This window comes from Cetorhinus maximus, chromosome 10 (genome assembly GCF_964194155.1).
Source record: "Cetorhinus maximus chromosome 10, sCetMax3.hap1.1, whole genome shotgun sequence".
Taxonomy (NCBI): domain Eukaryota; kingdom Metazoa; phylum Chordata; class Chondrichthyes; order Lamniformes; family Cetorhinidae; genus Cetorhinus; species Cetorhinus maximus.
In genome coordinates this window covers 96,714,015-96,858,193 of record NC_135888.1, presented here as the reverse complement: position 1 = coordinate 96,858,193, position 144,179 = coordinate 96,714,015, and the positions used below count along the sequence as shown (strand labels likewise).

The following is a 144,179-nucleotide window of genomic DNA, read 5'->3' as shown; positions in this document are numbered from 1 at the left end:
TCAAACCAGATATTATTGTAGCTCTTTTCAAATATGTTTGTTACAGTAATGATTCCTCTTTTTGGTTGAAATATAACCTAATTCATATTTGCTATGTTCTTCCACAGCTCCACATATTTAAATCAATTTACAATTTATCACATAAATCAAAAACAACTTATATTTAGCACTTTTAACCTAATAAAATGTCCCAAGGCCCTTTTCTAGAGCGTTGTAAAGCAGAATTAGACACTGAGCCTCATATCAGCTACATAAGGTATTAGGGCAGATGGCCAAAGGTTTGGTTGAAGAGATAGGTTTTAAGGAGCATCTTAAAATAAGAATCATAGAATAATAGAATGGTTACAGCACAGAAGGAAGCCATTTGGGCCTCTGTGTCCATGTCGGCTCTCTGCAAGGTCTGGTATTTTGAGGTTCAAAATGTTGCAGCCTTGCCTGAGGGGTAGATCTGTCATTCACGGGTACTTGCCATCGGTTGGCGATCAATGGAGCTGATTTTAAATGTTTGATATCAAAATCAACCAATGATTGTAGAGTAGAAGCTTGGGGGTTCCAAATGGCCACCCTACCAGCCTCGTTGATCGATATCAATGTCGGCCATATGAAATCATTTCCAGATAGGTGAGTGTCCATGAAAAAAAGGTCCTATTGGACCTGTCCTGTATCCTTATGATGCCATCCTCAATGTTATGCATTGAGCCATTGTCCTACAGAGCCTCATTGGCTAATATCAGTGTCAGTCAGATAAAATCGTATCCAGGTCACTGAGTGCCCATGAGAAAAGATCCTACCATGTTGTCCTCATTACCATTATTCACTAGTTCAAAATGCCTAAAGCGAAAGACATTGTTCAACCCGGAATGGTTAAAAAATGTGATTTCATAGCAAAGAGCAGGAAGGGAGAGCATCATGCATTCTGCACTTTGTGCTGAAGTGATATCATTGTCTGTCGCCGAGGAAAGGGAAATGTGAATCAGCAGGTTTTGTTGGAAAGCACAAATTTAACACACAAGTGCAGGTACATCATCATTGAGCTCCTTATTTTTTAAATCACCTGTTGCCTCAAATGTGCTGTTGAACTATGTAAATTCTACCATGCTTTAAGGCACCTCCAGTCTTGTGGCATTGTTTGCAGTGTCAAAGTTGATAAAGAAATCCACAGTGTAATTGTAAGAGACCTAATGTGTGGGAAAACAAAGGCGAGAACGTTCCAGCGCTATAGTCTGTATAAAAGCTCTTGGATTACCTTAAAGCAAAAGATTTTTAGAACGTTCCAGCGCTATAGTCTGTACAGAAGCTCTTGGATTACATTAAAGCAAAAGATTTTTATTTTCCTTTGGCAACTAATGCCTCAAACAAGGGGGCAACAAAGTGTTTCCCTTTAGTTTTGAGATATTTAAATTTTGATGTGGTGGTCCAGCACTTACTTTCAGATTTTTATAGCGAATGACAGGAAAACTTGGAAGCAATCACAATCAAAATATTATCCAAACTCAGTTCCTTCAATCTCAGCCTAGAGAGGCTTTCCTTGTATCCAGCTGACAATGCTTGTGTTCATTGTGAATAGCAGAACAGTATTTAACCAAAAACTGAAAGGTGCTCAAAAGGACATTGTTGCAGCCAACCGTTTGGCTCATGTTTTACACAAGGCAACAAAGACGCTGACAGGAACCTTGATATTGATGCACAAAACATCATTCTCACTTCAGCATTTCTGTGTACAACCCAGTAATTAAGGAAAATCTGTGATTTTGTTGAAGTGGAGGAGTGCAATTTATTGAGACATGTTGTGACCAGGTGGTTTTCTTTACTGCTGCCCATTGACAGGTTGCTGAAATGCTGGAAACTTTCAACAAGCTTTTTTCAGAGTTTAGTTGAGGAAGAGTGTCCCAAAATACTATGGAGATTCTTTGGGACAAGGCCGAGCTTTACTTTCTATTTCTCAGCAATGTACCTAAAACTATTCAGGGACTGAATTGAAGCTTTAGAGGTCAAGTTGTTCAGTGTCCTCTTGGTGTACAAGCTGATGAGTGACATGAATAGGAACCGAGAGAAAGATTTGGGAACGTTTTTTGGGTTTGCAGTGAATAGCAGACTGAAGCAATTAACACCAGATGTGGCAGGAAAATATGAGAGAGACTTTTTATTTTTTTACAGAAGTGTCAAGAGTACTTGAGTGACAAATAGACTTGTTTGAAAATAGATTTCACAATAGATTGTCCAAATAAGCCCTTGGAAATTCTGTGCCCTTTGAAAAAAAAATTGCGATGGTGTTCAAGTGTACAATCTTAAAGAAATTGAAATGGGTGTGTTGTACAAAGAATTTGGCATTGTGAAAAATGTTATATCCTCCCCTGAGATGAAGCATTGCCAGACCAGTGAGGAGAGATATTTCATCCTCAATTTCCACTCTCACTTCCCACAGTAGCCTTCAATTCATCTCAGCTGGTCCTGGTGTCTTATCGACTTTATGTATAGATAGCCTATCCAATATCTCCTCCTTATTAATTTTAAAACCTCCGAATGTATTAATTCTCTCCTCTTTCACCATGGCCTGGGTAGCATCTTCTCCCTTGGTAAAAACAGATACAAAGTAGTCATTTAATTCCTCAGCTATGCCCTCTGCCTCCATGCATAAATTCCCTTTTGGGTCCCTAATCAGTCTCACTGCTCCTTTCACCATCCTTTTCTGATTTATATGCCTATAGAAGTGTTAGAGTGTACAAGGGATAGGGCTTAATTAGCAAGAGGTAACTCAGAACAGCAGTAGTTGTCTTTAGCCATGAAAAATTATCAGGAATGAGCTTGCAAAGCAAAGGCTGCTAGATACTTGACATATATTAGCTTAGACAGGGACATAGCAAAAACTAAATCAGACTAACTCGAAGCAGACGTGAACCCAGCAATTATAGATAACTAGATCAGCAAATACAGATTACCAGGTCAGCGATTACAGATAACTAGATGTCAGTTACTGGAATGCTAGATACACAGCAAAATAGGATAGTTGGTCTGGAACACTTAGCACCCATTGTGATAGATTGGGAGCCTACGTGACCAATAGCCAACTTCAGTCAGAAAAGGACAGGGACTGAATGCATAAAAGACCATGTAAAAACGCAGGAGGTAGAGCTGTGACTTAGATTGGATTGACTAAGACAGTCACTCTCTGCATACGCTTGAAAAACGATTGAGAAAACCACACCTGAGTCTTTGAGATGTTTATCAATGTCACCACAAAACAAGACTTTGTCATTCCCTTTTATGTTGGCTGCCAGTCTCTTTTCATACTCCCTCTTTGCTTCTCTTATTTGCTTTTTAACTTTCCCTCTGAACCTTCTATATTCAACCTGGTTCTCAATTGTATTTTCTACCTGACATCTGCCATAAGCACACTTTTTCTTGTTTATCTTCATTTCTATCTCTTTTGTCATCCAGGGACCTCTGGGTTTGTTTGCCCCCCTTTTCCATTTCAAGGGAATATACCTTGACTGCGCCCGAACTATCTCTCCTTTGAAGGTAGCCCATTGTTCACCCACCGTTTTTCCTGCCAACATTTGACTCCAATTTATTTGACCTAGATCCCTTCTTACCCCATTGAAGTCCGCTTTCCCATTAATTATTCTTACTCCGGATTGTTCTTTGTCCTTTTCCATAGACAAACTAAAACTTATGATGCGATGATCACTGTTCCCTAAATGTTCTAAAACTGACACCTGATCCACTTTGGCCCACCTGTTTTTCAGGAGCCAGGTCTAGCAGTGCCTCCTTTCTCATTGGACTGGAAATATATAGCTGTAGAATATTTTAATGAAAATATTCTAGGAACTTTGCCCCTCTCTGTACTTTACATTGCTACTATCCCAGTTTATATTCAGATAATTAAAGTCCTCCAATATAACTACACTATAATTCTTGTACCTCTCTGTAATTTCCTTGCAAATTTGTTCCTTTATATCCTTCCCACTAGTTGATGGCTTGTAGTCTACATTGGGCAATGTAATTGCACCTTTTCTGTTCCTTAACTCTAGCCAAATAGACTCTGTCCTCAACCCCTCTGGGACATCCTCTCTCTCCAGCACTGCAATGCTGTCCTTAATCAATACTGCCACTCCCCTTTTCCTTCCTTTCCAACCTTTCCTGTGTACCTTGTATGCAGGAATATTTAACACCCAGTCCTGCCCTTCTTTGAGCCAGGTCTCTGATATAGCCACAACTTCATATTTTCACATGTCAATCTGTGCCTGCAACTCACCAATTTATTTACCACGCTCCGTGCATTCACATACTTGCACATTAACCTCGATTTAAACTTTACTACTTTCTCCTTTACTGTTTTACCTACTCCTAACTTACTGTTCACTATTCCTGTGCTATCTATCTCTTCCAGTACACTGTGATCTTGGTATTCCTCTCTGATATTTTGTCCTGGTTCCTACAGCCCTGCCAAGTTAGATTAAACCCTTCCCAATAGCACTACGAACTTAGTCCCAGCTCTATTTAGGTGCAACCCATTCAACCTGTACATGTCCCAATTTCCCCAGAAATGGTCCCAATGTCCTAAGAATCTAAAGACCTCCCTCCTGCACCATCTTTCTAGCCATGCATTCACCTGCTTTATCCTCCTAGTTTTATACTTTTTTGTGCGTGGTACTGAGAGTAATCTGCAGATTACTACTTTTGAGGTCCTGCTTGGTAATTCCCTACCTGGCTCCCAAAATTCTGACCGCAGGACTATATCGCTCTTTCTGACTATGTTGTTGGTACCAATGTCGACCATGACTGCTGGCTGTTCACCATCCCCCCTCAGGGTGTTCTGCAGCGGTTCAATGACATCCTTGACCCTTACACAAGGGAGGCAAAACACAATCCTGGGTTCATGTCTGCAGCTGCGGAAAAGCCTCTCTATTCCCCTATCGAATCACCCATCACTGTTGTTCTTCCAGTCTTCCTTGTACCTCCCTGTACAACTGAGCCACCTGTGGTGCCATGGACCTGGCTCTGGCTACAGTCCCCAGATGAACCATCACTCTCATCAGTATTCAAAACTGAATACTGGTTGGAAAATGGAATGTATTCAAGGGATTCCTGCACTACCTGCCTGTTTCTTCTTGAATGTATGATGGTCACTCATTCCCTCTCTCCCTGCATTATCTTAAGCCACGGGGTGACAACTATAAATGTGCTATCCGCAAAGCTTTCAGCCTCACAGATGCGCTGCAGTGATGCCAGCTGCAGCTCAAGTTCCGAAACCTGGAGCTCAAGCTGCTACAGCTGATGACACTTCCTGCACAGGAAGTGTCCTGGAGTTTCCACATAGCAAAAAAAAAACTCCAAAAGCATTGCACTGTCTGAATATCTGTAATGACCATATTGAAATGTCTGCAATATTCATTGATTTTATTGAAGCACCTCATGATCCTTGTGGAAAAGTTGAATATGATTGCACTTTTTGTGATGGCCATTTTGAAATGTTTTGTAATGTTCTTTCAGATATTTTATGAATAAAGTATACATTTTTAAAAAAAATCTCTTCTGTGTCTCTTTTGATCGGCCAAGTGGTTTACATCAGGAGACGTTATTACAACTGAAGAATATATTTAAGAAATAAAATATTTAACATCCAAGTTAATTAATTAAATAGAATAGAGATGGCTGGGCAGGCAATATGTTGCAGCTGTAGTACGTGGAAGCTGGTGCACGCCGGTGCGATCCACGGTGACCACATCTGCAACAAGGCTGCTCGAGGAACTTCGGCTCAGAGTTGATGAGCTGGAGTCCGAGCTGTGGACACTGTGACACATCAGGAAGGGGGAGAGTTACCTGGAAAATTACAGAGGTATGAAGAAAGAGTTGTCTAAAGCAGGCTGGAAAAATAGATTAAAGGGAAGGTCAGTCGATGAGCAGTGGCAGACCTTTAAGCAGATATTTCATAAAGCTCAGCAAAAATTTATCCTGGTCAAAAAGAAGGATTCGATGAGAAGGATGAACCACCCGTGGTTAACAAAGGGGGTCAAGGAGAGTATCTAATCAAAAACTAAGGCATACAAAGCGGCGAAAACTAATGGTGGCCAGAGGATTGGGAATTTTTTAGGAACCAGCAGCGAATGACTAAAAAGCTAATAAAGAGAGAGAAAATTGATTATGAAAGTAAATTGGCGAGAAATATAAAAACAAACAGCAAGAGCTTCTGTGGGTATATAAAAAGAGAGTGGCTAAAGTGGGCGTGGGAGCCTTGGAGGATGCGACTGGAGAATTCATAACGGGAAACAGAGAAATGGCAGATAATTTAAACCAATATTTTACATCGGTCTTCACAGTGGAGGACACTATAAACATCCCAAAGCTATCAGATAAGCAAGGAGCTAATGGGAGGAAAGATCTTGTAACAGTCTCTATCATGAGGGACAAAGTATTTGACAAACTAATGGGAATAAAGGCAGACAAGTCAGCAGGACCTGATGGCCTGCATCCAAGGGTTTTAAAGGAAGTGGTTGCAGAGATAGTGGAGGCATTGGTCGAAATATTCCAGAACTCACTGGATTCTAGGAGGACCCCAGCGGATTGGAAACCGCTAATGTGATGTCCCTGTTCAAGAAGGGAGGGAGACAAAAAGCAGGAAATTATAGGCCAGTCAGCCTAACATCTGTCGTTGGGAAAATGCTAGAGTCCATTATTAAGGAAGAAATAGCAGGGCATTTAGAAAAGCTTAATGCAATCAAACAAGTCAACATGGTTTTGTGAAAGGGAAATCATGTTTGACAAATTTGCTAGAGTTCTTTGAGGATATAACAAGCAAAGTTGCTAAAGGTGGACCGGTAGATGTAACATAATTAGTGGAGTGCCACAAGGATCATACCAAGGCCCTCAATTATATACTGGCAAGAATTTTCCCCCCGTCGGGGGTGAAGTGCAGGAGCGGGCGCGCCTCCGATTGGCACCCCCGATCGGAGGCGGGCTGCCATTTTACGTGGGCGGGCCAATTAAGGCCCGCCCAGCGTGACACCAGCCTGGAAGCACTATGCACTCCCTGTGCGGGCAGGGCGGGAATCCCTCAGCTGAGAGTGCGCTCTTTCGTGAAAGAGTGCACTCATCTCCCTGAGGCTAAGCGTAGTCTCAGGAAGATCGGCGCCAAATTTTAAAATGCTGAAGGTGCAAAATTAAAATTTCCCTGACGTCCCCTCATGTGACACTGTCACGAGTTGGGACATGTCCATCACTTAAAAGCATTAATTCATTAAAATTTTAAAAACCCTCATGAAACCTCATCCCACCCATGGATGAGGTTTCATGCTTTTCTTGAAGCCCGCCAGGGCTCCCGGCCTGCCCGCCAACCTTAAGGTTGAAGGGCAGGTCCATTAATTACCTCAATTACTTTTTAAACGGCCTCATTAGGCCGTTGATAGGTCGGTGGGTGCACAGCTGATTCGGCTGCGCCCCCGGTGACCTGAAAATTGAAATGATGTGGGGTGATGTCGGGAGTTCCACCCAACGTCATCCTGCGTTATTTTACGTGTCGGCGAGCGGGCCCCACCCCCCGCTCGCCGACCTAAAGATCCTGGCCACTATCTATATTAATGACTTGGCAGAGTGTAATGTATCCAAATTTGCTGACGATACAAAAATAGATGGAAGGGCATGTAGTGATAGGGACATAAGGAATCTGCAAGGGGATATAGATAGGTTGAGTGAGTGAGCAAAAACTTGGTAAATGGAGTTTAATGTAGGAAAGTGTGATGTCAAGCACTTTGGTAGGAAGAATCAAAAGGCAGACTATTATTTAAATGGAGATAGACTCCAAAAAAGTGCAGCACAGAGGGAATTGGCTGTTCTTGTGCATGAAACACAAAAAGTTAGCATGCAGATGCAACAAGTAATTAAGAAAGCAAGTGGAATTTTGGCCTGTATTGCTAGGGGATTGGAGTTTAAAAATAGGGAAGTCTTGCTACAAGTGTACAGGATGTTGATGAGGCTGCACCTGGAGTACTGTGTACAGTTTTGGTCCCCGTATTTAAGAAAGGATATACTGGCATTGGAGGCAGTTCAAAAGAGATTTACTGGGCTGATTCCTGGGATGAAGGGGTTGACTTATCAAACAAGTTAAGCCTTCATTCATTAGAGTTTAGAAGAATGAGTAGTGATCTTATTGAAATGTACAAGTTTCTGAGGGGGCTTGACAGGGTAGATGTTGAGAAGATGTTAGTGGGGGAATATGGCACCAGGGGACATAGTTACAGAATAAGGGGACACTACTCTAAAACTGAGATGCAAAGGAATTTCTTCTCTCAGAGGGTAGTAAATGTCTGGAATTCTCTATCCCAGAGAGTTGTGGAGGCTAGACCACTGAAAGTATTTAAGGAGGAGGTAGATAGATTTTTAAAATATCAGGAAGTTGAGGGCTATGAGGTGGCACGAAAGAGTTGAGGCCTGGGGCAGATCAGCCATGATCTTATTGAGTGGCGGGGCAGGCTTGAGGGACCGAAAAGCCTACTCCTCCTATTTCTTGTTATATTATTAATTTACTTGAAATAATTTCATAAAGTTTGTATTTTTAAACATCTATAAAACTCTTCTCAATGTTTTGAACCGGAAGAGAAGGGTAGCTGTGAACTATGACGCCATACCTCCCAAGCTGTAGCAAGCACTAGAGAAACGCGGGGAGGGGCCAGCTATGCGCAGGTGCAGTGACGGCGGCGGGGCCAGCTTTGCGCAGGCGTACTGACAGCGGCGGGACCAGCATTGCACAAGCGCAGTGGCGGCGGCAGGGCTAACTTTGCGCAGGCGCAGTGACGGCGGCGGGGCCAGCTTTGCGCAGGTGCAGTGGTGGTGACGTACAGCTTCCGGTCGGCTGAGGTGATATCCACGCTTTGAAAAGAAAAGAAACGGAAGGAGACGTGCTACTAACGGACGCGCTGTTGCCGTTAATGTTATAGATCGAAATTAACCTTTTGTTCAGGTTTTCCGGAGTCTGCATTACCTCCTCTCCGGTGAGTAATTTTGCTCAGGGTTTATTTTCGGGTTTCCCTTGAGAAAGCGAGTGCGCGGCCTGTTGGCGCGTGCGCGCGGCCTGGGCCTCGCCGCCGAGGCCTCATTTTTCCGGGTGGTCTTCGGCCTTTTGTTTCCTCCTCTTAGTCGACGGTTTTCCTCAGTCCGGGCCTGTTTGTGGGGCGGCATCACGGGATGTGCTGCCCTGGAATACATTTGCGCCCAATTTCGTTTAACTGCGGAATACGCTCAGTGCCCAGTTGAGGCCTAATTCGTCACCCTTCATCCTCCCCGCCCATACCCTCGCGTGGGTTCCATAAATAGGACCCAGATTTACCCGGCTTGTTTTCTTTCCCCCTGAGCGACCAGTTTAAAAGTGAGGTGCCGTGGCCTATGGTGAGGAGGCGTCAGGAGAGAGAGACAGAAGGAGAAAGGTATCGTTCCTGCTTTATATTCAGTGACAACGTGCGGTTGTTGTGTCTAATGTTTGGAATTTCCTACTGCGAAAGTCGATGGAAAATAATTGGATCACATCTGAGCAACAACCGAGGTAGTAATATGGTAAACTTAATGCTGAAGAGGCGGTCCTATTTGGTAAAAAAATGATGACTAAACAGAATGGACCCTGATGTCCATTTTTGGTCTTAAATTTGTTAGAATAGGTACTTCACGTCTAAAATCTATACTTTTTGACGTGATGTTTATGCTGTAAGCTGTTTTAAAGTCTAGTACCTGTATCAGCATATGCATTTTATGTGGTTTAAAAGATCCATCCATTCAATTTTTAACTTTTTCTCCCCCTCACCTGTGATCTTTTATGTACTTAAGTTAAAATTTCTTTGGTTATTGTAAAACATGCTTTAAAATTGGCCAAAATGAACTTTTGAAATTGTAATGTTACAGCTAGCTGTTTGGAGATGAGATTATGAAATCGCTCTCCAGAGGCATGCATCATATTTAGACAGTATTCAGTTATTAAAGATTTATTTTAGAGGTGAGTATTTTTCAAAGTGAAATGTTTATCCATTAGACCAGCTATGACCTGTGCTGAGCTATGGTTTTATGGTCCTGTTCAGAACTATGATTGGGACTGTTGAGGTTTGGCATTTCTATTCCTTGGCTAGTGATAATATACCTTCATTTCTCCCCTGCAAATACCTATTCTCGCAACAAAATTTCATCTTTTCCTCTGCTTTTCCTTCCCCAAGCAAATTTGAGGTTCAGACTACTCATTGTAATTTCACTGACAGACCAGCTGACTTGCAATCCTAGGTTTGTACTTAGAAAATTCAAGGTTGATGTCGGCTAGTGCAGAGTACTTTGTCAAATTTACTTTTGTCTATTTGAGTTCAGAGAAGGAGAAAACTTTCAACTAACATTATTGTGATCGCGTTTTGGTGGGGGGTGGGAAATGTTGCAGCTGTGTTACAGTTATAGGTATTTTCAGTCGGGGTGGTTGTTAGATTATTTGAATTATGACTCAAAGTTGAATTTGCACTTTGGGCTCAAAACTGCAATGTAACCTTGCACATCAAATGCCTCTATTAGATAGGCTTAAACAGATCATACACCAATAGCTGTGCTCGCCTGGGCCAATTCTGACTTGTATTCTCAGGGGGTATACTCGCGGAGCTGCTGAGTTTTAGCTCCTGTCATGGCTGTACGTGAACATTGACAAGTCTTACCTATTACATGATGTACCAGAAAAGTTGAAAGTGATTCCTTTTAAAGAGATTTGTCAAGCCTTACTTTATTGTTAAGTAAATACCTTTTGTACAGCTCAGTTGACAATATCAGTGTAATATCTGGTTACAGGAGGAGAGGAAGAATGAGCATCAGTTGTGGCCCAGTGGGTAGCATTGTTGCCTCTTGAGTCACAAGGTAATGGGTTCAAGTCCCACTACAGAGACTTGAGCACAAAATCTAGGCTGTCGCTCCAATGCAGTATTGAGGAGTGCTGCACCCTCAGAGATGCTATCTTGTAATGTTAAACCAAAGCCCCCATTGGCAGTGTCAGGTGGAAAATGGCATTCTTCTGAAGCACAAGCGAGTTCTCCATGGTGTCATCATCAATATTTACCCATCAGCCAATCTCACTTTTAAATATCTGCACATTATTGCTGTTTTTTTAATGAGAATGCTCTATGTTCAATCGGCTGTGCTTTTCCTGCATTACAGCAACTGACACTTCAAAACCTCATTGGCTGGGAGGTACTTTGGGGACATCCTGAGGTCATGAAAGGTTCTATATGAATGCAAGCCTTTATCATGCAAAGCAGTTATAGGATACCTTCTCAAACTAGAGATTCAGCACATATAAACAGTCTTTGAAAGTGAAACGTTTATTCTGTCTCCAATGTATCTGCAATGTAAACGTAAAAGTATGTTGAAACTGTCTGTCTTCAGGATTTTTAAAAGGAAGAAATCCTATATCAACTGAAGGAAGTCATGTCCAATTCAGAAAGTGATGGATTTGTTGTCCGTGTCCGTGGATTGCCCTGGTCTTCTGCTGCTGAGGAAGTGTTGCGATTTTTTTCTGGTACGTGAAATGAAAGGGATACTGGAAGGGACCAGAATAATTAGCTGAAAACAGAGAGTGAAAATAAACTGTCATTCTACATTAGCATGTCAAGTATCTATTTGACATAGATGATAGTAGGATTCTAAATCACTGCTGATTATTTTTATTGGTTTCATTAATGAATCTATTGTACATCAACTTTAAGAATGAATGCTTATGCATCAATAACCTTGCAATGAATATTATTCCACAAGGTTAATTCTTTGAAGTGCATGTTGCTAATTGACAGCAGCTTTGTTTTTCTTTTATTTGTCTTCTACATTTTTAAATGAGTTTTCAAAGAAGCTAAGATTTCAACATAATAATTGACATGTCCTGCAGTAACAGTGCACAATAGTGAGATCTGTTGCTTTGATGTAACATGCAGTTTGTAGTGACCAATTTACATTGCTCGTGACTAAATTTTGTAGTTAACTGTATTTGAAATAATTAATTTTGAAAACAATTTCTAGAGATATCCAGAGAGAAGCCTAGCATGACAGTACCTTTGACTGTAAGTATTACAACCGTAGATTTTTGCTGAAGAGTGAAACTCCCTTTAAACTAAAATTCCAGCTAAGCTTTAGGAATAGCATTTACTTTGAAATCATTCAACCAGATCAGGTTAAGTTTCAACATTGCTCAGGTTGCAGTGGTAGAGTAAGAACCTTGTCGCTGATTTTTTTTTCCCCAAATAAATGTTACCAATGGCATTGCTTTTCCCAACTTTTTATCTTGTCACCACTTCTCATAACATTTCAAGAATTTGAAATGATGCTGTCCTGCAGGTTACAAAATGCAGAAGAATCAAGTTTATAAGTTCACATAAACAGAACTCTGACACCGCCGCCCCCTCCCTTCTTCCCCCAACTTATATTCTGAAGGCACTTTCTTGCTCAGTTACTGATGGATAGCTTAGCTGCAATACATCTCAAGTAGTTAAGGTGCAGGTCTCCACTGAATGTTATCAAGTTTGCAGGCCTTGATCCTGTCCTCACTGGGTAATTGTGCCTTATCTTGTCCAACTGAATCTATTGAGAGATGTGAAAATGGGGCACTTAAATTATGATCAGGCAGAGTGGGCGTGGACTTAATGAAAATGGAACTTCTTTAGCAAGTCTGTTAACCCTTTGAAGTTGTAACTAAGTTTGGTAGGGTGAGAACCAGTGGATGTAGTGATTTGCTTTTTCAAAAAAAGTTTGATAAGGTGCCACATGAGGTTATTACACTAAATTAGGGCTCATGGATTGAGGACAACAGCATGGATGAGGATTGGTTGAATACGGGCATACTCAGGTCATTTTTGATTTGGTAGGTTGTAAATATTAGGGTAATGCAAGAATAAGTGCTTGGGCCTCAGCTATCTTAATCTATATCAATGGTTTAGATGTGTACCATATCACTGTGGCTCACTGAAATACAGCTAGGTGGGAATGTAAGCTTTGTGAATGGTGCAAAGGCATATGAATGGGTTAAGTGAGTGGGCAGAAGGTGACTGATGGAATATAATGTGAAGAAGTGTGAAATTATCCAGTCGGAATAATAGAAAAACGGGATAGTTTAAAATAGAGACACTTGGTAATGTTGGTATTCAGAGAAATATGAGTGTTTTTGAATATGAATCGCAGGTGCAAGCAATTAGGAAGGCAAATGGTGTGTCGTCCTTGATTACAAAGGTATTAGTGTCTTACTATTACATAGCGCCTTGGTGAGACCACACCTGGAGTACAGTATACAGCTTTGACCTCCTTACCCAAGGAAAGAATATACATGCCTTGAAAGAGGTCTAATAAATGTTCAGACTGATTCCTGGGATGAGGGGATTATCCTGAGGAGAGATTCAGTAGAATGTTCTATATTTCCTAGACTCTAGAGTGAAAGGTGATCTCATTAAAATACACAAAATTCTGAAGGGTTCGACTGGGTAGATGCTGTAAGGTTTTCCCCTGGCTAGTAGTCTAGAACTAGGGTTCACAGTCTCTAAATAAGGGGTCAGCTATTTTTTATTCACTCTTGGGGTATCAGCATTGCTGCCTGGGCTAGCATTTATTACCCAGAGTTCGATCTGGAGAAGTGAGGTAATGCATTTGGGAAAGACAGGCAAGGGAATAGACAATAAATGGTAGGATGCTGAGAAGTATAGAGGGATCTCAGTGTACATGTCCAAAGATCCCTGAAGGTGGCTGGACAGGTAGCTAAAGTGGTCAAGTAGCATACAGGATACTTGCCTTCATCTGCAGCATTAAATGTAAGAGCTGGGAGGTTATACTGTAACAGTATAAAAGACTGATCAGGCCACAGATGTGTGCAGTTCTGGTCAGCGCACTATAGGAAAGATGTAGTTGCACTAGAGAGGATACATTGGAGATTTACAAAGATGTTACCTATACTGGAGAATTTTAATTGAGGAACAATTTGATAGGTTAGGGTTGTTTCCTTTGAAACACAGGCGGCTGAGGGGAGATCCAACTGAAATTTGTAAAATCGAAGGTTCTAGATAGTGGATAGGAAAACCCTATTTGCTTTGGTTGAGGGGTCCATAACGAGGAGGCATAGACTTAGGGTAAGAGGTGGGAGGTTTAGAGCGGATTGACGGGGAAATTCTTTGGGGTTCTGGAATTCACTGCTTGAAAGGATGATCAAGGCAGAAACCCTCAACATTTGAAAAGTATTGGATATGCACTTGAAGTGCTGTAACCTACAACACTGGACCAAGAGCTAGAAAGTGGGGTGAGGCTACTTGTTGGCCTCCTCCCGTGCTCTAAATTTCCATTGTTCTGTGATCCTGATTGCTGTTGAAGAATTGCCTTGTTGCATTGCTACATTCCATGTGGTCCAGGTATGCACACAGCGGTGTTAGTGACTGAGATGAGAAGTTTCTTCATTTAGAGGGTTGCAGAAGTTTGGCATTCTCTCCTCTATAGCTGTGGATGTTCAAGTAATTGGCCCCTCGAGCCTGCTTTGCCATTCAACAGATCATGGCTGATCACCTACCTCAATGTCATTTTCCTGCACTATCCCCATATCCTTTGATGTTTTTAATATCTAAAAATCTATCAATCTCTATCTTGAACATACTCAATGAATGAGCTTCCTCCTCTCAGCCCTAAATAACCTACCTGTTATTCTGAGACTATCCCCTAGTTCAAGAACACCAGCCAGGGGAAACATCCTTCCTGCATCTATCTGTTGAGCCTTGGTCTGGTTTTACTGCAAGTCATCTATGAATGAAAATTTAACATGGATCCTTCAGGCTATATGGCTTAATACCTGATTGTGGTTACCATTTCAGACCAAATTTAAGCTCCTAAATGGCTTACCTTTTAAATCTCAGGAATTTTAATTTGCTTTTAAGGGTTTCTTACAAAATCATATTTGGATCCAAACAACTTGTGTATGAATTTTGCCTACAGCTGGCTATTTTTGTTCTGAACTGCTATAATTTTTAGCTTCATGCTAAATTCCACTCTGACAATAGTTACCATGGGAACAAGAGCGGGCCATTCAACCCTGGAACCTATTTTGCTTAGATCAAGTTGATTTTTTTCTTCAAATCCATTTACTTAGGTACAAACATACGAGTTAGGAGCAGGGGTAGGCCACTCAGCCCCTCAAGCCTGCTCCGCCGTTCAATATGATCATGGTTGATATGCCTATTCCCGACAATGTTTCACTCCTTTGTTTACCCACAGTAGTTCCATTTTGCTTAATCCCTTTCCTAAGTCTGGCAACCTCCGTTTGAAATCTCATATCTCCCGAGCGTCCAGAACCTTTTCAGAAGTTCCGAAGATATTGGACTCAGTGTTACCTCTATTTCTCTCTCCACAAATGCCGCCAGACCTGCCACGTCTTTCCAGCATTTTCTGTTTTTCTTTCCGATCTCCGGCATCCACAGTATTTTTGTTTTTATATATAAGTGAGTAATCAGACTCTGTCTGTTGACCTAATGAGGCACATGGCAGATTTACTTGCAGATCTATTGCTGGAATTTGTGGATTAAGTTATAAGAGTAATATCTGTAAGTTACTTAACTGGTGTTTGATATTGAGTGCTTATAGAAATATTATATTTGTCAACTTCTCTACTTTTACGTTTCAGACTGCAAAATCTTAAATGGGATTTCTGGGATTCATTTTACATATACCAGAGAAGGTCGTCCTAGTGGGGAAGCATTCATTCAACTGGAAACTGAAGATGATGTCAAAGCTGCAATGAAGAAAGACAAAGAAAGTATGGGACATAGATATGTAGAAGGTGGGTTCATAGTTTGAAGAGTTTGCTGTAATTTCTGCTTTTACGTGCAACATGTAAAATTATTTGCTTTAAACAATGCCGAATTAACCCCGAGGATAGCTGTTAGAGTTTTAAGCAAATAGATTCAGCAACTACTTGTTTTAGTCAGGATGACTTCTTCTGAAACGTGTTTTAGACTTGATTGTATGTTTACTTTTCTAAAGTGATTTCTTAAACATTTTTTTTCAAATCTAGTATTTAAATCTAACAACATTGAAATGGACTGGGTTTTGAAACACACTGGCCCCAACAGCCCTGATTCCTCAAATGATGGCTGTGTTCGTCTTAGGGGATTGCCGTTTGGTTGCAGCAAGGAAGAAATAGTACAGTTTTTTACAGGTATAAAAAGCAGATTTATTTCTGTAAATACAATTTAGTAAATTGGCCAATTTCAGCAAAGTAGTGTTTTATTTTAATTATATATGCCCCATGTCTATAATCTACGATATTAATTTTTAAGGCTGAATGAACTAATGGTATTCATTTCCAGGTGATGAGGTAACATTTTCTGTTTGCATTTTGATTTGAAAATTAATTTTACAACTTGGTAGCTTAAATGAGATGCGATGTATTAACTATGCAGTCAAATAATTAACACCCACTGACACATAATGAAATAAAGTTCCTCCAAATTTTTACTTTGTTCTCTGTATCAGAACTTCTATGTTGCCACTTCATGCATTTTACTATAGGGTAAAACAATAATTTACTCTGTTAATGAGCATCACGTGCTGGTTCAGCAAAATTAAGATTGTAGTGAATGTTAAAATTCCATTTTCAAGAACTTCAGTTACAAGTTTATAATCCAAAAAACATTCACATCATAGTTTTAAGTAAGTTAAATTCCCACTTATCACTTGTCATCCATTCTATGAAATAGCTTTTCCAAAAACTGTTGACTGAGAAGCTTAGCATTTATCTCTCCATAAAAGCCTTGGTGCTTAATCTTGTTCTAGGCCTAATCTAAATTCCCACCAACTCTTTCTGGCATTTTAGGAACAGCAATAAATATTCCTCTTAAAACACAACAGTAATCCATGGATATTGTCATTGAAATGTTAAGAGCTATGCATGTCTGAATTTTAACCTTGTTCTTTGCTGTCTTGAGAATGTAAAACTGCTTTGCATCAAAATATTCAAGCAAACAATCTCCAGATGTACGCTTGCACTAAAACATTTAAAGCCTTGCTTCTGCACACAGTTCTTCTATTTGCTTTATCCATAATCAATTCCTATGTCCACCTTCGTAATGAAACTTGTGCAAATAGCTGTGATGTAGTATCTGTGTTTTGTTTCTCCAGCTCCTGCACTTGCACTGCAGAGAAACCCCAATATACCAACCAACTCTACCCTTTCCAAATTACTGCAGGTTTTGACATGTGTAAAAAGAAATGCATGATTTTTGAAATAGGTATTGAATGTGTCCACTGGTTTCTTATTTTGTTTCCCCGCCGCCTCAGCTGCAAACTATCCTTGAGCATCACTCCATGTACTTGCACCCCGGGAGATCAAATTTTTAATGTGATATAGAACCTATGATTGGTTACTTCATGCTGTTTGTTCTTGGTCTTATCTAATGTTTGTAGATTGATTTTTGAAATAAGTTTAAATAGTAAATTTAAATCTTCGTGATCTGTATAGATTTTTGGTACATTGTTTTGTTGCTAACTTTGCCTGGCTGGGATTTAACAACATTCAAATATGGGTAGCAAAAACATGCAGCATAGCACATACTCTTTGTGTGCCACAGTCATGTAAGATACAAGTTGAAGTATCAAATACTGATCTGAGCTTCAGGAGGCAACAAGTGAAGGCTGATTGCTTCCCAGCAAATGGGTGAAGAAATTATAGGGGAGCACTGTGACTCAGCTTCTGAAGGCTGTAGGCAGTGGCTTCATGGACCATCTCCCCAGGAGCAGATGGTGTGCTTGGCTGCAAGGTATTAGGCTAGCAGGGAAAACTTACCTAGCCTATTTTTAACTTACTGGCTTCACTTTTGGGGCTAGGTGAAGGGTAGGAAGTCAATATTGACAGTACAGTGTGACAATCCTACACGTGCAAGACAAAATGCAACCTGATCATTTTCCCCCCCGTGGTTGCTTGGGTAATTGCACCATATCATGCAACTCTGGGCAATACAGACCAGAAAAGCTGTGTTCAATCCGTAGTTTTATTACACAAAAGCTGCTAGGACAGCTGAATCTGGCCTCAGTGCCTGTAAAGTGGTGTGTTGAAGTTTCCATTCTTGTTGGCATTGCATGTGTGGATGTCAGGTGAGAACAGGTTTGTGCTTGGCTGTGATGGCCCCACAATCCAATAGCACACTTACAGATTCACACATGGCAAAATTGCCACTTGAATGAGGTACCAAAGAGCATTAAACACCCATGGAACTGATGAGTTGCTGAAATTGAGGGTGGGGAGTGGACTTTGGTTTTGGATATCATATTTTGATCTCTTGAGTTAACCTAATTATTACAGCAGCTTTTTGAATGAGTTTACTGGAAAAAAAAACTTGACTGTTTTAATTGCATTGTGTGTGTTACTCTGGATACTTCTGTTTTATTCTGACACTAAAATATGGGAAGTACAACTGCTATTTTAAGTAATGATTCTTGCTTTGTTCTAAGATGTTATGTGACACAAGTTAGCTGTGCTTCAACCCAGGGAGTTTCCTGTGGTTGGTTAGGTTCTTGCATATTTCTACACAGCGTAATTGTCACAGAACACTTTAGTGCATTTTATTTTTGTGAGCTGTAACTTACAGTAGTTTACATTTTATAAATGCAACGTCATAAGTAATAATTAGGCATGTGCACCCTTTAATACTATCCCCTACTGGGGTTATTTGTCCTTGGGTTGAAGGGTTGGAAATCGTGCCAAATGGGATAACATTGCCGATGGACTACCAGGGGAGGAGCACGGGGGAGGCCTTCGTGCAGTTTGCCACACAGGAAATAGCTGAAAAGGCTCTAAAGAAACACAAGGAAAGAATAGGGCACAGGTGGGGATGGATGGATGAGTCACTTTTCTTATGGTATATGATTGATTGTTATCTAGTACAAGTGCTGTAGTATGGCGAATGTTTCACCTGGATGTGTTAGGGTTTTAAATAAGGTTGATCACAATTCACAGCTTTTGATACCATAAGAAAATGTGATTAAGCACAATTTAAAAACTCTTTAAGCACATTTGTAACACTTTTTTTTGTTTTAATTGTTACGTTTTGAGTATTTGTAGAATGAAATTAAAATACTAGTAACCTGAAAAGCTACTTGCCATCATGACCATTGTTCTGACTGTGTTTATACCACAAACATGCAAAACCTATTGGATATTTTTGGATGTATCTAGATAAAGTAGCTGTTTCTTCGGATGTGATCAATTTGTAGATGAGGGTTACCTGTTGTGGCTTAATACAGAACTAAAATTATATGGCTGTTTTTGTTTTTAACTGACTTATGGCAAATAGCTTTTCAACACGGTTGAGCTATTAAGTTAACTACTCTTCAAAAACGCGTATGCAGCTTGTTTCTGTCTTGGGGAAGTCAAGTACATAAGTATTCTTTGCACCGTATATTGCAGCAATTACCTTTCATGCCTGAGATCTTTTAGTTAATTTAGCCTTGATAGTTGGGATGAAGGTCTCTATTTCTGGCTATGAAAGGAGATTTCTTTTTTGTTTTGGTTGCATACAGTTCCCTAAAATAAACCATTGGTTTGAGGATATTACGCTTACTATTTGCTTTTATAAATATTAACTAAAAGAATTTTTGATAATGCTAGTAGAAAAGATTTCTCAAGATGCTACCCAGCGCAGTTGGCGGTGTTGTGGTCGAGTTTCAGGCAGATTGCCAAAGTAATGTGTAATGTTAGCATTACGTTGCTCCTGGCCTGTAACAGACCTAACACGAGAAATGAATGCAAAGTTGTCACTTTTACCTTATTAGAAAGCATCTCATGCGTATAGAAACTTGATGTCCCCAAATTGACCTTAATTTGTTTAGCCTCCAGAATACAAATAGGATCATAGTAGGGAGGTTGGTTGTTTTTGTACTCATCTTTGCTATTGCTCCCCTCTCCCATTTTACATAGGGCTTCATCTGTACTACATCCTTTTCTCTTGCTAACAGCAATCTTAACTGCAAAAGTCATAGGGAAGTCATGCAGTTTTTCAAATTTCAAAGTAATGGTCTTGACCAAATGTGTATTCTCTTGTTTCAACTGATGCGTCTTGCTTTAAAGGTGGGCATTGTGGATCTTTTCTGATGGCCAAGAGGGAAGGGGGTTGAGTCTGAATAAATTAGGGTCCCTTGGCAGTTATAAATAAGCCAACTAAGAACTGACTTTAAAAATGAAGTGCTGGAGATAGATTTCAGATTTCCAGCATCTGCTGTATTTTGTTTTTATTGAAGAGCTGACTTTGACCTCTTAATTAAGTCTTCAAGTTATAATCAAAACAGTGTTGTCACTAGACTTATTTAATCATTTTTGTTTGACACATTTATTGGAAAATGGGGATGGAAAGAAAAATCACTATCCAGCATAGTTAACATTGCTATTTAACTATCAGTTCCTCAGGGTCGTGTCCTAGGCCCAACCATCTTCAGCTGCTTCATCAATAACCTTCCTTCCATTATAAGGTTCGAAGTGGGGATGTTCGCTGATGATTGCACAATGTTCAACACCATTGGTGGCAACTCAGATATTGAAGCAATCCATGCCCAAATACAGCAAGAGCTGGAAAATATCCAGGCTTGGGCCGACAAGTGGCAAGTAACATTTGTGCCACACAAGTGCCAGGCAATGACCATCTCGAACAAGAGAGAATCTAACCATTGCCTCCTGACATTCAATGGCATTACCATGCTGGATCCCCCACCATCAACATCCTGGAGGTTACCATTGACCAGAAACAGAACCGGGCTAGCCATATAAATAGTGTGGCTACAAGAGCAGACCAGAGGCTAGGAATCCTGTGGTGCTTAACTTGTCTCTTGACACCCTAAGCCCTGTCCTCTACCTATAAGACGCAAGTCAGGAGTGTGATGGAATACCCTCCACTTGCCTGGATGAGTGCAGCTCCAACAACACATAAGAAGCTTGACACCATCCAGGACAAAGCAGCCCACTTGATTGGCACCCCTGCCACAAACGTTCCCTCCATCCACCACTGACAAACAGTAGCAGCAGTGTACACCATTTACAAGATGCACTGCAGCAACTCGCTACAGCTTAGACAGCACCTTCCAAACCCACAGCTGTTACCATCTAGAAGGACAAGGGCAGCAGATAGATGAGAGCACCACCACCTGGAAGTTCCCCTCCAAGACACTCACCATCTTGACTTTGAAATATATTGGCATTCCTTCACTGTCGCTGGGTCAAAATCCTCGGACTCCCTAATAGCACTGCGGGTGTACCTAGACCAAGTGGACTGCAGCAGTTCAAGAATGCAGCTCACCCACCACCACCACCTCAAGGGCAATTAAGGATGGACAATAAATGCTGGCCTGGCCAGCGATGCCCACATCCCGTAAATAAATTTTAAAAACTTCAAATTGCTTATGCAAGTGTAATCAATATTTCATTCCAGCACCAAAGCAATTTGAAGGCTTTCTAAATTCCTGCATGATCAATTTCTTTTACAACAAATCTTTCTAAGGTGTTAGACTCCCCCATTCCACTACTGACTCTGCTCAGGATTTATTGCAGATATACATATAAACAGGCGAGATTAAATCAGAGCAGTCAGTCCTTTAGCTATTCATAAGCTACGCTGTTTTGAGGCTTGGTTGAACTAAGGTAATGGACTATGTCAGTAGGATAAATGAATGCTAACTGTTGGCAAGTGGGTTCTGCTGTGTCACTTATGAGCAATCTATTAACTACTAATGTGGGAAGCTTTTGTCATTTTTACCTTGGAACTTTTAGCCACCCCACCAATTAGTAAGTTAGGCAGTAGATGTATATGCTTTTTCTCGGGCAAAGGTTGTCTACCAGGAAAAGTTGTAGCTCACTCTGTTCGTACTGTGACTTCCAGTATGGAAAGTTTTTTTTGGCCAGTCTTTGTGATACAAAACCCTGCCAATTTCTTGATTTGACAGCTGGAAGATATTGATATTGAAGATGCTGATATGTTCCAGGATTGTTGCTAGCTAGTTCTCCACTGCCCCACTGTCAGTTTCAATATGCCGTATCCTATTTGTATATGGAGTTTGAACAAACATTCACTAATGTAACGTCACCTGCTGTAGGCATGGTCTTCCTTATTCTTTGAAAGAAATTACACTTCCACATAGAAAGCTTCTGTCTTTTGCCCTCTTTTCTGTTCCTGACTTGATGCCACCTTTGACTTTGCCAGTCGAAGAACAAAAGGTGTAGGCCTTGTATAAAAACGAATATGGGGAGAATCTCAAAAGGGCAGTGTCTTACGTGATTCTTTTCCTACCAACATCTCACCTGATCCAGTAGTTGCATTTATATGTGGAGGTTGAACATCATTCAAAGAATGAAGAATGTTATCTATATGGTGAGAATTTAATTATTAGTTTAAAACTTACTGACCTGCAGCTTAGGACAAAATTGCTGCTTAATTGGTTTTATTTGAATGTTTAAAAGTCACATGTTGCATTTTAAGAGTGCTTCATGATTAATTTATAGTTACCAAATTACTGACTCAAGTTGTCATGGAAAGTTTCAGTAACTAAAATTTTGTATAATTCACTTCATAATCAGAACTTACAACTTGGGTTTTTAAAGTACACAATGATCTTTGTAAGTATCTATAATTTGAAATTTTTTTTACATGGACTGTTGATTTAATTGTAATGGGGCTATTAAAATGTGAGGTTTTAAAAAATAGTTTATAGATGAGGATTTTGGCCCTTGGCTCTGAAATATTCATTCTTTTGTGTGGGAAATGCATGGTTAGGAAACTTCAAATTAGTGTATGATTACCAGTGTTACTCTCGTAACTAATTTACATATTAACTAAGATTAAAATGTTTACATACAACTCACAATTTTTTAGGTACATTGAAATTTTCAAGAGCAGCCGGGCTGAGGTGCGCACCCATTATGATCCTCCCCGAAAATTAATGTCTGGTTTAAGACCAGGTCCTTACGACAGGCCAATGACTGGGAGAACTTATGGCCTTACTAGTCGAGGATCGTATGAGAAGATGAGACGTGGAGTGTATGGTGGTGGTAAGTAAACTGAATAGGATGTTGATTATGATGTTTGAGTATTTTAATGGTTCAAGCAGCTTTATATAGGTTAGTAACTACATCTTGAATAATGCTGAGAAATTAATTTATTTGACCTGATAGGATTCTAAGCTTGACTAGTGGTCATAATATTCCCATTTATCTACATGTTCTGTTGATAATGAAACATCTCAATTTGGTGTCAGTTTTATCTGACACCAAAGCAATTGTCTTATATACAGTAATAGTGCATGAATTTGGTTGTTCAAAGCTCTGTTTTCAAATGCCGCAGTGCACTGTTCTTGTTTTAAGTTAAGCAATGACATTTCAATCCATACCAAATACATTTACAATTGAGTTTTATCTGCACGTGACTGTGGATGTGTTCAGGATTCATCATTGAGCTAATGTCCTCTAATCGCTCAATTTCTTCAGGTTATGGAAGTTACGATGATTACAATGGGTACAGTGATGGATATGGCTATGGGTCAGATCATGGGTATGGACGAGATGGAGGTGAGCTTTTTTTAAAACTGGACATTATGATAGAACATATGCAAGTATTTCATAAAAAATCTAATTGGATGATATATTAACAGGATTGACTGGACAAGGATATGGAAACAGTGATACTAGCTATCAGAGTACGACAGGTCATTGTGTGCATATGCGAGGGCTGCCATTTCGGGCTACAGAGAATGATATATATAATGTAAGTATCTTAAAATGTTTTATTTTTCCTGTTTGCGGAGTTTAGATGTGTTGGTATAAATTGCCATGCTGCCAAAAGAATCCCAGATACGTATGGGTCCCTTCCTTTCTCTTCCCTGTGGCCTCCTGCTTCTTATGGAAGGAAAAATGTAAACTAGTTACAGATTATTTTGGGGTGGCTATCCTTGTGAGGGAGCATGTAACTGATAGCATCCTAAAGTGATGTAACTGAGATTCTGGGGAGGAGAGAAGTAAAGAGCATTTCTGTGCCTACATATGATGTTTATGGGTGTCTTTAGAAACTTGCACATTGATTCCTTTTTTAAACTTTTTAAATGAACTGATTAGGTTATTCATACAAAAATTGTGTGCATTTATTAATTGTTTCAGAGAACTTAATTATCCCACTGAGGGTGGAATTGCCTAATCAGTGGGCCCTGTTTTGTGCTTTTGCTTGCTCTCATGTCATGTTTAAATTTTGTGGACTTGGAGGACTGGAAAGAGTTGTTTTTACATCCTATAACAAATTTCAGTACAATATGAACATTTAAATTTTGTAGCCTGAGGTTTATTGCTTTTGTAATTGTGTAACTCTGAATGACACCAATTTGGGAGTTGCCACCTTTCTTCACCAATATAGCAACCAGTTCCCCAAAGAATCCACTTCCATAAAATTGTTTGAAACTGCTTTTGCTGTTTTCTCTCTTAGTTTTTCTCACCTCTGAACCCAGTCCGTGTCCACATAGAGATTGGATCTGATCGTAGAGTGACAGGGGAAGCTGATGTGGAGTTTGCGACCCATGAGGATGCTGTGGCTGCTATGTCAAAAGACAAAGCCCATATGCGTAAGTTGATATAAAACTTTACAGTAAATTGCAATACAACTGTAATATTTTCTGAAATTCTATTATTTTTTGCTTTTAGAGCATAGATATGTAGAACTTTTCCTGAACTCTACCTCTGGAGGCAGTGGTGGTGCCTATGCGACTCAGATATCAGCTATGGGTAAGTAAAGCGGATATCAACTTCAATCTGTTTTACATTTTTATATCTATAGTGATTTGTCTTGCATGCTTAGTGCCAGTGTGTGCTACTGTTGGTTTACAAATTACTCCATGTTTTTGTATGGTAGCAATTGAATTTCCTCTGTACGTCAGTATGCAACCACTAGTATTTTTTGGAAGTTGCAGTGATTTGTAAGAATACCTACAAAAGTTGCTTGCTTTAGAGGCTAGAGTGCAAATATTGCAGGTCATTTTGAATACTGGGCAAGGTGCAGAATGTTGCTACCATTGTAATTTAATTTTTTGGATAAGCAGGGTTTCTAGCATTTTTGAGTGCAGTATCCTGTGGATCTTTAGAATTTGACTTGTTCTTTCAAGAGCCAAACATCTTTTGAGAGTTTGGTTTGTTCTTCTGAATGGAAGTTGATAATCAGTAATTTTGCCTACTGGGCAATAAGTAGAAAGTTGATTTTTTTTAATCTGCTTCCTCCATGGTGTTCTGTTAATGCCAGGCTAGTTTCAGTATCCAATTATAGGCACTGCATATACGCAAAAAATAATCTATCCTGAACTGAGAAATACTAAACTCTGGAAATTGTTAGTCATCGTCTAACCATGTTTCTCTACGGGATCAGTGACTAGTCACATCAAAGGTAACATTGGAGATGGTACTTGTATAAAGACATGTTACAAGGGATGTTTGTTTTTAGGAAGCCAGTCAAGCTATGCAAGTCCAAGCTACGGTAGTCCTAACAGTCAGCAACTAAGCACTGGATACGGAGTTTATGGAAGTCAAGCAAGCTTGAGTGCATATGGTAAGTGACCTATGAACTAATTGAGCTTTGTATACAGCACTCTTTCGTCCTGGCAGCATTTTTCCCAAATTGAGGAAAAAAACATTTTCATTACAAAATTATTTTACAGGCAGCCAAGCTGGAATGAATGGAAGTTACTATGGAACTGGAAGCCGAGGATCCATGGGGATGAATGGCATGGGTGGAATGTCAAACATGAGTGGAGGATGGGGGATGTAACTTTTTTCACTATTTAACAGATACCAATTACCAGCTTAAACTTGGTTATGCTTATGAAATGTGAATTCAGTATACGCATTCCTTTCATTATGACTAGAATTCAGCATAAGCCTTTTCCTAGGTTGAGGAAAATGCTAGGATGGCACCAGTGTGTTCATCACATGATTTTTAGTTTCAGAGACCTAAGTTTCATTATGTAAAGTATTTTGGCACTAGTTATTGAAATTTTCATGCCCTATGACCTGTTGCATATGTGCAGTGTACTGCTTCTGCGGGCTTGATTTAATGAAAGTGCATTATCAAGCACACAAAGTAGGTTGTTGCAAGCAACATTGAGAAGATACAATCTAGATGGCTTAACTGATTGTAATAAATCTTGTACCCACTTAAATTCCCAGTATGTTTTATGGGATTGAAACCCTAAATTGTTAACTAATTGGCAGCGTATTCTGGTTTATTGTATAAAAAAAACATGTAAAGTGTAGTTGTGCATTAATATTCAACAAAATCTTTGAAACTTAAACATGACAAAACTATAAACACTGATGAGTGTAAACTGAACAATTATGTGCTTATATTTGTTGCTTGACTTCATTTTTTATATTTGTCTAAAGTCTCTGGTTTAATTTTTTTAGTCAAAATGATGAGAAGCATCTTTGGATGCTCTATGGCAAAATAAAAATTTTAATGTAGAATTTTTCTTTAGACTGTTATTGTAGGATTGAATCTTGGTCTTCAACATCTGAGACCTGACAAGTCACTTTTGTTCATATTTGTAAGGTGCAAAGTGAAAATAAACTCACTCAATAAAGCTTTGCCGTTTTTAATTGTGGTGACTTTTTGAAGTTGTGAATTTGTACTTAATTATACCATATTTTGGCAGTATGCTGCAAAGTTTGGTCCTACGACTTGATATAGTTGTCATTTCCAGCTCCCATGTTAGGAGCCTTGGTTAACTTGTAAATAATTCAAAGGCTATGAGGACTCGTTGCTCTTGTTCTAATTGATGTGTCCCTATGTATTTTCTATCACATGTAAGGCAGTGGGGTGCATTCCTCTGCTTCAATTCACAGGGCATATGTATACTTTTGATGATTTGCATTGTTGTGACTGCACATTGTTGCCACTTCAGCCCTGAGATTCCTAACATCTGGCAGTCTTAATCTGTCGTCTTAATCTGTGTTATTTTTTCTGGTTTGTTGTTAATGTGCAACTCATTTATATCATTGCATACCATTGGCTATTTCCTTGCCACATACCTTTTCGATTTTTTTTATCCATGTGTGTCTGTCCAGAACAGGCAACTTTTTTGCTTGCTTTATCTGCATGCTATGTTGTGCCTTACCCAAGTTCCATTCTGTTGCGTTTACTGACTCCTCCGTCATTTTGGTGGCTTGATTTGTTGCACTGAAAACCTGGATCATTGGTCAGTTGCCGGGTTGATGGGATTACTTATGATTTCTTAAACTGGGACGGTGACCATCTTCTATTCCCCAACAATCTCCTAGTCTTCAGGGTAACAACTTAAGCCACCTTAATTGCCAACTTCAGGGCCTAAAAACACTTCCAAGATCCTTCAAGTTAATATTGAGGCATTTTTGCAGGTGAAGCTAGTATATCTCAACCTGCTGAAGGCATATACTATTGACATCCTCATTCTCCATGAATGCACATTTGCAGTGATCTGTTGGCCATAGTTAACATAACTGGATACAATTGCATGAGCACCAAAAATATGTCCTGGTCAAATGCATATATAAGAGCACAATCAATTATGCCTGTCTTTTTATGGGGTATGTGGAACATTCCTTGTTCCAGTCTACTCAGGGCCCTCTCCCATAACACACTCTGTATGTCGACTGTTTTGGTGTCACTTCATGCTCTTGTCAGGACCTGGAAAATGTATCAATTTTGCTTCCAATTTTCACCCCTCTATCAGCTTCTGACACTTCCTTTCCATTTCTGGTGATAGTCTGTCCACCAATATTTGTTACAAGCCCACCGACTCCCACAGGTACCTCGCCTACAACCCCACAGACCCTGCTTCCTGTAAGTACTCCATTCCATTTTCTCAGTTCCTTCACTTCCACCACATCTGTTCTGATGATGCCGCTTTTCAAAACAACATGACATGTCTGTCGTCTTCCTTAACCGAGGTTCCCCCCTACTGTGGTTGACAGGGCCCTCAACTGTGTCCGACCCATCTCCGCCTCTGCCCTCACAACTTTCCCTCCCTCCCAGAACCATGATAGGGTCCCTTTTGTTCTCACTTCGCACCCCAACAACCTCCACATTCAAAGGATCATCCTCTGCCAATTCCAGTATGATGCCACCGCCAAATGCATCCTCCCCTCATACCCACCCCCAGGTCAGCATTCCATAAGGACCGTTCACTCTGGGACACCCTGGCCCACTCCATCTCTCCCAACACCTCATCCCCTTCCCATGCAATCGTAGAAGGTGTAACACCTGCCCCTTTATATCCATCCTCCCCACCATACAAGGGCCTGAACACTCCTTCCAGGTGAAGCAGTGCTTCACTTGCACCTCCTTCAATTTGCTCTACTGCATTCGCTGCTCCCAATGCAGTGGTCTCTACATTGGGGAGACCAAACCCAGACTGGGTGACCACTTTGCGGAACTCCTTTGGTCTGTCTGCAAGCATGACCCAGACTTCCCTGTCACTTGCCATGTCAACACACCATCCTGCCCACATGTCCATCCTTGGTCTGCTGCAATGTTCCAGTGAAGCCTAACACAAACTGGAGGAACAGCACCTCATCTTCCAATTACACACTTTACAGCCTTCTGGACTTGACATTGAGTTCAACAACTTCAGACCATGAACTCTCTTCACCCCTTTTTTTAATCCCCTTGTTTAAAAATTTTTTTTTACCCACTTATTTCATTTTTATTCATGTATTCATTGTTTTATCCCCTCCTTTATCCCTTTTCCCGTCCTTTTTTCCCCACCCCACCCCCAAAAGGGCCATCTGTTACTTGTTCCATGCTGTTCTTTCTCAGAGTGCTTATCCTTGTTCTGCTATTAACACATTCTATTTTCTCACCTTTATGCCACTATCAGCACCTCCTTCAGCCCTGACCACTACCATTAACACCCACTTTGTCTTTTTGTCCATGACACCTTTGTCAATCTCTCCTTAGCCCCCACCTATTGCTGGCCTTCTATCCAGCTTCGCCTGCTCCACCGTCCTTAAACAGTGTAAATTTCATCACATTTCTAGTTCTCTTTAGCTCTCGAGAAGGGTCATACAGACTTGACGTTAACTCTGTTTCTCTCTTCACAGATGCTGTCAGACCACCTGAGTTTTTCAAGCATTTTGTTTCTATTTTTTATAAATTAAGAATAAATAAATTAACACAACAATGGCAGGGCAGATGATGTGTTGTGAATGCAGAATGTGGAAGTTGCTGGACACGGGTGCTCCAGGGCAAATCCGTCTACAGTAAACGTCTGCAGCTTGAGCTGGAGACTGAGCTGCAGACACTGCGGTGCATCAGGGAGGGGGAAAGGTAGCAGGAGACAGTCACTTTCATTAGGATAGAGTCCTCTGATTTGGTCAGGGACGGGAAGTTGTGACTTGAGTGTGAAGCAGGTATGGGAACCCAGAAGGTAGAAGTGGAGAAGCCTCAGCCTTTGCAATTGTCCAGTAGATTCAAGGTTCTTGCAGCCTGTATGAAAGTGGTGGCTGCAGGGTGGTTGAGCAAACTTGTACAGGAAGCCTTTCAAGCGTGGGGAGTTAATAGGAGTGTATTGGTAGTTGGAGACAGTATAGTAAGGGAGATAGACACAGTTCTCTACAGCTGAAAGTGGAGTCCAGCTGGCTGTGTTGCCTGCCAGGTGCCAGGGTTCAGAACATGTGCTCTGGGCTAGAGAGGAACCTGCAGTGGGAGGGGGGGGAAATCCAGTGGTCATGATCCATGGAGGTACCAATAACATAGGTAGAACTAGGAAAGAGGTTCTACTGAGGGAGTATGAGCAGTTAGGGAAAACATTACACGGTAGAACCTCAAAGAAATAATCTCTGGATTATTACCTGAGCCATGAGCACATTGGTGTAGGGTAAATCAGATTAGAGTGTTAAATGCATAGCTCAAAGATTGGTGTGGGTGAAATGGATTTTGAATCATGGGGCACTGACATCAGTACTGAGGAAAGAGGGAGTTGTGCTGTAGGGATAGTCTTTATCTGAACTGTGCTGGGACGAGTGTTCTGGCAAGTCGTATAACTAGGGCAATAGAGAGGGCTTTAAACTAAATAGTGGGTCCAAGGGATCAGGTTTAGGAAGATGTGATAAATAGAGAAGACAAGGCAAAAGTACAAGGTAGCAATAAGGGAAATGATGATCAGTGTGGCAGGAAGGGACAGTACAAACCCAACTGTGCACCAGCAGATGAGGCTAGAGGCTACAAAAAAAGTAAAAGACAGATCTAAAGGCTCTATCTGAATGCATGTAACAAAACAGATGAATTTTGACAGCACAAGTAGAAATAAATCTGTATGATCTGATAGCCATTACAGAGACATTGCTGTAGGATGACTAAGACTTGAAACTGAATATTCAAGGGTATATGACATTTAGGAAGATCAGGAAAAGGTGAGAGGTAGCTCTGTTAATTAAGGATGACATTGGTACTAGCAAGAAAATAAATTGTAATAACCCTGGCATATATTATGTACTGGAAGTCAGGCTGTAATTGGATTAAGAGTTAGAGTGACGGTAATGGTCTAAAGCCAACAGTGGTTTTGATATGTTAATAAACCAAGAGGAACTTCAATCAGAGGTTTACATAAAGCAATAACAGGAATAGTTTGAATTGAGTTTTAGTTCAAAGGGGGGTATATGCAGGTTGCAAAAAGGTATAAGGAAGTGAGGTAAAGATGGAGTAAGTTTGGTTTTACAAATCTAGGAGCGAAGAGTATATAACTTAATCAATTCTGGGAAGAAAGCATTTCTGAAGAGACTAGAAGACCATAAAACTTAGGAGCAGAGGTAGGCCATTCAATGAGATCATGGCTGACCTGATAATCCTCAACTCCACTTTCCTTCCTTTTCCCCATAACCCTTGATTCCCTTACTGATTAAAAATCTGTCTATCTCAGCTGTGAATATACTTAACGACCCAGCTTCTACAGCCCTCTGTGGTAAAGAATTCCACAGATTAACTACCCTCAGGAGAAATTCCTCCTCTGTTTTAAATGGGTGCCCCCTTACTCTGAGTTTATGCCCTATGATCCTAGACTCTCCCACAAGGGAAAACAACCTCTCAGCATCTACCCTGTCAAGCCCCTCAAGAATCTTATATATTTCAATAAGGTCACTCTCATTCTTCCAAACTCCAATGAGTATAGGCTCAACCTCTCAAGAAAATCTCTCCATACCCGGGATCAACCTAGTGAACCTTCTCTCAACTGCCTCCAATGCCAATATATCTTTCCTTAGGGGGACCAAAATTGTTCACAGTATTCTAGGTGTGGCCTAGCTAGTGCCTTGCATAGATTTAGCAAGACTTCCTTATTTTTATACTCCATTCCATTTGAAATAAAGGCCAACATTCTATTTGACTTCCCTATTACCTGTTGAACTTGTATGTTAGCTTTTTGGGATTCATGCACACAAGGACTCATGCACAATCCCTCTGTGCTGCAGCCTTCTGCAGTCTTTCTCCAATTAAAAAATATTCAGCTCTTCTATTCTTCCTGCCAAAGTGCATAACCTCATATTTTCCCACATTATATTCCATCTGCCAAGTTTTTGACCACTCACTTAACCTGTCTATATCCCTCTGTAGACTGTGTCATCCTCGCCACTTGTCTTCCCACCTATTTTTGTGTCATCTGCGAACTTGGTGACAGTACATTCAATTCCCTCATCCAAATCATTAATATATATTGTAAATAATTGTGGCCCTGGCACTGATCCCTGTGGCACTCCACTAGTTACAGGTTGCCATCTTGAAAATGCCCCCCTTAACCCAACTCTGTCTTCTATTAGTTAGCCAATCCTCTATCCATGCTCATATACTAACCAGAACACCATGGGCTCTTACCTTATTAAGTAGCCTTATGTGTGGTACCTTACGAAAAACCTTTTGGAAATCCAAATATATTACATCTACTGGCTCCCCTTTATCTATCCTGCTTGTTACTCCTCAAAGAATTCTAGTAAATTTGTTAGGCATGATTTCCCCTTCATGAAGCCACACTGATTCTGCTTGATTAGATTATGTATTTCTAAATGCTCTGCTATTACATCCTTTAAAATAGACTCCAACATTTTCCCAATGGCAGATATTAAGTTAACTGGCCTATAGTTAATTATTTTTTGTCTCCCCTTTTTGAATAAGGGTGTTATGTTGGCCATTCTCCAATCCTCTGGGACTTTTCCAGAATCTAAAGATTCTTGGAAGATTACTACCAGTGCATCCACTGTCTCTGGCTACTTCCTTTAATATCCTAGGATGCAATCCATCAGGTCCAGGTGAATTATCAGTCTTTAACCCCATTAGTTTCCTTAGTAGTGTTTCTCTAGTGATAGTTACTGTATTTATTTCCTCTCAGCCACAACCCCTCCCCCCACCACTTTTGCCTCTTGATTATTTAGTGCTTTTGGAATGCTATTAGTATCTTCTACTGTGAAGACTGAAGCAAAGTATTTATTCAACTCCTCCGCCACTTTCTGGTTCCCCATTATTATATTGGTTTTTATAACTTTCCCAAACCTCTGGCTTACCACTAATCTTTGCCACACTATTTTTTTCTTTTGATTTGACACTGTCCTTAACTTCCTTGGTTAACCATGGTTGGTTTATCCCCTTGAATTCTTCTTCCTCACTGGGATATATCTTTGTTGAGAGTCATGAACTATTTTCTTAAACATCTGCCATTGTTCAATCATCGTCTTCTGCTAAACTGTTTCCCCAGTCCACTCCAGCCAACTCTGCCCTCATTCCATTGTAATTACCCTTATTTAAGTTTAGCAGTTGTTTCCGACCCAAGTTTCTCTCACTCAAACTGAATGCTAAATATTATGGTCACTGTTTCCTAGGGGATCCTTTACTCTGAGATCATTTATTAAACCTGCCTCATTACACATTACCACATCCAAAATAGCCTGATCCCTGGTTGGATTCACAACATATTGTTCTAAGGAACTGTCCTGAATACACTCTATGAATTCTTGCTTGTGCCTACCTCTGCCAGTTTGATTTTCCAAATTTACATGAAGATTAAAGTCACCCATGATTAATGTACTGCCTTTTTTACAAACTATTATCTCCTGATTTTTTCTGTCCTACAGTATAGCTACTGTCATGGAGCCTATAGACTACTCCCACCAGTGTCGTCTTCCCCTTGTTATTTCTTACCTCCACCCATATGGATTCTACATCTTCCGATTGGAAGATCCTTTCTTGCTATTGTACTTATTTCATCTCGTACTAACAAAGCTACTCCACCACCCTTTCTTTCCTGCCTGTCCTTTCGAAAAGTCACATACCCCTGAATATTTAGATCCCAGCTTTGATCTCCTTGTATCCACATCTCTGTAATTGCTATAAGATCATACCCATTAATCTCTATTTGTGCCGTTAATTCATTTATTTTGTTCCGAATACTACATGCATTTAAGTAAAGGGCCATTAATTTTGCCTTTATAGCATTTTTTCCCTCTTTGACCCTATTTGCTGCTCTTTTTTTTTTGTTTGTACACTCTGCCCCTTCTTGTCACACTCTGGGTATCATTACCTAAATAGTTGCCCTGCAAGGCTGCCATGTCCTTTTGCTTTGTAAACCTACGTATCCCCTTTCTAGAACCCTCCCTGCCTCTATTTAATTAAAAGCCCTCTCTACAGCCCTAGTTATTCTGTTTGCTAGAATAGTCCCAGCACACTTCAAGTGAAGCCTGTCCCACTGGAAAAGCTCTGCCCAGTACTGGTGCCAGTGCCCCATGAACTGAAACCCATTCCTCCCACACCAGTCTCTGAGCCATGCATTTTAACTCCTTGACTTTATTTACCCTATTTCAGTTTGTCCATGCTCAGGTAGCAATTCTGAGATTATTAGCTTGGAGGTTCTGCTTTTTAATTTAACTCCTAACTGTTCAAATTCTTTCAGTAGAACCTCCTTTCTAGTCCGATCAATGTTGTTGGTACCAACATGGACGATGACAACTGGATCCCTCCCCTCCCCCTCCAAGTTCCTCTCCAGCCCTGAGGAGATGCCCTTAACCCTGGCACCAGGCAGGTAACACAGCCTTCAGGACTCATGCTCACGGCTGCACAGAACAGTATTTATCCCCCTAATTATATTGTCCCCTAATTATATTGTCCCCTACCACTACTACATTCCTATTTCCTCCCCCGACTTGAATGGCTCCCTGTACCATGGTGGCGTTGTCAGTTCACTCATCCTCCCTGCAGTCCTTGCTCTCATCCACACAGCTTGCAAGAACCTTGTAACTGTTGGACAATTGCAGCAGCCAAGGCTCCTCGAATGCTACCCCTTGGGTCCCCATACCTGCTTCACCTGCAGTCACACCCTCCTGTCCCTGATCACAGATCAAATTTGAATTACCTAATCTGAGGGGTGTGACTGCCTCCTGGAGCAAAGCTTCCAGGTAACTTTCTCCCTCCCTGATGTGGCACAATGGAGATTCCAGCTCCTTAACTCAGATCTGAAGTTCCTCGAGCTGCAAATACTTGATACAGATGTATTCTCTCTGGATCACCTTGGTATCCAGCAGCCCCCACATGCTGCAGCAGCAACACATCACCTGTCCTGCCATCACTATCGTATTTTATTCAATTTATTAATGAATTACTCTAGTATACCCACTCTTTACACTTTATTATAATTTTTTTTATACACACTAGTATTGATCTTATACTTAAGCTATCTTTAAGACAAAGAGAAAAAAGACCAGAGATCTAAACACAAACTAAAGACCTTACTTTTACTTTAAAAACTAGAACTACTCACCAATCAGCTGCTCTGCTGAGATAATGGAGAGAACAAAGGGAAGGAATGCATTTAAGGAAATATTGAAGCCTGTGTGAGGGGGTAGCTGCTTAGATCTTCCAGAAGACAGTGTGAACAAGGCCAGACTGAAGAAAGCAGTTGCGCCAGCCACAGAGGACAATCCATGGAAAAAATCCTGTGTAAAACCATTCGTGTGTTCAAGTGTAATTGTATTTTATTTGTTTTTTCTTTATTTTAATAAATGTTTACCATAAAATCATCACAAGTAGTCAGGGACATCATTTCCTGATTTCAGAACCACTCCTCATACTATACAAATTGCAAAAACCATTTTGGTAGTTTTTTTCAAGTTTCCCTCAGGGATTTGAGCAGCTCGACATTTACCATCTCCTGTGCCATAACAGTACAATAGAGACAGATGACCTTAATTCTGGAGATCAAGATGTAGAATCAGTTTGGGTAGAGATGGGAAATAGTAAAACTAAGTCACTTGTGGCTAACAGTAATGACACTGTAGGATGGGGTATGCAGGAAGAAATACTAGGGGTTTGTGAGAAAGGTACGGTGATAATCATGGGTGATTTTAATCTACAGATAGTTTGGACAAATCAAATTGGCAAAGGTAGCCTGGATGGTGAGTTCATAGGTTGTTTTCGGGATAGTTTCTTAGAGCAGCATGTTTTAACAGAAACCAGAGAGCAGGCTATACTAGATCTGTAATGTGCAATGAGATAGGATTAATTAATGACTTCATCATGAAGGCATTACCTAGGTAGCAGTGATCATAATATGACTGAATTTCACATTCATTTGAGGGAGAGAGGACTAGTTTAAGACTAGTGTTTTAAACTTAAATAAGGGCAATTATGAAGGCATGAAGATAGAGCTAGCTAAACTGAACTAGGAAATTAGGTTCACGGATAGGTCAGTAGAGAGGCAGTGGCAGACATTTAAGGAGATATTTCAGAATACTCAGAAAAGATACATTCCAGTGAGAAAGAAAGACCAAGGAAAGGGCACCCATCCGTGGCTAACTAAAGAAATTAAAGATGGTATCAAATTGAAAGAACAAACTGATAATTCTGCAAAGATGTGTGGCAGGTCAGAAGATTGGACAGAGTATAAAGAACAACAAAGAATGACTAAAAGATTAATAAGGGGGGAGAAATTAGAGTACGAGAGAAAGCTAGCTAGAAATATAAAGACATAGTAAGAGTTTCTGCAGGTATTTACAAAGGAAAAGGTTAAATAAAGTTGGTCCTCTAGAAAGTAAGAATGTGGAATTGATAATGGAAAATAAGGAAATAGGGGATGAATTGAACAGATATTTTGTGTCTGTCTTCATTGTAAAGGATACAAATAATATCCCAGAAATAATTGTGAATCAGGAGGTGAAAGGGATGTAAAACTATTTCAATCACCTGGGAACGGGTACCGAGAAAATTATTATAACTAAAAGGTGGCAGGTCCCCAGGTCCTGATGGACCTCATCCTAGCATCTTAAAAGAAATGGCTGCTGAGACAATAGATGCATTGGTTTTATTTTTCCAAAATTCCCTAGATTCTGGAAAGGTCCCATCAGATTGGAAAATAATAACTATTGCTCCTCTATTCAAGAAAGGAACGAGACAGAAAGCAGATAGATTACGAGGCAGTGGTGAGAGGACAATTTGTTTAATGGGGGAAATTTCAGCGTGCCTAGGGCTGTATGTTGCACTAGCATTTTGACAACACAAGTGCCTGTAAGATTGAGCTGAGTATTAGCATGCACAAGGAATTTGATGTATTTTCATACGATGTTGACAAGTGGCAGCATGAGATGAGAACTAGCGGGCTAAGAATAGAACCTTGGAGTATTCGAGGTAACTGGACAGGAAGAGAAGCCATAAGATATTCTCTGGCTATGATTGGATATGTAAAACTTGTCATGAACACTGAACTTTATACAACAGCGATATTTTAGAACGTCCCCTTTAATTTGAAAAGGGGGGTGGTGAATTCCTGATAAACATCTCAGTTGGAGAAATGCCATGTGATCCGGTTGCCATGGGGATAGAAACTCTAAAAGAAACCCGTTCAAGTGTCATGTAGTAGTTTTTCGCACCTTTCACAGTATCTCACAGAACAAGGGAACTACTGCTGCTGAGACTAAAGCAAGGAGAAGAATTGGAACTCTCCCAGAAGCAGGTCTTTGCTCTAAGAAATGGTGGAGAGGAGAAGTAAAGCTCTCTCTGGAGAAAACAGTTTTACCAGAGCCAACTGAACTGTTTAAAGGGGTCAGATAAGGAATCTCTGGAATTCTGGATTTCCAGGACTGTTGTGACTTTAGGGAAAGGGGGATTAATCAAGGTGTAGCTTGTTGGTGATAATTGTATCTGCAAAAACTCAGGCGGATGGACACTGGAAGTTTCGACCTGCCATGGCAGGAGAGGTGAATCTCACTGGAGAGCTGGTAGTGACATTGGGACTGTTTCTTTAATGTTACATATCTGCCGGAAGTATGGCGTAAAGCAAAGGCATTTTGTAAGATTTTTTGAATGTTAGTTAATTAAAGGAAACCTTACCTTTTTCTTTAGTTTGATGTATCAGTTTCCTGTTTATTAATATTGATCTATTTGATTTCAGTTTGTTTGTTACAGTAAAGTCTTTGAAAAGGAAATCTTGTCCTTTGATTTATTTCCATTGGTCATTTGGCAAATTCATCTCTTTTGAAAAGTTCTCAGTCTCAATGGGGACCATAACGAACTGGGGGATTATACGGGATAGAACCTAGAGGTAAAAGGGGTAGAATGGAATTCTCCAGAGTGCAAACAAACAGGATTTCATATTTGCTTTTACTATATTCAATGGAAAGTCAACATGGCAACTTTTAATTCACAGGCGTTTTGGAGAGAGAGGACATGTTTGATAGTGTCTTGGAACAGTTGACAAAAGATAATTTGATGGCTGTAGCAAATGAGTTAGGAGTTAGCTTGAAAGCAGGAGCTAAAAAGGCAGAGATTATTGAAGAATTGGTTCAGCACTTGAACCTTGAGGAAGTAAAAGGTAATCCCAATAGTACTCAAGTTGAGTTAGCTAGACTTCAATTACAAATGTAACAACTTGAATTGGAGTCAGAAAGTCAAAAACTTGAATTTGTGAAAGAAAAAAAGAAAAAGTAAAAGAGAACATGTCAACTTTAATTCCAAAGAGAAACTTAAAAACTAGAATGCAAAAATTTAGAAAGAGAGAAATGGAATCTGGAAAAACAAGAGTTTCAAAGAGAAGTGAGAAAATTTGAATTGGAAAGAGAAAAGCCTCAATTATGTGAAGATGGAGTAGTGGCAAAATTTAAGGATGACTCAGGATCAATTCCTGGTTTTGATTTGGCAAAGAATGGAATATTAACCTAAATTCAGAGAGGAAGGAGTTGGACTGTACTTTGTGTAATTTGAAAAAATTGCCACTAAGCTGCAGTGGCCTAAAAAAATTAGACTATTTTAGTGCAGAGTTTGTTCACAGGGAAAGCTTTGGAGGTGTACTCATCTCTTTCAGGTGAACAGCCTGGTGGCTATGATACGGTGAAAACTGCTGTTCCCAATGCCGAGAAGTTAACAGCAGAGATTTACAGACAGAAATTTAGAAATTTAAGGAAGAAACAAAGTCAGAATTTTGTGGAATTTGCTTGAAGAAAAAGGAAATGGTGTTTGATAGGTGGTATAGATTGATCAAGGTTGAACAGGATTTTGAGAACCTTAGAGACAATTCTAATGGAAGAATTGAGAATAAGGTTCCACCTAAGACCATAAAGTTTCTAAGATAGGGAGGCTGCAGCAATGGCAGATGACTACAAATTGTTTCACAAGCATGTATGTAATGGCCTTTGGGAACTCACAAAGAAACTGGAGAGATAAGAAATCTGATCATGGTGAGGAAAAATGGCCATGGGGAAGAAACAGGCACACCTCAGTGTGGTAAGAGATGCAGTATAAAGGGTTAACAAATAGGATATGCTAATGTATGATGTAGATGATGATGTACTACTGAAATCAGTCAGACATGTGTTCAACTCTCTCTCTCTCTCTCTTTCTCTCTCTCTCTTGACAGAGAGAGAGAGAAAGGTTGGAATCATGCCTAGGAGCAACATGCCTACTCTGTAACCTGTTTACATGTGGTACTAACAAATGTTAAGCAGATGCCAGAGTATGTCAACAGTCCCATGCCTAGAGTCAAGGACAGAAGGACCCATCTCAGAACATATGGCAGCCATGGAGACATCAGTGTAAAAAACACATCAGCGTTATCAAAGGAAACACAGAATGAAGAAACCTTTGAAAGCAGCTCGTAAAAAATTTGGCGCACGAAGGAGGCACACTGGAAAGAGTCCCTGACCTTGGCCCGCCCGTTTGACCACCTTAGGAGCATGCAGAGAGGCCAGCAATGGGAGTTATGGAAATGTCATTTTCTCTGGTATGAGCAGCACAGGTCTTCACGAAAAGGAGCCAAAGCTTCAAGTTAGTTCCTTTCTTTATACTGTAGGTCCAGTAGCAGATGATGTTCTCCTAAGGCCGGGTGTGCAGGAGTCCATCACGGACTTTAATTCCATTATTAAAGCCTTTGATACTTTTTAAAATCTGCCAGGGAACCCCGTTATCGAGCAGGCAGTTCAGTGTGCAATGTGGCCCCAACTCTGAGCGCCAAATCGGGCTACAATTTGGGGTGAGTTCAAGGCTTCACATGACTCCATTGATTGGGTAGGCCCATGGGCAGTGGCTCTACCTATCAGAAAGCCTGTCAAACCAAGTGAAAGGATGGGAAACTCCACACCAACAACCATTTTGAGATGCTTGTATTGTGGTTTGAAAATCCAACATAGATGCCAAGACTGCCCGGCAGGGGACACGGAATGCTTCCAGTGTGGCAAAACTGGACATATCAAGCGTTTCTGCAAATCCAGTCATTTTAATCAAAGTCGAAGACCAGAAAAGAAATGTGTTAAGATACACATTCCATCCAAGAAATGGAAAGTCAAGAAAAAGACAAAATACAGAGTTCCAACGGGAAGTAGATAGTCTCAATCCAGACTATTGGTCAGTTACAGTCCAAGTTCAAGGTTTCGACACTGCTTTTAAAATTGATACTGGCGTGGCTGTTGACATATTAGCAGATGACCTCGACTGGCTTCAGCCAATGATCTCTCATCCATCAGACATCAAGTCACAGGGTCCAGGCGGCATAAACTCTCCAATCAAAGGCAGGATTATTGCTCCTCTTATCTACATGGGGCAACAGACTGTTGATTCTCCTCATATTCTTCACAATCAACATACAACCTTATTGAGCGGTGATGTTGGCATACTTCTAGGAATCCTAGAAAAATCAGATGATGCTCATCATTTGAATAGCTCACTGTCTTTCATGCAACAATCTTCATCCTTTTATTTAGAAGTAGTGGAAATTCAGCCTACAAAAGCTGAGGAAGTTTATGCACTTAATAGTAAGTTCCTTTCTTCCACAGAGACACCATCCACTAGACCCAGGACAGAAATTGAAGTTATGAATCTCTCAGTTCGTCACAAAGTAAGGCCAGAGGCGGTGGATACAGGAAGCACTGCTGCAGATGGTGACCATCCCCATTTTTTAATGCTTCCCAGGGTGAAAGTCAATTGGCACCCATACTTCAGTTCCAGCTGAAAGTCTTCCTCCCTTCAGAGCTGGAAGTCAGCAGAGAAGCTGCAGCAGGATCTTTAGAACCTCTGAAGCTGCAGAATCCTGTACAGCAATTTTGTCCCCGGGTTTATTGTCTACAGGAAATTTATCTCATTATAGAAAATGAGGCTGTCTTCTCTCCATATTCTCAATTCTTCCCATTGCCCATAGTGGAGCAACCTGCTACAAAGAGAAGTGTGGCTTTCTTACCACTGCCTCCAAAACAAAGATGGTCCTCCCGAAAAATCTTTGGGAAATCATCTCTTCTTTTCTTGACAGACTTACAGGAAGTTGGTCGTTTTTTTTTCTCTTCATCGTCTAAGTTCGTTGAAATCTCAGATCTTCAATACATTTTCAGTCTTTGATACAACTATCTCAGTCTTCCATGGAGTTGAAGATCATTCCTCTTCTGAAGCTTCTTCCCAGAGTCCTTCGGGGGTGTAATAGGTTGTTCAGAGTGTCCTGAGTCTCTTCAAATTCCAGAGGGTCCAAAGGTCGATTCTTCTTCTCTTTTGGATCAGTCTTTCATCGTAAAGTCTTCATTCTCTTTGTAGTTCAGTCATCCTGTTTCCCAGCAACGCTGGCAAATATGCTGATAAAGTATTGTCCTATTCTGCAGATGATAATGTCCTAACAAATGCAGAAGAAAGCCCTCATGTCTCCAAGATGTCTTCCCTAAGGGCTGAGAATATTGAGGGAGATTGAATCTCCCAGGACTGTGATTTAGGGAGGGGAAGAGTAGAAGTTAGAGTTGAGTAGAATCTGTAGTTGTGAAAAAGGGAGTTACAGAAATGTAATGTGAATAGTTAAAGGCATAGTTTCATGTTGTTAAAAAGTAGGATAGTATACTTGGGAGGAGGTGTAGTATAAAGGGTTAACAGATGGGATATGCTAATGTATGACGTAGATGGTGATGTAGCACTTACATCAAATCAGTCATGTGTTAGAGAGGTTGGAATCATGCCTAGGAGCAATGTACCTACTTTGTAACCTGTTTAGATGTAGTTAAGCAGATACTAGAGTATGTCTACAGTCTGCCTAAGAACCAAGTCCCATGCCTAGACTCCAAGACAGAAGGACCCATCTCAGAACAAGAGAGACAATCTGGAATATAAGTTTGATTTAAGGGGCCTTACATGTTATCTTTGTCATCAAAAGAACATGTGAAGATTGAATGTTGGAAATTAAAGTAAGACTAGCATTTGTACAGTTGCATAGTGCCCTTCAGGGAAATGCTCTCCCAATGAGTAAAGCTTATGACAAGCTAGTGGGTGTCCTGTGTTTATTACCAAAGTGGATTAGGGTGCAGGAAATTATGGAAGTTTCCTGTTTAAAGATAAAGTGTCCTCACTTTTGTCTGGTGAGGCAGGGAAGTCAATTGTTATTCTTAAAGATACAGGTTCAACACAGTTACAACCGGGATGGGAGGAGTGCACAAATTATCAAGCCCCTCTACTCTGCAGGCTGTACCATTAATTTAAATGTTTAATTTTCTCACCAAAATGGTCATTTGTGTACCTATACCTCTAGTACCCAGAAGAAAAGAATCTCTGACCATGCTTCTTTCAAAAACTCAGAATGATTAATTTATTTTTAAACAAAACTTATTTTAACAAGTTGCAGGTACTGGTTAACACACTATTCTAATTGGGAAGTATAACTATCTATATCTTCCTAAATAATTCCCCCAGCACACACAGACATACACACAGACAAACAAAGGACAAACAGGTGGAGTCTCTCTGTAGAGGTGGGCTTTGGAGAATGGGCGTTATAAAATAAAGGATAAAGTTCGCAGGGTCTCGACGCTATTGACCTGGAGTTCTCGCATGTGAAGACATCTGCTGGGTCCCAGTGGATGCCTGGAAGTTCTCACCAACTGTCAGCTTTGCAGGTCCAAATGCAGACTAGCTACATTCTCTGGCTACAGGTTGATAGCCACATACAATTTTAGACAAGGTAGAGAGAGGGAGCCAGTCAAGGTGGCCTTCCTTTCTCAGCTTATTCTTCAACAAGACTCCCTTCAAAACAAGCAGGCTCACAGCTTAAGCATTTTTCGTCTCTCCCATGTGATTGCCTTTTTGTCTCCCAGCTTTTCATTAATGAAAGTTCTTTGCAGTTCAACACGAACAACTCCTTCTCAAGTACCATATAGGTCAGGTGATTTCTTGGAAGAGGCCTGCTTGTTGATAGTTCCAAGGTGAACTTATGACCTACTTTTAAAAAAAATCCCAGGTTAGCAGTCACATGTCCAGGTCATGCCAAATTCTTCTATTTTGCAAAAGAAAACTTCAATCTTGAGAGGTATGATTCTAACAACAGTCATTGGTGTTGGCATGAATTTCTCTCCAGAAAATCCGCTAAATAAAACCATATTTGTATTGATGGAAATTGTTTACCTATTCACTTGCAAAGAGTTCATTTAAAATGTGATTTAGTTACTGATTCTGTAATTGTCAGTGTGAATTATAGTTTGCCTACAGAAGGAGTGGGTTTCCTATTAAGAAATGACTTGGCTGGATATAGACTATTGAAGTCTCCAGTGTTTTTAGGAAAGCCAGCTGAGGAGGTTGAAACTGGAGTTGTACAGGAAAAACTGAGTGATTTGAAAGGACCAACCACTTGTTGTAAACCCGCTGTCAAAATCAATATTTTGATTAAATATGTGTCCAAAGGGTCAGAAACTCAGCCTGCTCATTTATAAAGGATATTGGAGCATCAGGCTGAGAAGGAAAGGTTAATGATAGTTGGAGACAATTTGAAACCCTCTAAATTAAAAATGCAGGAAAAGCATGAGCAAGGTGTGGCAAAGTAGAAAACAACAGAATTGATAGCCAACAATGAAGCAAAGGAAAGGAATACATTGAAGGAGGGTGGAAAAGCTGAATCCAATGCTGACACCATAGAGCTGCGAAGAAGGATATGTGTTCTTGAGTGTAAATTTAAATTTCAAAATGAGCCCTTGCAAATCTAGCCCTTGCTAGAATAGCATTAGACAAAGCTCAAACTCAATGGGAGGATGCAAAGCAAAAAGAGATTAAGAAAATTTGTGAACTGAATAAAAAGGAGTACCAAGCTTTCTTAGTTGAGCATCAAAATAACTTTAACCAAGTTCTTAGAGCAGCTAAACAAGAGTTTACTCAACAGAAAAATGAACTGCTTGCACAAAAGAAGGCAGTGTTATACCTGCAATTCCTGGAAAAGAAAGCCAGAGTGTTTGATCATGGAAAATAACTTGAAGTTAAAAGTGATCCTGAATATAAACAGAATGAGATAAATTCAACTGTTATAAAGGACAAATCGGATGTTTGGTTGGCTGAAACTTTTTTCAACGACTTGGACATTAAAAAAGATGCACAGAAGAAAATGGAGGTCAGGAGTTAGAACCTGAACAGTGTGGTTCAAATTTGTTTTGAAAAATGAAAACCTCGATGGTAATTAAATGTCTGGTTTTAGAGATGTGAAAAGGGAATTGCTGAATCCAGAGGATAAGAATTGAAAAGACAGAGAATTTCTCCTTAGATTCCAATTCACAACCCCTAGTATCCCAAAGCCAGCAATCAGTAATGTTGTGCTTGACAAGGTTAACCAGACAAAAAAAAATTTAAAACCTTTGGACCCATCATAAGTACCAAGGTCCAGACTGTGCATAGTCCAACATAGATTTGAAAAGAAACATGAAGAATGCAAATCCAAGGTACAACCATTTAATGAAGAAGATGGAAAAGCTGTAGAGACTATGCTGAATGAAAAAGATCTTATGTGGAGATTGAAAGAAAGTGGTTCGAACATTAGTAAAGTAAACTCTCATGTGGAGGAAAGTTGGGACTCTTGAGAACTTTACACAAGCTGGACTTTAAATTTTAATTGTCACATGCAGTTGGTTGTTACAGATTAAGTCTTATAGCGTTGCCTATATGAGATGTTAAATAGTGAAATGTGACTAAAGAGGAAAGAATGTTACTTGAACTGTGTGTAATAATTTAGTTGTTAAAATGTTTACAATGTTGAAGTTTGTTGTATTTTGATAGTGTTATGGGAAAAAATCATTACTACTGTAATTTTCATTTTTGGGGCAGGTGTCACGAGAGCTGAATTTACAACATGATTATGATTTAGTTTGTCCCTCTAACTTAACGTAAAACAGAATACTCTGAAAAGGGATAAATAGCTTAGTTCAGAGAAATGTCCATGTGATCTGGTTGCCATGGGGAGAGAAACCGAAACAAAAACCCATAGCGATGTCGGGTGGTAGATTTATCATTCTTCACAGTATCACAGAGCAGGGGACAGCTGCTGTTGAGATGAAACCAGAAAATGCTGGAAACACTCAGCAAGTCTGGCAGCATCTGTGGAGTGAGAAACAATTAATGTTTCAGATCAAGGGCCTTTCTTCAGAACTGAGGGAAGATAGAAATACTATAGGTTTTATTCAAGAGAAAGGGGGGAGAAGGGTCAGGAAGAGCAAAAGGGAGGCTCTGTGGATGGCATAAGAGGTTATATGACAAAAGATTTCATGGTACAAAAGGTAAAAGAAGTGGTAATGGTTGTAGTAAAGAAGCAAAAGATTTGGCCAGAGTGGGTGTGAATAGCAGAATAATGAACAGCTGTGTCCAAAAGCAAAAACATGAAAAACAAGATTAAGATCGGCACATGCAAATGAAGAGATTATGGTCTGAAATTGTTGGAACTAAATGTTGACCCCAGAAGGCTGTAAAGTGCCTAATCGAAAGATGAAGTGTCGTTCCTCAGCCTTGCATTGAGCTTCATTGGAACACCACAGCAGGCTGAGGACATGAGAACAAGATGGAGAATTAAGTGGCAGTCAACTGGAAGCTCAGGGTCATGCTTCCAGACTGAGTGGAGTTATTCCACAAAGTGATTGCACAATCTACGTTCGGTCTCCCAAATGTAAAGGACACTGCATTTTGAGCAAATACAGTATAATAAATTGAAAGAGATACATGTAAATCGCTGCTTCACCTGAAAGGAGTGCTTGGCTGATGAGGAGAGAGGAGTTAAAGGGTCAGGAGTTACACCTCCTGTGTTTGCATGGGACGGTGCTGTGGGAAGGGAACAAGGTATTGGGGATGATTGAGGAGTGGACCAGGATGTCACAGATGGAATGGTCCCATCAGAATGCTGACAGGGAGGGGAAGATGTGTCTGCTGGTGGCACTGGCTGGACGTGGTGGGAATAGTGGAGGATGATCGTTGGATGCGGAAGCTGGTGAGGTGGAAGGTAAGGACTTCCAATCTCTCCATACTTCCATCCCTCACTGGGAGGGTCTGAAGGCTCAACCAGTCCCCCTCCACAGCCACTCTCCTCCATCTGGCTGAACTTGTTCTCTCATTGAAAATTTTTTCCTTTAACTCATTTCATTTCCTCCGAATAAAAGGTGTTGCAATGAGTACCTGCATGGATCCTAGTTATGCCTACTTTGTTCTAGTGCAGAAATGGGTTGGATGCGGTTGAGAACCCTGTCAATTACAGTGGGTGAAATCCTTGGTTGTGGAAAAAGGAAAACATATCAGAAGTGCTCTCCTGGAAGGTTGTATCATCAGAACAGATGTGACAGAATCATGCCTCCTCTCCCAACTCTTTCTGGTACATTGATGACTGTATCGGTGCTGTTTCCTGCTCTCAACAGGTCCAGAAAAGTTACATTTCCCAATGCTACGATAAGAAGAAAATAAAGCCTACAAATCTTCAGTTGTGATCAAATGGAGGGTGATGTGGGATTCTGCAATCGGCAAAAATACAAGGAACAGTGGGAAGAGCTGGAGGACAATACCTTACCAGAGCCATCCTGTCAGGTCTCTACCAATCAATTTCCCTGCCATTGCTGCTATGAAATTTTAGTAAACCCAACTACTTTAAACTGCAGACAGTTTCTACCGGCATTGCTTGGTAGTATGGTGGGATGCTTCCAGCAACTGGAAAACTTAATAAAATTTGTTTCCAATTTCCACCCTTCTCTCACCTTCACATGGTTTATCTCTGACTCCTCCCTCCCTCACCTTCTCGATCTCCATTTCTGGGGACAGGCTATCAACTAATATTCATTATAAGCCCACTGACTCCCACAATTACCTCAACTACTTCCTCACACCCTCTTTCCTGTAAGGGCTCCATTCTATTCTCCTAGTATTACCATTTCTGTTGCATCTGTTCTGATGATACAACCTTCCATGAGAGCACTTCTAATATGTCTTCCTTTTTCCACAACCAAGGATTCCACCCATTGTAATTGACAGGGTTCACAATAGTATCCAATCCATTTAGCACTTTTGCCCTCAGTCCTTCCCATCCCCCCCAGAACCGTGATAGGGCTCCCCTTGTCCACACCTTCCACCCCACCAGCCTCTGCATTCAATAAATCATCCCATTTCTGCCACTTCCAGCATGATGCCACCACCATACACGTTGTTACGATATGACAGGTGGTATTTGCTGGGCTGACCGAATCTCAAAGGGAAACTTGGCCAAGCTATCACAACAATTTGCAATTTGTATTTTATTACCAGAAGGTATGTGCACTGAAGTCAGAAGTAAAGATTCTACCACCACTTTTGGAGATTTTAAATATTAAATCAAAACATTTATTAACAAAAAAGAAAACTTCAACACAAGATTACAGTTCCACGGTTAAAGTTAGTCTTACAACATTTCCCAAAAGATTTCTACTTTGCTGGACTCACAAATAAACACCCTTTTCAGGCAACTGTCCCAGTAGATTCTTAGTCTATAAAACATCCAGAAATATTACCACAAAGCATCCACTGTTGCTATAAGGGAGATATTTCACAAACTTCTCTCTACCTGCCACTCAACAATCGAAATCCAAGGTTTGTAACAAAACTTTGCTTGCTGGAACAAACAGACACTTCTCTGGGGTGGCTAGAAGCTGCTACTTCACAGTACACTCTTTAAGATCTTACATGGCCACACACACTCATACAGATTTCAATCTTTCCTTAAATACATTTCTTCCTTTTCATATTTACACATTGTTCTTAACTGTCTTTTGAAAGTTACCTTTTCCAGAATCTAAAATCTTTCACGTTGTCTTTATGGCCACTATCTTCGGGAAAAATAAACTTGATGACTTTGCTTTGTTCATTTGTGATCTTTGCCAGTTGTAAAACTTCCTGTTATGTATCTTTGAAATTCAACTGCTAAAAATCCAATACCTTATCTTTCTCCTAATGCAAATTCCTATTCACCCTGTATCTACTGGGATCCCATCTTAGCTTGTCCATCTCTGCTTAAAAATTCCTGCTTTTACACCTAAACCCTCTGTGATGATTTAAACCTTGCATTCTGTCTTCAGTTTAATTAAATTAGCTACATCCCCCACCCCAACACGGCCCATGCCACGCCACCCCCCCCCCCACCCCCACCCCACAACACACACACACACCATGCACACAGCCTCCACAAGCCTGCTTCACAGTATCCCACAGTAATATTGAAAAAAAGAATGATATTTTCTTTACTACATCTTCCCCTTCCCTCCCATCTCGTCAGTAGTCAGAAGGGTCCTTTCCATCCTGGCCGACTCGTCAATCACCCCAAACCCCTTGTCCCCTTCCCACGGCACCTTTCCATGCAAATGCAGGAGATGTAACGCCTGTCTTTTTACTTTCTCTCTCCTCACTGTCCAAGGCCCCAAACTTTCCTTCCAGGTGAAGCAGTGATTTCCGTGTACTTCTTTCTATTTGGTATGCGGTGCTCACAATGTGGTCTCATCTACGCCGGGGAGACCAAACCCAGATTAGCCAACCGCTTTGAAGAAAATCTCCGCTCAGTCCGCAAACATGACCCTGAGCTTCCGGTTGCCTTCCATTTTAATTTTCTGCCTCGTTCTCACGTGGACATCTCCACCCTCAGCCTGCTGCAGTGTTCCAATGAAGCTCAACACAAGCTCAAGGAACAGCACCTCATCTTTTGATTAGGCAGTCTTCTGGGCTCAACATTGGGTTCAACAATTTCAGACCATAAACTCTGTCCCCCAATTTTTGTTTTTGCATGTGCCAATCTTAATCTTGTTTTTCATGTTTTTGCTTTTGGACACAGCTATTCATTATTCTGCTATTCACACCCACTCAGGCCAAATCTTTTGTTGCTTTACTATAACCATTACCACTCCCTTTGCCTTTTGTACCATGAAATATAACCTGTCCTGCCATCCATTCCATCACAAACCTTCCTTTTTGCTCTTCCTGCCCCTCCCCCTTTTCACTTGCATAAAATCCATTACATTTCTATCTTCCTTCAGCTCTGAAGAAAGGTCCTCAATGGAAACGCTAACATGTTTTTCTCTCCGCAGATGCTGCCTGTCCTGCTGAGTATTTCCAGCATTTTCTGTTTTTATTTCAGGTTTCAAGCATCCATAGGATTTTCTTTTAGCTGCTGCTGAGTCTCAGGCATGAGAAGAATTGGAACTCTCTCAGGAACAGGTCTTTTTTGCTCTGTAAGAAATGGTGGAGAGAAGAAGTAAAACTCTGTATGGGAAAACAGAGCCAACTAAACCGTTAAAGGGATCCGATACAGGAATCTCTGGAATTTTGGACCGCCAGGACAGTTGTGACCTGAGAGAGAAGGGGATTCGTAGAGGCGTACTTGCTGGTGATAATTATATCTTGGAAAATTTGGGCGGATTGGAATTATTGCCCAAGGACACTGAAAGTTTCCACCTGGTGTGGCGGGGAGAGGTGAACCTCGCTGGAGAGCTGGGAGTGATGTTAGGACTGGTCCTGTAATGCTACATATCTGCCAGAAGCATGGTATAGAGCAAAAGCATTTAATAGGATGTATTTTGGTTGTGTTAGTTAATGCAAAACCTACTTTTTTTAACTTTGATGTATCAGTTGCCTGTTAGTTAGTCTTTGATCTATTTTGATCTTAGTTTGTTATTTAAATCTTAAAAAGTGAAATCTTGTTCATTGGTTTATTTCCATTTGTTGTTTTGGAAATTCATCTCTTATAAAAAGGTTTTGGTCCCTGCGGGGATTGTAATGCCCAGAACCAGGCAAGTGTAGTCCCACTCAGCTGGATGAAGATGGAATTGTTAACTGTTAAAGGTTGCACACAGGGTGTGAAGGATGAGAGCTCATGCAAATAGGTGCAGTTTGTGACTTTTGATTAGGGCCATTTTGTGGCAGGAGTGGGAACCAGACTTGAGAGGCAAGATGTGCGTGGATTTGAGTGGTGTTAATATGCTCAAAGTCAATTCTAACAAGAATTAGAATTGATGCCACTGTGAAATGTTGGAATGTTTCTACAAAGTGAGTTGCAAGTATTTGATGATGGAAGATTTGAAAGGGAAGAGTTTCAGAGGTGGGAATAAGCGGCCATGATGCAGAACAAAATGCAACAAAGATGCAAGTTCTGGGCAAGGCAAGGTGTGAAACTGGGTAGACTTTGACTTGGTGAGAAAGGCAGAGGCAGCTGAGCAGATTGTCTCAAGCTGAGCGAGAAAGAAGTCCACGAGCTCTTTGAAGGAAAAAGAAGGGAGAAAAGAAGCTATATGATTTATTTGCATTTTAGGATGATGCTAGATTATGAAGCAGTTTTCGCAAATGAGAACTAGGCCCGATAGCTCTTGGATGTGTTGTTCCAGATACAAGGAAATGATCAGAGAGGCCTTGTCTGTGATTGAGAGCATTCTTGATGGGATGCCTATGAATATAGGTAGGAGAAGTGATATGCCAAAGGGAAGCCTATAAAATGCCAGTGTAAGAAAGGCTCTGCAATAATCATGGCCGATTTTAATCTTCATATAGATTGGGTGAATCAAATTGGCAAAGTTGGCCTGGAGCATGAGTTCATACAGTATTTTTGGGACAGTTTCTTGGAACAATATGTTCTGTAATCAACCAGGAAACATGTTATATTAGACCTTATAAAGTGTAATGAGACGAGATTAATTAATTAGCTCATAGTAAATGCTCCTTGAAGGTAAGATCATAACATGATAGAATTTCACGTTTTGTTTGAGGGTGAGAAATGTAGATCTGAAACTAGTGTCTTAAACTTAAATAAAAGCAATTATAAGGGTATGAGAGAGTTGCCTAAAGTAGAATGGGAAAATAGATTAAAAGGCAGGACAGTAGAGAAGCAATAACAGACATTTAAGAAAATATTTCATAACTCTCAACAAAGATATATTCCAGTGAGAAAGAAAGAGTCTATGAGAAGGATGTACCATCCGTGGCTAACTAAGGAAGTTAAGGTATAGTGTCAAATTGAAAGAAAAGATGTACAATGCTGCAAAGATTAGAGGTAAGTAGTAGTCGATAAGATTGGGAAAATGTTATGAACCAATAAAGGACGACTAAAAAAGATAATAAAAGTTTCTATAAGTATATAAAAAGGAAAAAGATAGGATAACTGAGCGGGCAAAAATTTTACAGATGTGTTGTCCACTTTGGCAGGAAGAATAGAAAAGCAGAATATTATTTAAAAGGGAAGAACCTGCAGAATACTGCGGGACAGAGGGATCTGAGTGTCTATGTACTTGAATCACAAAAAGTTAGTATGCCTGTGCAGCAACTAATTAGGAAAGCAAATGGCCTTTCTTGCAAGGGGGATGGAGTATAAAAGTAGGGAAGTCTTGCTATAACTGTAAAGGACATTGGTGAGACTGCACCTAGAGTACTGTGTATAGTTTTGGTCTCCATTCTTAAGAAGGGGTATACTTACATTGGAAACAGTTCAGAGGAGGTTCACTAGGTTGTGTTCCTGGGATGAAAGGGTTGACTTATGAGGAAAGGTTGAGCAGGTTGGGCCTATACCCTTTGGAGTTTAGAAGAAGAGGTAATCTTATTGAAACATTTAAAGGGGATCTTATTGAAACATATAAGATTCTGAGGAGGCTTGACAGGGTAGATGCTGAGAGGGATATTTGACATTGTGGGGGAATCTAGGATTAGAGGACACAGTTTAAAAATAAGGGGTTTCCCATTTAAGACAGAGATGAGGAGGAATGTCCTTTCTCAGAGGGTCATTAGTCTTAAGAATTCTCTTCCAGAGAGAACTGTGCAGATTGGGTCATTGAATATATTTAGTGCTGATTTTGACAGTGTTTTGACCAACAAGGGAGTCAAGGGTTATAATGGACAGGCAGGAAAATGGAGTTAAGGCCATGATCTTATTGAATGATGGAACAGACTCGATTAGCTGAATGGCCTACTCCTGCTCCTATTTGTTAAGGTCTTATGATGATCTTATGAACTCAAGAGGGCAGGCAAGGCGAACTGAGATGGATTAAAATTGCTGCGGATGAGAAGTCAATGCTGGTGAGGGAAACTGAGGATATGTTGGTGCGGGTCTTGGGTGAGTAGTAAGAGCTTGAGGATTTAAAGGAGGGGCAGAACAAGGTAATGCGCTGAAATTAAGAACGAAATATTTTGAACATCAGTCACTTCAACTGATAAAACATCAGTTAAAAATGTTCATGTATATTACACACTTGCTGGTTCCTCCTGCAGCAGACCCACCTTTTCAATTACTTTCAGTATATTCTTTGAAGCCTCATGGGTGAGTGAATAGGCATTCTGGTCCTGAGGGAAATGTGACTTTATTATGAGGCTGTCATAATTAAAATTGCATATTCCACCAGGTTGCCTGACCTGATCTGCTGCAGTGCAAGTGTTGCCTTTCTCAAGATCCATCCCTGTATATGATGACTTGTCATTAATCCTTGACAACTGCCATCCACATTCAAAAACAAGTGATCACACATGACTTGATGGAACTCTTAGCATCACCAAACACCGCTTATTTGTTCAAGAACTATAAATAAGTTATTCTAAAAGACTAGATTATTTCCTGTTGAAAATTGATGTAATGATTGCTTTTCCCTTCTGGTCTCCAATCTTAAAAACAATGGTTTTCAGTCATTCTAAAGTTGACAAGTACCTGTAATTCTCTCATTTTCCCCCAACTGCAGAAGAAAAAGTTTTAAAAAGCAGCAAAAGGGTACTGTGAATAACTCTGAGAATCAGCACGGACAGGATGGCTGTTAACAAGGTACTGTAATAACTGATCAGCACGGACAGGATGGCTGACAGGTCTCCTGAGATACAAAATTCCATGTCTTTAGGGTCATCTTTGCATTTGTCAGAACAAATCATTTATCAGGGTCTAGCCTGATTCATGTAAGAGCTGTATCATGCCCACTTGTTTTTAATATACCATTTTGTATGATTCATACAATTCATGCCATAGCTGATCCCAATAAAAGTTTGATGTAAGTGTGAAATCTTGCACTAAATGTTTCTTTGTTGTGATCTTTTGGATTTGGTTAAACTTATTATACATTTGATAGTAATAGTTTGGAAATATTTAGTCTCACAGTGAAATCATTTGATAAGATACTTTTCGTTTGATGCTACAGCTTTCAGCAGACCACAATTGGATCATGCAAAGGCTATAAATTCACTACATGACATTCAGTAATTACATTTTACTTGCAGTTTAGCCTTTATGTGATCAACATTATACCCAATCCTACAACCATCTCGCCTTTGCCTCAAATCTGTGTGGACATTCAAGTTTGTTGGGGGAGCTCTAGGTGTCACCAGAGTCAGTCCCTTAGCTCTAGCCCTCTCCCATGTCCTGCCCCGCCTGATCTCGCCGCCGCTGTTACCTGGCTGAGCCTGCTCACACACACCTCCTGTGCAGCCTCATCTCGCACCATCCCCACTCCTCCTAGTCCAGTGCACTAGGAGCCTAAGGCAGTAGCAGGAGGAGACTCCCACATTGCCGCTTTGGAGACCAGAACTTCCCAGTATGTCAGCAGCGCCAAACTTCTGGGCACAAATGGAAATACAGACAAATGGAGGCCTGGAGAGACTTTCTGCAGAATACAGGACAAATGTTAAAAACACGGGGCAATCGTCTAAAATACGGGACAGTTGTTCACCCTGTCCATTATCCAAGGAAGAACTAGTTAATTTTTTGCCTGTTCTTGTCAACAATATTTTCTTGTCACTGATCGAAGAGTGAACAAAGCAAAGGATCTCAAGCATCTGCTGCGGGACTTGGCAAGAGCTAGTCCACAGTGCTTAAGAAAGCTAGGTCACTCAGACTGATTGCCTATATTTCAAACTTAGTATGATGAAATGACTAAAACAAAAACAAAAATACCTGGAAAAACTCAGCAGGTCTGGCAGCATCTGCATGGAAGAGAACACAGTTAACGTTTCGAGTCCAAATGACCCTTCAACAGAACTAAGTAAAAATAGAAGAGAGGTGAAATATACGCTGGTTTAAGGGGGGGAGAGACAGGTAGAGCTGGATAGAGGGCCAGTGATAGGTGGAGATAACCAAAAGATGTCACAGACAAAAAGACAAAGAGGTGTTGAAGGTGGTGATATTATCTAAGGAATGTGCTAATTAAGGGTATAAAGCAGGACAAGCAAGGTACAGATAGCCCTAGTGGGGGTGGGGTGGGGTGAAGGAATCAAAAAAAGGCTAAAAGGTACAGATAAAACAATGGATGGAAATGCGTTTAAAAATAATGGAAATAGGTGGGAAAAGAAAAATCTATATAAATTATTGGAAAAAAAGGGGGGGATCGGAAAGGGGGTGGGGCTGGAGGAGAGAGTTCATGATCTAAAATTGTTGAACTCAATATTCAGTCCGGAAGGCTATAAAGTGCCTAGTCGGAAGATGAGGTGCTGTTCCTCCAGTTTGCGTTGAGCTTCACTGGAACAATGCAGCAGGCCAAGGACGGACATGTGGGCATGAGAGCAGGGTGGACTGTTGAAACTAGTGCCTTGCTTGTCCTGCTTTCTACCCTTAATTAGCACATTCTTTAGATAATATCACCACCTTCAACACCTCTTTTTCCTTTTGTTTGTGACATCTTTTGGTTATCTCCACCTATCACTGGCCCTCTATCCAGCCCTACTTGTCCCACCCCCCCCACCTTAAACCAGCGTATATTTCACCTCCCTTCTATTTTTACTTAGTTCTGTTGAAGAGTCATTCGGACTCGAAACGTTAACTGTGTTCTCTTCCACACAGATGCTGCCAGACCTGCTGAGTTTTTCCAGGTATTTTTGTTTTTGTTTTTGATTTCCAGCATCCGCAGATTTTTGCTTTTATCTTAATGATGAAATGACTGACTGGAATATGATTGCACAATATTCACTAAAACTCCCTGTAAACAGTGGACACAGGCACTAATTGAATGCTTCATTGATCCAAATTTGTTATTTAAAAATGTTTATTGCCATTTAATTTGGACTAGGTGATGGCTTCTTGGGGAGGGAGGCATGTAGTTATTCTTGGGGAATTTCATTCTCCCATTTGACCATTGTGTCTTGGTGTTGTGAGCCACCCTTTTGGAAAAGAGCCACATAATGATATAACCGTGTAGAATATATAGCACAGCAACAGTCCACTTGGCTTAACTTGTCTGTACTGGTGTTTATATTCTGCACAAATCTCCCATTCCATCTACCTCATGTCAGCATATTTTTCTATTCCTGTCCTCTCATCTACTTTTGTTTCATTTTGAAAATATCTGAGCTATCTGCCTCAACCCCAAATCCAAAAGCAAAATACTGCAGGGTGCTGGAAATTTGAAATAAAAACAGAAAATACTGGCAAATATTCAGTAGGTCAGACAGCATCGGCGGAGAGAAACAGATCATCACAACCTGAAACATTAATTCTGTTTCTCTCCACAGATGCTTTCTGACCTGCTGAGTATTTCCAGCATTGTCAGTTTTTATTGCCTCAACTCCGACCTGTGGAAGCATTTCACATTCTAACTACTGAGGAAAAACACCTCTCCTTGTTTCCCTACTGGGCAGATTTATCCTTATATTTATGGCCCCTAGTTTTGATTCTTTCACAAGTAGAAAGATTCTTTCCACATCGACCTTGCCCAATCCATTCATAATTTAAGGCCTTTAGCAGGATTCCAACTTTTAAAACCCCAGTCTGTTCAATTTTTCAGATAACTATAATCTCACCAAACACATCTTCCCTTCACCCCCCCTGGCGGCATTCCGTAGGGATCGTTCCCTCCGGGACACCCTGGTCCATTCCTCCATCACCCCCTACTCCTCAACCCCCACCTACGGCACCTCCCCATGCATACGCAAAATATGCAACGCCTGCCCCTTCACTTCCTCTCTCCTCACTGTCCAAGGGCCCAAACACTCCTTTCAAGTGAAGCAGCATTTCACTTGCATTTCCCCTAATTTAGTCTACTGCATTCGTTGCTCCCAATGCGGTCTCCACTACATTGGAGAGACCAAACGCAGACTGGGCAACCGCTTTGCAGAACACCTTCAGTCTGTCCGCAAGAATGACCCAGACCTCCCTGTTGCTTGCCATTTTAACACTCCACCCTGCACTCTTGCCCACATGTCTGTCCTTGGCTTGCTGTATTGTTCCAGTGAAGCTCAACGCAAACTGGAGGAACAGCACCTCATCTTCCGACTAGGCACTTTACAGCCTTCCGGACTGAATATTGAGTTCAACAACTTTAGATCTTGAACTCCCTCCTCCATCCCCACCCCCTTTCCGTTTCTTCCCCCCCCCTTTTGTTTTTTCCAATAATTTATATAGATTTTTCTTTTCCCACCTATTTCCATTATTTTTAAATCTGTACCTTATATGCCCCTTTAGTCTTATTTCACCCCACCCCCACTAGAGCTATCTGTACCTTGCGTGTCCTGCCATCCATTCTTAATTAGCACATTCTTTTAGATAATATCACCACCTTCAACACCTCTTTGATCCTTTTGTCTGTGACATCTTTTGATTATCTGCTCCTATCACTGCTTGCTTGTCCCTACAACCACCCCACCACCCCCCACTTCTCTCCCCCCACCCCCCCACCTTAAACCAGCTTATATTTCACCCCTCTCCTATTTTTACTTAGTTCTGTTGAAGGGTCATGAGGACTCGAAACGTCAACTTTGTTTTTCTCCGCCGATGCTGCCAGACCTGCTGAGTTTTTCCAGGTATTTCTGTTTTTGTTTTGGATTTCCAGCATCTGCAGTTTTTTGTTTTTATCTCTGAGTTTACCATCCTTGTAAATCTTTTTCACACTTTCTGCAGGGCTTGTGTTTAGCTGCAGCAATCTTCCCACCACACCTTGAAATCCATAAATTTATGGACCAGGACTCAATTTAGAATTCTTGATCATGGTTCAGTCTAACTACTACCAAGGAGCCCCAAAAGTCAGCCTTGCCTTAATGCTAGCACTCTCACCTGAGCAGATAATCTAGGTTGACACTTCAGCATATTCTCTAGGAACATACTGTTGCACTATTTAAAAGGTGTTGTCTTTCCAATTAGAGGTTAAAACAAAGTTTGCCCCTCCACAGTGTGTGTAAGAGCAGGAACCCCAATAGTTCTGTTCAAAATGTATTACTACTCCACATATTGGTGATTTTTTATTTATGATTCAATTCCACTTGTAGTATTTTTTGTAATTCTTTCATGTGATGTGGGCACCACTGGCTAGGCCAACATTTTTATTGCCCATCCCTAATTGCCCTTGAGAATGTGGTGGTGACTAGCCTTCTTGAACCGCTGCAGTCCATGTGGTGTAGGTACACCCACAGTGCTGTTAGGAAGGGAGTTCCAGGATTTTGACCCGGTGACAATTAAGGAACAGTGGTATAGTTCCAAGTCAGGATGGTGAGTGTCTTGAAAGGGTATTTGCAGGTGGTGGTGTTCCCATGCATCTGCTGCTCTTGTCCTTCTAGATGGTAGAATGGTACCGAAAACTATGCAAACATCAGCAAACATCCCCACTTCTGACCTTATGATGGAGGGAAGGTCATTTGTGAAGCAGCTGAGGATGGTTGGGTCTAGAACACTAAGTTGACGAACTCCTGCAGTGATGTCCTGGGACTGAGATGACTGACCTCTTACAACCACAACGATCTTCCTTTGTGCTAGGTATAACTCCACACAATGGCGAGTTTTCCCCCTGATTCCCACTGACTCCAGTTTTGCTAGGGCTCCTTTATGCCACACTTGCTCAAACAATGCCTTGTGTCATGGGCAGTCACTCTTACCTCACCTCTTGAGTTCAGCTGTTTTGACCATGTTTGGGCCAAGGCTATAATGAGATCAGGAGCTGAGTAGCCCTTGTGGAACCCAAACTGAGTGTCAGTGAGCTGGTTATTTCTGGGTTAGTGCCACTCGATAGCACAGTGGATGACCTCTTCCATCACTGTGCTTGTGATCGAGAGTGGATTCATTGGCTGGGTGGGATTTGTCCTGCTTTTTATAGACAGGACATACCTGGCAGTCTTCCACATTGTCAGGTGGGTGCTAGTGTTCCAGTGGCTGTGTTGGAACAGCTTGGCTAAGGGCACAGCTAGTTCTGGAGCACAAGTTTTCAGTACTATTGCTGGAATGTTGTCAGGGCCCATAGCCTTTGCAGTATCCAGTGCCTTCAGCCATTTCTTGATATCAAGTGAATCGATTGGCTGAAGACTGGTGTCTGTGATGCTGGGGACCTCAGGAGGAGGCCAAGATGGATCATCCACTCAGCACTTCTGGCGGAAGGTTGTTGCAAATGCTTCAGCCTTATCTTTTGCACTGATGTGCTGGGCTATCCCTTCATTGAGGATGGGGACATTTGTGGAGTCTCCTTCTCCAGTGAGTTGTTTAATTGTCCACCACCATTCATGACTGGCTGTGGCAGGACTGCAGAGCTTAGATCTGAGTTGTTAGTTGTGGGCTCGCTTAGCTCTGTCTATTGCTTGCTGCTTTCACTGTTTGGCATGCAAGTAGTCCTGTGTTGCAGCTTCACCAGGCTAACAACTAATTTTTAGGTATCCCTGGTGCTGCTTCTGGCATGGACTCTTGCACTCTTCATTGAACCAGGGTTGATCCCGCGGCTTGACGGTAACGATAGAGTAAGGGATATGCTGGGCCATGAGGTTACAGATTGTCGTATACAATTCTGCTGCTGCTGATGGCCCACAGCACCTCATGGATGCCCAGTTTTGAGTTGTTGGATCTGTTCAAAATCTATCCCATTTAGCATGGTGTTAATGCACACAACAAGATGGAGATAACCTCAATGTGAAGACGGGACTTTGTCTCCATAAGGACTGTGCAGTGATGTCATACTCAGATGCATCTGCGACAGGTAGATTGCTGAGGATGAGGTCAAGTAGGCTTTCCCCTCTTTTTAGTTCCCTCATCACTTGCCGCAGTCCCAGTCTAGCAGCTATGTCCTTTAGTACTTGGTCAGTAGTGGTGCTACCGAGCCACTCTTGCTGATGGACATTGAAGCCCCCCACATTCTGTGCCCAATTATATGGGTAAAGATAAAAGCAAAATACTGCAGATGCTGAAAATCCAAAACTCAGCAGGTCTGACAGCATCTGTGGAGAGGAACACAGTTCACGTTTTGAGTCTGTATGACTCTTCAACAGAACTAGGGAAAAAAAGTTTTGTCCTTAGTTCTGTTGAAGAGTCATATGGACTTGAAACGTTAACTGTGTTCCTCTCTGCAGATGCTGTCAGACCTGCTGAGTTTTAACAGGTATTTTTATTTTTGTTTTTGTATATGGATAAAGATATGTGTGCAGTTTAGTTGTAGGATCTGCATACTTTATGGCACGTAGGGCATTTGTTGTCATGTGGGATGTCTAGCTATGCGTTATCAATTCGGGTCATGGTGCTTCTTTTCTCCACTCTCGCTTTGTCTCTTCATTTTGTTACAGTTGGGTCTGAAAATGCTGGGACCCTTCCCACAGACACAGCCGCCATCTGGCTCGATCCAAGGCGATGGTCTCCCAGGAGCTGATGTCAATGTTGCATTTCTTAATGTTGACTTTCAGTACATACTTGAAGCACTTTTTCTGTCCTCTTCCGGAGCATCTGCCTTAACTGTGCTGGGAGAAGAGGACCTGTTTGGGAGCCTGGTATCTGATATCAGAACTATATGACCAACCCAACGAAGCTGATGGTGGATGATTATAGCCTCTATGCTTATGGTGCCTGCTTGTGAGAGAACACTGATGTTGGAGCATCTGTCCTCCCACTTAATATGTGAGATCTTCCTCAGGCAGTGTTGATGGTATGACTCCAGTGTTTTGAGGTGCCTCCTATATGTTGTCTATGTTTGAGCCCCATACAGTAAGGAAGGAATCACAACCACAGGGTAGACCATGAGATAGGTTTCAGTTTTGATGTTGTGATCTTCAAACACTATCTTCCTCAGTTGGCCAAAGGCTGCACCAGCAGATTTCAGGTGATGCTGGATTTCTTCATCAACGTCAGCCTTCTGTGAAAAATAACTTCCAAGGTACTGGAAGTATTCCACATTTTCCAGACACTCATCAGGAATCCTAATCAATGGGTCTGGGGTGTGTGCATTTGGAGCTTGCTGATGGAGGACTTTGGTCTTCTGAATGTTGAGTATATGTCTTATTTTCTCATGTGCGTCAGTGAATACGTCAACGATTCTCTGGGGATCCATTTCCAACACAGCACTTAGTGCAGCATCATCAGCATATTGAAGTTCAATGACCGAGTTTGGGGTCATCTTAGTTTTTCATTGGAGTTGTCTGAAATTAAATAGTTTTACCGTCCGTTCGATAAGTCAGCTGCACTCCAGGGAGCTTGTCTTTAGTCAGATACAGTATGGCAGCAAGGAAGATCAAAAGAGAGTTGGGGTGAGGACACATCGCGTTTGACTCCAGTCTTAACCTCAAAAGGGACTGTAATGCATCCTTTGTTAAGGATCACTGCCCGCATATCATCATAAAGCAGGTGAAAGATGGTAACAATTTTTGGAGGACATCCATACTTCAGCAGAATCCTCCAGAGTGCCACATGATTTACAGAGTCAAAAACTTTTGTCAAGTCAAAGAACACTTTGTGAAGAGGTTGATGTTGTTTGCAACATTTTTCTTGTAGTTGGAGAGTTCTAAAATGCATGTCAGCCGTGCTTCTTGATGGCCTAAATCCACATTGAGATTGGGGAGTAGCTCTTCAGCAAGCATAATAAGTCGATTCAGAAGGGTTCTTGCAATGATCTTTCCTGAAATGGAAAGCAGGGAGATACCTCTGTAATTTCCACAGTTAGATCAAGATCTTTCTTGAAGATTGTCACAATTATGGCATCCTTAAGATCATTTGGAACTTCCTCTTCATTCCAGATCTGTAGGATAAGGGCATGGAGCTGGAATGTTAATTCCTATCCTCCATGCTTAAATATTTCAGCGGGGATTCCATCACCTGTTACTGCTTTGTTATTCTTCATTTGTGTGATGGCTTTCATCATCTCCACAGGCATTGGCAGAGTTTCGAGCTCATCTCTAACTGGGTGTTGTGGGATGGATTGGAAAACGCTCCCATCAACAATTGATTGTTGATTGAAAAGGTCTTCAAAATGCTCCCTCAATGGGCATTGACAGCTTCCCTTTGCTTGATCAGATCTCCCCTGTCCTTAGGCCTCAGAACAGCTGGCCCTTGAGTACTTGGGCCATAAATGGTCATTGTGGCAGCAAAGAGGCCGTGGATATCACCCATGTTAGCGAGATGTTGAATTTCCTTTGCCTTGTCTGCCCATCACATGTTCTTCTCATCATGGGTTCACCTTTGTAACTTGGCCTTTTCTTGTTGGTTAGCCAGTGTCTTTTGCAATGAGTTTGAGTCATTTCCCCAGGCACAGAAAATCTAGTGCTTGTGATCAATCAATTCATTGATATCCTGATCATCTTCACCAAACCAATCCTGATGTTTCCTGAAAGAAAACCAAGTGTCTCTTTGCAGACATTGATAGTAGTGGCCTAAGGACACCCCAAGTACTGTTGTCACTCTTCTTCTGTTCTCGATTGAAGTTTGAAAGCTTTTCCTTAACACGTTGTTGGAATCGGTCTCTTTTGATTGGATCCCTCATAACTTCGATGTTGATCTTTCATGGACAAGCTCTTCTGTTGCACCCGTCGTGTGACAGCCAGATCGATGGACATAATTGAGCGAATAAGTCAGTGATCAGTCCAGCAGTCATCAGCCTCTGTCATTGCTCTGGTAGTGCAGACATCTCTGTAATTCCAGGCATGGACGATGACTTAATCGATCAGGTGCCAACTTGGACTGTGGGAATTGCCACGATGTTTCGAATTTGTTCTTCTGGTGGAACAGGGTATTGGTGACCATATCGATAAGCCCATGTTCTGCGCATTTAGTAAGAAAAATGTCAGTGGAGTTGAAATTTCCAATTCCTTCTGTGCTGTTAGGGGAAATACAGTAAGAATTTATTGAAAGGGAATGAATTACTTAAAATCTCCAGGCAGCCAGTGCTACCAAGCACAGTAACAGTTAAAGGTTACCAGATGAACCTTGCACAGATTTAGGGCCTGCAAACAACAGAAAGGCCTTGGGAGCCGGACTGGAGTCAGAGGATGACAATAACATAGATTAAGTGTGCTGCACAGATTTAGGGCCTGCAAACAACAGAAAGGCCTTGGGAGCCGGACTGGAGTCAGAGGATGACAATAACATAGATTAAGTGTGCTGTTCAACAGATAAGGAAAGGACAGATGGCCCCAGCCTAGATAGGGGGAGAGGTCTCTGCCGGCGTGAAAGAGCGTGTTTGGTGTAACCTCTTTGCTGACAAGATTGGAATTTGAACATTGTTCTTGTACGTGATCAGTAGTGCATAAAATAAGCTGTATGCTTGTAGTTTGGCAGAGTGTTATCTCAAGCTGCCTTGAGGTGGTTCTCCCCTTGCAATTGCTTGAATAAAGAATCGTGACCTGTACCTGAGCCTCCTGTGGTCCATTTGTCAAAGATACCACCACAGTGCCAATAGTTCCATTCCAGAGATTGGAATCTCTTCCAGCTCTGGTATTGAAATCTCTAAGAAGAATAAGCCTTTCCTCCTTCAAAATCCCACAGAGAACTTGGCCAAGTGTGGCATAGAAATCTTCCTTGGTTTCATCGTCAGTGTCCAGGGTTGGTGCCGAATTGGCTCCTTGCCAGTTTGAGATAAGAGCCATGAGATGCTCATTTCTTCCAGGAGGGAACTCATGAAGCCGCTTCACAAATTAATTCCTGATGGCAAATCCAACTCCATGAACTCTGCATCCTTCTTCTAATTTCCCTTTCCAGAAGAAAGTATAACTGTCTCGGAATTTCTTGAGCTGCTCCTCTCGAGCTCGCTGGGTCTCACGTAGAGCAGCATATGTCATATCGCTGGAGCTCTTGGGTGACAAACGCAGGGTGACGCTCTGGATGTTCACTCGCAGCTGCATCCATGAGGGTCCCATGTTCCAGGTCCCAAACTTTATTACATGTATCTTTTGTGTGTTTCCACCACAGAAGGTGATTCCTCTGGAGGAGGCTATCCAGTCAGTAGAGGTGAGGCAGATTATGTTTAAGGCACCTTTTCTAGCCCCCTCCCCAATTAGGGGTGAGCAGTGTGGATCCTAAAGAGGGCTGCTCAGGCAAAATTACAGATGCTGAAAGGCACCCCTGCCTTGTCCGAGTGCTAGATGACCATCTTACAACCGCTGCCTCTGTGCCAGATTATGACTAGAAGTTACCAGACAACACAATTCTGCTCCCGTCACCATTTGCTGGTCACCAAAAGGGTTGGGAGAGTGCTTGGAAAGAAAGACGCCTGTGCGTGACATCTTTTAGTGTGGAGAAACCATTGCACACCAGCTGCTGCACATGTCTTGACAGGACAAAGCATGATGCAATAGCAAGGAAGCCAAGATGACTGGAGGTTTTGTCGGCTGCAGCCTTCGTCTGTCAGAACAGCTGTTGAGATATTTCAGATGGGATATCTTCCTCTCACTGTTCTGCCGTTGACGACTTGTTTGCCAGAGCCCCATCTGCTGAGTTTTTCTAGGGTTCCTAACAGGCTTTCATGGTAACTGAAATGGCCCAGTACATAAGAAGACCCATCATATTTCACCCTGTTTTGATCGACCCTTTCTTACTCATTGCCCAGTTTTTGTGGCGTGGAGGAGGGCGTGGACTTTGGAACCCGAATTTGAACATGAGTTATTCAAATAAAAAAGGCGCTTAATCTTTAGATATAATGTTTATTGACACCTAATACCTTAAGAAAAAAAATGGCTGTTAAATGCACCATCGATTGTGGAACTGAGGCAGAGAGCTGGAAGGCGCAGGTTCAGTACTTATTCTGCTGAATTAGTTGACTTAAGGCAAGATTGTGACAGGATTTTAAAATTAGTTTTAGTGCCATGGTTTGTGGAAAAAAGAATCAGCTATGGTTTTCATTCCTGAACAATCTCCAGAACCTCCCGCTGGTAAATATGTCTTTGGATGTCAAGCAAGAGCATAATGAAACTTCAGTGATGCCCACCTTGCCAGCAATCAACACAAATTCAATGTGAAAATGGCCTATTGGGAAGAAGACCTGTAATCTTCTATAGAAATCACTGCCTTCAAGAGAGGAGGGAGAGAATTTAAAAAGATTAACATGACAGTAGTGGCAGCAGTTGAAAAATTTTTCAGGTCTTTGTTTATCCTTGGTGTAGGCCACATTTGCAGTACCAACAGTGGTCACCACTCCCGGCGACGCTGCCAGTACTGGAGTGCTGCCAGCCTCTGATTGGCCAGCAGCTCTCAGAGGTGGGACATCCGCCCCACACCAGAATTTCTAGGGGGAAATTCCCCTCAAAGGAGGCGGGAAGTGCACCAGCGGGAAGGTAACTTAATCCCATTGGGCCTCCCGAAGATGGCTGCGGTGGGGTTTCCACCAGTTTTCCATCCAGTGGACAGGCCTGAGGCCAGGAACCTTGTGTGTGAAAGAGTGAATGGTGATGTCCCTTGAACTGAGGGCCCTGTGGGTGTATGATGGGTTTGAAAGTGCATGAGTTGGGAATGATGAAAAGAATGACTTACCCTGGCGGAACAAAGGTGATCATTCATCCTTTTGCGGCAGTGGGTGGCTGTCCTCCACTGCAGGGGTTCGCGCTGACCACCGCCTCCCAAGCTGGGTTGGTGACTTTGCTGGCCATCCTGCGGCCAGAGTGGGAGCAGAGCACATCCCGGCGGGCCTCCATGTCACCCAGCAGTCAGTCGAGGGACCCATCGTTGAAGCGGGGGTCTGTAGTCTTTTTTCCTTTGCTGACCATGTCTCCCGGCAACGGTGGTGAGCTGGTGGTGATGAGTGCTTTGATGGCAGCTGCCTTTTAAAGGTGGCGGCTGGCGTGATGCAACAGCGGGGTGATGGCGAGCGGGCAAATGAGAGCCCGCCCACCCTTGAAACAGCGTGTTTCACGGGAGTGAATATATAATGAGGGAGGCTCGGGAAAACCCGCCATTTTTATTAGCAGGTAGGACTCCATTTTACCCACCCGCTACCGCACTTAGTGCAATTCTGGGAAAATTCAGTCCTTATAATCGTTGACACAAGATCGAGAAGGGAAATGAGGATAAGGAAATTTTCAGGATCTGGAATGCTCTACCTGAAAAGGTGATGCAAGATGATTCCAAAAAGAATTTTAAAATATGGAGTTGGACAAGTCCTTGAGGAACTTCACAGGATTGTAGACAAAAGACAGGGGAGTAAAAATAAATTTGCACAAATTGTTGCAAATATCTTTGAGCTCTAATTTTTAAACTGATGTGGGAATGGGGTGTTGAAGTGGCAAAAAAGAAAGGAAAGGAAGTGTTGAAAAATTTAAATTTAAAAAATTTTCCTTAAGGTACTGCAACTAGCAACATCATGAATGAACCATGCATTCCTTCGAGCTTATCCACCATTCAATTTGATTATGACTGATTTGTATATTAACTCAATTTACCCACCTCGGTTCCATATACGTAATACCATTATCCAACACAAATCTATTAACCCAGTTTTGAACCTCTTCATTGACCTAGCCAAAACAGATTTCTGCGGAGACTGGCAGGGGAAGGACATTCCAGATTCCTATTACCCTTTGTGTGAAAATGTGCTTATTGACTTCGCCCCTGAATGACCTAGCTTCAATTGTAAAGTTATGCACCTTTACTCTGGACTTCCCCACCAGAGAAAATAGCTTACTTCTATCTATTGTCTCAAATCCTTTAATTATTTTGAACACATCATTTAAATCTTCTGTACTCAAAAGAATGCAAGCAATGTCTACACAACCTGTTCTCCATTTAAGTTTTTAGCCCTGCAATATTTCTGGTGAAACTCAGCAGGTCTGACAGCATCTGCGGAGAAGAATACAGTTAACGTTTCGAGTCCATATGACTCTTCATCAGAACTAAGAAATATAGAAATGAGGTGAAATATAAGCTGGTTGAGGGGGGTGGGACAGGTAGAGCTGGATAGGGGGCCAGTGATAAGTAGAGGCAAAGAAGAGATTGCCAAAGATGTCATAGACAAAAGGACAAAGGGGTGTTGACGGTGGTGTTATTAGCTGAGGAATGTGCTAATGGTGACATTAAGGGTAGAAAGCAGGATGAGCAAGTGACAGCTAGCCCTAGTGGGGGTGGGGTGGGGGGAAGGGATCGAAATAGACTAAAAGGTAGAGATAAAAGAATGGATGGAAGTACATTTAAAAATAATGGAAATAGGTGGGAAAAGAAACATATGTATATTAAAAAATTATAAATTATTGGAAAAGGGGGTATTGGAAAGGGGGTGGGGATGGAGGAGAGAGTTCATGATCTGAAGTTGTTGAACTCAATATTAAGTCCAGAAGGCTGTAAAATGCCTAGTCGGAAGATGAGGTGCTGTTCCTCTAGTTTGCGTTGAGCTTCACTGGAATATTACAGCAGGCCAAGGATGGACATGTGGGCATGAGAGCAGGGTGGTGTATTGAAATGGCAAGCGACAGGGAGGTCTGGGTCATGCTTGTGGACAGACTGTAGGTGTTCCGCAAAGCGGTCACCCAGTCTGCGTTTGGTATCTCCAATGTAGAGGACACCGCATTGGGAGCAGCGAATGCAGTAGACTAAATTGAGGGAAGTTCAAGTGAAGTGCTGCTTCACTTGAAAGGAATGTTTGGGCCCTTGGATGGTGAAGAGGGGGTAAGTAAAGGGGCAGGTGTAGCACCTTCTGCGGTTGCATGGGAAGATGCCGTGGGAGGGGCTTGCCATTTCAATACACCACCCTGCTCTCATGCCCACATATCCATCCTTGGCCTGCTGCAATGTTCCAGTGAAACTCAACGCAAACTGGAGGAACAGCACCTCATCTTCCTCCTAGGCACTTTACAGCCTTCTGGACTTAATATTGAGTTCAACAGCTTCAGATCATGAACTCTCTCCTCCATCCCCACCCCTTTCCGATCCCCCCTTTTCCAATAATTTATAATTTTTTAATATACATATGTTTCTTTTCCCACCTATTTCCATTATTTCTAAATGTATTTCCATCCATTCTTTTATCTCTACCTTTTAGCCTATTTCGATCCCTTCCCCCCACTCCACCTCCATTAGGGCTATCTGTTACTCGCTCATCCTGCTTTCTACCCTTAATGTCATCATTAGCGCATTCCTCAGCTAATATCACTACCATCAACACCCCTTTGTCCTTTTGTCTATGACATCTTTGGCAATCTCTTCTTTGCCTCTACCTATCACTGGCCCTCTATCCAGCTCTACCTGTCCCACCCCCCTCAACCAGCTTATATTTCACCTCATTTCTATATTTCTTAGTTCTGATGAAGAGTCATACGGACTCGAAACGTTAACTGTATTCCTCTCTGCAGATGCTGTCAGACCTGCTGAGTTTTTCTAGCTATTTTTGTTTTTGTTTCAGATTTCCAGCATCTGCAGTATTTTGCTTTTATCTTAGTATTTCTGGTGACTCCACTGCACCCCAACCAAAGTCTATATATTCTTTATGATGCAGTGCCCAGAACTAAATGGGTTTATGATTATAACTTATAATTGTAATTGTTATTAACATAACATATATATTGTAATTACATCTTTATAGGTATTTAATACACTTATCCAAGTGGTTCAGAAAGCAAAACATTTCTGTTGGGTTCATAAAAATTTGGTAAATCCCAATGAGGAAGGGACAGTTTTCTTTTCGGGTGGGAACAGCTGATGATGGGGGAAAGCCAAGGAGTCCACTCCTGTCTGTTATTTCGTGATCCCTACTGGAAATTCATGCTTATATGGATCATTGCTGAAGACAACGTTAATGATCAACTGCAATGTTATGAAGAAGAGTTGGATGAGGCTTGTGCAGAGCAAAAACACCAGTAGAGACCAGCTGGGCTGAAAGACATGTTTTTGTGCTGGAAATTCTATGTATGGGAAAATGTTGTAAATTTTAAAATCCCACTGCACCAAGAGATCAAATCCCAGAAAGATAGGGGTTTATTGAGTTCATTTTAAGATTAAATTTCCTAACAATGATTATAAATGGTCTCCCAAATTCTTAATGAAAGATTACAAATTAGGTACAGCTAGAAACATTTCAAACTGTTTTATGTCTTCTTCCCTCCACCCCCTTCATCCCAATAGCTGTGTTTCACAATATTTAGCACTTCATTAGCCAGTACCACATTGATCAGTATCCCATCCACTAACTTATAAAATATAAATAAGCTTTTTCTTTTCAATAAAATTTACAACAGTTCTTCTGTGGAGACCTGCAAAAATCCATTTCTTTCAACTGCATATGAATTCCATGCATTGGGAAAATGCCAACAGAAGGAATTCTTTGGTGTTTGCTCCACAGAGTAGGGTTCTCTATTTATTACTCCCAATGTTGATATGAGACATGATTTGGAAGGGTTTTCCGGTCTCAAGGAAATACATGGAGAATCATGAAGATTATTTGAGGGGTAAAAATATTAAAAGATGGAGATGAAGTAACCATGGGTTTTTACTTACAGAGTTTCACCTTTTTAAGTAACTTTCCCTTTAAGTGAGTTCACACTCATTAGCAGATCTTGGCTGAAGTATTACTATTGCTAACAAAGTGTCTATTCATTTTGTTGCCCAGGATACATCTTTACTCATTGCTACTAATGCTGATAATGTTGGCTTTTCAGCAGCTGTGGCTCAGTTCATAGCACCCTCGCCTTTGAATCAGAGGGTTGTGGGTTCATGTCCCACTTCCGGAAACCCAGAACTGTGATTGTACTCGAAAGAGTTGCAATCTGTGACTGTTGATAACTCGAAAGAGTTTCAGCCATTTTTAACTGGCCATTTTGTCTTGCAGTGGTCATGTTACGCATTCATAAGCAGATCTAGCATCTCCTACAATCCAGAAGCTAAGCCTTGCAGTTTTCTTCTGCCATCTCCAGAGTACTCATAGATAAAAACAAAAAACTACTGCTGATGCTGGAAATCCAAAACAAAAATGGACCCGAAACGTCGACTCTTTTCTTCTCCACCGATGCTGCCAGACCTGCTGAGTTTTTCCAGGTAATTCAATTTTTGTTCCAGAGTACTCATGTTCGTTGGCAGTCTTGCTATCCTGCACTTAACACCTCCCACAACCACTCCAAAGACAACATTGTCAACAAACTACACAGGAATTGGCTCAGAACTATTTAAAGTGAAATCCATCTTTTCAAGTGAAATACCATTTGCCTGTTAATGTATGCTTAGTGTTATGCTGATTTTGGATTTGACTTACAATAAAAGTTTTTAAAGTGAAATATTGTCCATTGATTCCTTTCATTGGGGTTGCCTGGGGATTGTTTTCTTTTGGTTATTGATCTCTACAGGGATTGTAGCACCATGTCAGCTCAAACTAAAGGAATTAGAACCTACTCCTTCACATTTTTAAATTTGTATCTCTATTTAAATCTTTCAATTCTAATTTGTTTCTATATATCTGCAGAAGTTTCATGCAAATAAATTCTGCACTTGATTCCATTACCTGCATAAACTGAAGTCAAAAAACAGCTCTCAGGTCAAAGTTTGGGGGGTGGGGGATACTGGGGTGGTTAAGGAAAGGAAAATCTATGCTGCACCCATATTTTGTGCTATATGATCAAGATTTGTGAAAATGCACCAATCACAGCCACTTAGAGAAAGTCAATCTTCTGATGAATTAGCAAGCTCTGGTATGGTATTCAGCATGGCTGCATGAACAGTGATTTTTTTGGCTTGGTCATCTTGAACTCCCCTCTCAACACCATGATCTTAAATATTGCCAAAATGTTTAAGGGGATCTTGGATTGTGCACTTCTACACAAGCTATCATATGGATTCCCATTAGAGCCATATTCATAACTTTTGGGTTCATCTCAAAAAGTACAGTATTTATGCAAAAGTTGATCAGTTCATTCAAAAAGTCTTGATAAATTTTATTTGCTCTCTCTCCCATTCATTGCATCAATCACCTTAACTTATCAATTTGTTGATTCAATTTTTGCATTCAGCAGTCTCAATTCAATGGGTGCCTTTGACGATTGTGCCCCAGCAAAAAACTCAGGCCAATATCTGAGGAGTTCCATTATTCCATCAGTTGTCAATATTGAGGCAATGATTTAGTGACTAGCACAGTGGTCATCCCTTATAGAAGAAATACTTCTATAGATTTCTTGCTTTTGATTGTCCAGTGCATTGAGCTATCACTGGAGATTTTCAATCTTGCTGGCAAATACTTGCTCAATCTTCTGATTTTTCTCTTCCGCTGTTTGGTTTGTTCAAACTTTTGCGGTCTAAGATTAAACAAAAGCAGTGCCAGTGGTGCAGAATTAAAGTTAAGAGATATCAGAAAGACTGAGTATTTTTTTGCACTAGGAATAATATGGCAATAATTATTTAGCAATGCAGTACTCAGCTCTTGTTTCAAATGAAATAATACTGTTCAGATTTCCTATCAATTAACTCTGAACCCTTACCACTTAGGCCTTGAATGGCTCATTAACTGCTTCTTTTGAGTAAATGGACTCTGACATTAACTTTAGCCTATGTATCCAGGCATCCATCAATACTGCTTTAGCTCAGCTAATAAGATACATTAGCACACCCCCAGAACAGCCATCATGCTCCCTGCTCCTTTTGGGTAACTACCCAATATCCAATTGCACAGCCTACAGCAGTGCAACCAGGATGAGGAATTCAACATGGAGAATGGAGCTGATTGAGGGCAGAGGTTTGGGGTGGAGAAAAGAAAATCATTCCGTACTCAATGACCTGACAACAGTGGTTTTCCAACACACTGCGCTTAATGTTCTTTATCTTACATCAAATCTACTAGATAGCTATTCCATTAAAATATCAATGTTTTGATTTGACTAGCTTGTTAAAAAAAAATAGTGCACCTCTGTCTGGTCCTGAACCATATGGAACAATAAGTTCCCAGATTTGACCCCAGGATTGAGTCCACAACAAAAAGAGGTACGACTATATCTCGCCATGATTTAGTGCAGTTTAGGCAAGTGTGACCAGCATCTAGTTCATATTAATATTAGAGGTAATGATTAGATCTGAGAAGATTAGTTACCTTACCTTCACAACAATAAAATGCTGGGCTTGAGAAATTGCCAGAACACCTAAAAGAAAATGGTAGTTCAGAAGGTTACCCATGTTTGTTTAATAAAGTCAGAAGAGAAGAGATGGAGCCATAAAACAGCACACAGCAGGTGGGCTTACTAAGCTGCAGAGCTGGAGACATGATGTCTATACTGCTTGCAAAGAAGTGCACTCCATAGAGATGTTTGTTTTGAGAGTTAAAGTTAAAATAGTTTAAAAGCATTCAGTGAATTCTGAAAAGCTATGTGTCATGGAGATGAGTGGGGCTTAAGAAGTTTCTCTGGTTTCAATTTATCTGTGTGTTTACTGGGAGGAGGGTTTAGTTGCCCTTTGGACCTCATGTGGTTTGCAGCTCAGAGAAGCCCTGGGAGCTGTACAGTGCAGTTGGCACTGAGAGAAGTCCTGGAGCTGAAAAGTGCCAAGTCTACCTCAGATTACCTTGGTAGGGCAAGGTATCTCAAAAATTTGAGCAACGGGTGAAGTTAGCCGTTTCACTCTGCTGCTAAGCAGTAGCAACGTGAATGGCATTTGTCACCAACAGGGTGCTGTCGTCAAGCCAAGACGACATTCTGCCTATCACACAAATGAGTAATGTGGTATATGAATTTCAGTGCCTGCGTGATGCTAGGTATGTAGGTCATACGTCCCAAAGACTGGTGCATCCTATCAAACAGCATGTCCCTTCCACTGTTTGCAATGGGCAAGGTACAGACCTTACCCAACCAGCCCGTGTTTGCAAAACTCAAAACACAGGGCTCAATGTTAAATGTGATTCTGGGATTGGACAACATTTGCTAATAATCCTCAATGTGCTAAGAATTACACTGACGCCCAATTTAGGATAGTCAGTGAGGCTCGCAGTGTGGCAAAATTGTGTGTACTGGAAGTCACATGTATTAATACACAGGGCCCTGTTCTTTGCTGACGGAAAGAACATGTACACACATTGCACCTATTTCAGCTAAACTAATAAGTGACAGCCATTTCCTGGTTCATTCCTCAGGGTTATGTTTTGACCACTCAGAGTCAAGTTGCCTGGTTTAAATTTCAAACAATTCTCTGCAGTTAACTTCCAATCACCATCAACTGGTGAGTTTTCCATAGCAACACCTCAACCAATCCAAGTCCACCTGCCAACCAATCAGCACTTCTTCTCATACAGTATAAATTAGTGTTCCCTTTACCTTTGGTATTGTCCTGATGAATACAAGACGAAAAGCTTTGAAAACAAAATGTCTCCTTTCAGCAATACTTAAAAAGAAAATGCAGATTTTCTTTTTGAATAACTGAATTTCTGCAGTGGATTAGTTTTAAGGCTGGGTGTTGAGCTAGGATGCCATACCTTATTGTTCCCCTGAAAGCAACAAGCTGCAGTGGCCATTATGAATTTGCGATTTTAAATCTTTGACATCTAAGCAATAGTATTTTTTTCTGTTCTCTGCTTAGTGACTGAAGATATAAATTTATTTGCAGAACACAATTTGCAGTTACCTGTTATGTTTAAAAGTGTAATTTCCAATAGAACGTTTTGCAAAGCTTAAAATTAGTGAAAATATTAGTCCTGGCAGAATTAACTAAATCCTTTTTATATTGAAGTGTATCAGACATTAGAAATATAAAAATAGTACATGGAGAAAAGATTTAACACATTCGAGGGAAAAACTCAGTGAACCAAGTATAAAGAGGAATCTTCACTAAAAGCATACAATTGAGTTTTTCACATGCATACACTTTTCCCCTAGTGTATCAGAACAGCAGAACTTTATGCCTTGTTCAGAGCAGATTGTCTGTTTTGATGTTCACAAGGTGTAAGTGAGAGCGGAATAACATTTTATTTCTAGCAGGAAAATGGGCCACATAATTAAATTCATACGTCTATATTCTACAGCATCAATACAGGTATTGCAATTTATGTTATCCAACAAAGGCACATGGAGCCATAAAAATAGCTTTAAGTACAAATACAATATTATGGCACTGCAAACCTAAAAAATAATTTCTTCTAACTTCAGCCACCATAATTAATGGTATTGACCATAGCCGAGTGGAGGATACATCAGTTGGTATTAGTCATGTAAAAAAGCTTGTACCATCAGCCATGGAACCAAGTAAAAACATTTTGGGGGTGGGGGGCAGAGATTAAAGAAAGGAGAAAACAGGCAGGAATGCAGTTAATATTTGGAAGTGAAGGTTAATGGCGATCTATCTTACTATTCTTGACAGATTTTGTAATAAAGGTAGTGTATGACCTTACATGTAGAGCAAAATATCAAACATTTTGATTACATTTCTAGTATTCAACTTAAGTGTCAATTTGGTCAATCACTTAATGCAAGCCCTTTCGTTTGGACAGTTACATGAAAATATTCAGCTTTTGAGTTTCACAAAAGATATTGGCATATAGAACTTAATTTATTTAACAGCTTTACTGATGCAGTAGAGCTAAACCGGCTAGCACTGATGGCTTGGTACAAATCCTGCTGAATTCATCATCTCAGGAAGCATTTGAAGAACACCTCTGTAGTAGTAGCGTGTGGCAGGTGTCACAGACCCGCACAGGCTTAGGATAAGAAGGTAGTGCCAACTCATTACTGGAACAGTTGTTGCAGAAGATGTCACCACAGTTTCTACAGTGATGCTGGCAGTAGGGGAAAACAGGAGATAAAGAAAGAATTAGAATAAGGTACATTTTAAGTCAACATGTTCAAACAGTTTCTCTTTCATCCTCTTCTTCTCAGCAACTCCCGCTGGGATACCTTCTCACTTCCCTTAGCATGTCCTGATTGCATTCCAAGATCCTAGAAAGTTTTGGATTAGTATTCCAGTTACAGACAGATTTGTCCTCAATCACCATTGAGACATGTATATTGTATCCAGTGACTGGAACAGTTTCAGAGCAGAAGCCTTGATGGCTTTCACCTGTCAGTGCTAGCACATTTGCCTGGGTGTAAAATATAGGTTGGCACTTCAGTGTATTCTTTGGGAACATACAGCTGCACTGTTTAAAGGGTGATGTCATTCCAATTAGAAGCTAAACCAGAGTGTGTCCTCAGAGGTATGCAAAAGCAGGAACCTCAACAGTTCTGTTTCAAAACGTAACACTACACCACTTAAGTGTTTTTCTTATTTTTGTTTCAAATCCACTTGTAGCACATGGGTAAACTTCAATTATACTACTACTACTACTACTGTGACTGCTAAAGCAGCAGCAACAATCAAGCATTTATATATCAACATTAATGTAATAAAACATTCCAAGACCTTTGACAGACCATATAAAGCAAAATGCAGCAGAGGGGGAGGAGCAACTTTCATGATTAAGGAGGAAATTACTGCAATAAGAGGGTATAGTAATGGGTAAACAATCAGTGGAGAATTTAATAGTTAATAATTCAGATAGAATTAAGTATCAGAAAAAGATTTAAAACTGTAATAGTTGTGGTGTATAGCCCCCCTGTTGGCAGCTGCAAGGGTGATAAGATTGTATAAATGAAAAGATTAGAAAAGTATGTGTCAAAGGCAGAGTGGTTTTAATAGAGGATTTCAACTTTCATAAAGTTTTGAGGTAAGTACACTAGCACATATCAGAAAGGTAGTGAATTTCTTCAGCATGTTCAGGTTAATTTTCTGCAGCAAAATGCCTAGAACCAACAAGGGAGCAAGCCATATTAGATTTAGCAATAAGTAATGATCCAGATTTAGATAACAGTCTAACTGTACATGAACATTTATTTATGGCGATCTTAATATGATGAGTTCAACATAGCGTTTGAAAAGGAGAAATGGGAAACAGCTATTAAGATTCAAGGTTAAGTTAGCCAAGGCTAACTTCAATGCAATGAAATAGAGGCAGTCCACAGTAAACAGGACAAATATGTTACTGGGTAAAATTAATATAAGGTCAGTAGGAGGTATTCATAAAAATAATTTAATGTGATATAGAACCAGCTCACATCCCTATGGGGCAGGAGCTTTACTTGCCAAAAAACAACCTTGGATAACTAAAGAGGTTAGAGGAAGCATAAAACTAAAAAAGCAACAGAAAAAAAAAAGAGATCCTGGCAATTGAGAAAAATACAACAGCTATGAAAAGAAATTTCTAAGTCATATCAAAATTCACACAATTTTTTTGAGTTAAGAAAAAGGGGGTAGTCAGGAGTAACGTGGGTCCCTTGAAAACAGAAAATGGTAATAATGAAAATAAGGAAACGAAGGGCATGCTTCAAGTAATTACTTTGTGTCAGTATTCACAGTAGAAGAGGAGATTAGCATGTTGAACACCCCAGGAAACTAATATTGATCCAAGGACAGGGACTATTAAAATTAATGCAAGCAAAACAACAGTCATTAAGAAATTAATGACACTAAAAATTAACAAATCCCCAGGATCAAATGGTTTCCACTCTAGGATATTAAAGGATATAAGTGGGAACATTGCCAGTGTCCTAACTATAATCTTCCAAAGCTCTCTTGATTTGGGAACCATCGCTTAGTTATGGAAAATTGTGCACATCTTCTTGCTATTTCAAGGAGAGAAGGGGAAAACCAAGAAATTATAGACAGTTAGCCTAACATTTGCTGTTAGGCAATTACTAGAGTCTATAATTAAGGATGGAAAGAACACAAATTTTCAGCTGATTAGAGAGAGTCAGCATGCATTTACAAAGGGTTGGTCATGCCTGAAACCTGATTGAATTTTTTGAAGCAGTGAGTAAAGTAGTGAACCATGTCTATGGATGTTATTTATATGGATTTTTAGAAGGCATGTGGTAAAAAGTTCCTCAGAAGAGATTATTAACTAGAGCTGAAGCTCAAGGAACTGAAGGGAAATTATTGACCTTGTTAGGAAATTGGTTGAGTGGCAGGAGACAAAGTAGGGTTAATAGCAGGTATTCTAATTACAGGAAATGACTGGTGGTGTTCTGCAAGAATCTGCATTGGGGCAAGTGCTCACTGTATTTATCAACAACCAGGATGATGGAATAGAAAGGCACATATCCAAGTTTGCTGATTACACAAAAAGGTAGGCTCCAATGTCAACTGTAAATAGAAACATAAAATTACAGAGATATTAATTAATAGATTAAGTGAATTGACAAAACTTTGTTAAATTAATTTCTTTGTGTGCAAATTTCAGATCTTCCACATTGGAACTAAGAGGATAGAGCAGATACTTATGGTTCAAAGCGCGAAACAGTGGAGGTCCAGGGAGATTGAGAGGTTCAAGCATACAAATCATAAATGTTATGAACAGGTACAGAAAATAATCAAAAAGATTAATGCAATGCTGGACTTTATATCTAGATAACTAGAATACAATGGGGTAGAAATTATACTGCAGCTATAGAAAGCCCTGCTTAGACCACACCTGGAGGACTGTAAGCAGTTCTTGGCAGCACACCATAGGGAGAATTTTTTTTTTTTAAATTTATTTTTTCACAGGATGCAGGTGTCGCTGGCTAGGCCAGCATTTACTGTCCATCCCTAACTGCCCCTGAGAAGATGGTAAGCTGCCTTATATTGACAGATATATCAGCCTTGGAGAGGGTGCAGCATAGAATTATCAGAATGATACCTGGATTCCAAGGTTTATATTATGAAATTAGGTTATACAAACTGGGATTACATTCCATGGAATTTAGGAGGTTAAAAAGCGATTTGAGCAAAGTTTTCAAGATATTAAGGGGAAATGCATAGGGGAGAGAGAGCATGGTCTGCCTGTGAGGAGTCTAACACGAGAAGCATTGTTAAAAAGATGAGTCAGACCTTTCAGGAGTGAAATTAGGAAACACTTCTACATGCAAAAAGATGGCAGAAGTTTGGAACTCTTCTTCAAACGTCAACTGATGCTAGATCAATTGTTACTTAAACCTGAGACTGATAGATTTTTATTAACCAAAGGCATAAAGGGGTATGGCGCAATGGCAAATATTATGGAGTTAGGTCACAGATCAGCCATAATCTTGCTGAATAATGGAACAGACTTGTCCCTATATTCCTGTCTACAGCTAGAGATATCAGTACATCAGTTAACATTATAGGTCTACAGATGTGTCCAAATTTCAAATGACTTTTCAAGCAGAGAGCTATTCAATGATGATTCTGGAACCATCTAACTTGAGCAAATAGCTTTATAAAAAGAATATGTCCTCTATTTTTAGTTCCTGTAAGAATATCTACATTTGACAAGTATTACAGAACAGCATACGTTACTTGATTTCTGGAGACACAGGATCAGAGAAACAGAATAACAGTGAAAGTCATCCTGTGATAGCTCTAGGCATCTTTTGGAGATCATTATGTAATATCATTGGGAAAGCTCCAGACTTGCTTACCAATTGCTCAGCACTACAGTATAGACACACCAAGGCGGTCTTACATGTTTCACACTGCTCTTTCCTACTACTTGCTGCTTTAGCTAGAATTCTTTGAACTTTAGTTCTCCAAAATTTGGGGAGACAGAGTTTAACGTGGATAAATGTGAGGTTATCCATTTTGGTTGGAAGAATAAAAAGGCGACTTGTTATTTAAATGGAGAGAAACTTCAGAATGCTTCAGTGCAGAGGGATCTGGGTGTCCTCATGCATGAATCACTGAAAGCTAATATGCAGGTACAGCAGGTAATAAGGAAGGCAAATGGAATTTTCGCATTTATTGCTAAAGGAATAGAATATAAAAATAGGGAAGTGTTGTTGTAACTGTACAAGGCATTGGTGAGACCTCACCTGGAGTACTGTGCACAGTTTTAGTCCCCTTACTTGAGGAAGGATATAGTTGCATTGGAGGCAGTTCAGAGGAGGTTCACTAGATTGATTCCAGAGATGCGGGGCTTGTCTTATGAGGAGAGATTGGGCAGTTTAGGCCTATACTCGCTTGAGTTTATAAGGATGAGAGAAGATCTAATTAAGACACTAAAGGGGATAGACATAGACATGGAGCAGATGTTTCCCCTTGTGGGGCATTCTAGAATGAGAGGCCACAGTTTTAGGCTAAGGGGTAGTAGATTTAAATCTGAGATGAGGTGGAATTACTTTTTTCAAAGGGTCGTGAATCTGTGGAATTCACTACCTCAGACTGCAGTGGATGCCGAATAAATTTGAGGAGGAGATAGACAGATTTTTAATTAGTAATGGGTTGAAAGGTTATGGGGAGAGGGCGGGAAATTAGAGTTGAGGCCGAAATGAGATCAGCCATGATTGTATTGAATGGCGGGGCAGGCTCGAGGGGCTGAATTGCCTACTCCTAGTTCTTACGTTCCATCTAGCAAGGTATTTATTGCCAGATGCCATTACTGATTTAAGTTGATCAAAATTAGAATAATATTCACTGGAATGACTTGATATTTTCCAGGATTTTAGATTTCTTAATTAAACAGCAAGTCTTGCTGGTGGGATCCACGTCAAGACAGATCAATTTAAGGCAACCATGAGCAACACTGACATGTCTCTGAACAGCAGAGCAAAGGCTCCTTTTCACCAGTTAACCAGCAGAACAGGATGATCAGGAGCATGTTTCTTGTCTAAGTTTTGTGTAGTCTGGGAAAATTAGATGGAGAAAAGTTCTTACTTTTCCTGCTCCCCCACCCAATAGAATTGCAGATGGGGAAGGAGCCATGCTAGAGACCAGATTATTGAAAAAAATGCATTTATATGGAACAGTATTGGGACAACATGTCAAAACATTTCACAAGCTGGATAAATGACAATGGGATTGATTAAGAAAACAAAGGTACAACAGATCAGGGGCATGAAGACTGAGAAAAGGGAAAGTGAGATGGATCTGCCAATAATGTAGTGAAGTAGACAGAGGAATAATACTCTTAATACAAGAGTGAAGAAAATCATTAGGAACGTAAAGCTGATTAAAACAAAAAGCTAAAAGCTACTGCGGATGCTGGAAATCCAAAACAAAAACAGAATTACCTGGAAAAACTCAGCAGGTCTGGCAACATCGGCGGAGAAGAAATCAGTCAACGTTTCGAGCCTTCATGGCCCTTCTAACTATGCTTCAGTTCTGCTGAAGGGCCATGAAGGCTCGAAACGTTGACTGATTTCTTCTCCGCCGATGCTGCCAGACCTGCTGAGTTTTTCCAGGTAATTCTGTTTTTGTTAAAGCTGATTAATGTATGTGACAACATTCCCCTTAAAGAAACGCAGTTCTTAACATTAGTAATATTACATTTTGAAGGCACTTTGGTCCTGGAGAACAAAAATAATTCATTAAATTAGTTGAAAGAGTCATTAACTATTTGAGCAATACCTTTCTTCTTGAGATTGAAAATTCTTTCTCACATTGTTTGCAGGATGTTGCTTCATCATCCTTCAGCCAGGCATTTCCCTATCAATAAAAGTAGCGTTACACCAGAGGTCAGCAAGTAACTAAGTGATTATCAACTAGTTTGGCATTACATTACTTATATTTAATGTGGTATTTTAATTCAGTTGCACTTCACTGATGCAAATTAAGTTTCCTAAAAAGGTACAATATCATTTTAACTAAAATTACCTACACAAATGAGACAAGTTATATTGCTGTGTTCTAAAAGCAACCTTGAAAAATGGAAAAGAGGCACAATAGAAAATGTATACTTGAGCCAACTAAATATTCACCAATGATGTTCCCAAGCTCTAATGACTTGCAGAAAGTTTCTAGGCATTGCCAGAATAAATACCTTTAATGCTTTATTGACCTCTTTAATGTCCTCCATTTTCAATTTTGATCTGGAAAAAAAGTTAAATATCACTATTCTTGCTGATTTAGCTAGCTAATAAGATTTGACGTAACTACTTCAACTCCTAACAGAAAAGCCTGAACAATGAAATCCAGATTTACACCAAAACAGTGGTCATTTCAAAATATCAAATTTCTTTAAAGATATTTTAAATTTTGTGGAGATATTGAGGTCTACATTTTGAAAATTGTTAAACTTCTAAATTCATTAACTTCAGCAGCACATTAGCCACAAACATACATCTGGATCCATTTAGGTGAGTATTACTCTCAATATTTTACAACATCTTTTGTCTTAAAGTTCATTTTTGCCCTTTAAGTTGAAAGCAAACATCAAAACATACTAAAATAGTAGCTTACTGACTAAGATGGAGTCCCATTTCTTGTAATGCCTGTTCCTGTTCTTCGCAGATCTTTTGTAGTTGTTTTTTCTCATCCTGCAACTTCTGCATTTCCTGTAACACAAACAAAGAAATAGAATTAAGTGAGATTACTGCAATTGGTACAATACACTGTTTCTTTAAATTATTCATTCATGGGGTGTAGGTGTCACTGGCTAGGCCAGCATTTATTGCCCATACCTTATTGCCCTCGAGGTGGTGGTGGTTAGCTACCTTCTTGAACTGCTGCAGTCCACGTGGTGTAGGTACATCCACAGTACTGTTAAGGAGGGAGTTCCAGGATTTTGACCCAGTGACAGTGAATGAATGCCAATATATTTCCAAGTCAAGATGGTGGGTGGCTTGGAAGGGAACTTCCAGGTGGTGGTGTTCTCATGTATCTACTGCCCTTGTCCTTCTAGATGGTAGCGGTCGTGGGTTTGGAAAGTGCTGTCTAAGGAGGCTTGGCGAATTCCTGCAGTGTATTTTCTAGATGTCGCACACTGCTACCCCTGTGCATTAGTGGTAGAACGAGTGAATGTTTGTCAATGGGGTGCCAATCAAGCAGGCTGCTTTGTCCGGGATGGTCTCAAGCTTCTTGAGTGTGTTGTTGGAGCTGCACTCATCCAGGCAAATCACACCCCTGATTTGTGCCTTGTAGACGGTGAACAAGCTCAGGAGGCGAGTTACTCGCCACAGGATACCTAGCCTCTGACCTGCTCTTGTAGCCAAGTATTTATATGGCTAGGCTAGTTCAGTTTCTGGTTAATGGTAACACCCAGGATGTTGATAGCAGGGGATCCAGCGATGTTAATACCATTGAATGTCAAGGGGCGATGGTTAATTCTCTCTTGTTGGAGATGATGGCATGGCACTCATGTGACACAAATATTACTTGCCACTTGTCAGCGCAAGCCTGGATATTGACCAGGTCCTGCTGCATTTGTACGTGGACTGCTTCAGTATCTGAGGAGTTGCAAATGGTGCTGAACATTGTGCAATCATCAGCGAACATCCCTACTTCTGACCTTATGATGGAAGGAAGGTCATTGATGAAGCAGCTGGAGATGGTTAGGCCTAGGACACTACCCTGAGGAATTTTGCAGTGATGTCCTGGAACTGAGATGACTGACCTCCAATAACCACAACCACCTTTGTGCTAGGTATTACTCTAACCAGCAGAGAGTTTCCCCCATGATTCCCATTGACTCCAGTTTTGCTAGGGTTCCTTGATACCATTACTAAGTGGCTCAGTACCAGGTTTGTGATGTGGTTCTAGCATGTGGAACACTATTTAGAATTCAAACACACAAAATTGTATATTCAACCCGTTGATTCTATTTTATTCCTCTTTATATTATGTGTCAATTTAAATACATTAAACTTACCAAAAAGATCAACTTCATCTTTAATAGTTATTGCCCATTCATATAAGCCAACCACCTTACAGTTTGGACATTCTATTTTGTGAATTATTCAGCTGTTAATCTATGACATCACATGTGACATTAAAAATACCCCTACACATCGCAATGGATGCCATTAAACTAACTTCAGTGTAACATATTTTACATTCAAAATATCAAGCAGCAGCTCGTTGACAGAACACTACTTTCGTGACTGGCCATGCACCTATGTACATCAATTGTCAGGTACCAAAGATCTTTTATAGACCACAATGGTATGGGGACTCAAAAAGTCAAAACGTACTAAATACAAGTGGAGGGGAGATTGGTGACGACTTATAGAAAACATGGCTTCTTTATAAGGACCCTAATGCTTTAGGAAGCCTCCAGATCCTTTGTGTTTTGGATGACTACGCAAAGAGGAAACTTTAGGCCACTCTTACTTAGACCACTGAAAATCATCTCAGGCTCTCAATAACATGCTTGCCTGCAGCACATTAGTTTTAAAAAGTTAGTGCTCAGCTTGGAGTTAAATTGTTCTGGAAGAAGTGTTCCTGAAACAAAGTCATACTTTACACTCAGCCTTCCTCGTGCTTTCCTGAATAATCAATCACATATTAAAGCTAACCACCATTTACGGAGTAGACGATGAGAGGAGGACATTTCCCTCCACAGTGGGCTGCAGAGCGGTGTCTTCCCACATTATCGCATGGTTTTGTATATAAAATTTTTTGAGTATTGCTGAAAAGGCAGACATGCTGTCTAAGCTTTCCATCTTGCACTTATCAGGCCTTTTGAAATAAACAAATGTTCCCTGGTGCATTCTCCATGGCAACACCTCGACCATTCAGAGCTGACTGGCCAACCAATCAACATCCTTCTCTCATGCAATATAAATTGTTGCTTCCTTTAAAATTTGGCACTTTTGCCTATGTCTTGACAAGTGCAAGACCAAAAGCTTCATCAGCATGTCACATGGCTCTCTTTTCAGCAACACTTAAATTCTGTACCACCAAGCAACTACTTATATATTTTTTCTTCCCTTCTCTGCAATAGAATGCTGTGGGAACAATGATTAATGCGTCCAACAATAAATCTCTAAATGGGAGGAGAAAAAGTGGAGAAGGGACAACAAATTATATGTGAGAATCAATTCCATAGCAAGTATTAGGGAGACGATACACCTAATGGGTATATTGGATACATTTCTCAATGTGGTTATACTACTTAACAGTATATAATTAGAGGCTAATAGTTCTCCAGGGCCAGATTTAAGGGCTGAAATGCTAAAAACTGTAATATCACTATATAATGTAACCTAAACAATATTCCGTGATGGCATGGGGTATGAACGATGTAGTATAAGGGTCTGGCATAAATAGGGGTTCGTGTGGGACTGAGTACAATACTGCCCACACAGTGATGTAAGAGAATACAAGGCCCACACCTAGGGGTCAGTCTAATGTTGGACAGAGATGCAAGCATGGAGGCAGCTCCTCGCTTGAACCCGTAATTGTATATATGTACATAGTTCTTGTATTCATTAACTACATACAGTTAACCTACTTAAGACTTCATTAAGACTGACTGAATAGTATCCAACACCCTACAACATGGTGGCAGCAAATGGAAAAACCCAAAACCTTGCAAAAAATGCAGAGAAAAACTAAAATCCTGCAAAAATAAACTTCAAAGAAGCATTCTGACCCAAAGAGAAGATCAAGAAGCAGACGTGCAGAAGGAAGTTGCTAGGGAAAACTCCAAAGAAAGCTTTGGAAGCTGAAGGCAGAAATGTTAAATTCTCACTTCAGCAGAATACTCCACAGGATCTCTTGGAAGTTCAGCTTCAATTCCCAGAGTGCAGAGTCAGCAGACCTAGCAGGGGTGAGCTAAAGCTATTAATTTCCAGGATACAGCAAGTCCTGAGAAACTTTTAAATGGTCAGAAGTTGCTGTTTAAAACCCAGTCGGAAAAACCAGATTCCCGAGTTGGTGCTCGTTCCAAAAAGGAAAACCCCAAAAATAATTAATTAATTCTGAAGAATCGTGACTAAAGAATCAGCTTTAGAGACCAGGATTTGGCGCTTTCATGATCTTAAAGCATAGCACTGAAATGGAGTAGTCTGTAGCCGGTTAATCTAAGTAGCCACTGTTTAAAATTTTTAAGGTTGAGGACAAGTGCTATTGCAGCGGGAGCCTGCTAAATCCAACAAGGGCGGGCAAACACTTTGTCTTCAAACGAACGGAGGCGCCATCATAAATTTCGGCAACTTCTTAAAGCTGAGCCTCCACTTTAAAATGTTTTAACCATGGATCAGAAATCCACACTTCCAGATCGATTTGGACTTATCTAAGGCCTAGGTCAATCACATAATTGGGGACTTTGGAGAAAAAGATTCCTTAGATACATGATTGCTTCAAGTCTGGATAAAAAGACAGAAATTAACACATTGCTTTATTCGGTAGGACCAATACCAGATGACATTATTGTTATGCAAGTAAGCAATGAATCATCTGCTAAATTTGAAGTACTAAATCATTCAATGTTTATTTTAACCTAAGAAATAACAAAATCCTCAGAAGGGCTAAGTTTAATAAGCCTGTCCAGCAGCCAGGAGACTCTGTCGACTCATTCTGCAAATTTGGAGACCTAAAATATGAACTTCAGGGATAGAATAGCAGATAGAAACCTGACAAGTAGTGGACAATGCACTCTCAGACATGAGAAGGAAGATCTAAATCTTGAGAAAGTGATCCAGATTGTTAGGCAGTTTGAACTCCATATGCAGCACAGATTCATCTTAAGAGGAGAAAGTAAATCATGGTACAAAGCACACCCCACAGCTCAGTTCGTTAACCAGGACAGAAATAGAGACACTCCAGGCCAAGGACAGCAATACCCTAACTCACCAGTAGAGCGACCATGCCAGCTGTGGAGGAAAGGAAGTGCCCTACAGGCGAGGTCATTGTCTTGCAATTACAGCCCAATGTTTTCAATGCGACAGAATTGGTCACTTTGGCAAACTGTGCAAGGCCAAAACATCTAAGCGCACAGAGAAGACCCCAAGATGATTCATGAAGTCAAGACTGCACGCCAAGAGGACACACAGCCATGCTTCTTGAGGGAGGTCAAAGCTCCAGGATTTTCATTTTAGAATGCAGACATTTCGGTTAACGGCCATCTTGCAAACTTTAAGTTGGACACAGGGGCCAGTGTTACAGTCCTGTTGGACAAAGAACCGTGGCTGGTGACCCAACAGCTGATGCCACCCACGACACACTTATACAGAGCAGAAGATATAAAGCTCCCGGTGAATGGCACCCGACAGGTGACACAGAGGTACAAGGATAAAAGAATCCGAGAGACCTTGTTCGTGACTGTTCACTACTAAGCCGCAAATCCGGTGGTGAACTTAACCATCTACAAAAAATTGACAAGGTCAACTAACAAAGGCCTGGCTCCAAGTACATAAGCGAGTCCCAAAGCTCTTTACAGGACTGGGACAACTGGAAAAAAAAGCATACAAGATCACACTGAGGGAGGATGCTAAACCAGTTCCAAAATTGAACGAGTCCATCCGTGTTTGCGTCAACCTGACACAGCTCAATAAATCCGTAGCCAGAGAAGTACATCTCATGTCCTCAGTGGATGAAAGCCTGACTAAACTCTAAGGGCATGGTACATACAAAGCTGGACGTCAACAACGCTTTTGGCAACATCCCCTTGACAAAGACTCTAGACTGTTGACCACATTCATTACCCACTTCGGCAAATTTTGCTTTAGCCGCCTGCCATTTGTCAGGTGTGTGCCTGGTACAGGCAGGGCCAAAGAGAGCCCATCATCCCCACACAGATCCCTACCAGGCCATGGGAGAGGCTGGGTATCGACCTATTTGTCTTCAACAGCAAATTATTCCTTATTGTGGGGGATTACTATTCCAGATGGGTTGAGGTGAGGCAACTATACACAACTACCACAGAGGCAGTAATTAAGGCACTGAAAGGAGACGTTCACAAGCTATGGCATCCTGGACAAGGTTATGTCTGACGAGGGCCCATAATTTTCAAATGAGTACTTTGTGCACTTCACCAGCACATCTGGCTTCCACCACCATACCAACTCCCCAAGATATCCACAGTCAAATGGGGAGGCCGAAAGAGGGGTTCACACTGTAAAAGCCCTCCTGAAAAAGAATAAGGACTTTCCCACACCACAGCTACCTACAAGTCCATCCCATTACAATGCAGCCTTGCCCCATCCGAACTCTTGATGGGCAGGAAACTTTGCACCAACTTCCAATCTTGCTAAAAAAAAATTAATACCAGGGTTGGTAACCAGGGATTGCCACGACATCCAAGTAAAGAGCAGTCCTACAGGCAGAAGCAGGCTTCTGCCTACAATAAAAGATACTGCATCAGACATTTGCCACAACTACAAAAGGATGACAAGGTCTGAATTAATCCTCAAGAGAGAGAACTACCATCAGGAAAGACGATGACCAACCTCAATCCTACCTAGTTGGCATCTCAGAGGATAGAGTCAGGAGAATCAGGAGGACTCACCTCCTCATCCCTAGACTGCACGTTCCCTCAGTACAGTGGAGAGACATCGAGGAAGACACCCAGATGCCTGAACAATCTCCAAATCAACAGAGCCTACCACTCCTCCAACAGTAGTGCAAAAAAAAAATGGAAGGGTTAAGGCTTCCAGGCCACCTGAACCTATGAACTCAGAGACTTGAAGGGGGGAGATGGGCTTGTAATAATGATCTAAATACATGGGGTAAACTAGAATAACTTGAAATATATTAGATAAAGACTTCAGGGGAGATACAGTATAAGGGCCTTGTACAGCACCACCCACACAGTAATATAAGAGAACACCTAGGGGTCAGTCTAGTGTTGGACAGAGCCATGTGCACAAGCAAATATGGAGACAGCTCCTATGAAGCCTTTACTGTATATATGTACATCGTTTTTGTAGCTAATAAATATATAGAGATAACCTAATTAAGACTATGAAGACTTCATTAAGACCTGTCAAACAGTATCTCATATCCTACAACAGATGGTACAGCTGCCTTGAAATTAAACTGGGCAGCTCCTTTTGTTCTGGCATAAGCCAAAAAAATTGGGCTAACAATTGCTGCCAAGTTGGTCCAGGGATACACTGCTTGGAACTAGGAATTAAGAACAGTAACTGTGAATGACATAGGTTCTTGATTACATCTAAGCAGCACAAGGATTCCAACATTAATTGAAACCTGTATATCTCATGTGAGAGAAGGAAGAGTAAACAAAGGGGTGAATACAAAAACAAACAATAACACCTGCATACATGCATTCAAAGACAGTGTGAGCAAAGCAAGCACGAGAAAGCTAGAGTGAGTAAAAAAAGATCAAAAGTGCAAACAAAGGTAGTAGTCTCCTGAGGCAAAGAAAATTCAGTGAAAAAAACTGGGTGAGTCTCAACAGTTATCAGCGTGCAACAGTTTTATTTTTGGCCACCCAAGTGTGACACTTGCAGAACTTGCTCAACATGTGCAAGAGTTTCCAAATTAATTTACTGACAAATTCACAAAAAGGAATTTGTGTCTGTCTGATATTAAATACCCACCTTCTTCCTGTAGAGCTGTATCCCACTTAGCCTAGTCCAGAGAGCTTAGGTATAAATCTGCACAGTACGCTCTAATTTTTGTTGCAGTGCTTAGCTGATTTGTTTCAGTGCACGGGTCCTTGAAATTTATTTTGCCTGGTCAAGTATTCACAGTAACTTGGGGGTTCACCTGTGTGCGGCCTGCGCAGGAATTTCTGGGTTGCTGCAAGGCTCCGAAACATAGACCGCAAATTGGTTAATATTTAACTGACTAAAACATTGCAGCTGAGCACGGAGGGAAAAAAAGTCCACTCCCTTCGAGCTAATTTTTTTCTGATCTTCCTGAACCATTTAAATACAGCTGAAGGGGCAGATGGGTTAGCTATCTATCCCATCTACCAAATCATAGCTTTCACAGATTGTCAACTACCTAGCTTCAAGTCGCAAAAGAGATGAAGCTGCTCATATGGCAATACTAGATTTCTCAAAGCCTTTGACAAAGTTCCTCATGAAAAGCTCTTGTTCAAACTTCACTATTATGAAATTATTATATTGGATCCAGCACTTCCTGGGTTGAGATGCAGAGGTAAAATCAGTGGTGTGTTGAGCCTCACACCATCTGTGGAGGGTTCATACTTGTAATACATTTGCATGTCATGAATACTCAGTGTAAAGCTTTTTAAAAAATTATATCCTACCTTCAAGATAAGTCAGCAGTGCATGAGAATCTTGTTGCACCCCAGTTCACATCTGTTTAAAGATGGCGTACACCAGTTGGCTTAGTGCAGTTAAGTCTACGACACAAGGGAGGGGAGCAGAATGACAGCTTGCATGAAGACCTGGGACTGGCAAGGGTGAGTCAGTGGGGGTGGGGGAGTGGGGTTGGTGACATGGAGGGGTGGAAGGGAGAAGGGCTTGGTGTCCTGGTTGTGTTGGGAAAAAGAGTAAGAAAGAAAGCGGAGGAGCTTAAAGGACGATGTCAATACTGTCCAAATCTGTGAGTGTCTCAGGGTAATGCTAGCAGAATTCTTACAGGGCTTTGCGCTCACCTACAACATTTCCATTATCCGCACTGAGAGCGCTCTCAGACAATATCCCTTACGATGCATAAAAGGGAGGGCCAGCTGAGTCTGTAAGTTCAGCAATATCCCAGTGTAGCGAGTACAACACTGGACACTAACATGAACATTCAATAAAGAGTGAACAAAAAAAACCATAACATTGTTTCTTTCACAATAAAGGAAATGTTCCCCACTCCCCTGTAACCATAAACATGTGCCAATCATGAGACGTGCCACGATGATGCACATATGAAGTGAAACTAATATAATGTGAAATATTTACAAGTCAAATTTAATTTTGAGAAGCACCTTTGTGCTCTCAAGTCTTATGTTAATGGCAATGGAGTTGGGCAGGACAGCTCTGCTTCTGTTTGACTAGGAGGTTCTTTTAGAGCTCACCTTTAACTGCAGCATTGTCAGCTGACGGTGGATTTTACTGCTGATCACGTGTTTTCCTTGCCTGCTGCCGCCACTGTAAAATTTTAATTGTAATTGCATGGGACACACTTCCAATTACGCCATCAGGAACGGCACACTGTTAACAAACCCTGCCTCCGCTCCTCAGAGTGGTGTGTGATAGGGGGTCATCATCTCCTAGAGATGGCCTCTCCAGAGAAACCCAGGGAACTATGTTGGGACCCTTACTCTTCAGGACATACAAAGACGACCTTCCCAACAAGTTAAAAAACGGAGTGTAACTATTTGCAGTTGACTGTTTGGTCCATGCATCAGGGGACACTCAGAATCATATCAATTGCAAGATGATCTGGAATTTCAAAAATGGCAGGACAAATGGGAGATGGAATTCAATGCCAAAAAATGGTTCATCATGTGCATCACCAACAAAAAGGACCTACCAGAGAGTTTTAAGCTCTGTAATCAAATTCCACAACAGGTAGCTACACAACAATACCTGGGGGCTCACTTTAAAAATAATCTTCAATGGAAATTCCTTGTTTAATAGATAACATTCAAAGCAAACAGGGTTCTTGGATTTCTGAGGGGGATCTTTGGTATTGCAACAAAAATATCAGAGTTACAGCTTACCAAACACTTGTTCATCCAATCTGGAGTATGAAAGTTGTGCCTTGGATCCTTACATGGCGAAATATATAAATAAGATTGAAGTAATCCAAAGACGAGCAGCAAGGTTCTGCATGAATCAGTATGGAAAATACACCAGTGTCACATCCTTGATCAAAGATGTGGAATGGGAATAACTGCAGCAAAGGAGGGAGGAGAGTAGCCTGGCCATATTCTATAAAATATGGAATGAACTGGTGGGAATTGACATGAACAAGTATCTAGTACCCTGTACCCTCTGGCAATGACAAAACATGAGGTCGCCATCCATACAAACTACAAAGACCATTTGTTTCCAAGACAGGATATCAACAATCTTTCTTTCCAAGAACAGTCCCACAATGGAACAAGCTGCCAGAGAAGATAGTCACAGCCCCATCACTTGAAATCTTCAAGGCCCATCTTCAGATCATTTCCATTCATAAGTTTTTCATCATTATGACTACCACATCAACGGGTCATGTCTGGTTCAGCTAGCGCTACCACATTCATAAATGTTGGAGGAATTTGGATGTTAGTCTGTGATGTTGACACAGCTAAAACAGAAGCAGAAGCCTGTATCTGAGCATTTACCAGTGAAATTCAGAAGTTTATCTTGAAAGGACCATAGAGATCATCCTCAACTAGGACAGCAAACTTATAAGCCTGCATAATGGAGACAAATGTCTCTTGTTCTAAAAGCTGGAAGTTTTTAGAATACCGAATTGTTCAGTGCCATTTTAAAAAGAAAAAAAATCTGCAGAAAATTCACATATTTACCTTCTCTAACCCCGATTTCTGCTGCAGTTGAGCTTTTAACTGAGATGTTACATCTCTCTCTTGTTGCAACTGCTGTTGCAGACTTTGCCTTTGTTCCTTCTCAGCTTTAAGTTCAGAATCCAAAATAGAGCTATTGTACAAAAAATAAAATTTACTACAGTTAATTCCAAAATTTTACTCGCTTTTGTCAGTTTTAAAGTATCGACTATCAACAATGCAGCCTACCTACTCAATTGATGACTCCCCAGCCAACATGATACTATACTTAAAAGAAACTTTACAAGCATGTCTTCAACAGCGAAACTGACATTCACACTGCCATTATCACAAGGCACATCCTTTAAAGTGTTTAAAATGAAAGATGTGGAACGGGAATAACTGCAGCACACTTGACAGGGCCGAATAGGTAAATGCACTAGGGAGAAGAACTAACTCTCTTCTTACATCTCGTATCTACTCATCTAAAACATTCTGGAGATGTTATTGATTAGGAAAGTTTAGGTAAATATAGGAAAATCTGAAACCAAGCCAAAATTGGTTTAAGGTTCAATAATGTTCAGAAGATGGTTGTAGGCTTCAGGACAGTAAAATGGGCAGAAGCATGGCGAATGGAATTAAAATCTTGTTGTCCATGTGCACAAATTCTTAAAAGTAGCAGGGCAGGTTGATAAGGTGGTTAGAAAAGCATATGGGTTACTAGGATTTATAAGCAGAGACTCAGAATAGGAAAACAAAGAAATCCTGGTAAAACTTTATAAATCACTGGTTAGGACTCAGCTGGATTATTATGGATAATTCTGGCACCACATTTCAGGTGTTCTATGCAGGTCCAGCAAGTAATTAGGAAAGCTAATAGAATGTTATAATTTATGGTAAGGGGAATTGATTACAAAGGTAGGGAGGTTATACAGGGTGCAGGTGAGACCACATCTGGGATACTGTGTACAGTATTGGTCTTCTTATTTAAGGAAGGATATAAATGCATTAGCAGTTCAGAGAAGGTTTACTAGACTAGTACCAGGAGTGGAAGAGTAAGGGGTGACTTGATTGAAACCTTTAAAGATCATGAGGGGTTTTGACAGGGTGGATGTGGAAAGGATGTTTCCTCTTGTGGGAGAATCTAGAACTAGGGGTTGCTCATTTAAGACAGAGATATGGAGAAAGTCTTGATAAAGTCGTGAGTCTTTGGAACTCTTTTTCTCAAAAGGCAGTGGAAGCAAAATCTTGAACATTTTTAAGGCTAAGTAGGTAGATTCTTGATAAGCAGGGAGGTGAAAGGTTATCAAGAGTAGGCACAAGGTTACGATCAGATCAGCCTTGATCTTATTGAATGGCATAGCAGACTCAAGGGCTGAGTGGCCACTTCCTGCTCCTTGTTCCTATGTTCGTATGAAGACGTGCTTATTGACTTTTCTGCTGAATGACCCAGCTTCAATTGTAAAGTTATGCCTCTTTGTTCTGGACTTCCCTACCAGACCACTAGAAAGCCTACAAGGAATGAAACCGGATGGACCACCCAGTATCGCCCTAGGTACCGGAAACAAAATGGCAAACTCAGCCCTGTCAACCTTGCAAAGTTCTCCTTACTAACATCTGGGGGTGTGTGTCAAAATTGGGAGAGCTGTCCCAGAGACTAGTTATAGTCAAGTAACAGACTGACATACGCACAGAATCCTACCTTTCAGATAATTTCCCAGACCCACCATCATCATTCTTAGGTATGTCCTGTCTCACCAGCAGGACAGACCCAGCAGAGATAGAGACTCAGCAGTATACAGTCAGGAAGATGTTGCACTGGGAGTCCTCAACATCGACTCCGGATCCCATGAGCTCTCATGGCATCAATTCAAACATGGGAAAGGAAATTTCCTACTGATTACCATGTACCGCCACCCCTCAGCTGATGAATCAATACTCCTCCATGTTGAACAGCACTTGGAGGAAGCACTAATGGTGGCAAGGGCACAGAATGTACTCTGGGTGGAGGAATTCAATGTCTATCACCAAGAGTAGTGGTGCTACCGAGCTACAGCCTGAGCTGGCTGAGTCCTAAAGGACATAGGTGCTAGACTGGGTCTGAAGCAGGTAGTAAGGGAGCAACAAGAGGGAAAAAACATACTTGACTTCATCCTCAGCAACATGCCTGTTGCAGATACATCGGTCCATGTCAGTATCGGTAGCAGTGACCGCTGCATAGTCTTGTGGAGACGAAGCGCCATCTTCTCTTTGAGGATATCCTCCATCGTGTTATGTGGCACTACCATCGTGTTAAATGGGATAGATTTTGAACAGATCTAGCAACTCAAGACTGGGCATCCATGAGGCGCTGTGGGCCATCAGCAGCAGCAGAATTGTACACAATCACAATCTGTAACCTCATGGCTTGGCATATCCTCCCACTCTACCATCACCATCAAGCCAGGGGGTTAACCCTGGTTCAATGAAGATTACAGGAGGGCATGCCAGGAGCAATACAGGGTATACCTAAAAATGAGGTGTCAACCTGGTGTAGCTACAACTCAGGACAGCTTGCATGCCAAACAGCATAAGTAGCATATGATAAACAGAGCTAAGTGATCCCACAGCCAAAGGATCAGATTGAAGCTCTGCAGTCCTGCCACATCCAGTCGTGAATGGTGGTGGACAATTAAACAACTCACTGGAGGAGGAGGTTCCACAAATGTCCTGATCCTCAATAATGGGGGAGCCAAGTACATCAGTGCAAAGGATGAGGCTGAAACATTTGCAACAATTTTCAGCCAGAATTGCCGAGTGGATGATCCATCTCGGCATCCTCTGGAGATCCCCAGCATCACAGATGCCAGTTTTCGGCCAATTCGATTCACTCCATGTGATATCAAGAAATGGTTGAAGGTATTGGATACTGCAACACTGGCATCTATCCAGCAATCTGGAAAATTGCCCAGCTATGTCTTATATACAAAAAGCAGGACAAATCCAACCCGGCCAATTACTGCCCCATCAGTCTACTCGTGACCTTCAGCAAAGTAATGGAAGGAGTCAGCTATCAAGTAGCACTTGAATAGCAACAACCTGCTCACTGAAGCTCAGTTTGAGTGGCAAGTAACAATCACGCCAGGCAATGACTATCTCCAACAAAAGACAATCTAACCATCGCCTCTTGACATTCAATGGCATTACCATTACTGAATCCCCCACTATCAACATCCTGGGGGTTACCATCGACCAAAAATTGAATTGGACTAGCCATACAAATACTGTGGTTACAACAGCAGGTCAGAGACTGGGAATTCTGCAAAGAGTAACTCACCTCCTGACTCTCCAAAGCCTGCCCACCATCAACAAGGCATAAGTGAGGGGTGTGATGGAATACCTTCCACTTACCTGGATGAGTGTAGCTCCAACAGCACTCAAGAAGCTTGACACCATCCAGGACAAAGCAGCCCGCTTGTTTGGCACCACATCCACAAACATTCACTCCCTACACCACCGATGCACAGTGACAGCAGTATGTGCCATCTACAAGATTCAGTGCAGGCACTCACCAAGGCTCCTGATTCAGCACCTTCCAAACCCACAACTGCTACCCATCTAGAATGACAAGGGCAGCAGATATATGTTTCCCTCCAAGCCACACACCATCCAGACTTGGAAATGTATCACCATTCCATCACTTTTGCTGGGTCAAAATCCTGGAACTCCCTCCCTAACAACACTGTGGCGTACCTACACCACATGAACTACATCGGTTCAAGAAGGCAGCTCACCACCACCCTCTCAAGGGCAATTAGGAATGGGCAATAAATGCTGGCCTAGCCAGCGATGCCCACATCCCAAGAACGAATAAAGAAAAACAGAGGAAATAGTTTCTCTCTATAAATTCCATCATATCCTCTAATCATTTTGAATATCATTCAGATCTTCTATACTCAAGAAAATATATGCCAACCTGTCCTCCATGTAATCCTTTTAGCTTTGGCATAATTCTGGTGACTCTGCTGCATCTCTGCCAAGGCCAATATATCTTGTATATCTTTCGAGATGTAGTGTATACAACTGAATGCATTTATGATTACAACTTAATATAACATTACAACAATTATTCTAATAGTTACATTTTGTAGGTATTTAATACACCTTCCCAAATGGTTCAGAAAAGACAACGGCCAGAATTTTCCCGTCAGCGATTTGGGGGCAGGGCCTGCTCGCCGACGGGAAAATGACGCTGGATGACGTCGAGAGGAACCCCCATCCTGGTCCCTTTAAATTTTTAGGAAGGCGGGTGGACAGCAAAATCAGCTGTCCACCTGCCGACCTGTCAATGGCCAATTGAGGCCATTGACAGAGTAATTAAGATAATTAAAGACCTGCCCTTCCAACCTTAAGGCTGGCGGGCAGGCCAGGAGCCCCAGCGGGCTTCTGATAATACATGAAACCTCATCCACTGGTGGGATGAGGTTCCATGTCCGTTTTTAAAAACTTTTTAATACATTTTATGTGATATTTATTAATGTCCCATCTCATGTGACATTGTCATGGGACATGTTAATCATTTTTAAATTTTTCTATTTTTAAAGTTTTTTGGACTGTCAGTAATCTCCCTGAGACAGCACTTTGTCTCAGGGAACAGTGTGCTCTTTCGCGCACATACGCAAAAGAGCACACTTTGACAGCTGGGGTTTCCCTCCCCCCACGAAGTGCATAGCGCTTCCTGTCGGGCAGGCCGCTGGGCAGGCATTAATTAGCCCACCCACTTAAAATGGCGGCAGGCCCCGTTTCAGTGGTGGGGGTCGGCTGTCCGCTCGCCGCAGAGCCGGTGGGGCCCGCACGCCCACCAAGGGCAAAATTCTGCCCAACATTTATTGCTGTTGGATCCTTAAGATTTGGTAGATCCCAATGTACTTTTGGCGGTTGCAGGGGGGGGGTGAGGTGTTGGCGACAAAGATACGATCCCCCTCCTGATTGCTATTTAGTGAAGACAAGGTAATGGATCAACTGCAATGCTATGAAGTAGAGTAGGAGGCGGCTTATTTGGAGCATAAAACACCATTTCTGTCTGGAAATTCTAAGCAAAAGGAAATGTTGTAAATTTAAAAATCCCACTGCATCAGGGGACCAAATCTATAAAGATAGATGGACAGTAAGTTTATTGTGATCGCTTTAAGGCCAAATATCCTAACTACAATTTAAATGGTCTCACCAGTTCTTAATGAAAAATTACAAGTTAGATATAGATAAAAATCTTTCAAACTTTTGTTTTCTTTCCCCTGCCCCACAGCATATCAGTGACGTTCACAATTTCAAGCATTTTATTGATCAATACCCTACCCACTAACTTATACAATTATATAAAATACAAATTATTTTCTTTTCAATGAACTTTACAGCAGTTCTTTTGTGGAGACCTACAAACATCCATTTCTTTCAGCAGCATATGAATTCCATGCATTGGAAAAATGCTAAGCTGAAGGAATCCTTCAGTGTTTGCTCCATAGAATAGGGTTCTATTTATTGGTCTGAATGTTGATTTGGGACATAATTTGGAAGGATTTTCAAGTCTCTACCATGAATCATGTAAAGTGAAGATTATTTGAAGTGCAAAACTTTAAAGCATGATTAGACAATGCAGATGAAGTAACCATGGGTGAATAGGTATTTGCACAGTTTTACCTTTTTAAAAAAATGAACTTTCCCTTTAAGTAACTTCATGCACATTAGCAGATCATAGCTAAAGTATTACTACTGCTAACAAAAGGTCTCATCATTCCATCTAATTATAAATGGACAAAGAAATTAAGTGTAGTATGTGTTAGAGGCAGTAAAAGCTCATTGTATACCAATACTTGAGGAGCATGATACTCTTAATTGTTATTCCATTAGTTGCCAGTATTGAGGCAATGATTTAGTTACTAGTGCAATGTTAGTCTCTTAAAGATGATATACCACTGCTCTGATTTCTTACCGTTGTTTGTCCAGTTCACTGAGCTGTTGCTGGAGATTCTCAATCTTGCTGGCAAATTCCTGTTTAATCTTTCGATTTTTCTCTTCTGCTAACTGTCTGGTTTGTTCAGACTGTTGCAATCTAAGATTAAACAAAAGCAGTGTCAATGGATGCAGATTTAAAGTTAGAGATATCAGAAAGACACAATTGCACAGACGTTGCTAGGAATAATATAGCAATAATTATTTAGCAATGCAGTACCCAGCTCGTTTAAAATGTAATAATATTGTTCAGATTTCCTACTAATTAACTTTGAATCCTTACCATTTAGGCCTTGAATGGCTCATTAACTGCTTCTTTTGAGTACATGGACTCTGACATTAACTTTAGCCAATGTATCCATCAATACTGCTTTAGCTCAGCTAATAAGATACTTTAGCACACCCCAGAACAGTCATCATGCTCCCTACTCCTTTTGGGTAACTACCCAATATCCACATTGCACAGCCTACAGCAGTACAACCAGGATGAGGAATTCAATATAGAGAATGGAGCTGATTGAGGGCAGAGGTTTGGGGTGGAGAAAAGAAAATCAATCTGTACTCAATGACCTGACAACAGTGGTTTTCCAACACACTGCGCTTAATGTTATTTAGCTTACATCAAATCTACTAGATAGCTATTCCATTAAAATATCAATGTTTTCATTTGAACTGAGTTGTTAAAATATATCTTACCACGAATTAGTGCAGTTTAGGCAAGAGTGCCAAAATGAATGTTGCATATTTTTTCGATTTTTGTCAGAATCTCATTTCCTGTCATGCCATTACTTGATTGGCAAGTCAGGCAACCAATTACCAAATCTACCAATAATAGTCTTAACTAGCTCCTCTCCTTGGAAAAGAAAGCTCCAATATTTCAGATAGTTTTGCAAAGACAAATTTGACATGGAAAATCACAAGAATTTTTTCAGCTCTGAATAAACAATGTAGCACGTGAAAGAAATTTATTTATATCAGTTCTATAGCTACTGTACCTTTCCTCCAGTTGTTTTGTGGCATCAATCATCTGATTAGTCTTTTGTTCCAAAGAGTTTATCATCTCAGTCTTCTGCTGTGCTGTCCCCTCAGAGTTCTAAATGACAAATCATCAATATAGAATAAAAACTAGGATAGGTCACATTACAACTTTTTACGTCTATTTCACAAGAACTTTATTTGGCACCTTTTAAATATGGAGTTAAGCCACAGTTAAGAGTGTTACGTGCAGTTTTTTAAAGCCAAACAGAGCATGCAGGATATAGATTCACCAAGGATAACAAAAACTATTGTTACAAGCATGACTTGAGATGCCACAACTGTTTCCACTGACATAAAATCCCAAGAGATATTAAAGAAGATTTTTTTAAAAAATAAGCGTTTGTTAGGAATAATATGGAAAGGCTATTTCCTCCAGTTGGTGACAATGAAGAGCGGTCATTAAGTTAAAATAGTTATCGAGTGAGTAGCAAGATACCAAAGAGCAAAAGAAATAATATAGTAAATTTCTATGGTTCTAGACTACTGTCATATCCCATATTGTTCTGCTTGTAAATAAGAGACACATGGCAATATGATTAACTAGATCCCAGGGCATCCATAATGCATAGCCTTGAACATTACTTGTTTACTAATGAATGTCAGTAATGTCCCATCTCCCTTAATGCTTTACCTTCGTTTTGTGAAACATCTGCAAATTGATGGCCTTAACTTCTTCTAACTGTTGTCGGAGAGCTACTAACGTATCCTGCTTCTCATGCGTGTCTTTCTCCAGTAGTTTCATGGCAATTTCCATTTCTTGCTTCAAGCTCATCTGTAATTCAAGTTCCTTCTCCAGTTCCTGAGTAAAAATTATACACACACCTCTTCAACCATTAATACTGAATAATAAAAATACCAATGGGTGAGGATATAGGTTTGGAAGCTAAGTGAGAGTTTGGCCATGCTGAAATTATTTTTTCTTCAGAGGCCGTTAATAGGTAGAAACGCCTGTATAGGCAGAACCAAGAATGACCATATATAAAGAAATGTTCAGTGTCAAGTTTAGGTAATTTTCAGGATTGATTTTTTTTAAAAAAAAGCCAGTACTGAAATGCACAAATTAAAATTTTCTCCAATACTTAGAAGTTTCACAAATAACCACTGTTTTTATTAGCCACTGCTTGTTTCAAAATCAGAGCACAATTATCCTTTACAAACGTTTACCATTCGAATTTTTCTCTCTTCTTTCAGTTGTTTCCAGACTTCATTGTACATTTCGTCTAGACCTTGACGAGTTTGTTTGTATGTTTCCAGCTCTACTTCAGAATCTTGTCTGCTCACCTGATAAAAATGTCGGAAAGAGCTTATAAAACAAGGTTTGCAATTTCAGGATTAAGTAGCACACAAAAGCATAAAGTTACTCTAGTAACTTTATAGTAAGCCCCCGTTTCAAGTCCCCCTACTTAACCTAATTTAGGGAGTGTTTTTCCGACTTATGTCACCATTTTCACTTTTACACCATTTGCACTCTGGCGCAACATCCCCCACCCCTGCTCCACTCTTGGCTAGCTGCCATGTTTTGAGCCTGGCGCCACCACAGTCACTAGTGGACAGGGCTACAGGGAGGCAGTGAGGGCCAAGATCTGGGGGCAGGAGTGCAGGGCAGGGAGCCTGACCCAGAGGCTCGGCCGGGTCAGTCACCACCACTCGGAGAGAAGCCATGGTGGCTGAGGAGGGGAAGCTGCCAATTGGGTGGTGAGTAACTGGGCTCCATCCCTAGCTCAATTTGCAGCCTGGGACACTGGCTTAGCCTCTGCAGACTGTGGAGAAGGAGAGAGCGAGCGCGCGAGAGCCGGAGAGCGAGCGCGCGAGAGCCGGAGAGCGAGCGCGCGAGAGCCGGAGAGCGAGCGCGCGAGAGCCGGAGAGCGAGCGCGCGAGAGCCGGAGAGCGAGCGCGCGAGAGCCGGAGAGCGAGCGCGCGAGAGCCGGAGAGCGAGCGCGCGAGAGCCGGAGAGCGAGCGCGCGAGAGCCGGAGAGCGAGCGCGCGAGAGCCGGAGAGCGAGCGCGCGAGAGCCGGAGAGCGAGCGCGCGAGAGCCGGAGAGCGAGCGCGCGAGAGCCGGAGAGCGAGCGCGCGAGAGCCGGAGAGCGAGCGCGCGAGAGCCGGAGAGCGAGCGCGCGAGAGCCGGAGAGCGAGCGCGCGAGAGCCGGAGAGCGAGCGCGCGAGAGCCGGAGAGCGAGCGCGCGAGAGCCGGAGAGCGAGCGCGCGAGAGCCGGAGAGCGAGCGCGCGAGAGCCGGAGAGCGAGCGCGCGAGAGCCGGAGAGCGAGCGCGCGAGAGCCGGAGAGCGAGCGCGCGAGAGCCAGAGACACAGGACTGTGCTACTCAGGGCTTCTTTGTGTAATTTAGCATTATCTAATTTGAATTTATACAGTATTTCTGTTACATCCTGTGATTTATTTTATTTTGCAAGTTATTCCAGATTGGAATGCACAGTGCTGCACAGGTACGGTACAATATTTCAACTTGTACATTGGACTTTTCTTGCCCGGAATAAAACAAAGGAACCTAACCCTGGCTTTAACATTGAATCCTATGGGAACCCATGATTCACTTAAAGTTGCAATTTTCAGGAATGCAACCACAACTTTAAATGAAAACTTAGCATACTTTGCAGTTGCTGATATTTACTACACCCTTCTTTTCCCCTTTCTTCTTTTGAAAAGCATCAACCTAATTCAAGAAACTATGCTCTCAAGCACCTATGCTGATACCAGAAATTAGGAAGTAGGCTAGAGGGGCTGGAGTAAGAGTGCTGAAACATCTGCTCATTGAAACTATATTTTTTATTCCCAGCTGCTCACCCTTCACGTTGTAAAGGGACTCCATCTTCACTGTGAGCCAAAACAGCATGTTGGAAAGCTATTTGACTTTGGGAAATTTAAGTTGCAGCATCTCGATTAAGTCACCTTGCCTCACCTGACATCCACACATATGCACTTACTGCACCATTAGCTGCTCTTGGGTTACAGCTAGATCAGATATTAACCAATGGAGAGAAAAATCTATAGAGCTCATATTGTGCTGACTGTCAGATTGTTGGTAGGGATGTACATTTTCATGGAATGAAATTTTTGTAGGGTTCAGACAATTCTTTGAAGGTGGCAGCTTCCATTGATAAGGCTAACGAGTTGATGAGGCTGTTTTTAAAAATACACATCAGATTTTGTATCGAGGCCAAGGTCAAAAAGCTGGAGTACTGCTTCCAATTTTGGGCACTGCACTTTAGGAAGGATGTCAAGGCCTTGAAGAGATTGCAGAGATTTGCTTGGATTATGTCAGGAATGAGAGACTTCAGATAGGTGGACAGGAGATTGTTCTCCTTGGAGCAGAGGTGGTTAAGAGGAGATTTGAAAAAAGGTGTTCAAAATTATGAAGGCTTTTGATAAGAGTAAATAATGAGAAAGTATTCCCACTGACAGATGAAGTCAAGAATCAGGAGGGGAGATGAGGAGAACTTTTTTATCCAGCAAATTTTGATTATCTAGAAAGCAGTGCATGAAACAGTAGATTCAATGGTAATGTTTAAAAGGGAATTGGATATATATTGGAAAAGGAAGTACATTCCAGGGCAATGGGAAAGAGCATAGTGTGGAACTAATTGGATGGTTTCAAAGATCCACTCGGCCAGATGGTATCTTTCTATGCTGTAGGATTCTTGAGAAGGGCCAGTGGGAGAATCTGCCAGAAACAATAAACCAAATGCATGGCAGTTAATGACCTGGACAATTATTGACTGGAAGCTGGCAATCCTCCAGTACTTCACTTACTGGAAGGTAACTATTCTTCAAACTTGAACTAGTGAGTATCAGCAAACAACTAAGTTGAGTCTTTTTCTTCACTCTAAATATGTTGTTATAGTCACTTTGCAGCAAGAGGCAATTCAAAGCAGAACACTGCCCAAATTTTCATACTCCCCCAGCCGGGAGCAGACAACATTAATAGTTCCCCAAGTGGAACCTTGGCTGAATCAGCTAACAGATTGGGAAAGTGATGATCTTTTGGTCAGCATGGCTTAGTAATGTATTTACTTAGCAGATAGTAGGTAAATTCCCTAATTACGGACTTAGCTGAATCAGCAAACTCAGAATGGGAAATGAATCTTGCATTTTCTGGTCAGGATGGTTTTGCAAGATTAGCATTTAAAAAGCTAAATGCTTCCTTGATAACCTTCTTAAAAAAAAACAGGAAAAGTCTTTCCTAAATTTTAAATCTATATTCTGCCTTCTACTTCTGAACATGGTTAATACATGCTAGATTACAGTTCAACAGAAATCAAGCAGCCATCTAGTGCTTGGCTTAAGTTACAACTCTATGAAATTATCAGCAACCTATTTCATCATAACTGACCCCACCCCTGCCTTCACACAGCATCTAATCTAACCTCCCACACTTCACAGATGCCATTAGGAAATCACATGATTTTTTTCTTCTTTTAGCCCAAGGCTAGAGGCCAATTGTGGTGCCCAGGCCGCCGCCCAGATTAAAATCTAATGAGTCATTATGAATGTGCATTTCAAATTTGTTAAATCAATGAACACTATAGTTCTCTGATGAAACCAACATGTTAGTTGATGAAAAATATATTTGCCACATACACTCAGCAGAAATCTTAATGCATTAAAGCTTCATGTTTTAGGAACTTACAGCACAGAAGGAGGAGGTAAGCCTGTAGTGCTTGAACTAGTTATTTGAAAGAGCAGTCATGCTTAGTCCCACGCCCTCACTTTTTGTCCAGAACCCTGAAAGTTCCTCAAGTACTTGCCCAACTCCCTTTTAAAATTAATTTATGGCATTAGCTTCTATTACCTTCTCATGTAAAGCAATCCAGATCCTGACAACTCTGAAAAGATTTCTCCTCATCTCCCCTATAGATCTTTGCCAATGATTTTAAATCTATAACCTCTGGTTATTGACCCACTCACCAGAGAGAACTGCTTTAAATCTACTCTTATCAAAACTTATACCGAAAACTTCTATTAGGTCTTCTCCTAATCTTATTTGTTGTAAGGAGAACAGGAGTAACTTTTCCAACCTCTACTCATTACCAAAGTCCCTCAATCCTGGTAACATCCCAGTAAACCTCCTCTCTGTCTTTTCTAAGAGCTTTACCTCTTTCCTGAAACGTGGTGCAATAATTGTCCTTAATACTCCAGCGGAGACCTAACCAGTGATTTATAAAGCTTTAGTATTATTTCTTTAGTTTAGTTTTCTATTCTATGTCTCTGTCTAAAAACCCAAGTAACCTATATACTTTTTAATGCCCTCATCAACCTGCCCTGCCACTTTTACTGATTTGTGTACATGGACACCAAGATGTCTCTGTTCACCTGTACTTTTTAAATATTGTGCCATTTATAATATATTGTTTTTTTCACATTAATCCTCTAAAGTACAGTAATTCATACTTCTCCACATTGAACTCCATTTGATATGATTCTGCCCATTTCACCATTCTGTTTATGCCATATTAGGGCTATAGCTATCCTCATCATAATCTACTACTTTGCCAAGTTTTGGATCCTCTGCAAACTTTATAATGCTGTTCCCTGCACTAGAGTATAGGTCATTCATCAAAATTGCAGAGTAAGGAACCCAAAATTCCAACAAAGTGCCTGAAGGACCCCCAATGCAAACAATTTCCTAGTCTGAAAAACATCCACCCTTTGCTTCCAGTACTGTGACAATTTTGTATTACCACCGCTTCTGAAAGTTCAACAACCTGAAAGAACATGTGAACATAGGAAATAAGAGAAGTAAGCCATTCAGCCTCTTGAGCCTGCTCTGCCATTCAACGAGATCATGCTGATGTGTTTGTGTTTTGAGTTCTAAATTTCCATCTACCCCCGATAACCTTTGTTCCCTTGCCTAGCAAGAATCTCCCTCTGCCTTAAAAATATTCAATGGCCACGCTTCCACTGCCTTCTGAGGCAGAGTTCCAAAGTTGCACAACCCTCAGAAAATAATTATCCTCATCTCTGTCCTGAAAGGGCGAGGCCCAATTTTAAAACAGCACCCCTAGTTCTGGGCTCACCCACAAGAGGAAACATCCTTTCCACGTCCATCTTGTCAATACAAATCAGGATCTTATATACTTCAATCAAGTCACCCCTCATTCTTTTAAACTCCAGTGGAAAAAAGCCCAGCCTGTCCAACCTATCCCTCATAAGACAACCCACTCGTTCCAGGTATCAAGCTAGTAAACCTCCTCTGAACTGCCTCCAGAGTTACATCCTTCCTTAAATAAGGAGACCAAAACTGCACAGAGTATTCGAGATGTGGTCTCACCAATGCCCTGTGTAACTGAAGCATAACATCCTTATCTTTATGTTCAATTCCTCTCGCAATAAAGGATAGTATTCCATTAGCCTTCCTGATTACATGTTGTACCTGCATACTAACTTTTTGTTAAAGGCAAAATACTGCGGATGCTGGAAATCTGAAACTAAAACAGAAAATGCTGGAAAAGCTCAGCAGATCTAACAGCACAGTGAAGAGAAAAACAGAGTTAATGTTTCGAGTCCATAGGGCTCTTCTTCAAAGCTAAAGAGAAGTAAAATTGTGATGAAATTTATCTGTTTAAGGGGGTGGAGCAGGTGAAGCTGCATAGAAGGCCAGCAATAGGTGGAGGGCAAAGGAGATATTGACAGATGCCATGAATAAGAGGACAAAGGGGGTGTTAAATGGTAGTGGTGAGGGCTAAAGGAGGTGCTGATAGTGGCATTAAGGTCAGAAAGCAGAATGTAATAATAACAGAATTGGGGTAAGCACTCTGAAAAGAACAACATGAACAAGTAACAGATGGCCCTTGTTGGGGTGGGGTGGGGGAAGGAGATGGAGGTGGGGAAAAAAGATTGAAAATAGGATAAAAAGGTGTGGATAAAACAATGAATAAAAATGGAAATAAATAAATAAAAATAAGTAGTTAAAAAATAAAAATGAATATTGAAAAAAGGGGTTAAAAAAAGGGGCGAGGAGAGAGTTCATGATCTGAAGTTGTTGAACTCAATGTTAAGTCCGGAAGGCTGTAAAGTGCCTAGTTGGAAGATGAGGCGCTGTTCCTCCAGTTTGCGTTGGTTTCACTGGAACATTGCAGCAGGCCAAGGATGGACATGTGGACATGAGAGCAGGATGGTGTGTTGAAATGGCAAGCGACAGGAAGGGTCATGTTTGTGGACAATACAAAGCGGTCACCCAGTCTGCATTTGGTCTCTCCAATGTAGAGGAGACTGCATTGGGAGCAGCAAATGCAGTTGACCAAATTGAAGGAGGTGCAAGTGAATCACTGCTTCACCCAAAAGGAGTGTTTGGGCCCTTGGATGGTGAGGAGGGAGGAGGTAAAGGGACATTGCACATTCTGCAATTGCATGGGAAGGTACCGTGGAAGGGGGAATGAGGTATTAAGGGTGATGAAGGAGCGGTCCAGGGTGTCCGAAGAAACAGTCCCTACAGAATGCCGACAGGGGAGGATGAGGGGTAGATGTGTTTGGTGGTGGCATCATGCTGGAGTTGGCGGAGGATGATCCTTTGAATGCGGAGGCTGGTGGGGTGAAAAATGAGGGCAAGGGGACCCTATCATGGTTCTGGGAGGGAGAGGAAGGTGTGAGGGCAGAAGTGTGGGAGATGGGTCGGACACGGTTGAGGGCCCTGTCAACCACAGTGGGTGGGAAACCTTGGTTAAGGAAGACATGTGAGAAGCGCCATTTTGGAAAGTGGCATCATCAGAACAGTTGCGACGGAGGCGAAGGAACTGAGAGAATGGGATGGAGTCCTTACAGGAAGCAGGGTGTGACGAGCTATAGTCAAGGTAGCAGTGGGAGTCGGTGGGCTTGTAATGAATATTGGCGGACAGTCTATCACCAGAAATCAAGAGGTCAAGGAAGGGAAGGGAAGTATCGGAGATGGACCCTGTGAAGGTGATGGGGTGGAAATTGGAAGCAAAATTGATAAAAAGGTGTGGCTATGGGTACCCGCATGGGCCCCAGTTACGCCCGTCTCTTTATGGGGTATGTGGAACATTCCCTGTTCCAGTCCTACTAAGGCCCCCTCCCACAACTCGTTTTTCAGTACATCGATAACTGTTTTGGTGTCGCTTCATGCTCTAGTCAAGACCTGGGAAAATTTATCAACTTTGCTTACAATTTCCACCCCTCCGTCATCTTCACGTGGTTCATCTCTGACCTTTCCCTTGACCTCTGTCTCAATTTCTGGTGATAGACTGTCCACCAATATTCAGTACAAGCCCACCGATTCCCACAGCTACCTCGACTATAGCTCCTCACACCCTACTTCCTGTAAGGACTCCATCCCATTCTCTCAGTTCCTTCACCTCTGTCGTATCTGTTCTGATGATGCCACTTTCCAAAACGGCGCTTCTCACATGTCTTCCTTCTTCTTTAACCGAGGTTTCCCACCCACTGTGGTTGACAGGGCCCTCAAACGTTTCTGACCCATCTCCCACGTCTCTGCCCTCACACCTTCCTCTCCCTCCCAGAACCACGATAGCGTCCCCCTTGTCTTCGCTTTTCACCCCACCAGCCTCCACATTCAAAGGATCATCCTCCGCCATTTCCGCCAACTCCAGCATAATGCCAACCCCAAACACATATTCTCCTCACACCTCATCGGCATTCCGTAGGGGCCGTACCCTCTGGGACACTCTGGTCCACTCCTCCATCACCCCCAACGCCTCATCCCCCTCCCACTGCACCTTCCCATGCAATCACAGAAGGTGCAATACCTGCCCCTTTATCTCCTCCCTCCTCACCATCCAAGGACCCAAACACTCCTTTCAGGTGAAGCAGCACTTCACTTGTACCTCTTTCAATTTGGTATACTGCGCTCGCTGCTCCCAATGCAGTCTCCTCTACATTGGGTGACTGCTTTGTGGAACACCTTCGGTCTATCTGCAAGCATGACCCAGACCTTCTTGTCGCTTGCCATTTCAACACACCATCTTGCTCTCACGTCCACATGTCCGTCCTTGGCCTGCTGCAATGTTCCAGTGAAGCCCAAAGCAAACTGGAGGAACTGCACCTCATCTTCCGATTAGGCACTTTACAGCCTTCTGGACTTAACATTGAGTTCAACAACTTCAGACCATGAACTCTCTCCTCTATTCTCACCCCTTTTTTAAACAACCTTTTTTTCAATATTCATTTTTATTCTTTATCCACTTACTTTTATTTTTATTTATTTTCACTTTTATTCCTTTATTCATTGTTTTATCCACACCTTTTATCCTATTTTCAATCTTTTTTCCCCACCACCATCACCACAAGGGCCACCTGTTACTTGTTCATGTTGTTCTTTTCAGAGTGCTTACCCCTGTTCTGCTATTATTACATTCTGCTTTCTTACCTTAATGCCACTATCAGCAACTCCTTTAGCCCTCACCACTACCATTAACACCCCCTTTGTCCTCTTATTCATGGCATCTATGCCAATATCTCCTTTGCCCCGCCTATTGCTGGCCTTCTATCTAGCTTCACCTGCTCCACCCCCTTAAACAGTATAAATTTCATCACAATTTTACTTCTCTTTAACTCTGAAGAAGAGTCATACGGACTTGAAACATTAACTCTGTTTTCCTCTCCACCGATGCTGTTAGACCTGCTGAGTTTTCCCAGCATTTTCTGTTTTTGTTACAAACGTTTTGCGACTCATGCACGAGAATACCTAGATCCCTCTGCACCTCGGAATTCTGCAGCCATTCTCCGTTTAAGTAATACTTTTAAAAAAAATTCTTCCTGCCAAAGTGAACAACTTCACATTTTTCCACATTATACTCCACCTGCCAGATTTTTGCCCACTCACTCAACACATCTATATCCATCTGCAACCTCCTTATGTCTTCTTCACAACATACTTTTCTATCTATCTTTGTGTCATCTGCAAATTTAGCTACCATGCCTTCGGTCCCCTGATCTAGGTCACTGATGTAAATTGCAAGAAAATTGAGGCCCCAGCATAGACCCCTGCATGACTCCACTAGTCATCTCCTGCCAATCAAACAAAAACCCATTTATGCACACACTGCTTTCTGCCAGCCAGCAAATCCTCTATCCATGCTAATATGTTCCTCCTACACCATGAGCTTTTATTTGCCGCAGTAACTTCTGATGTGTCACCTTATCAAATGCCTTGTGCAAATCCAAGTACAATACGTCTACAGGCTTTCCTTTATCCACAGTGCATGTTACTCCTTCAAAGAACTCAAATTGCCTACTCTTTTACTGTTTAAACATCTGTAGAAACTCTTGCTATCCGTTTTTAAATTTCTAGCTAACTTCCTCTCATACTCTAATTTCTTTCTCCTGATTAACCTTTTAGCCATTCTCTGCCATTCTCTATATTCTGACCAATCATCTGACCTGCCACTCATCCTTGCGCAGTTATATGCTTTTTTTCTTAAGCTTGATGATGTCCCTAACTTCTTTAGTTAACAACAAATGGTGGGTACTCCCCTTAGGATTTTTCTTTACAGTAGGAATATACTTATTCTGAGTATTCTAAAATATCCCCTTAAATGTCTTCCACTGCTTCTCTATTGATCTATCTCCTAGCCTAGTATCCCAATTAACGTCAGCTACCTCAGCTTTCATGCCCACATAGTTACCCTTATTGAAGTTTAAAATACAAGTCTTAAACCCACTCTTCTCCCTTTCATACTGGATGTAAAATTCAATCATATTGTGGTCACTGCTACTTAGGGGTGCCTTTATCCCGCAGTCATTAATTAACCCTGTCACATTACACAATACCAGGACTAATAATACCTGCTCTCTGGTTAGCTTCTTAGAGCAGCATGTTCTGGAATCATCTCAAAAGCAATCTATGAACTCCTTATCCAGGCTACTGCTGCCAATCTGATTTTTCCAATTTATATATAGATTAAAGTCGACCATGATTATTGTCATCTCTTTATCACAAGAGGCTAAATATTTCTTCTTGTATACTTTGTCCTACATTGTGGTTACTGTTAGGGGGCCCCCCACTAGTGACTTCTTTCCCCTACTATTCCTCATCTCTACCCAAACCGATTCTACATCCTGATCTCCTGAACCAAGGTCATCTCTAACTAGTGCATAAATGCCATCTTTACCTAGCTAGCTATTCTTCTTGAAGGTCATATACCCCTCAATATTCAGGACCCAATCCTTGTCAGCCATTGTGTAGGTGTGGCTGCAGCATATCAGATCATATTTATTTACTTCAGTGTCCACTATCAATTCGTTAACTTTGTCATGAATACTACACGCAGATACAGAACCTTTAACTTTGACTTTTTGTTACCTTATTTTTTCATATTTGTTCATGGGATGTGGGCATCGCTGGCTAGGCCAGCATTTATTGCCCATCTCTAATCACCCTTGTTCAGAGAGCATTTTAGAGTCAACCACATTGCTGTGGGTTTGGAGTCACATATAGGCCAAACCAGGTAAGGATGGCAGATTTCCTTCCCTAAAGGACATTAGTGAACCAGATGAGTTTTTTTTACGACAATCGGCAATGGTTTCATAGTGATCATCAGACTCTTAATTCCAGATTTTTATTGAATCCAAATTTCACCATCTGCAGTGGTGGGATTCGAACCTGGGTCCCCGAAGCATTACCCTGGGTCTCATTGTGACGTCCTTGGTGCATTCTTGGGATTTTTTTCCTCTTTGTCCCTGCCTGCCATTCTCTGACCCTCATTTCACACATTACTATTTTCCTCTCTTAACTTGTCTCTAATCTTTGATTTGCCACATCTTTCCACGTTTGATCCCTTGCCCCCACTATTTAGCTTAAAACCTTCTCAACTTCCCTAGTTATGCAGTTCTCAAGAACACTGGTCCTAGCATGGTTCAGGTGTAGACTGTCCCAACAGTACAGCCCCCACTTTCCCCAGTACTGGGTGCCAGTGCCGGAACCCACTTCTCCCATACCAGTCTTTGAACCACATATTCATCTAACTTTATGCACCCTCTGCCAATTTGCACACGGTTCAGGTAATAATCCAGAGATTATAATCTTTGAGGTTCTAATTTTATATTTAGTCCCTAGCTCCTCAGTCTCTTTGCAGAACTACTTTCCTAGTTCTATCTACGTCGTTGGTACCTACATGGACCACGACAACCGGATCCTCTCCCTCCCGCTGCAAGTTCCTCTCTAGCCCTGAGCAGATGTCCCGAACCCTGGCACTGGGTAGGCAACACAGCTGTCTGGACTCTCGCCTTTTGTTGCAGCGAACAATGTCAAACTCACTCACTATACTGTCCCCTACTACCACTATATTCCTTTTCGCTCCCCTCACTTGAATGTCTTCCTGTACCACAGTGCCATGGTCAGTTTGCTCATTCACCCTGCAGGCCCTGCTCTCATCCAAACAAGCTGAGAGAACCTCAAAACTTTTGAACAATTGCAGAGGCTCACACCCATGCACTTGTGCCCTCTGGGCCCCCTTACCGTCACATCTTCCTGCTCCTAGCCAAATCAGAAGGCCTTATTCTAAGTGGCGTGACTGCCTCTTGGTACATAGCATCCAAGTAACTTTTCCCTTCCCTGATGTGTTGCAGAGTCTGCAGCTCAGCCTCCAGCTCAATGACTCTGAGCCAAAGTTCCTCGTGCCACAAACACTTACTGTAGACGTGATTGCCCTGGATCACAATGTTACCAGCATATTCTGCATGCTGCAGCCTTGACACATCACCTGTCATGCCATCAAGTTTAAATAATTACTTAATTACATTATTCACTTATTTATATTGCTTTTTTAATATATTTTATTAACTTTACCACCAATTTGTATGCTATTTTAAACCTTAGGAATAGAATAGACCTTAACCACTCACCAGATGTTCATCAAACAGCGAGCTCCTTTTCCTGCAGTAGAGCAAGAACCAATTCCTTAGGGTTAAGGAAGATAGACGAAGGAAATGAACACCTCCTTCCCCGTCTTCACCAAACTCCCAAATTCACCAAACTCCAAGTCTGCCCTCATGTTTCCTCAGCTACACTCCATTTGCCTTAGCTGCACTAAAGAGGCCTGTATTTGTAGCCAACTTAACTAAGGCTAGAGTAGCCAGATTCAACCAGTTAGCTAATTAACTCTCAGCTCTCACAGCAGAATGAGTTTACCCTAAGTTCCAAGAAAAAAATAATTTAGCCTGCTTACACAGTACTTTCCAATTACTGCTAAATACTGACTAGATTAGATTTTAAGAGCAAATTCTAAGAACAAAATTAACACTTTAAACTCCCCCACTCACCAAATTCCAAGTCTGCACTGTTTCCTCAGCTGCACTCCGTTTAAGTTAACTCTATTTCTCTCTTTACAGGTGCTGCCAGACCTGAATATTTTTCAGCATTTTCTGATTTATTACTGTGTGGCATTTTGTTGATTGCCTTCCAAAAAAGTGTAGGTACACACACATACCAACACTTACCACACTACCTTGACCGATCTTCTCCGTTACCTCAAAGAATTGAATCAAGTTAGTCAGACATGATTTTCCTTTAACAAATCTGCACTGGCTCCCCTTGATTAACCCACTCATTTCCAAATGAATGTTTATTTGGTCTTACAAGAATTTTTTTTTTTTAAATTACCAAATATATCCCTTCTACAGCAGATAAAAGGTCAGTGGATGCCAGTTTTGTGCATCTCAGAATATTACATTATCTCTTTTGACCAACCTCCACTCGACGTTCACTTGTTTCAAGGATCGATGAATTTTCTTGCTTTAGTTGATTCTGTTCCTCCTGAAGTGACTGAATTCTGTCATTTGCTGCAGCAAGCTGCAAGAATATCAAAATAAGCACAGATTCAGATCACAGGCTTAAGATGACTTATTTTGAAATGGAACTCCAAGAAAAAAAACACCAGGAAAAGGCCTGATAATTACTATTCACCTCTTCGATTAGTTTTGCGTTAGTTTTTTCTAATGAATCCAGTTTTGTCTGCAGATCAGAAACTGTACCACTGTTGAATAGAAAAAAACTCAGATGGATGTTATATTTAGTTAATGCAAGACATCAACATACTCAGGTTAAGTCAAGAGGTGAAGATACAAATGAATAGTCACTAACAAGTGTTTTAGTTAGTGCACTGCTGTAAGACAGCAAGAACAACCCATATAATATTCAAATTTATCTTTTTTTAGAAAATGTTGATAGAAAAAAAAATACCACAGCGTATACTTATGACATTTAACAAAATTTTAAACATTCTATACAGCATGTGTACAAGAATAAAGATTATTGGTGGTTCACCTCAAGTGTCTGTTGAGTTCTTCCACATAATGTTTCTGGTCCAGGATTTTAGTGAGTTCAGCATCCCTGCCGGTCAAGAGTAGAAATCAATAATAGACTATAGATTTTTGAACATCTCCAAATCAAGCTGAACTCAGCCAACTCATCTCAAGTTCAGACTTAATTGTTCTTGTGAGCTATTCAAGCTATGTTTCCAGATATACCATACTATATGAATGAGCCTCTTGGGAAGAGGAATGTTTATATTAAATTTCTGGAGTGATTCAGTCAAGTCCAAAACTAGGGTCTTAAAATATAAACAAAGCAAACAACATAGGTATGGGCAGCAAGTTGGCCAAAGTAGACTGGGAAACTGGATTAAAAGGTGGAGAAACAATAGTAAACTCTTAAAGAATCAATTAATACTGTAGAGCGCGACGTACAAGTCAACATTTGAAGTTTTGAAAAATCCTTCCAAAAATAGTGCCGACTTATACACCAAAGTATAAAATGTGAACTGCCCAGGTTGGTGTAGGTGTTCACCATTTTGAAATGTGAAAAACAAAACACTGGTAATTAAAATGAAATCAACGTGTCACATTTTATTTAATGAAATAATTCTACAAGAATAGTTTGAATCAGAATCATAACATTTTAGAAACCATCAAACTCATCATTTTCAACATCCGACACAGTTAATCAAATTTACCCGAGTCACTTTGGTTATGGCATCATAATTATTCCACTCTGGATCAGATATGGCGCTTTCAGTTTCATACTCATCTTCCTCTCCATCCATTGAATTGGATTTTCCACATTATTTGAATGATCTGATAACAGTTTGCACATTAATAGCATCCACGATTTGATGATGAAGCTACACAAAATATCAAGTGGGCCAGCATGCATATTTCCACACTTGGAAGATTTTTTCCTCTGTCAATCATCCACCTATTCAATTTGGCATGACATGGTCCTTGAATGGTTTGTTGAGGCACATCCAAAAGACTGAACTACAGATGTTAGGCTCCCTGGCATAAAAGCAATTTTGGAGTTATTTCTTCACAGGTGCCTCTTGATCTCATTAGTTTTATAGGATCTGAACATGTCCCACACTAATAAGCTCTGTTTTTTTCGTAGGCCACTGGGACACTTATTCCACACAAATTCACTCCATCCTCATCCATGCAACCATTGTCACAGACATGCCCAAAATCCCCTGCAGGGAATGTGATTTTCAACAAGAGTTTATGTTTGAAAATTATAGTAGGTTTCAATTTCATTCTGTCAGCCACACAGGCTAGTACCACTGTGAATTTTGTCCTCTCATGCTGTGCAGTTTTCAAACATTTCCACTCCACATATCAGTTGCTGGCTGCATTGTCATGGATGAAGCGCCCATGAATTTCAATGATGTGACAAGTACTCATGTTTTTGCTGCTGATGAAGAATCATCACTGGAAATTGGTAATTTTGACAGATATTTTGATAGTGTCTGAGCAATCTTGGTCTTCTGCCACAACACTAAACATATTCCATAAAGTGGCTACACCAACTAGCTGTTGTTCTGAAAGCTTTGCTGGACTTGGGGCTTGATTTGACCCACTTAAATGCATATATATGAATTGCATTTCTGGTGATGGTGTAACCATTCTGATGATTTTTTAAGGATCCAATCAGATGCGTGCTTCTCAGGCCAGTGGCTGGTCCCTGTTCTCATGGCACATTTAGTCTTGGGCATCTTCTGCAGGGAGGGCACCTTCTTCTTCCACTCTCGCACCAGTTTTCCACTAACACTTAATTCCCTCACTGCAGCGCAATTATTTGATGAGTTAGCAAAGGTTTCAACTTGCAATTCAAAACCAGCTTCATACTACTTTATTTTTCCAGGGCCACCCATTTCTGTTCTACAGTTGCCATGCATGGTCTGCTCCGTGGGAGTGTATCTTAATTACCTGCACATCATCTTGGCAAGATGGCCCACATTGCCTGAATGACCCCTTGCGCTGACTTTTAAGGCAAGTAAAACCATAAATATGTATTTCTGAGCTGAAAAATTTGAGGCCAACTCCTAATTTGAGCATAGCCCTAAACATGTACTTATTAATAGCTAAAAAAATAACGGGGGCGGTCGACTTATATGCCGAGTATAGGCCTAAATAGGCGTTATGGCTCCGAAAAAAATCGTGTTACCTTATATGTTGGGTCAACTTATAAGCCGCGATCTATGGTGATTTGCAAAATCTTCCCTTAAGGAATAAAATCTCAACGGGAAAAGTGGTCCAACCATAGCTAACAAGAGAAGTTAAAGATAGTATTAGGTTAAAGGAAGAGACTTATAATGTTGCCAAAAAGTGCTGCACACCTATTTTAGAATTCAGCCAAGCATGACCAACAAATTGATAAAGAAAGAGAAAGGAGAATATGAGAGCAAACTAGCAAGAGATACAAAAACAGATTGTAAAAGCTTTTATAGATATATAAAAAAAGACGACATTAGTGAATGTAAACATTGATCACTTAGAGGCAGAGATAGGGAAAATTATAATGGGGTTAGGAAATGGCAAAACATTAAATGAATATTTTGTTTTCTACTGTGAAGACAGATACATTCCGGAAATAGTGGGAGTAAAGAGTTTTTTGAGAATGAGGAACTTAACAAAAAATTAGTATTAGTAAGGAGATTGTACTGAAGAAATTAGAAATAAAAATACAAGAAAAGAGAAATAAAAGTTGACTAACCATCTGTACCTGATGGCCTAGATCCTAGGGTTTTAATAAAAAGATGGCAGTAGAGATATAGGAAGCATTGGTTTTGATTTTCCAGAATTCCCTAGATTTTCTAACAGTTCCCATGGATTGGAAGGTAGCAAACATAACCTGATTATTCAAGAAAGGAGGGAGAGAAGGAAAAAAAACTGGGAACTAAAGGCCACTTAGTCTATCAGCAGTAAGGAAAATGTTAGAATCTTTTATTATTAGGGATGTGATAACAGGGCACTTAGAAAATCATAATGGGCTGCATTGTGGTCAGTAGTGAAACAACAGCAATTGCTGCCAACTTCGAAGAAAGCTGTCCACAAAGATCTAGTGGTCTCTGTGGCATAGGTTTTCCTCTTTCCTGAAAACAATTTAAATCTGGCAAATCAAAGAGGTGTCTTGGTGTAGAGCAACAGTGATGCCAGCAAGCAGGAGGTAGTAATGATGATGACTTACACTTACCATAGCACCTTTAACATTATAAAGGCACTTCACAGAGGAATTATAAAACAAAATATGACAGAGCCACATAAGGAAATGGTAGGGAAAATGACCAAAATCTTGGTTAGAGAGGTAAGTTTTAAATAAGCACCTTAAAAGGAGGAAAGTGAAATTGTGGAGTGGAGGGATTTAGGGAGCAGATTCCAGAGCTTGGGGCCGTTAGTTAAAATTGGGATTGCTCAAAAGACCAAAATTAGAGATATCTTGGAGGGTTGTGAGCTGAAGGAGATTAGAGATAGGAACAGGTGAGGCCATAGAGGGATTTTAAAACAGGGATGAGAATTTTAAAATCAAGGTATGGTTCAATCAGGCACCACTATAGGTCAGCGAGCACAGGGGTAACGGGGAGTATGGGTTTAGATACCCTCAAGTTTAGAGGGTTGAATGTGAGGGGCCAGGGAGGAGTGTGTTGAAATAGTTAAGGATAGAGTAACAAAGATATGGATGAGGGTTTTAGCAGATGAACTAAGGCTGGATGGAGTCAGGCGATGTTACAGAGGTGGAAATGGGTGATCTTTGGTGATGGCATCATAATTGACCAGGGATGAGCTTTCAATCACATCTGTGCCAAGGCTGTGAACAGACTGGTTTAGTCTCAGACAGTTGCCAGGGAGAGGGATGCTGCCCCTTGTGTGTGGCAGTGGGGGGTGTCCAAGGACAATGGCTTCGCTCTTCCGAATATTTAATTGAAGGAAATTTCTGCTCACTCCATACTGGATGTCAGACAAGCAGTTTGACAACTTAGAGAGAGTTAGGAAGGGAAAATGCAGGGTTCAAGAGAGGTGGTGGTGAGATAGAGCTGGTTGTTGTCAGCGCACGTGTGGAAACTGACAAACTGATATTGTTTTCAGATGATGTCACCGAGTGACAGCATATAGGGGAGGCAGTGGCGTAATGGTATTGTCACTCACTGGTATTCCAGAGAACCAGGGTAATTCTCTGGGGACCCGGGTTTGAATCCCACCACGGCAGATGGTGAAATTTGAATTCAATAAAATTCTAGAATTAAAAGTCTGATGATGACCATGAAACTATTGCCAACTGTCTTAAAAACCTATCTGGTTCAACTAATGGTTCCCCTTTAGGTAAGGAAATCTACTGTCCTTACCTGGTCTGGCCTACATGTGACTCCAGGCCTATAGCAATGTGGTTAACTCTTAAATGCTGTCTGAACAAGGGCAATTAGAGATGGGCAATATTTGCTGGCATAGCCAGCGACGTCCACATCCCATGAACAAATAAAAAAAATGTAGATGAGAAATAGGGAGAAGCCAAGGATAGATCTTTGGGGTCACCTGAGGCAACTGTGGAGGAATGAGCAGAGAAGCCGTTGCAGAACTACAATTAGATAGATAAGAATGGAACCAGCCAATCACATTAAAATATTCACACACAGCAAAACAGGAGGTTAAAAGCCTTCAATATCCTTCACTTTTAATTTATATTTTCAGATAGCAAAACAAATAGTTACAGTTAGATTGAGAGAGAAGCTAAAGAGAGAAGCTAAAAAAGATCAAACGAAAAAATTTAAAATATGGACTTCTTTTTGCTATGGAGAAATATAACATTCCACAAATATAAAATTACCTTCTCCGAGCCAGTGAGGATGTTTAGCAGTAATTAGGAACTTAGTATACTCTAAAAACCAGTTACACCTCATTCACCAAGGTACACCTTTTTCAAGGCAAAACTGATGGGATAAGAGTAGAAGTTTCAATTCAATCAATTTGGGGAGGATGTACATGCATCTCAACAATGCACCCTCCAGAGAAGTGCAAAATCATTGACCACAGCTTATGGATTTCTGCATTATTCTGCACTTTTGTCAAATTTCAAAAATTGCTGTCACTCTCAGTGGAGTAATGATGGTGAACTCTGACAATTTTACCATCATTACTACTGTAAAATATAGGCCAGTATGATTGGGTAGAGTTAACACAGATTTTTGAATGGGCAATTCTCCTTGACAAATCTTTTAAGAAATTGAGAGGTAATGGGGGACAAGTGCATGTAGTGTATCTGGATTTCAAAAAACATTTGATAAGGTGCCACGCTAGCGAATATTACACAAAATAACAGCTCATGGGATTGGGGGATTGACTTGCTAACAATAGATTGAGGATTGGTTAACAGAAACTAAAAATAAACAACTAGTTTCAAATTGGCAGGCCATACCTTGATTCTGAAATTCTCATCCCCGTTTTCAAATCCCTCCATTGCCTCACCCCTCTCTATCACTAATCTCCTTCAGCCACAACCTTCCAAGATACCTGCACTCCTCTACTTCTGACTTTTTGAGCATCCCCAATTTTAATTATTGGCCCCAAGCTCTGGAATCTGTTCCCTAAACCTCTCTACCCCTCTACCTCACTTTCCTCCTTTAAGGTAACACAAGGATCAGTGCTTAGGCCTCAGCCATATACAACCTGTGTCAATAACTTAGATATAATAGAGATATGAGTGAAACATATCCAATTTTGCTGACAATACAAAGTTAGGTGAGAAAGTAAGCTGTAAGGAGGGTGCAAAGAGGCTGCAAAGGGGTATAAGTTAAGTGAGTGGACAGAATGAACATAATGTGGAAAATTCTGAAGCTTTCACTTTGGTGGGGAAAACAGAAAAGCAGAATATTTTTTCAAATCTTGACAGCTTTGGAAATGTTGGTATTCAGGGAAACTGGGGTATCCTTGCACAAGAATCAAAGTTAACATGCAGGTACAACATGCAATTAGGGACAGAAATGTTATGTTATACTTCAATCCCTTTGAAATAAAAACTAAAGAAATCTTACTGCAGTTGTATAGGGTTCGATGAGACTTGGAGTACAGTGTACAATTTTGGTCTCCTTACCTAAGGAAGGATATACTTGTCTTAGAGGGAGTGCAATGAAGATTCACTAGCCTAATTCCTAGGAGGAGGAAAGATTGAGTAGACTCTGCCTATATCCCCTAATGTTCAAAGGAAGAAGAGGTGATCTAAAAATATAGAAACATTCTCAAGGGGCTTGTGAAGGTAGATGCTGGGAGGTTTTTCCCCTCTGCCAGGGAGTCTAGAAGTAGGGGTCACAGGCTCAAAATCATGGGATCAGCCACTTAGGGCCGAGGAGGAATTTCTTCATTCAGGGGGATGTGAATCTTTGGAATTTTCTATCCTAGAGAATTTTGGATGCTCAGTCATTTGAGTATGTTCAAGACAGTATCCAAAATCCAGTACCCAAAGTGAAGCAATGCTTCACTTACACTTCCCTCAATTTAGTCTACTGCATTCGCTGCTCCCAATGCAGCCTCCTCTACATTGGAGAGGCCAAACGCAGACTGGGTGACCGCTTTGTGGAACACCTACAGTCTGTCCGCAAGCATGACCCAGACCTCCCTGTCCCTTGCCATTTCAAAACACCATCCTGCTCTCATGCCCACATGTCCGTCCTTGGCCTGCTGCAATGTTCCAGTGAAGCTCAACGCAAACTGGAGGAACAGCACCTCATCTTCCACCTAGGCACTTTACAGCCTTCTGGACTGAATATTGAGTTCTACAATTTCAGATCATGAACTCTCTCCTCCATCCCCACCCCCTTTCCAATCCCCCTTTTTCCAATAATTTATAATTTAAAAAAAAATTCTTCTTTTCCCACCTATTTTAAAATTTATTTCTATCTATTGTTTTATCTCCACCTTTTAACCCATTTCGATCCCTTCCCCCCACCCCACCCCCACTAGGGCCATCTGCCACTAGCTTGTCCTGCTTGCTACCCTTAATGTCCCTATTAGCACATTCCTTAGATAATATCACCACCGTCAACACTCCTTTGTCCTTTTGCCTATGACATCTTTGGCAATCTCTTCCTTGCCTCTACCTATCACTGGTCCCCTATCCAGCTCTACCTGTCCCACCCCCCTCCACCAGCTTATATTTCACATAACTTCTCTATTTCCTTAGTTCTGATGAAAAGTCATACAGACTCGTCAACTGTATTCCTCTCCGCAGATGCTGTCAGACCTGCTGAGTGTTTCCAGGTATTTTTGTTTTTGTTTCAGATTTCCAGCATCCACTGGAAACATATCCAAAATATGTTGTTCTCCAAGGAAATAAAGGAATACATCAATGAAGGAAGGTGGAACTGATGTCACAGTTCAACCAATCTTATTGAAATGATGAAGGAGGCCCAGAGGGGTTTCTCTTGCTCCTATTTCTTCTGTATGTCTACGGACACCTTCAATTGCAGGTGTTTGAAGGGGAGATTTTAAAAAAAGGGAAATATATTCAATGATTCAGTTTCTCCCCTTGCCAAAGACAGGGAATACTACAACTCTCCATCCATCAAAGGAATTGTCCTATACTCCTTAAAAGCAATTCCGCTCATAAATTCAGATTCAGATTAAAAGCATCTATCAGAGTTAAATTCTTACAATCACGTTTTCAGGGAAACATACTAAGCTTCTCCCATTTTCAACAGTTTATTTTTCATCCTTTTGGTTTTCTCAAAAAAGGTTCTCAAGTATCTGTTCCACACCAGAAAATGGATTAGAAACCTTTTCAAATTTTAGAGTGATGCTCCAAGGCATTTGGAACACTGCTAATTGATTCTCTGATTTTCTGTTGTTGGGGGAGGAGAAAGGAAACCATAACAACTATACCCCTAGCCACCAGGTGATTCTCAAAGCATACTGGCATAATCTTCTGTGGAATCCTACCCTAGACTATCAATATCCTTCAAGAGAGTATGAGAGAAGTGGAGAAAAATTGAAGTAAATTTTTTTAGTCACACTTGATAGCACACAGACCTGTCACACTAGAACTGGACTTGCGCTAGATAGAACATACCAATTCTAGGAAGTAAGACAAAGAAAAAAAATCTAAAATGAGCTAGTCAATTCTGTATTGCTAAATGCCATTTTGTAGGCAAAATGGAAATAGTGTTTTTGGAATGGCGCCAGACATAATGACAGATACAGCTTGTTGGAGCATCATTTAAATTTTGGTAAAAAGTAAACTAGACCCCACTCATATTTAATGGTTAATATGCAAAATTTCAAAGATACACAAGGGACAACAATTATATCACTCTTTAGCTGTCAAAAGTATAACAAAATTACCAACATTCATTTGGCAGTACAGAACTTAAGTATTGCTGAAAAAAGAAACATGTCTAAACTTTTTGTCTTGCACTCATCAGGACACTCGCAAGAATAGCAATATAAGAGGCAAAACAACAATTTATACTGTATGTAAAGGGAGTGCTGATTGGCACGTGGCGTTGCCATAGAGAATGTACCACGAATGGTGACTGACACCAATTGTCCAATCGCAGAATCACATCTAATGTTGGATATCGTGTTTTGAGTTTTGCAAGCATGGGCTGGTTGGGTACAGTCTGTACCCTGCCCGTTGCGAACAGCAGCTGGGACATGCTGTTGGATACGATCTGCCAGTCTTTGGGACGTATGGCCCACATACTTAGCATCATACTGGCACTGAAATTCATATACCACATTTTCTATGTAATAGGTAGAATGTCTTTTTAGCTTGATGGCAGCATCTTGTTAGTGGCAAATACCACTTATGTTGCTAATGCATAGTAGCAGCATGAAACAGCTAGCTTCACCTGTTGCTCAAATTTTTGAGGTACCTTGCCCTTCCAGAGTAACCCAAGGTAGACTGGGCACTTTTCAGGGCTGAAAGTGATGGCCTTAGGCCTGTTCATCAGTTTGAGAGATATACAGTGCGAAATGATCTGATCAGAGAAGCCATTATCCTTGCCTTTGATGCATCAAGCTTTCATGGTGAGCAAATGGCTCGGGCCCTATTTAAAGTTTGCCGATACACCATATACTTTCAAAGCGAGGAGTTTATTCTTGCGCATGGTTTCAATTTTGGTGTCCCTTCATCCCAAATGAAACAGGAAGAGGTTTTAGCTGAGTTTGAACTCCTCTACTCAGAATGCCACAAACCAGCTTCCACTGAAGACGCTGAATCCTTGAAAGCGCACCTAGCTGATCTAGCGCACGCATATTGTAGGATTCCGAAAGACCTGTTCAACTTTCACCTGAAACGCATATGTCTTACAGCATTGCAAGGCCTTAAGACCAACCCAGACATACACATCAGTAAACCCGACAAAGGGACTGGAATAGTCATCCTCAACAAACATGACTATATCAACAAAATGCATGCCATTCTTAATGACAGGTCCAAATTCATATTCATCGGATCTGCTGAACAAGGCTGGACAGCCTTGCTTGAAATTAACTTAAAAAACGCTTGCTGGGCTTGTGTAAGAGCAATGAGCTACCGTGTAACATATATGACAGGATTCGTCCTCCCGGCTCGCTACGTCCACGTAGGTATGGGCTGCCCAAAGCACACAACGAAAGTGATGTCCCTCTACACCCTATGATCAGTTCTGCACAACATGAATTGGCCAAATGGTTGGGCGAATTGTTACAACCAGTTTTGACCAAGTTTTCCACATACAAGGTGAAGGACTCCTCCACATTTGCAAAGGCCACACAGAGCTTGCATATCAATAGCAATGCTGTGTCCATGTGCTCATTTGACATTGCTAGCTTATTCAGCAATGTTCCACTTAAGGAATCCACAGATATTTGTGCTGCAGCACTATATCATGGCGATCTAGACCCATCACCATTGCATGAATCAATGTTCATTGAATAGATGGACTCACAACTCGCGCAGTTGAGTTCAGTTTTAGTGACACTGTGTATGCCCAAATAGATGATGTTGCCATGGAATCCCCTCTTGGCCCAGCTCTCTCAAACATCTATGTTGGGTTCTATAAGAAATGTTTCTTGAAATGGAATGACACCTAACTTCCTACTCCTCGCATATTTCTGATATGTGGATGATACATTTGCTATATTTAAATCCACAGCTGCATGTAACAATTTTTTAACATGCCTTAATGGGCTCCATCCTGCACTCAAATTCACCTATGAAATGGAGCAGTCAAATGAATTCCCCTTCCTTGATGTACTAGTTGAGAAATCTGCCATGGGATTCTCTGTCATGGTCTACCACAAGCCTACCTTCGCTGGCCAATATATGCATTGGGATTCTTACAGTTCCACATGCTAAAAGATTCCTCTCATCGGCAACCCTATCAATAGGGCCTGAGGCATTTGCTCATCATGAAAGCTTGATGCTAAAATAGGCGTATCAAAGGCATCCTGCGGGATAAGGCTACCCTGATCAGATCATTTTGTGCTGTATATCACGCAAACTCATGAATGGGCCCAGGGCCATCACTTTTAGCTCTGAAAAATGCCCAGTCTACCTCAGATTATCCTGGAAGGGCAAGGTATCTCAAAAATTTGAGCGACAGGTGAAGCCAACTGCTTCATGCTGCTACTATGCAGTAGCAACACAAGTGTATTCGTCACTAACAGGATGCTGCCGACAAGTCAAAAAGACGTTCTGCCTATCACGCAAATGATTAGCGTAGTATATGAATTTCAGTGCTAGCATGATGCTCGGTATGTAGGCTGTATGTTCCGAAGACTGACGGATCGTATCAAACAGCAGGTCCCAGCCACTGCTCGCAACTGGCAGGGTACAGACCATACCCAACCAGCCCATGCTTGCAAAACTCAAAACACAATGTCCAACATTAGATGTGATTCTGCGATTGGACAACATTTGCTAAATAATCCTCAATGCGCTAAGAATTACGCTGACAAACAATTTAAGATTGTCAGTCGGGCTTGCAGCGTGGTATATTTGCATGTACTGGAAGCTACATATATTAATACTCAGGGCCCTGCTCTTTGCAGACAGGAAGAACATATACATACATTGCACCTGTTTTAGCTAAACAAAGTAAGTGACAGCCATTCGCTGACTCATTCCTCAGGGCACAGCCTTGACCAATCAGGGTCAAATTGCCTGGTTTAATTTTCAAACAATGCTTGGCAGTTAACTGTCAGTCACCATCACTGGTGCATTCTCCATGGCAACGCCACTTGTTAAGCAATCAGCACTCTCTTCACATACAGTATAAATTGTTGTTTTCCCCCTTACATTGCTATTCTTGCAAGTGTCCTGACAAATACAAGACGAAAAGCTTGGACATCTTTTTTAGCAAAAATACCATTATAAAGTTTACATACAAGTGGATTTGACTACTCACTGTTTGCTGTCAGAACTATCATGAACTCCATCTTTAAGATACAACGAGAAGTCAATCACCCCAACCTGAAATTTAAGTGAAGAAATTTATTAGAACAAATTTCACCTGAGGCAAAAAAAAAAAATGACTGAATTGGGCTCAGTGGTTTCTTTTCAAAAGTCAGAAAGTTTTATTTTGGTCAGGCAGTCAAAATATTTTCAATAAATATTTTATTTAGAACAGTAGTTATGAAACTGGAGTTTGTAGAGCCCCGGGGATCTGAAAAATATTTCAGTCAGTGAGAGAGATGGCCACTCACTTGGTATAAAATTAATGGTACTTAATGTTTTTCATGCACAAGTAGCTGACAACCTGCCTACTCGCAAAGCTCTCAAATACACTGCCTTCTTCACAATGATGAGCATATTGGCTCCCATAGCTTTCAGCAGTGAATCCCACATTTACTATTGGTGGGTGTAGAGGGGAGCCAAGAGGACATCTGCTGCTGTGATACGAGGGTGCATTCAATTTGGACTTGTGCAGTGAGCAAGTTCCATTAAAATGCACCCTGGTCTGCTGAGTATTTCATGTATTGTTATGAAAACTACACTTACCTTGTTGAGTTCGCAGGTTAGGAACTTCAACTCCCAACAAACTTCGGACTTTCTGCGCATGCGCAGGCCAAGAGTGGGCTGCACATGTGCAGTTCTGCAACTTGTAAGTTCTTCAGGCCCACCACGCCTGTACATAAAGAGGAAAAAAATAAAGACGGCACAAAAATCCAGGTCAGGTGACCAGGAGTGGAGCGACATAGCCAGCAAGTGTTCCAGACAGGGAACAGCGAGAGGTCCCAGGAAGAGGAGGGGAGACAGGGTCCCAGGTATAGGACAGAGACAGGGGACAGGAACTGGTCCCAGTTAAGGAAAAAGAGAGGAGCAGAGAAACAAGCTCCAAATTAGGTAAAAGGGCAGAGGGGAGCACACTAAGTAAAGAAGCCCAGGAGAAGGCTTGGTAAATCAAAGAGATTCCAGGGGAAGGCGTGAGGATCCAAGAAGGAAGCCAAAGGTTGGTGATTTCATGCTGTGGGCTGTTGGGGGAAAAGGTATGCCTTTGGAGCAGTGACATTCTGCTCGGTGCAGCCCAAGATCTTAAGTTGTGCCTGTAATTTGGTGTTTCAGTGCATGCTCAAGAATTCAGCAGAATGGAATCTCAAAAGATGAGATTAAAACCCTGCGAGGTGGGCTGTCATTGGTGCTATCCAAGTTGGAGTGACTTTTGCAAAGAATTCAAACGCGAGATCTTCAAAGGTGAAGATTAAAATCCTGGTGAGACACACAGAGTTTCAGTCAGATTGACTGACTCAGTGTTACTGATGTCTGAGTGGGTTGTTGTGAAATCCATGGGATCTGTTTTGGTCGCATCTGCCATTTATTACGCAGCGTGGTGTGTTCAACCACAATAGGCTTGTTAATTCACATGTACCTCATACTTACTCGGGAGGGTGGAATTGTCCCAGATTTACACGAAGTGCTGTAACTGGCAGGAAAAATTGCATTTATTAGAAAGCAATGGCTGCTTTCTACGCCGTATTGTCCCATTCCCGGCACATCCTGCCTCATTAGTCATCCATTCCTGGGAAACATGCCGGGTCGCTGTTGGGGCAGCCTCTGATTTGCTCGCCCCAACGTCACCTCTGGCATTCAATAAACCGGTCACAATATTTAAAGGCCGCTCCTGCACAGAGCGAGCACTCTTCAAAGGGATAGGAAGCTGCTGGGAACTGATGGCTGCCAAAGGGTGGAAACATGCTACCCCAAATTTAGCGACACCTCCCTCAAGTGCCTACTGGATGCAGTGGTGGCCCACCGCAAAGTTCTCTATACCCGCTCTGGGCGAAGACCAGCAATCAAGATCACCAATCCAGCATGGGAGGCAATGGCAGCGGTGGTTAGTGTCAACATCCTGCAAAAGAGGACAGCTACCCAGTGCCAAAAGAGGGTGAATGATCTCTTCCATTCCACCAGGGTAAGTCACACTTCTCGTCACTCTCAACTCACACTCACAAGCCCATCACACATCCACAGGGATCTCACTCACTGCCAGTTCACGGGACATCACCTTTCACTCTCTCACACACACCTTCATCTACCCTGCAGATCGTGTCCTCATTCCATCCATGACGCCACTCACCACCCACATGTACCAGGCATCCTTATTATCTGATCTGGCAGGTGTCCTGCTTACACACTCTCCATCTGTATTCATGCAGGACAAGCTGGCACACAACAAAAAGGGAGAGGTCGCAGACTGGTGGAGGAATGCTTGACATCAAGGTCCTCAGAGACTTTGAAAATAGAGCCATCCAGCTGGCCGGCGATGATTTGGACTGCATCTGTGCTGACAGTGAGGTCAGTGGTGCTCAACCAAGTGATCCATCAGACAACCATGCTATGAGTCAGTTCCCCTGTTCTGCAGTCCCCTGCCATGCACTAATTATTTCTCCTTGCTTTTGCAGGCATATCTGGGAAGCAGCTGAGAGGGCCCACGACCCAGGTCCTCAAGTCAAGCCCTGAAGACGCCTCAGAAGAAGAATCTGATGACACCCTAATTGAAGGCCTGTCACAGCGCTCACCCATACCCTCCACCAGCACAGAGACACACAGCAGGGCTTATAATTAGATGCAAAAGTATTAAAATGACATTCCCGATGTCTGGCAGTGAGAAACGTGGCCCGTCATTGACAGGTGGAATGGACAATCGCAAACTGGTTTCACGACGGCATGAAATCGATTTTTGGCCTTCTCACAATATTGTCCGCTCACGCCCGCCATGATGCCTGATTCCATCGGGGTCAGAAAATTCCAGCCTGAATGTTAGTATATAAAATAGATATTGTAAATTGTTTTATCTTTCTGACTTTGCATAGTAAAGTTTATTTCTGTTTATTCAAAAGCTGCGGAATCTTGTGGCTTTCTTCACTGAGAAAGTATCTTGAATCTCAAACTTATCGTCCACTTTAAACAAAATGTTATTGGCCCCTAACCGGCTGTTATCAACATCTTGAGGGTGCAGGTGGGGTGGAGGGGGAGTCCAGCCAAGGATCATAGAGTATACGTTAATCACATTGGTTTGTTTCTTACAATCGTGGAAAAGCTGTCAATTTGATTTAAATCTTCCACCATGATGTAATAACGCAATTTCCTTTCATAATTAAATAACACCGAGAAACTGGGCTGGATTTACACAGGTCTATGAATATGACTCTCTCTGGAATATTTAAGTGGGTATTCTGTAATAGAATTGGAGGAAAGGAAACCCATATGTTTAGTGGCAGTTTTTTTTAATAAACTAAATAGTAAGCTGATTTGAACTTGTTAAACGTCTAAAATATGGTAAGATTTCTGTTAATACAGATTTGATCAACAGCCGTTTGTACTGGATGTGATCCATGAACTGATTGCCTTTAACAGCATACATACCCGATTTTTAACCACATTAAAAGCACTTCAATTGGCATGCAGTAGAATGTTAGTGGAGTCAAATTCCATCCAGGTGCAAGATCAAAAGAGGCAAAGTTGAAATGGCAACACAACTATTAATGCAGCTTCTTAGGAAAGAAACCATAATGACCTGTAGGCACCACTCCTACATATATTCAAATGCATAACATTTCAGGAGGATTACTTTATACTAACAAGGAAAACATGTTTAGAATGTTTATGACATGTTTATTTTTAGAAGACTTTTTTCTGCAAAGCTATAATTTAAGCTTCACCCATTTAACCATTTCCAAAAACAGAGGGTTCTTAAACAAAAAACCCTGGCTCCCTAATAACATTTATCAAATTTTGTGGACAAGTTTTCCCAGTGCCTCAATTGGTAAAACCCACATGCTGCAATAGAGGCACAGAATCATAGAATAGCTAAAGCACATGCGGAGGCGATTTGGCCTTTTGTGTCCGTGCTAGTTCTCTGGAAAAACAACACACCTAATCCCACTCCCTCGCCTTTTCCCTGTAGCACTGCAAATGTTTTTGCTTCAGATAATTAATGCAATTCTCTTTTGAAAGCCTCAAATGAAATGCATCCACCACTCACATTCAGGCAGTGCATTCCGGATCCTAACCACTTGCTACATAAAGAAGCTTTACACCATGTCGCCACTGCTTTTTTTTTTTGCAAATTGGTGTCCTCTGACTCTTGATCTTTCCGCCAATGGGAGCAGTTTCTCCCTTTCTACTCTGTCCAGACCCCTCATGATTTTGAGAATCTTTATCTTAATCTTCTCTCCTCCAAGGAGAACTTTCCAAGTAGCTGAAGTCTCATCCCTGGAACTAGTCTCATGAAATTTTTCTGCACCCTCTCTAATGGCTTCACATCCTTCCTAAAATGTGATGCCCAGAATTGGACACAATACTCCAGTTGAGGGCGAACTAGGGTTTTATACAGGTCCACCGTAACTTCCTTACTTTTGTACTCCGTTCCTCGATTGATAAAGTCCAGAACCCTATATGCTTTATTAACCACTTCCTCAACCTGCACTGCCACTTTCAATGATTTTTGCACATGTAACCCCAGGTCCCTCTGCTCCTGCACCCCCTTTAGAATTGTATCCTTTATTTTACATTGCCTCCCCTCGTTCTTCATTCCAAAATGTATCACTTCCCACTTCTCTCTATTAAATTTCATAATGCCACTGATCCACCCATTCCATCAGTGTATGTCCTCTTGAAGTCTATCATTACTTTCCGCATAGTTCACAATACTTCCAAGTTTAGTGTAATGCACACATTTTGAAATTGTGCTCTGTGCACCAAAGTCTAGATTATTAATATACATCAAGAAAAGCAGTGGTCCTAACACTGAGCCCTGGGGAACTATATACCTTTCTTCAGTATGAAAAACAACCATTCGCCACTACTGTTTCCTGTCACTCACCCAACTTTGTATCCATGCTGCCACTGTCCCTTTTATTCCATGGGCTCTAACTTTGCAGACACTTTATCAAACATCTTTTGGAAGTCCATGCGCACTACATCAACCTCTTGAGTTGCCTCATTAAAAAAATTTAAGCAAGTTAAACAGGATTTATCCTTAATAAATTTGTGCTGGCTTTCCTTAATTAATCCACATTTGTCTAAGTGATTGTTAATTATGTCCAGAATTATTGGTTCTAAAAGCTTTCCCACCACCAAGGTTAAATTGACTGGCCTGTAGTTACTGGGCTTATCTTTACACCGTTTTTGAACGAAGATGTGATATTTGCAAATCTCCAGTACTCTGGCACCAGGCCTGTATCTAGGATTGAAAGATTATGACCACTGCCTCTGCAATTTCCACCCTTACCCTCTCAGTATACTTGGATGCATCTCATCTGGTCCTGATAACTTATCAACTTAAGTACAGTCAGCCTATGTAATATCTCTTCTTTATCAAGTTTTAGCCCATCCAATTTCTCAACTACCCCCTCTTTTACTATGACTTGAGCAGCATCTTCTTCTTTGGTAAAGACAGATGCAAAGTACCCATTTAATATCTCAGCCATGTCCCCAGCCACCTTGCGTAAAACCCCTTTTAGGTCCCTAATTGGACTCTCTCCTCATTTTACTACCCTTTTACTATTTTTGGATTCCCTTTTATGTTAGCTGCCAGTCTCTTCCTTTACTCTGTCTTTGCTTCTCATTTCTTTTTTCACTTCTCCTCTGTACTTTCTATATTCAGCCTGGTTTCAAACATACTATTCACCTGACGTCTGTCATATGCACACTTTTTCTACTTCATCTTACTCTCTATCATGGTCATCATACATGGAGGTCTGAATTTGTTTGTCCCACCTTTTCCCCTCGTGAGAATGTACCTTGACTGTACCCGAATTATCCGCTCTTTGAAAACAGCCCATTTTGCTGTTACCGTTTTGCCAGTCAATCTTTGATTCTAATTTAAAAGCAAAATACTGCGTATACTGGAAATCTGAAATAAAAACAGAAAATGCTGGAAAACTCAGCAGGTCTAACAGCATCTGTGGAGACAGAAACAGAGTTAACATTTCGAGTCTGTATGACTCTTCTTCAGAGCCCTGAAGGGTCATGCAGACACGAAGCGTTAATTCTGTTTCTCTCTCCACAGATGCCGTCAGACCTGCTGAGTTTTCCAGCATTTTCTGTTTGATTCTAATTTACCTGGTTCAGATCCATTCTCACCCATTGAAGTTGGCCCTCTCCCAATTAACTATTTTTTTTTAAAACTTTGGATTGTTCCTTATCCTTTCCCATAGCTAATCTAAAAAATTATGATACTATGATCTACTTGACTCACCTCATTCCCCAGAACCAGGTTCAGCATTGCCTTTTTCCTCATTGGGCCAGAAACATACAGGTCTAGGAAATTCTCCTGAACACACTTCATAAACACTTCTCCCTCTCTGCCCTTTACATTACTAATCCAGTCTTTATTAAGATAATTACAGTCCCCCATTATAACTATTCTATAGTTCTTGCATCTCTAATTTTCTTGAGAATTTAATCCCCTATATCTTCCCCACTAGACAGTGACCGATAGAATACACCTAGTAGAGTAATGGTATGAGCTCTAACCAAATAGATTCTGTCCTTGACCCGTCTCACACATCCTCTCCCTCTCAAGCACTGTAATGTTTTCCTTAATCAGCACTACTACCCCACCTCCTTTCTTTCCTTTCCAAACATGGACTGCAGCGGTTCAAGAAGGCAGCTCACCACCATCTTCTCAAGGGCAATTAGGGATGGGCAATAAATGCTGGCCTAGCTAGTGATGCCCATATCCCATGAACAAAATTTCAAAAAACTTTCCTGAATACCTTGTTTCCAGGAATATTTAACACCCAATCCTGCCCTTTTTTTTTGAGTCAGGTCTCAATTATCGCCACATCGCATTCCCACATGGCCAATCTTATTTACTGCAGTTGGTACATTCACATTCAGACATGGTAAATTTAATTTAGAGCTTATTTCATTCCCTCTTGCTCTGACCCCAACTATTACCATATTATTTCCTACTCTACTGTTATTTGTCACTCCCAATTCTCTGTGCAGCTTGATTTTCCTCTCTAACATTTCCTGATTCCCACACCCTGACAAGTTAGTTTAAACCCTTCCCAATAGCACCAGCAAATTACCCGACGAGAGCATGAAGCAGCACCGAAGTAATCATCGATGTACCGGAGAAAGAGTTGTGGGAGGGGGCCGGAGTTGGACTGGAACAAGGAATGTTCCACATACCCCATAAAGAGACAGGCATAGCTGGGGCCCATCTCGTCGGGACCTGGAAAAATTTATTAATTTTGCTTCCAATCTCCACCCCTCCATCATTTTCACATGGTCCATCTCTGACACTTCTCTTCCCTTCCTTGACCTCTCTGTCTCAATTTCTGATGATAGACTGTCCACCAATATCCATTACAAGCCTACCGACTCCCACAGCTACCTCGACTACAGCTCCTCACACCCCGCTTCCTGTAAAGGCTCCATCCCATTCTCTCAGTTCCTTCGCCTCCGTCGCATCTGTTCTGATGACGCTACCTTCAAAAACAGCTCCTCTGACATGTCCTCCTTCTTCCTTAACCGAGGTTTTCCATCCACGGTCGTTGACAGGGCCCTCAACCGTGTCCGGCCCATATCCCGCGCATCCTCCCTCACGCCTTCTCCTCCTTCCCAGAAACATGATAGGGTCCCCCTTGTCCTCACTTATCACCCCACCAGCCTCCGCATTCAAAGGATCATCCTCCGCCATTTCCGCCAACTCCAGCATGATGCCACCACCAAACACATCTTCCCTTCACCCCCCCTGACGGCATTCCGTAGGGATCGTTCCCTCTGGGACACCCTGGTCCACTCCTCCATCACCCCCTACTCCTCAACCCCCACTTATGGCACCTCCCCATGCCCACGCAGAAGATGCAACACCTGCCCCTTCACTTCCTCTCTCCTCACCGTCCAAGGGCCCAAACACTCCTTTCAAGTGAAGCAGCATTTCACTTGCATTTCCCCTAACTTAGTCTACTGCATTCGTTGCTCCCAATGCGGTCTCCTCTACATTGGAGAGACCAAACGCAAACTGGGCGACCGTTTTGCGGAACACCTGCGGTCTGTCCGCAAGAAAGACCCAAACCTCCCTGTCGCTTGCCATTTTAACACTCCACCCTGTTCTCTTGCCCACATGTCTGTCCTTGGCTTGCTGCATTGTTCCAGTGAAGCCCAACGCAAACTGGAGGAACAGCACCTCATCTTCCGACTAGGCACTTTACAGCCTTCCGGGCTGAATATTGAATTCAACAACTTTAGATCTTAAACTCCCCCTCCCCCCATCCCCACCCCGTTTCTCCCCCACCCCCCCGCCTTTTTTTTTCAATAATTTATATAGATTCTTCTTTCCCCACCTATTTCCATTATTTTTAAATCTAAAACTAAAACCTTGTTAGTCTGTCCACCCCACCCCCACTAGAGCTGTACTTTGAGTATCCTGTCTTCCATTCTTAATTAGCACTTTTCTTAGACAAATATCACCACCTTCAACACCTCTTTGATCCTTTTGTCTGTGACATCTTTTGATTATCTGCTCCTATCACGGCTTGCTTATCTCCACAATCACCACACCCTCAACTTCTCTCTTCCCCCCCCCCGCGCACCCCCCCCCCACCCCCCCAACCTTAAACCAGTTTATATTTCTCCTTTCTCCTAACTATGCTTCAGTTCTGCCGAAGGGCCATGAAGGCTCAAAACGTTAACTGATTTCTTCTCCGCCGATGCTGCCAGACCTGCTGAGTTTTTCCAGGTAATTCTGTTTTTGTTTTGGATTTCCAGCATCCGCAGTAGCTTTTAGCTTTTTGTTTTTATCTCTGTCTTTAATTCTTGGTCCTTGGCAGGCCTTCTGAACTGGGTTCTATGGTCCCCATGGGCCCACCAGAAATAATTACAGCATATAGATCCTCATTTGTAAATGGAGAGTCCTATTCACAAGTTCCAGAATCTGTTTCAACATGACATTCTCTCTTCCCAGCTCCAGGCAGTGTCTCTTAAAAACTTCACAAACTCAAGTTCTTTCTCCAATCACCATTAAACCAGTTACAGCTTCCTGTAAGGTTACTAAAATCCATCCACCTCTCTTTCTGAAAAACAGCTAAGAGCTGGATTCATTGTATCCCCTGTAAAACTTGCTTCTAACATATGCCTGTTTTTAATCAATCTTTTTCTTCAGGAGGGATACATACAATTTCCGCTCCTTCAGTCAGCTTAACAGTCTAACCAAAGTAACATCCTGTTATACGGGATACCTATATTGGCAATGTTTTGAGTAATACATGCAAATATATAGCAAATTTAGAGGCCTCCACTGATAAATATCAGAATAAATGCTCTGAGTCAATGTGATACTAGCAGAGGAGTGATCTAAGCTGAACACTGGGCTGTGCTCAGTTAGCCAACCTGAGTCAAACAATAATAATACCAGAATTTCCACTGCTGATTCCAGTTAAGGTCACTGAATCGCAAACTGCACGTGCGGATATCACACGAAACATGATCGTGTTAGCAATGGGCAACTGAATACAGCACTGCTTCTTCCACAGCACTGGAAAATGCTCATTTAGTACAACTTCCCCAAAGCTGTATTCTCAGCAATGGCAATAAGTACAAAGTACAGTGCAAGGATGAACAATGACGAGCACATATACATGCCATGGTTAAAGATACCAGATTGACATAATTCTTGCTCAGAACCACAACAACTTTCACATTAAGTAAAAAATACATACTTAATTGTATAACGAATCTTTATACAAAAAACTACTTGGGTTACAGGGAGTGGGGCCTCAGAAACAAAATGCTCGAGGCCTCCTGGTCAATGCCAGGTTTGTTGATATAAGCCATGTCACCAGTACATGTGCAATTACCTCAGTGCCCCAGGCAAGGGTGAGGTGAAAACAATAAAGCCCTACTTCTGATTATTCATCAACAATCCAAAGTCAAAATAAAAAAGCATTTTTGCACACAGTTAGTCTTTAACTCAGTATGTTCATCTGAAATTACTAGGTTTAGCATTCAAATTAAAACCTTCAAATGAATCCCCATCTAAGAACATCTCACTATACTTAAGCAAAATACTGCAGTTGCCGGAAATCTGAAATAAATACTGAAAATGTTGGAAATATTCAGCAGCTCTTGCAACATCTGTGAGGAAAGAAACAGAGTTAACATTTCAGGTCAATTCCTTTCATCAGAACTGCCTGGCTGGTTTTCTCTCACTAATACTTATGGCCTCCATGCTACTTGTTTTGGCTGCCAGCAAATACACAACTGCCTTCTCACAGCCTTTCAAGCTGACTAACTGTTTCTGTGAGAAAACACAGATAAACCCAACAAAAGTCTGCTTCCCTGCAATCTAACCCCATGGCAATGAGAAACCAGGGATGTCCCAGATAAACTAATTAACTTCTGAAACAATGAGACTCTACAGTTATAAAATTACATTTTCAAGGCTGAGGAGGTTATTTAGCAGTAGTTATCACACCATTAAAAAATAAACTTGCTCCCAAATGCAGCAGCACCATTTTTTTTCTGGAATCTATTGTGGAGAGTCAGTGGGCAAATCCCCAACTTCATGCCACCACAGACTATTGGTCGAGACTGTTATAGGGAACTCTGTGGAGCAGGTTTACCAGATTTTCACGTTTAACTGCGCATGTGCAGATGCTAGTAGTTGCTGACTGATTTACTCCATTATCATGGTGAGCACAGTTATTTTAGAAAGCTGGGTACTGACACGACGGGTTTAATGGCTGCCTTCTAAGCCTTAACCAATGTATGACTATAATACTTTGCACATTTGTTTACCAATCTCACTTAAATGCAAGTGAACTTCAAATATGCTGATAGAACACCTGTAAAATACATCATTCCTTCACTAAAATCCCCAAGTTTTTCACATCCCTAATGTGTAAAAAGGGGTAAAACTAAAAGCTACCATTCCTTAAGGGCTAGTGGCCAGATAGTCAACAATGAACACTGCTAATTATCATGTTTTAAGAGGAGAAGCATGAATGGGCTTAATGATCTTTCTTGCCCTGGATAAACAAATAGGAAAATGATGGCAAGGTTTTGTGACACAGAATCCTTCAAACTAAATCTGATAAATCAACTCTTCATAGAGCAGCTACTCAACTTCTTTTTAAAATACAGTATGTAAACCCCAGAGTATTTCTATAACATTTACAATTCTTTTTAAAAACTAGGATACTATATAAAATATTACCTGAGAATCCAAGTCTTCTCCTTTTAAACAAAGATTTGCATCGATAACTGTAAGGCCCACCAGTAGACCAACAATAACTGCACCCTCATCATGCATCATCAGTGCACTTGGATCATAGAATTCACTACATTAAAAGAATACTTGAATTAATTCACACAAAGCTTACAACGGATATTTGACAACTGGCAGTCATTTTACTACTGAACAGTATTAACAAGTCAAAAAAGGCAACATTTGTTCTTTTAAAAAATTATAAGCTTCCACTTCACTAAGGAAATAACCCCACTATTAAAACAAGCAAAGTTTTATCCATGCACGCCAATTTAAAACCAACATTAGGTTAATAGCTGATCTTTCAATTAAGAATTTTAGAATTCTAAAGTTCAAGAATATATAAAGTCCATGTCATTTCACATATCTAATATAACAAAAATAATGAATGGCCTCAATATTTCAAAGGTACTACATCAGTTTGTGGTGCTGTCAGCATAGCATTGTGGCATTATCAAAGGAACCAATCCTGATGTGTGATAACCTAACAGTCTCCGACATAAGTCCCATCTATTCCTCTTCCAAAATATTCAATGACATCAGTAGCAGAGGGACCATCAGGACAAGCATGAAAGACTATTGAACGGTATAAATGCACACTAATGTTGCACATCTTAGAATTCTAAAAGTTAAAACATTTCAGAAGGAATGCACAGAAGTTGTTTGAAAGTTTGCTGTTTGTGGAGGAAAGAAAAAAATCAAAACAGACACAAATATATACTTGAGACGGAAATGAAAATGGAAGCTAATTGTCATGGACAGGAAGGGGGGTCTATTCAAAGGGTGTTAATTTTTCCTCTCGCCACCTGCCCGTAAACAGAAAGGTGTTTTGATTTGTTTCCTATTTAATAAGAGGTGGCATATTTCCCAACTCCTCGGTTTTTGTGTGATCCCATTCCTACTAATAACACAACAGCAAACTCGAGGTAGGACGAACTCAAAAAGGTATGTACGTTCAATAACTGCAAAAAGGAGGGTCCACAACATCCCCCTCCAACCACATACACTAAAGAGAGGGAGAGAGAAAAGGAGGAAGCTTTGAAATTGAGCTTGCAGTCCCCAGCTGGTCTGTTAATAGCTCCTCAGAAATAAAGAGGTGTGACATTTCCAACACTGCGACATGGCTTCTTTTGTTCTGGTGAGTCACAGACATTGGGTCAGCCATCTTAATGGTCTTTGCCAGCCAAAAGGTCAGGTTTAAAATTATGAGATAGCCATGAGGAAAAATTTTGTAAAAAATATACAGTGTTAGGTTCTGTTTTGTCACAGTAATGTTGATGGAAAAGGGAAAAATACTGAAGTTCACTAAGCTCCAAATATTAAAAGGCATGCCAAAAAATTGTTAATAAGTCAGGCCGAAGAGAACCAAGTAGTACACATGATAAGCACTAGACCCAATTTCCACCCACCCTATCTTCGAATAGCTTATATTGGACCACCTTATTTACCATTTCCACTCCTCACCCCTTGTGGCCAAATAACCAAATTACCCGCTAATCCTACTTGAACAGAATATTGTATTTAGTCTTGATTCTTCAAGAATTGCAAATGAATTGCATGGGAAATTAATTAGCATTCTTAAAATGTTCTAGTTTCAGCTGTGCAACTAGTTTTTCTTTATTCAACTAATGAAGTATAACGAAGAGGAACCATAGTAGCTGATTGGAACAGAAAATCAACACACATCAAGCATCGCTGCATCTAGGTTAAGATTGGTAATTAAATATAGATCAGTATAAAATATTTAGGAGGGGGAGGTGGGTAGTTGTTATACTTAAACAATGACAAAGCTCTGGAGCTAAGGATTTAAAGTATGAAATGGTATGAACAGAATCTCTTTGCACTGATCTGATGAACTACTGGAAGCTCAGACTGCTAAACAGCAGAAAGGGAAAGGATGAAAACTATAGACAAATTAGAGCAATGGATAATAATAGTTATAAATGTAAGAAACTTCAATTATACATAAAAGATAGGAGGGGGAAAATAATTACAATAAAAAGGGAAATTTTTCATCAGTCAACATGCTGCTGCTCGATCAAGGAAGGACACATTAGCTGAGCTGGTTCTGGGTAATGAAATGAAGGAAGTGGCCTAAAAGTGTAAAATTTAGAAAGCAGTAGCCACAACTAAACCTCCAGAGTTAAAAGGAAAAAAAATTAATAAGTAAATGACAGAAATGGTATCTCACCTAGGTTAAAGGAAAAATTGGTAAGCAGAACTATAGATCAAGTAACAGGAACCAGAAGGTACAAGTCAAGTATATTCCAGTAAGAAAATACAGTGGAGTGCGATGGTTGGAGTTCTATGGGTGAATAGGGAAATAAACAAATTTGAATCAAAAAAAAAAATTGCACATAAAAGGGCATTAAGATGAAGGCAAGTAAACCCTAGATAAAAACAAAAAGCTAAAAGCTACTGCGGATGCTGAAAATCCAAAACAAAAACAGAATTACCTGGAAAAACTCAGCAAGTCTGGCAGCATCGGCGGAGAAGAAATCAGTTAACGTTAAGTGGATACTGAAAGGCCCTACAACACAATGCACCTAATTTGCAAGAAGCAAATGAAGACATCTTGCTTGAAAACCGACTAGTTAAATTTGGTATATCATGAGCTATGTGCGCACTATCAATATGCAGCCAGGTAGCAAAGAACAAGTCTTGGTGAGAAATGCTTTGATGGGGAGAGGAGGGGTTCCTTCTTATGGGAAACGGGCACCAGTTCTCAAAGAGGAAGGAGCATTACCAATGGAATGGGCTCCACTTGAACCAGCATGGGACCAGTGTACTAGCAGAGAGGGTAAATAGGGGGGTAGCAAAGGCTTTAGACCATTAAGAGGAGATGGGGAGGGATATACAAGAAACATAAGCTGTCTAAACTTAAACAAAAAAAGGGAAGGAAAGCACAGGAAAGAATAAATGGAGGACATTGGCAGCAAGAGAACAAATAAAGTTATAGAACAGCAGTCTAAAAAAAAAGTTAAACATAAATCAAGAGGAAATAGTATTTAAAATGAGTACAGCAATGCATAGAGTGCCCGTAATAAAAAAGTGGAGCTGGAGGCAATCACACATTGGGAGAAAACAGACACAGTAGGGATTACGGAGGCATGGTTACAGAAAACTCAGGATTGGGAATTAAACATCGCAGGCTATAAGATACTTAGAAAAGATAGATGGATAAAAAGAGGAGGTGGAGTAGCTGTACTTATTAGTGATAGCAAAGTAACAGTAGGGAAAAAAGGGGCTCAACTATCATCAAGTTAAGAATAGAATCCATATCAATGGAGATAAAAGGTAATAAAGGATCAATCGCACTAATAAGTGAAGTCTGCAGGCCACCTAATAATGGAAGCGAGGTGGAGGGAGAAATATGCAGACGAATTAGGAAATGGAGTAAAAAAAAATGATAATTATGGGAGATTTCAACCACCCTGATATTAATTGGACAGAAGAGGTAGGTAAAGGAATGGAGTTCCTACAATGTGTACAGGACCCCTCTCATCTAATACGTGAAAAGTCCAACAAAGAACACACACTATTCGGCTCCAGTAATGGGGAGTGAACCAGAGTAGATATGAGAAGTAAAAGGTAGGAGAACATCTAGGCAATGGTGACCATAATATGCTTTAAGATTATTATAGAGAAGAACATAAGTATGACATAAAACAGATTCATAGATTGGGGCAAAGCTGAATTTGAGAGGCTGAGAATACAGTTTGGGAAAATAAAATTGGCAACAATATTGGCAAACAACGAAGTAGAACAATAATGGGAAACATTTAAATGGTGTTCAGAGTGCAGGGAAAATATATTCCACCAATAAACAAAAGAAACGCTAGTAAGACTTCATTGAAGAATAAAGGCATAAGGAAACAACTGAGAGTTAGGAAAGAGGCATACTTAAAGTACACAGACAACAGAGCATGATAAGACAGAATATGAAGAAATTAGGAGAAACGTTAAAAAAAACAGGAAGGCAAAGAGAAACAATGAAATTAAATCATCAAGAAACATAAAACAAAATAAAATTTTTTACAGCATATCAAAAAAATGGCTGTGATGGGAATAGAACCATTAAAGGATAGATAGGATAATACCATAAATAACGATAGAAAGATGGCAGAAATGTTAATTATTTTACTTCGGTGTTTAGAAGGGAGATAGAACAGGTAGATATGACATTGAAAGATTGGTTCTGGAACCCGAGGGTTGCCCTATGATGAGAGATGGAGTGAATTGGGCCTGCATTCTTTGTATAGTTTTTAAAGAGTTTAGGAGAACGAGAGGTGAGGTCATTGAAACATAGAACACTGAATCTATAAAACGTAGGAACAGACTCAGGCTAAGGGGCTGATCATTTTGGATTGATATGAGGAGAAATTTCTTCACTAGTTATGAATTTCAGAATTCTCCAAAACTAAAAAACTTAAAGAGGATAAAACCTCTGGTCCAGATGGATTGTACTCATGTATTTTAAAAAGAATCTCCCAACTTTTTTTATTCCTTCATGGGGGCTTGTGTTACTTTTAGGAGAACTGTCAAGCAAATGTGTCAAACAGGTCAAGCAACAGCCTGAAATATTTATACGCATTGTATCAGACATTGGCCAATGTCCCAGACTCTTCCATCACCATTCCTGGGTATGTCCTGTCCCACCAGTAAAATAGACCCACTAGAGGTGGTGGGCAGCATATTGGAATAGTCAGGAGTCCTCAACATTGATTCCATACCCCATGAAGTCTCATGGCATCAGGTCAAACATGGGCAAGAAAACGTTCTCCTGATTACCACCAATTGCCCTCCCACAGCTGGTGAGTTAATACTCCATGCTGAACACCATTTGGAAGAAGCATTGATGGTTGCAAGAGCACAGAACATACTCTGGATGGGAGACTTCAATGTCCATCACCAAGAGCTACTTGGTAGCACCACTACTGACTGAGCTAATCTAGGCCATAAGTCTTCTATACTACTGCCAGGATGTTGTCATGGCACATAGCTTTTGCTGTATCCAGTGCTTTCAGCCATTTCTTATTACATGGAATGAATCAAATTGTCTGAAGACTGGCAGCTGTGATGTTGGGGATCTCAGGAGGAGGCTGTGATGGTTCACCCACTAGGCACTTCTGGCTGAAGATGATTGCAAATGCTTCAGCCTTGTCTTTTGTATTGATGTGCTGGGCTCCCCCATCATTGAGGATGGGGATATTTGAGGAGCCTCCTCCTCTGGTTAGTTGTTTAGTTGTCCACCACCATTCATGACTGGCTGTGTACTCCTGCCACATGTTTGATCTGATCGCTTAGCTCTGTTTATCACATATTGTTTCTGCTATTTAGCATGCAGGTAGCCATTGTTGTCATTTCATCAGGTTGGCACCTCATTTTTAGGTATGCCAGGTGCTGCTCCTGACCTCATTTCAGCCTTGTTCCAAACATCCACAAAAGAGCTGAATTCAAAAGGTGAGGCGATTGACTGACCTTTGCATCACAGCATTTGACCTAGTGTGAAGTTAATGGGAATCAGGAGGCAAACTCCCCACTGGTTGGAATCGTACCTAGCACAATGGAAGATGGTTGTCATCGTTGGAGGCCAATCATCTAGGTCCTCAGGGTCCAACCATCTTCAGCTGCGTCATCAATGACCTTCCCTCAACATAAGGTAAGAAATGGGAGGTTTGCTGATGATTACATAGTTTTCAGTACCATTCTTGACTCCAATACTGAAGCAATCCATGTCCACATGCAGCAAGACCTGGATAACATTCAGGCTCTGACCATCTCCAACAAGAGAGAATCTAATGGAAGTAGAGATGGTGCTGCTTGAGAGACAAGCTTTCAGCAGAATGTGAAATATTGTCAGGTTAATTAAGTACTTTGCTTCAGTAGTCAGAGGAATTGGGATCTCAGAACCACTGGAGGCGGAGGTTGCTAAAGAGTAATTTGTATTACAGCTCCTTTAATGTAGGAAAAAAGTCATAAGGCATTTCAGAGGTGTAAGGAAGAAATGAATGGCAAATCAGTGCAGAACATGTCAGGAGGAGTGACCAAAACCTTGTTCAAAGAGGTGAATTTTGAGGATCTTAAAAAAAAAAGAGCCCCAAGCTCCGGGATTTGCTCTAAGTGGCTGAAAGAATGGCTGCCAAAGATCAGACAATGGGTTGGGACAAAAAGAGGCCAGTTTCAGAGAAACAGAATGTTGGGTGGTGAGGGGTTGTAGGGCTGGAGAAGATGACAGACATGGAGAAGATGACAGACAAGGAGGAGTATGGTCATGAAGGATTTAAACACAAAGATGAAAATTTAAATTTGAGGCCTAGAGAGACCAGCAGCCTAAGTCAACATGGACAGGGTGATCAGTGAACAGTACAACGTGCATATGTTAAGGTTAATAGAAATGGACTGTTTACTGGTCCGTAAGTTTGTACCCTTTGTTACAATTGCAACAAAAAAATTGGAAAAAATTTTAGAAAAAATTCTTTAAAGGGGATTATTAAAAAGGTAGAATTCTCTGCCAATATTGTTGAAGCAAAATCCATAAATTATCTGAAAAACCAATTACATGAAAAGTGTTACTAATTGGTATGATGAACAAGGAGAATGGAATTCAATCACCTGGCTTATGGGGAAAAGCACCAATACAGGCTTGATGAAAAACGGCCAGTTTCTGTGCAGTAACATTCTATGATTTTACTTCATTTTAGCAACCACATGTTCCAACAATCACTCCATAGGTTTTTGTCAGAGTGACAATTAGTAACTCTATCCCAGGAAAAGCAAACATTTCATACAAAAAAAAGACAATCACCTCAGCAGGTCTTTCCGATCAATCAAGGCCTTCAAATAATCGGCTATTTTCTTCTGCATTAAAGCAAGATTAAGCCACGCCCTTCCTCTTCCTACAGGAGTTCTGAAAGATAAACATTTATGTTTAATGCTTTTCATCCAAATAAAGCACCACCCACAAAAGAATTTACAAACTCACTTAAGCCCTGGCAGGTCTCGAACACTAGTTGCTATTTCAGCAGCTTCAGGACAAAGTTTTTCCACCAGCTCCAGAGGACCCCAAAATGATTTGTTTGGTCCAAGAAAAGTCTTCTTTACTGTGAGCGATTTAAAAAAAAAGGTTTTATCAGTATGGTGATCTTTTGCGGAATGAAGCACAGCTACTAAAATAACACATAATCCGGTACCTTTCAGTCCATGTTTGAGACACTGCTCCATTACCACGAAGAACTGCTGAAGAGGAGGGTAATCTGCATCCAAAGTTCTTCCCAGGCTTAATGCAGATTGAATGAGCACTTTAATACTAAGTTTCATCATATTCATGAGGTTGACTCGCTCATTTTTCACATGTTCATTAACATCTAATAAAAAAAATAAAAATTAACTGATTAGAAATAGATAACTGTTTGCTATAATTCAAAGCACTACCTTAACATGGTAAAAACAACATTTATACCACATTAAAATAATTGCATATTGCTGGTAAAACTGACTATCTTAAGACATTTGTGCAGCAACCTCAACTTTCAGAATAGTTTTTTCTGTTATTGTAATCTGCTATTCCCCATGTTTGAAAAAATAGACTAATTGCCCTCCAGCCTGTACTGCCACTTCTCCTATCTGAGGCCATTCATTTCTGTCACTAGTCGACAGGCACTGAATATATCCAACTGTTTTCAGCTTCATCTTTCCACAGCAGTTTCCAGTGGTGAACACGAAAAACTCCTGTGTCTGTTACACACACACACACGGATGCTAGCACAAAAAAAGGTGATTATCTCACCTGAGGAAAGCGGGTCATAATTGGGCTGAAAAATACAACAGCATATTCAATACTATAGACACAGTTGGAAAAGTACCATTAGCTCTGTTACTTTTGAATTATAAAAGCTGCATGACTATATGCTTTATTTGCTGCAAATCACTGAAACCCATTAATATTTTCTCTATAAAAATCAAAGATTTCCCCTTTGCTTTATCGTCAACCCAGTTCACTAAGTGCCTTCCGTCATCCAATTAAAGATAAAATATGACTGTACATTTTGCACAGGAGATTGCAAAGTGTGTACTTGCAACTTTTAAAAGAGAAATGAATTGAGCATATATTATACATCAATGCAACCCCAAAAATTTAGATTCATCCACCCTAAATTTAATTCAATTCCTTTGTTTTAGTTGAGCATAACTAAACATCATGCAAGGGGCAGACAGTAAAGGTTTGTAACAGCTGCTATAACAACAACTTGTATATACAGAATACTTCTAACATAAAAGTCCCAATGCACTTCAAAGAATGTTATGAAGCAAACTTTGTCACCAATGCATGAGGCAATTTTGGCCAGAAACTTGGTCAAGTTTTAAGGAATGTCTTAGAGAAGGAGATAGGTGGAAAGATGGAGAGGTTTAGGGCCTAGGCAGCTGAAGGCAGAGCCACTAATGGTGGAACAGTTAAAATTACAGATGCTCAAAAGGCCAGAATTAGATTAGTGTCAGATATCTCAGAGAGTTGTTGGCTGGAGGAGATGAGGGGTGAGGTCATGGAAGGACTTGAAAACAAGGATGAGAATTTTAAAATCAAAATGTTGCTTAAACAGGAGCAAATGAAGGTCAGTCAGCACAGGAGAGATGGGTGAATGGGATTTGTCAAGAGCAGCAGTTTTAGATGACATCACATTTAGAGAGGGTAAAATGTGGAATATGAGAGGCCAGCCAGGAGGAATAGCCAACCCAAGGTAACAAAGGTAAGAATGAGGATTTTGGCACATGTGCTGACACAGGGGCAGTGTTCTTTGTTGCAGAAATTGAAATAAGGAATCTTAGTACTGATATAGAAAGTCATCTTGAGTCAAATATGACAGCAAAGTTGCAAATAGTCTGATTTAGCCTCAAACAGTGGTCATATAGGGAGAGGGAGGGGTTCCATAGCTAGGGAACAGAGTTTGTAGTAGGGAACTGAAGACAATGGCTTCTGTATTCCCAATAATTGAAGAACATTTCTGCTCATTCTGCTCATCCAGTACTGAATGCCCAACAAGCAGTCTGACATTTTAACAGCAGTGGATGAGGAGAAGTGATCATGAGGTAGAGCTTGATGCATGTGAAAAAATGTATGTTTTTGGATGATAACACAAAGAGGCACCACATAGATAAAAAAAAAAACAGGAGGTGGCCAAGGATAGAACCATGGGAGACACCAGCGCCAATAGTTTCGGAGCAGGAAGGGAAGCCACTGCAATTAGATAGATTTGTATGGAACCAGGTGATTGGAATCCCACCCAGCTGACAACAATGGTGAAACAGTAGAGGAATATGTGGTCAACTGCGTCAAAGGCTACAGACAGGTCAAGAAGGCAAAAATAATTTTAAAATGGCCAAAGGCCCAATGAAACTTATGTTCAGCAGTAAATGCCCAAGAGTGGGCTGACTGGTCTCCCAGCCAGACAACTCCAGTGGCTGGGATGGGAAGTGGTCAGCACAGAAACAAGGGCCTACAGTACTGAGCACAAAAAAACACCTGGAAAAACTCAGCAAGTCTGGCGGCATCTGCGGAGAGGAGCACAGTTAACGTTTCCAGTCCGAATGGACCCTTCAACAGTTCAAACGTTAACTGTGCTCCTCTCCGCAGATGCTGCCAGACTTGCTGAGTTTTTCCAGGTGTTTTTGTTTTTGATTTGGATTTCCAGCATCCGCAGTTTTTTTTTTGCTTTTAATCACAGGATTGAGCGGCCCCGCCCCCGCCACGCCCCCTGGCCCCGCCCCCGCCACGCCCCCTGGCCCCGCCCCCTACAGCCCTACTTTTGCTGACAGTGTTGTCGCTGCCGCTCGCTTTGACTGCGAATCCCACGGCTGCTGATTTTAAAGCGCTTCCGTAGTTCGCCGACAGGGTCTCCGACGCTTTCTTAGCCAGCGACAGAATGGGGGTCGACCAGCCGCCCTCCTCCGCGCCCCCACCACTGGCGGCCGGGGACGAGGGCAGCTCCGTCTCGCCGTCGGTCTCGTCCGCTGCACTACCCAAATCCTCGGCTTCATCCGCCATCTTCCTTGGTGACACAGACACGCGCAATCACTGGCCGAGAAATGGAACGAGAGTCACGCAGTCCGAACGGTGGAGCCTCGAGAAATTAACCGGCGGGCGGAGGGGCACCGCGCCGTCGCAGTAGGGAAATTTCAGCTTTTTCAAAACTATTTCCGGCCTTTTACATCCGCTCCATCTGAAACCTATTCCACACGAACATCAGCACTCTTCCCCGAAGAAGAATTGATTGATATCAGTTCCAATATTGCTTTA

General features: G+C 41.2%; 2 protein-coding genes across 5 annotated transcripts; one reads left to right on the top strand and one right to left on the bottom strand.

Annotated features, from left to right (window-relative positions):
* The first annotated feature begins 8,818 nt into the window (after positions 1–8,818).
* hnrnph1l (heterogeneous nuclear ribonucleoprotein H1, like) lies at positions 8,819–35,056 on the top strand. 4 transcript variants are annotated; one of them, XM_078550811.1, is made up of 13 exons: positions 8,823–8,987; positions 9,348–9,419; positions 11,392–11,524; positions 15,644–15,799; positions 16,034–16,177; positions 18,704–18,842; positions 22,872–23,047; positions 23,483–23,563; positions 23,647–23,759; positions 24,468–24,603; positions 24,683–24,763; positions 25,473–25,577; positions 25,687–26,628. In XM_078550811.1, the coding sequence occupies exons 3-13, from the start codon at positions 11,434–11,436 to the stop codon at positions 25,794–25,796; spliced, it is 1,332 nt and encodes a 443-aa protein (XP_078406937.1). In that variant the 5' UTR covers positions 8,823–8,987; positions 9,348–9,419; positions 11,392–11,433; the 3' UTR covers positions 25,797–26,628. The 4 variants fall into 4 exon arrangements, with proteins under 4 accessions (XP_078406939.1, XP_078406936.1, XP_078406937.1 ...); XM_078550812.1 differs by having other exon boundaries at positions 8,828–8,987; positions 9,355–9,419; XM_078550813.1 differs by lacking the exons at positions 9,348–9,419; positions 25,687–26,628 and adding an exon at positions 34,788–35,056 and having other exon boundaries at positions 8,819–8,987.
* A 37,434-nt stretch (positions 35,057–72,490) lies between these two features.
* rufy1 (RUN and FYVE domain containing 1) lies at positions 72,491–143,952 on the bottom strand. The gene is made up of 18 exons (XM_078550809.1): positions 143,687–143,952; positions 141,079–141,252; positions 140,871–140,988; positions 140,694–140,795; positions 133,835–133,958; positions 122,573–122,637; positions 111,190–111,255; positions 110,830–110,899; positions 110,614–110,715; positions 98,102–98,218; positions 97,569–97,736; positions 96,895–96,992; positions 95,880–95,999; positions 89,936–90,065; positions 80,011–80,105; positions 79,592–79,640; positions 79,180–79,257; positions 72,491–73,558 (listed from the first exon to the last, which is right to left on the bottom strand). The coding sequence occupies exons 1-18, from the start codon at positions 143,925–143,927 to the stop codon at positions 73,415–73,417; spliced, it is 2,061 nt and encodes a 686-aa protein (XP_078406935.1). The 5' UTR covers positions 143,928–143,952; the 3' UTR covers positions 72,491–73,414.
* Positions 143,953–144,179: the final 227 nt, after the last annotated feature.

What these genes read in the sequence shown, in the direction of transcription:
- hnrnph1l (XM_078550810.1), top strand. Translation starts at nt 11,434, where the DNA reads ATGTCCAATTCAGAAAGTGATGGATTTGTTGTCCGTGTCCGTGGATTG. An exon ending in AAAAGACAAAGCCCATATGC is followed by an intron (nt 24,604 to 24,682) that starts GTAAGTTGATAT and finishes TTTTGCTTTTAG; the next exon opens with AGCATAGATATGTAGAACTT. An exon ending in GACTCAGATATCAGCTATGG is followed by an intron (nt 24,764 to 25,472) that starts GTAAGTAAAGCG and finishes GTTTGTTTTTAG; the next exon opens with GAAGCCAGTCAAGCTATGCA.
- rufy1 (XM_078550809.1), bottom strand. Translation starts at nt 143,927, where the DNA reads ATGGCGGATGAAGCCGAGGATTTGGGTAGTGCAGCGGACGAGACCGAC. An exon ending in CAAGTGAACGTCGAGTGGAG is followed by an intron (nt 98,219 to 110,613) that starts GTTGGTCAAAAG and finishes CATTTTTATCAG; the next exon opens with GTGAGCAGACAAGATTCTGA. An exon ending in TTTCAATCTCAAGAAGAAAG is followed by an intron (nt 73,559 to 79,179) that starts GTATTGCTCAAA and finishes CCCTACTGCCAG; the next exon opens with CATCACTGTAGAAACTGTGG.